This window comes from Haliotis rufescens, unplaced genomic scaffold (genome assembly GCF_023055435.1).
Source record: "Haliotis rufescens isolate VD_foot unplaced genomic scaffold, xgHalRufe1.0.p SCAF_3, whole genome shotgun sequence".
NCBI classification, from domain to species: Eukaryota; Metazoa; Mollusca; class Gastropoda; order Lepetellida; family Haliotidae; genus Haliotis; species Haliotis rufescens.
The window spans coordinates 14,450,307-14,572,202 of record NW_025964001.1 but is presented as its reverse complement, the minus strand read 5'-3'; the positions used below and the strand labels follow the sequence as shown (position 1 = coordinate 14,572,202).

The 121,896-nt window shown below is 40.6% G+C and overlaps 4 protein-coding genes across 12 annotated transcripts; 1 reads left to right on the top strand and 3 right to left on the bottom strand.

Moving 5' to 3' along the window:
• Window positions 1–1,619: 1,619 nt before the first annotated feature.
• LOC124134851 (potassium channel subfamily K member 16-like) lies at window positions 1,620–19,532 on the top strand. The gene is made up of 6 exons (XM_046499916.2): window positions 1,620–1,752; window positions 5,653–5,812; window positions 8,437–8,598; window positions 9,835–10,167; window positions 16,063–16,220; window positions 18,553–19,532. Exons 1-6 carry the CDS (start codon window positions 1,663–1,665, stop codon window positions 18,682–18,684), a joined length of 1,035 nt encoding a protein of 344 aa, XP_046355872.2. The 5' UTR covers window positions 1,620–1,662; the 3' UTR covers window positions 18,685–19,532.
• Window positions 19,533–19,676: 144 nt separating this feature from the next.
• On the bottom strand, window positions 19,677–35,747 carry LOC124134775 (potassium channel subfamily K member 16-like). Of its 2 annotated transcripts, none has more exons than XM_046499811.2 (6): window positions 35,612–35,747; window positions 28,350–28,500; window positions 27,462–27,623; window positions 25,996–26,331; window positions 20,481–20,638; window positions 19,677–19,984 (listed from the first exon to the last, which is right to left on the bottom strand). In XM_046499811.2, exons 2-6 carry the CDS (start codon window positions 28,492–28,494, stop codon window positions 19,739–19,741), a joined length of 1,047 nt encoding a protein of 348 aa, XP_046355767.2. In that variant the 5' UTR covers window positions 28,495–28,500; window positions 35,612–35,747; the 3' UTR covers window positions 19,677–19,738. The 2 variants fall into 2 exon arrangements, with proteins under 2 accessions (XP_046355767.2, XP_048259746.1); XM_048403789.1 differs by lacking the exon at window positions 35,612–35,747 and adding an exon at window positions 29,624–30,056.
• A 7,743-nt stretch (window positions 35,748–43,490) lies between these two features.
• LOC124134849 (aftiphilin-like) lies at window positions 43,491–69,161 on the bottom strand. Of its 8 annotated transcripts, none has more exons than XM_046499909.2 (10): window positions 69,024–69,161; window positions 64,436–66,397; window positions 63,978–64,135; window positions 63,249–63,384; window positions 62,702–62,860; window positions 60,737–60,794; window positions 60,072–60,140; window positions 55,414–55,476; window positions 53,056–53,070; window positions 43,491–50,875 (listed from the first exon to the last, which is right to left on the bottom strand). In XM_046499909.2, exons 2-10 carry the CDS (start codon window positions 66,353–66,355, stop codon window positions 50,658–50,660), a joined length of 2,796 nt encoding a protein of 931 aa, XP_046355865.2. In that variant the 5' UTR covers window positions 66,356–66,397; window positions 69,024–69,161; the 3' UTR covers window positions 43,491–50,657. The 8 variants fall into 8 exon arrangements, 5 of the variants coding, with proteins under 5 accessions (XP_046355865.2, XP_046355866.2, XP_046355867.2 ...); XM_046499910.2 differs by having other exon boundaries at window positions 63,978–64,132; XM_046499911.2 differs by lacking the exon at window positions 53,056–53,070.
• An 8,766-nt stretch (window positions 69,162–77,927) lies between these two features.
• Window positions 77,928–82,885, bottom strand: LOC124134848 (histamine H2 receptor-like). Its single transcript, XM_046499908.2, has one exon. The coding sequence runs from the start codon at window positions 81,806–81,808 to the stop codon at window positions 80,405–80,407; it is 1,404 nt and encodes a 467-aa protein (XP_046355864.2). The 5' UTR covers window positions 81,809–82,885; the 3' UTR covers window positions 77,928–80,404.
• Between the last annotated feature and the right edge of the window lie 39,011 nt (window positions 82,886–121,896).

The window sequence follows — 121,896 nt, the reverse complement described above, 5'->3', positions numbered from 1 at the left end:
ATCTATTATCTGTAAAATTCATTTTTCATGATCAGCCTGGTTCCGTGGGTATGCTGCGCTAGCGCTACACTATCGCCAGTGCAGCATCCCCAGGGGACCAGACCGTGTTCGCGACACACAAACCTATACTTACTCAATCATACCAGATCACCAACTGAACATACAAGCGCCAGGTGGAAAGAGCCTCATATACTTCACAAAGGAAGGTGTATATAAGGCATATGATATTGTCCTCATGAACCCTGAGTTAAAGGGCAAATAAAGTGAAAAACATGATTGCAGTTTTGTTGCGAATATCAGTTTTCCTACTGGTAAGCCAGGATAAGTTGAGTTGTGACCTGACAATTCAACCCGTATGACTATATGAGGTCCACTCACTGGCGCGTACCATTGTGAAGAAAGGGGTAGCGGGTGGTCCGCGACAAGGAGTACAATGGATATGTGCAAAATCCCGATCCCATTTAAGACGAATTGTTGCTTTCGGATTTATATTTATTCTGCAGTTCATCGGTGCAATTTTGCCACAAACCGACTGTAGTGGCGAGTTCAGCAGCGCATTATAGTGTTGGTGTGAGGTTCCCGATGATTTTGAAAACGGTGAAAGAAACTTTGCACAGTAACAATAATTGAGAAGTATCGTGATAATGATGGGAATTTTATTTGCTGTGAAAATAATTTTGTTATCCCAGGGAGCAATAATGAGTAGTGTCATTCATCAAATGATTGTGAAGGTTGAGACCCTAACGTAGGGATAGCTGACGCAGTGACATACTCCATAATTACTTCCATGTGGTTGTTTATGGAGTTTCAGCATGCTGTAAACGTAATACTGCTAGCTCGATTTGTATTGATTTATATTTATGTTGTTTGTAATTAACCTCTATCAAAAGACTTTTAGAATTATGTTATCGACTTGTCATATCGACCTCTTTATAGCCTTATGAGCAACACGTGTGTCCACGGGGGCGTAGTCAATTTCATCGTCATGACATGCACGTGCACTCTATGAGTACACCCTCTCTAGCTGCAAGTCGACTATGCTTGTAAGTTGCGACAAACGGGGATCGGGTGGTCAGGCTCGCTGACATGGTTGATGCACGTCATCGTATCTCAATAATGTCAATCACTGGATCGTCTTGTCCAGACTCAATTATTTACGGACCGCCGTCATATAGCTGGGATATTGCTGAGTGCGACGTTAAACAATAAACACACAAATAAATCAAACAAAATGGCGGCCCCCAGTCAAGACGATCTGATCAATGATCAAGATCTATACTACATGTAATAAAACGAGTCTTATCTCGCGAAGTTAAGTCTTCAGCAACCCATGATTGCCGTAACAGGCGACCATGCGTGTCGTAAGAGGCGACTAACTGGACCGGGTGGTCAGGCTCGCTGACTTGGTTGATGCGTGTCATTGTATCCCAAATGTGTTGACTTTAAACAGCACACAAAACAAAAAATCACAACCAGACAGAACAGTTAGTCTTCGAAGGTTTAAGGTATATAACCACCGATGAATGTATATAATTCATCATCTCACAGTAAACCTGAGTAAACAGAAGCTTATAAATATGGCACATGGGGAGCTGATTCTGTATAGAAGCTAGCACTGCTTGCACGGGGAGAAGCAGATAGGCCTAACTTCCCGGCCTTAATATGAAAGCGATGAGTGGAAGTATTGATGTAAGTGGCACAGGGAAAGGCTCCTGCAAGTGTCGGGAAAAGGAAGGGGGCCATAGTCTAACGGTAAGATAGTAAGGTGTAGAGAAAAATTAAGTAGTAGATACTGTTAAGATGCATCTAAAATTCCGTGATTTCTAATGTTTGTAACTTCGAGTTAAAGTCTGTGCCAAATGGAATTCGATGAATATGAATTGTCCATAGCACACTCAAATTGGGAAAAATCTTCAGACATCGTAAATGCAAAGGTTATTGGTAATGTTTGGTTGGTTGGTTGGTTGGTTGGTTGGTTGGTTCTTAACGCCGCACTCATCAATATTCCAGCTATTTGACGGCGGTCTGTAAATAATCGAGTCTGGACCAGACATTCCAGGGATTGACATCATGAGCATCGATCCACGCAATTGGCATACGATGACATGCATCAACCAAGTTAGCCAGCCTGACCACCCGATCCCGTTAGTCGCCTCATACGACAAGCATAGTCGCCTGTTACGGCAAGCATGGGTTGCTGAAGACCTATTCTACCCCGGATCTTCACGGGTCGGTAATGTCTGGGAACTACAGAGAGTCATACTATGGGAATAACTAACAGGCGACGAGGAATTACGGAGGGGTTTATTTTTCCTTAAGGAATTAATACCATCAATCATGTATGAAATTATTTCCCAAGGGAGAGATAAAATGTAGAATGTATAGTTTCGTAAGATATCCTGTAGCATTGTCTTAATAATACAGTAAACTACGGTTAAAACGAACTCAAAGGGACTACTAATTTTAGTTCGTTATAACCGTAGTTCGTTATAAGCATATAAACAGCATAACTACAGCAAATAGTCGGGACCAAAAAGTAAGTTCGTTATATCCGTCAGTTCGTTATAAGCGTGTTCGTTATAACCGTAGTTTACTATATATCATTAGACAAACAAATAGGAATTGTCCTCGTGAATCATAACAAGGATGTTGTCTGATTCCATGACAACTGAAAACACCTGGGTTTGTAAGAACATTATTTATTCTTCGTGGTTAGTGAAGAATGAGTGCGTGAGTTTGGTTTTCACCTTTTTTAAATATTCCAGCAATATCAAGGCAAGGAACACCAAAAAATGACGTCACACATCGTACACGTGTGTAATCGAATCCTTTAGCCACAAGGTATATATACAAAGGCTATTCCACCAGCCCTGGATAGTCAAGAAGCTACCGTGCTTCAAATCCCATCTAACAACGCTTTTCAACCAATCAGACTGATGCAGATTATATACTCAGCCAGTTCTGATAATGAGACGGCACCCGTGATCTAATAGAATCTGCTTGGAGAGCGGAAGGTCGGTGATTCGACCCCCGGCCGCGCCAAAAGATGGCACTTGTTTTACCCTGCCTGGCGCGCAGAATGAAGACAATAAATCATGGACTGGTTGGCTCGGAGTCAGTATACAGTGTCTAACCAGAAGTCGACATCAGCCAATTAGAAAGCAGCTTACTCGGGCTTCACAGCACTCGTTTCAACCTGGCGAGTTACATTTCAGACTACGCTAGAAATATATGTTGACACAGTTCTCGATTAAAATTTTGAAAACTGAATAAAAAGGACATTCCGGAATGTCTAATATATGGTTGCGATTGTATGGCAGTGCTTCCCACGTACTGTGCAACGCCTCCTCCGTTCAAATGTTTATCCCACGGAAGCGAGAGAGAGACGATAATTTTGACGGAATCAGTCGTACGGGCCGTAACTGTCGTTCGGAATACCCCGTGTTAACGTTTTCGAGGTTGCATGATTAGAAAACGCATTCCGACTGTCACTTTCAGGATCTGGTAAGCGATGCTTTGATTGGTCGGATGAAAGGTCGTTCTTGCGTGACCCGTAATGGGATGTCCTCAGATCTTTGTTTAGCGATAGCGAGAAGTAAGATCTGATTTTAATGAGATTGGATATCTCAATGAGCTAGCACAAACACACGTACACACACACGCGCACACACACACGTGCGCACACACACACGTTTCGTCGATTGTTCTATGATTTGATCTCGACGTTAAACCCTATTTCACCCCACCTCACATCTGAAAATAAATTAAATAAAAATATATAGGACTATTTTGGGAATCAACTACAACTCACCCTAAGGAGAATAATAATTACTGACCAAACGCCGAACAAAATGATATCAGTTTTAATTTATAACCAAACTTGAAAGCAAATACCAATAAGGCAGCCAAAATTCCTAATTACTTAATTAGGCATGTATCTATAGGCTATTTGGTATGTAATGCGTCTAAATATAAATGACGATTGTTGCACTTACATAGTGACATTCATGCAGTGAAGTGTGGCTGCTTGTACTGGTCCGGACTGATGCCTATTTATAGTGCTAGCTCACTGAGATACCATGCCGCAATTTAACATGGGTACCCCACACAGACACAATATACTGACGCCGAGGCGATCGGATCAGTATTATCCCTTTAATGCCGAGCTCCAGGCAGGGTAACAATAAGTACCATACTTTAACGTCTTTTGGCTTGACGTAATACAATACCAGCGAAGTACTTTCAGTGTTTGTAATCAGTTGCATACCCAGAATATAACGTTTCTTTCTTAACCTTTAACACTACTTAAAACATACCCCTATTTCATCCTCATGTAGTTATTTGTGTTGCTGACAAGCAGGTAGATACGCCTTTGAGGTTGGCCTAATGAGTTAATGCTACATGTTTAACATGTACACTCGCAGTCGTGAGCTCCATCTGAACCACATGCTGCTGCTGGCGGAGACTCAGATATGTACCACATGGACTACTTAAAATAGGTTAAAGACCACCCGATGCTTTTATATGAGTATAGTTAATCTGTCATGGCAGGTGTCTTTTGGAAGTTATTTATACTTCTAAAGACCCGTGAAGATCCGGGGTAGAATAGGTCTTCAGCAACCCATGCTTGCCATGAACGGCGACTATGATTCTCGTAAGAGGCGACTAACGGGATCGGGTGGTCAGGCTCGCTGACTTGGTTGATGCATGTCATCGTATCCCAATTGCGTGGATCGATGCTCATGATGACCATCACTGGATTGTCTGTTCGATTATTTACAGACCGCCGTCATATAGCTGGAATACTGCTGAGTGCGGCGTTAAACAACAAACGAACGAATTATACTGCTAAAAAGAGGCTGTAAGAATTTATAGCTGATCTGTCATGCCATGAAAGAATCAGGTGGTTTTAACAATTATTTATTGGGGGTGAAATGGGGTTAAACGTCGCTTTCAAGATTATTGGACCGCCTCAGTGGTCTAGTGGTAGAGCGTCCGCCCGGAGAGCGGAAGGTCCGGGGTTCGATCCCCGAACGCGTCATACCAAAAGACGTTAAAAGATGGTACTTGTTGTTACCCTGTCTGGCGCCCGGCATTAAGGGGCTAAAACAAGGACTGGTCGGCTCGGAGTCAGTATACTGTGTCTGAGTGGGGTATTCATGTTAAACTGCGGCATGGTATCTCAGTGAGCTAGCACTATAAATCGGCATCAGTCCGGACTAGTACAAGCAGCCACACAAACACACACACCTACATGCACGTCGCTATATAAGTGCAATAATCTTGGACGCGACGTTAAACCCCATTTCACCTCACCTCACCTCAAGATTATTGCACATACTGTATATTGGGACGTGTGTGTGCTTGGCTGCTTGTAGTCTGGACTGATGCCGATTTTATAGTACCATGCCCCAGTTTAACATGAATACCCCACTCAGACACAATCATTCTACTGACTCCGAGCCGACCAGTCCTTCTTTTAGCCCCTTAAAGCCGAGCGCCAGGCAAGGTGACAACAAGTACCATCTTTTAACGTCTTTTGGTATGACGCGGCCGGGGATCGAACCCGCTCTCCGGCAGGACCTTCTACTACTAGACCGCCCAAGGTCTTGTTATTGATGGCCTTGATCATCATGACTGAGTTTGTTGCAGGTGATCGTCCACTTCAACATGCTGTGCCGGTACGTGAGCGTGCTGGGGGTCATCCTCATCGTGTACCTGTGTCTGGGGGCACTCATGTTCCACCACATCGAGCACCCCAGGGAGGCCCAGGTCAGAGAAGTCCAGCTCGGCTCCGTCAAAGACTTTATGGGTCAGTATCTGTTGACTGAAGTATCCCCGGTTTGTCTGCCAACCACCATCCATCTTTTCTCATCTGTCTGTCGGTCCATGGTGATAAGAATTTCTGGCAATGTTTGTCCCTGTCTCAATTTCGACCTTCATCGGTCCGGGTGGCACGGGTGGCCCAGTGGTCGCAACAATTCGCCGAGCAGAGTTGCGTCCCTGGGGCAAGCCAGAAACCTATGATTGGGTTCGAATCCCGATTCGCCCCGAATTGATTCAAGGTTTGTCAGCACCATACCCTTGCTTGTGGGTTTCGCCAAAGTGGTAAACGTCTAAGACCTGCATCACCTCGGGCTTTCCTCCCACATTAAGCTGACACGCCGTGATATAACTGGAATACTGTTCAAAGCGGCGTTAAACCCAACTAACTCACTCATCGGTTGTCCTGTGTCTTTATTGGCATAACTCACACCCTTGCTGTTTACTTATTACGAGTGCAGTATAGTATACTACTCAACTTGTGATAAGGATACTGAGCTATGTTAAACTATGACAGAGCTTGAAACAACGGCTTTAGGTAATGTTAGATAAATATCTTGTTTAGTAATGATGCTGAAAATGGGTCTGTTCCGAAGCGACATTGAATGCTGTTTGTATGACAACTTATCCCAGCGATCAGTCACATCCACTCCCTGCCTGGACACTCATAATATCCTTATCAAAAGTTGAATAGTATATTGTGATAAACATGTTGTGAGTTAACATAATACTGACACTCAAAATGTATATCTGTAGACTACAGACTGCGGGTGTGGAGGAGCAGATTTCAATCCCTGTTGCATAAGTGTATTGTGCACAGATATGTCAACGCAAGGGGATAAGCAAGAACATAAAAAAAACTATAAATAAATAAGACAACATGGTATTTCTCCAGCATGCCTTCCTTTGATAAGAGCCAAAAAATACCCCAACTCCTATTATTCAATTCCAAGATGACAAGTGTGCACACATGTCCACGTTGTTGAGGTTGAGGTACACAACTGAGCCATGCTGCCAAACATTGCTGCGTGTGTAATATTTGCACTTTTTTGTCACCATGCCATGATATATATACGAGGGGCGTTCAATAAGTTTTGCAACTTCAATATAAGACCATGTCGCAAAATATAATTTGCATGTTTATTTTTAAATATAATCTCCATTCACCTCAATACACTTATTCTATTTGTCCTTCAAGCTTTTAATACCACTTTTATAGAAATCCGCAGATTGGCCCTCTAACCATGCCTCTGTGGCAGACTTTATGTCCTCGTCATCCTGGAAGCGTCTTCCACGTAGGGCAGATTTCTACACAAATGAAATTTAAAAAAAACCCGATTCTTTCATATGACACATTAAGTATAGTCAAATAAAAGCGACCCGTGAAGATTCGGGTCAGAATAGGTCATCAGCAACCCATGTTTGACATAAAATGCGACTATGCTTGTCGTAAGAGGCGACTAACGGAATCGGGTGGTCAGACTCGGTTGATGCATGTCATCGTATCCCAATTGCGTGGATCGATGCTCATGATATCAAACACTGGATTGTCTGGTCCAGACTCGATTATTTACAGACCGCCGTCATATAGCTGGATTATTGCCGATTGCGGTGTTAAACAACAAACAAAATAAAACAAACAAAAAAACAAATCATACAAAAGAAAAGGGTCTTCGTAAACTTCTGTTGAGTAGTTAACTTCGAAGTATTTAAGCGCACAATGGGTATATCAGCGCATAATGGGTATATCAGCGCACAATGAGTATATCAGCGCACAATGTGTATATCAGCGCACAATGGGTATATCAGCACACAATGAGTATATCAGCACACAATGAGTATATCAGCGCACAATGAGTATATCAGCGCACAATGGGTATATCAGTGCACAATGAGTATATCAGCGCACAATGCGTATATCAGCGCACAATGGGTATATCAGCGCACAATGGGTATATCAGTGCACAATGGGTATATCAGCACACAATGTGTATATCAGCGCACAATGGGTATATCAGCGCACAATGAGTATATCAGCGCACAATGGGTATATCAGCGCACAATGGGTATCTCAGCGCACAATGTGTATATCAGCGCACAATGTGTATATCAGTGCACAATGGGTATATCAGCACACAATGAGTATATCAGCGCACAATGGGTATCTCAGCGCACAATGGGTATATCAGTGTATATCAATGCACAATGGGTATATCAGAGCACAATAAGCAAAACGCGCAGATTCGATTTAAAGAGAAACGTCACAGTTACTGTCTATGGGCCGTGTTGGGCATCCATTAATGCTCATTGAGTTCTTCCATACATCTGGCAATGTATTCGTGTACATACACCAGCTGTTCGTGTGGTCGGTCCCCTCAGGTTTGTTTGTTACTTACCACCGCAGTCAACAATATTTCAGCTCTGACATCGGTCTGTAAATAATCGAATCTGGACCGGCGAGCAACCATGCACCCCGACTCAATACGGAGACGAGTCACCGAGTCTGACCACCCGATCCCGTCTTCATAGACGAGCATAGTTTGCTGGGACCAATTCTATCTCCCTCGGGGTTCCCAATTACACTTCTTACACCTATTTCGTTTGCTGTTCCAGCTAACTACACCTGTCTGTCACCTGCTGACTTCGAGGTGTTCATCATGAAGATGATGGCTGCTTATGATGAAGGCGTCCTCGTCACCACCAACACCACCTCCAAGGACAACTGGGACTTCTTCAGCTGCCTCTTGTTTTCGCTTACTATCGTCACTACCATTGGTTAGTTGAATAACCTCGATACTTATATCCATACAGTGTATGGGAAATTGCTATCGGATTGCCTCGGTGTACATGGTAACTTCATCACCCAGGAAGGCGCCGATTGCGATGCCTCTCGCTGACAATACAAAGGATTTCCAAAATGGCTCCTAAGCCAAAATCTATAGAATAGAGATGGTATCGCTCATATATGAACAGGAATATGATCTTTGGTCAAATTTGTGTTTCATAATGATTTCATCAATAATTGTGCTCGTGTATTTATTCCTTAGATCTCCATCTGGTAGTTTCTGATGTTATGGAAGGAACTTGCATCCTGCTGTGTTAGATGTCGCTTGTTTTGAGTAAGTGAGTTGGGTTTAACGCTGTTGTGAACAATATTCCAGTTATATCACGGCGTGTCATCTTGATGTGGGGGGAAAGCTCTAAGTGATGCAGGTCTCAGACGTTCACCACTTCAGAAAAGCCCACGAGATCGGGTATGGTGCTAGGAAACCTAGAAACATAATCCGGACAAACCGGGATTTGAACCCACGATCGGAGGTTTCTGGCGTGCCCAAGGGATACAACTCTGCGAATTGTTGCGCATTAGACGACTGCGCCACCCATGCGTCCTCGCATGTATTTAATACCGGAAGCTTCAGATTGATTCGAATACATAGGGGCCGACCAATCTCATACTCTGAAAGCAGGAACCAAATATATATAGTTTGACCCACAGCACATTTCATTGATGCTGATGATGTCTATCGCTGGATTTTCCGGTCCAGAATCGATTATTTACAGACCGCCGTCATGTAGCTGGAATATTGCTGAGTGCGGCGTTAAACAAACAAACACACAAACAAACAAACAAACAATTATTCCAGTATTTCCTGGAACACGTTATTTGAATCATACAATAATACTTCCCAATACCCAATCCCCATCCCTCCCTTTTCATTTTTTTGCAGGGGACAATATGTGTGGGAGTTAAGCAGAGGTATGGCGTCTTATCAATTTCATGACCAGGGACCCGTTCCACAAAGCGATCTTAGCGCTACGACTGTCGTAAGTCAGTGTTAAAGAATGGGAGTTACGTACGACTTAGCGCTAAGATTGCTTTGTGAAACGGGGCCCAGGACGTCAAAACCCTTTCCACAATCTGTTATAAGCATATTTCATGTCCTGACTTAAATGTGGTCGTTTTAGGACAAGTTAACGTCTTTTCTGATCTGTGAAATGTTTCCTTTATAGGATACGGCAACATGTCCCCAGTGACCCCAGGGGGGCAGGCCTTCTGTGTGTTCTATGCTCTGGTAGGAATACCCCTGTGTGGAGCCTTCATCGTCAACATTGGCGTCAAGTTGCAGCTTCCAATGCGCAAACTCTTGGACAAAGTGTTCTTTCCAAAACATCCAAATGTTGAGTTATACTTGAAGAACGGCCTATTCGTGCTAGTTGGACTTCTAATATGGCTGTTTATACCAGCAGTGGTTTTTTCGACGGCCGAAAAATGGACTTACGGAGAGTCGCTTTATTATTGTGTCATCACCATGACAACAGTGGGTTTTGGTGACTATGTGCCAGGTAAGTGGTCTATTACCCATACATGTGTTGTACATCATATTGATGTGTATATCGAACGTGTAAATTAAAACACAGTCCTGTTCCATACCTGAAAGTGTAGACTTCCTGTCTCAGGTTGACTTTGGCTTGACGTTCATTTCGACGTCGCCAGACACGACCATGCCTATTAAGGAAGTGCAAAGTGAACGGGACTCATCCGAAAACATGACACATGACCAGCAACGATTACCCCAATTTGACCTTGTGTACATCAATGATGTCTGTTGTAAGGAGCGACACAACAGGTGGCCGAAGAGCATGAAGATGAGTGAGTGAGTTGGGTTTAACGCCGCTTTTAACAGTATTCCAGTTATATCGCGGCGTGTCAGCTTAATGTGGGAGGAAAGCCCGAAGTGATGCAGGTCTCAGACGTTTACCACTTTGGTGAAACCCACGAGCACGGTGCTGACAAACCTAGAAACATAATCGGGGCGAACCGGGATTCGAACCCACAATCATAGGTTTCTGGCGTGCCTAAGGGACGCAACTCTGCACAGCGAATCGCGGCGCCTTAGACGACTGGGCCACCCGTGCCCCCACATGAAGATGAACTGCATGTAGACTCGTACTCCAGTAGCCTGATGAAAGTTTGCAACAATGTGATTCGCCGTTTGAGCTCGATTTCTAAGAGCTTGGATCCTGTACACTTGTCATCGATGGGGTTGATCAACATTTGGGTTTGTTGTGACCAGTTCCATAGTCTGCTAATCACAGACTGGGAAACATTGAACGTATGCGCTACTGCACGCTGACTTCTGCCAGTTTCCAGCATGCCAAAAGCCCGTTCATCATCGCAAGTTCATCAACAAACGTTGCATGAAATCAAGAAAATCACAACAAAATGATGAGCAGATTCAATACTGACAGAAATAATGGTCCACAGAGATTAATCGACCTTCCTTGAAAGTGTCAAAATCAGGAATGACACCCTTCGCACGTGTGAGGCGCGTGCCAACTATTGGATGTGTCTTGGTGATAAGTTTGACAGATATTAACGTTCTTGCATAGGATGTTTGTTAACACTTTACATTGTTATGATACTTGGTATTAACGTAACAATTGTTATATTTGGGATAACACTTTAACAGTACAGATTCTCGTACTTTAGGGGGGGGGGGACCATCCAGGATTCGAATCCACACTGCCAGAGTGAGGCACCTAATCGCCTGCACACAAAGTCAGCAATCTAACCCACTCAGCCTCCAAGGCTTCCACAAAAATGAAAGTCCAACAACTGATAGTCTAGATCACGTACTTTGAGTACCCCTCTGACAAGTGTAAATTGGCTCCCATGGCCGAAAGCTATGAACACACGAATGCCATTTAGAAGGCGGTCAAATGTAACAAATGTTCTATTTGGGATAACACTTTCTTGGTAAAGTACTGATTTTCGTACTTTTTGTGGGTTGAGTATTAACATTTATAAACTGACGTCCAAAAGAAACTTTACCAACTGAAAATATAAATTTCAGACAAAGTATAAACAAATTTTTCGGTGAAGTCTATCTAAAACACATGATAACCTAAATACAACAATAGTGTATGCGGGAAATGTTAATCGTTTGTTACATGTTTGCGAGATAACACGCGAAAAAGTGAAAAACACGTGCACCACGGACAACTGAAATGCACGTGCGGGTAAGGGTATAAAACGATTGCGACGGCAAGTCAGTCATCCACAATGATAAAAAAAACACAAAAGAAATGCCACGACAGTCGAACAACGTGGGTTTGGTACAGATGGGAGCCACTCACGCCCATATTGTATTGATGCAACGTTACAGACAGACAGAGCGGACCGCTGACAGGCCAAGAACAGGCAGACCCAGGGTGACCACGCCCCATGATGACCGGTACTTGCGTACCTTGCACCTCCGAAATCGCTTCCTGACAGTGACGTCATCGGCGACAAATGCCTTAGGTCACAGGGTTAGTCGACAGACAGTGGCCAGGAGACTCAGGGCTCATGGAATCAGGGCTTTCAGACGATACAGAGGACAGCTATTGACAACATCGTCGTCTGCGATTGAGATGGGCCCGGACTGTACGACGTTGGCAACGACGTGACTGGCAGAGGGTTGTCTTCACTGACGAAAGTCGATTCTGTATGTTTAGGACAGATGGAAAACAACGTGTTTACCGCCGAAGGGGTGAACGAACGGCGGCGTGTTGCGTGCAGGAGGTCGTACCATATGGTGGAGAGAGTGTTGTGGTGTGGGGAGGGATCTGTGGGCAGGACGGAAACTTGACAGCTCAGCGTTACATGGATAACATTCTTCGTCCAGTTGTCTTACCATTTCTCCAACAGCAACCACGTGGTGTCATTTATCAGCATGACAACGCTTGAGCCCACACAGCCAGATTTGTCACTAACTTCCTCGCAGCCAACAACGTCAACGCCCTGCCGTGGCCTGCACGCTCACCCGACATGTCCCCCATAGAACACCTCTGGGACTTGATGGATCGTCGTGTTCGACAACGACCACACTCTCCAGAAAACCGGCAAGAACTGATCTTGGCCCTCCAAGAAGAATGGCGTCAAATACCACGTGACCTCATCAGACGACTGACTTTTTCTGTGCGTCGAAGAGTTTTTGCGTGTATTGAGGCATTTGGTGGTCACACACGCTACTAATGACTTGTTATTGAACGTGAGCGATTGTTTATGTACTCTGCCTATTGTCCATGATTCTGAAAGCTCGAGTTATTGAACGTGAGCGATTGTTTATGTACCGAGTCAGTAGCGGTATGATTGTCATTTTCAGTGTTGATTATGTTGATATATTGATCTTCTCAATACACTTTACTTCATGCATGTATGTTTTGTTGTTTTTGAGCAAGAGTGATTTCAAACTCTGGTAAAGTTTCTTTTGGACGTCGATTATTTCAAGATCCCCTATTTTTTAAGAGTATAGAATGGAGAAATATTAACCTTGGATAATCGATGATGGGGCATTACTTTAACACAAAAACTTACAAGACATTTCAAATATTACCAGAAACGTAGCAACGAAGATAGTGCATTATACACCACAGATAGTGTGGTCGCACAAGATCGTTTTCAACTGAAATCTTCCTGTAACACCATCTTGTTTTATTGCAGAGCAACAAGCGAAGAAGTATAGGGAGATATATCGGGTACTGGTGGTGGATCTTCCTGTAACACCATCTTGTTTTATTGCAGGGCAACAAGCGAAGGAGTATAGGGAGATATATCGGGTACTGGTGGTGGATCTTCCTGTAACACCATCTTGTTTTATTGCAGGGCAACAAGCGATGGAGTATAGGGAGATATATCGGGTACTGGTGGTGGATCTTCATGTAACACCATCTTGTTTTATTGCAGGGCAACAAGCGAAGGAGTATAGAGAGATATATCGGGTACTGGTGGTGGATCTGCCTGTAACACCATCTTGTTTTATTGCAGGGCAACAAGCGAAGGCGTATAGGGAGATATATCGGGTACTGGTGGTGGATCTGCCTGTAACACCATCTTATTTTATTGCAGGGCAACAAGCGAAGGGGTATAGGGAGATATATCGGGTACTGGTGGTGGATCTTCCTGTAACACCATCTTGTTTTATTACAGGGCAACAAGCGAAGAGGTATAGGGAGATATATCGGGTACTGGTGGTGGATCTTCCTGTAACACCATCTTGTTTTATTGCAGGGCAACAAGAGAAGGAGTATAGGGAGATATATCGGGTATTGGTGGTGGATCTTCCTGTAACACCATCTTGTTTTATTGCAGGGCAATAAGCGAAGAGGTATGGGGAGATATATCGGGTACTGGTGGTGGATCTTCATGTAACTGCATCTTGTTTTATTGCAGGGCAACAAGCGAAGGGGTATAGGGAGATATATCGGGTACTGGTGGTGGATCTTCCTGTAACACCATCTTGTTTTATTGCAGGGCAACAAGCGAAAGAGTATAGGGAGATATATCGGGTACTGGTGGTGGATCTTCCTGTAACACCATCTTGTTTTATTGCAGGGCAACAAGCGAAGGGGTATAGGGAGATATATCGGGTACTGGTGGTGGATCTTCCTGTAACACCATCTTGTTTTATTACAGGGCAACAAGCAAAGAGGTATAGGGAGATATATCGGGTATTGGTGGTGGATCTTCCTGTAACACCATCTTGTTTTATTGCAGGGCAACAAGCGAAGGAGTATAGGGAGATATATCGGGTACTGGTGGTGGATCTTCCTGTAACACCATCTTGTTTTATTACAGGGCAACAAGCGAAGAGGTATAGGGAGATATATCGGGTACTGGTGGTGGATCGTCCTGTAACACCATCTTGTTTTATTGCAGGGCAACAAGCGAAGGAGTATAGGGAGATATATCGGGTACTGGTGGTGGATCTTCCTGTAACACCATCTTGTTTTATTGCAGGGCAACAAGCGAAGGAGTATAGAGAGATATATCGGGTACTGGTTGTGGATCTGCCTGTAACACCATCTTGTTTTATTGCAGGGCAACAAGCGAAGGCGTATAGGGAGATATATCGGGTACTGGTGGTGGATCTGCCTGTAACACCATCTTGTTTTATTGCAGGGCAACAAGCGAAGGGGTATAGGGAGATATATCGGGTACTGGTGGTGGATCTTCCTGTAACACCATCTTGTTTTATTGCAGGGCAACAAGCGAAGAGGTTTAGGGAGATATATCGGGTACTGGTGGTGGATCTTCCTGTAACACCATCTTGTTTTATTGCAGGGCAACAAGCGAAGGAGTATAGGGAGATATATCGGGTACTGGTGGTGGATCTTCCTGTAACACCATCTTGCATTATTGCAGGGCAACAAGCGAAGAAGTATAAGGAGATATATCGGGTACTGGTGGTGGATCTTCCTGTAACACCATCTTGTTTTATTGCAGGGCAACAAGCGAAGGGGTATAGGGAGATATATCGAGTACTGGTGGTGGATCTTCCTGTAACACCATCTTGTTTTATTGCAGGGCAACAAGCGAAGGGGTATAGGGAGATATATCGGGTACTGGTGGTGGATCGTCCTGTAACACCATCTTGTTTTATTGCAGGGCAACAAGCGAAGGGGTATAGGGAGATATATCGGGTACTGGTGGTGGATCGTCCTGTAACACCATCTTGTTTTATTGCAGGGCATCAAGCGAAGGAGTATAGGGAGATATATCGGGTACTGGTGGTGGATCGTCCTGTAACACCATCTCGTTTTATTTCAGGGCAACAAGCAAAGAAGTATAGGGAGATATATCGGGTACTGGTGAGGATCGTCCTGTAACACCATCTTGTATTATTGCAGGGCAACAAGCGAAGAAGTATAGGGAGATATATCGGGTACTGGTGGTGGATCTTCATGTAACACCATCTTGTTTTATTGCAGGGCAACAAGCGAAGGGGTATAGGGAGATATATCGGGTACTGGTGGTGGATCTTCCTGTAACACCATCTTGTTTTATTGCAGGGCAACAAGCGAAGGAGTATAGGGAGATATATCGGGTACTGGTGGTGGATCTTCCTGTAACACCATCTTGTTTTATTGCAAGGCAACAAGCGAAGGGGTATAGGGAGATATATCGGGTACTGGTAGCGGATCTTCCTGTAACACCATCTTGTTTTACTGCAGGGCAACAAGCGAAGAAGTATAGGGAGATATATCGGGTACTGGTGGTGGATCGTCCTGTAACACCATCTTGTTTTATTGAAGGGCAACAAGCGAATGAGTATAGGGAGATATATCGGGTACTGGTGGTGGATCTTCCTGCAACACCATCTTGTTTTATTGCAGGGCAACAAGCGAAGGAGTATAGGGAGATATATCGGGTACTGGTGGTGGATCTTCCTGTAACACCATCTTGTATTATTGCAGGGCAACAAGCGAAGAGGTATAGGGAGATATATCGGGTACTGGTGGTGGTGTGGATCTTAATGGGCTACGCATGGCTCGCAATGCTTCTCAGCAAGATTACGGACACAGTCGTTCAGGTCAACAATACCATCAAAGAAAAAAGACGAGCATCGTTTAGGGTTAGTATATTGGACTGTTGTACCCATTCGTGACCAACTCGTGTTACTCCGGGACAAGCCGAATATCGACTCGTGCCCCTTTCATGGCCATTTTTGCGACCTGGTTCCGTCTTAGCGCAAACGGGCATACCTAAAACAGTTGTCAACTCGTTGCGTAATGGTTCACATATATTTCCCCATATATTATATATATTTCAGATGCAATTTAAAGCACATCTTGACATGCGGAATTATACAGTATGATTGAACATATCTAACTGTGTCTTGGGTATATTTTTAGATGCAAGACATATGTATAATCAAAAATTATTTCTGAGGGATTCTTTGACGAAGAAATCATACGCGCATTCTGATTGGTTTATCGTATTTTCGCACATAGCGTTCATCGATAGGGGGGCGAGTCTTCTTGCTGGTTACGGAAAGGGGCGAGTGGTGACAAATGTGTTATACCTCTATTAAGAATCTTGCTATTTCATTGGTTCAACCACGTGACGAAATACTACATTTCAAAGTTGACCCCCAAATCACGTGACTGACACTGACCTCGAATATGATCGTCACATGATCAGTATTGGCCTGTCACGTGATGAATATTAACTTGTCTGCTGGAAAACAAGATGGCGTCTGGTTATTACTGTATAATAATGTAAGACCCGGTTTGTTTTCTATAGCATCCAGAATAAATGTTGTACTGGTATATGGAGGAAACCTTCGTGAATTATAACGAGTTGAGAAATTCTTTTAGCTATGCCCGTTTGCACTTAGACGGAACCCAGTCGCACAAATCGCGACGAGAGGGGCACGACTGCAATTCAGCTTGTCCCGGAATAACACGAGTTGGGCACGAATTATTTCACGTTTCGAAGTTAAGTTACTGTAATGAAACAGCGCCCGGTTAAAGGCTTCATAAACTTTAAAGTGAAATTCGACAAATCAAAACGAATACTTATTCTGGAAGAGGTCAATATGCGGCCTCGACCCGGTCAGACCGCAGAAGGGGTCGGGTCGGAGCGTCCTTGTTTTCGTTTGTTTCTTTGTTTGTTGTTTAACGCCGCACTCATCAATATTCCAGCCATATGACGGCGGTCTGTAAATAATCGAGTCTGAACCAGACAATCTAGTTATTGACATCATGCACATCGATCCACGCAATTGGAATACGTTGACATGCATCAACCAAGTCAGCGAGCCTGACCACCCGATCCCTTTAGTCGCCTCTTACGACAAGAATAGTCGCCTGTTAAGGCCCCTTTACACAAGGCTGCGAACTTGGTGCCACCTTTGAGCGATCAAAAACTGACCAGGACGCTCAATGGTCGCCTTAACCCAGAAATTCATGTTTCTATGTAACTGCTTCAGCAGTTGTTCAGCAGTAACTGTTCGGGCTATTCAGCGTCTGCAACCACAATGAAACACTGCAGGTACACGCCCTCTATTTATAGGCAGGCTGAGGAGGCACGACAGGTAGCTCAAAGGAGGCAGAAAAAGGGCAGAAGCATTGCCATGGTGTCTCAAGGGTTGCCGTGGTCGCCGAATGGAGGCACGGCGGTCGCCACAGTCATCGTTCAATGCACGCTGATTGTCGCCCAAAGGAGCCACAAGGGAGGCAGAAGCATCGCCCAGATTGACGGGAAAATATTTCAGCAGAAAGCATCTATTACCTGGGGACCATTGGGCGATCACTGTGCCTCCCTTCTGCCTCCTTTGGGCCACCTTTGAGCAACCAACCTCCTCGGCGACCTTTGTGCGACTGTTTTGAACATGTTCAAAAGTTCACGGCGACCATGGCGTCCGTGACGATGTCTGAACCTCCTGTGTACCAGCTTGGAACGATCTAGGCAACCATTCTGCCTCCTTTGAGCCTCCAACGACAACCTGGCAAATTTTATGGTCGCACACGGGAGGGACAAAGGTCGCCATCCTGTGTAAAGGCCCCATTCCGGCAAGCATGGGTTGCTGCAGACCAATTCTATCCCGGATGTTCACGGGTCCAATGTTTTCGTGTTTTGATCTCATCAAGAGTAATTATTTGTATAATATGCTTTAATTCAAATTCCCAGTGTAAGCGACCCGCCATTTGATATTCCGTGGGGAGGGTTCTGGAGCTAGTTCGTGCAAATAAGTTGTCCAAGAAATAGTTTTTAAAAATCTGTTGCAAAAAATAAATTGTCCGAATTTGTTTCAAGATATGTTTTTCATTTAAAAAATATTTAGGTTCATAGTTAAAAACAAAAAAATTATTTGGTTTTTTTTCTGTTGTAGCTGAATAATTTTCTCCATTCAATATCCCGATAATGCATGTTAGTAATCACAATTGTGCTTTGACTCTCAGGAGTCGTCTATTAGCGAAGATGGCGAAAGTAATACGACCAGTGGGAAGGACACGAAAAAGGTGAAGGACAAGTTTGAGATCAAGGACATGGAAGAGGCGAAGGACACATCTATGGCCACCACCAGTCTGTAGTCACGTGACATCGGAATATCGTTCTGTGAATAATGGCGTCACATGACATTCATATTGGATGATGGCGTCGAGAATCTGAAAAACTTGGAATCCAAAATGGGTTTGTCACAGTGTCTGTACATCAGTTGGTGCTATTCCGTACAAATAGTTAGACTCCGTGTACATAGTGAGTGTGTTCGAGTTTACGCGGCACGTCAGTTTAATGAGAACCAAAATCTCCCAGACTGTTCAACATGGTGACGAAACACATCAGCACGGGTATAGTGCCGACAGACCAATGATCTTTATCATGGCGAAACTGGGATTCGAACCCGCGACCAGCTTACATTTGACATGAAGTGCACTTCATCGGCCAACGTGGTGCAAGGTGAAGTCGACGGGGACCCTTGATGCTGGAATATTGCTAAAAGCAGCGTAAAACCGTACTCACTCACTCACTCTACACGCCCCCATCCATGTGGTAAGGCGATGCCAGTACCATATCAGACGTAAAGGACATTGTTTATATGTGTTGTAAAATATGCTTTTTGAAAGGTTGTAAAATATGTTTTGGGAACGGTTGTAAAATATGTTTTTTGAAAGGTTGTAAAATATGCTTTTTGAGATGTTGAGAGTCGCGATTGTGTCCCTTTCTAATGGTCTACGCTGCTTCATCTTGTTTTCAACCTCTGAAGTTAAGTGTTCTGCCTCGACAAACATATACATGCTGTATTTATCGACTTGTTCTTCCATGTAAATATGTCCACAGCGAAGTCCTCCATGTCATACAAACAAATAAATTGTGTTTATTATTCCATAATAACATAATAAATCCAAACTTTATCAACTGACTCCTCTTTGAACTATGTGTTATTAATAGCCACATTCCAGCGATGTGACAGCAACCTGTAAATAATCGAAGCTGTACAGTACAAACCAGTGATTGATACAATGAGCAATGTCCCACTGAGTCGCCTTGCGGAGGAGTCCGGAATATCCCCCCCCCCCCCCCCCCCCCCCCCTCTCTCTCTCTCTCTCTCTCTCTCTCATTCTCTCTCCAGTGTCCACGGATAGATTATTGTTGATACTTTTCCACTGTTGCGTCCATGACATCGTTATCCTTTTTCTGGACTTCGACATGTGTTGTTTTTGAGCTGAGAGCACATACAAATGCGTCGTTGTCCTGTCCGACATGTTTATAGTGCATCAGTTTGACGTCTAACGGACAACTTGGCGATGCGGCTCCGACCACGTCGGTTGTGATATCACGTGATCGATGCTGATACTTCATCACCTCATGCCGCAGTCGCCTCAGCTCAGCCTGAAACAGTGGGAGAATGGTTTAGTGGATCTTTTATGTACGCTTCGCATTCTTGCCCGTCCACAGGGATTTCTAATCCGAACTACTTCAAAAAAGAACTTCTGTTTAAGTCCAATAACAACAATCGTTACAGTAGCACTCGCCTAGTGCTGTTTTAAGAAAAATTAACACACTTTGATATTAAAAGAATATTCAAATTGTTGGAACAATAATCTAACTTATTTTTTTTATCTGTTCACCTTAAAGTTATGAGTGTATATTTCTAAATATTATTTTAAAGTTAGCAAAGACCCTTTCAGACCCTTAATGCCAATTAACAGACAGGGTAATAACAGTACTACCATTTTTTAAAGTTCTTTTGGTGTGAAGCGGCCGGCGATCGAACCCCGCACCTTCCGCTCTGCGGGAGGACGCACTACCATTAGACCACGGAGGCGGTCTGTATCAAAGACGTATCTATATACGTTTTTGTTTATACTAGCATGCATATACCTACCTCCACTTTGGTCAGCGTATGTCTCTCCACAGATCGGGCCTTCTCCACGATGGTGTTTGAGATACAGCTGATAATCAGAGATACATAGGCGAGCCCGATGAAGATCCAGATGTAAATGGTGAATCTATACAGACGTCTGTTCATGGTCAACAGATTGGCTGAAAGGAGGAGAGTACACCGAAGTCCATCTTGCCGAGGCAAGGGAGTTAACTGACTATAAAAGTCCAGATTTCACCCTTGCCGGCCTAGGCTGGAATTTCTGGGCTCGATCGTATCACCACCAGTGGTTATTACAAGTTATGTACGAGTTATGTCCCTTATAAGTCCCTCCTATTGACCAACCACTTTCATTTGCTTTTAACGAAATGGCGTCTCCCAGTCAAGACGATCTGATCGATAATCAAGACCTATATTGTGATATATCAGGTATTACTTCGCGAAGTGCATCAAATCATGTGAGCACCTTGATTGAGACCAGGATTTTTTTTTAAATATCTGTTGTCGCCGAGTTGGCGGTACACATGTTTTGCAAATCCTGCAATCGACCGAAATCTGTACGGCTGTTTACGAACCGGATGTCGATTTTGATTGGACTATGCATAGACTCGTTAGTCCAGTAAAAATATAACTCCAAAATGCAAGTCCAATTCGGCAAGGGTGCATCTATAGTTTAAAACATCCCTGTCTGAAACTGAGTTACCTTTTCACCATGCCCCTTCCTACTTATCAAACATTACACCTGCAAAAGTATCTTTGATATTTCGTAATCTTAACAGGGTTTCGTTAAACGTTCCAGACGCAGTTGCGGCTAGTGATAGCCACTCGCTTGAATATGCGGACTGCGCCGTCAAACAACACTCACACACTCACACCAACACAATAAATCTGCGAAAGTTTATAGTTTATAATTATTGCTACACCCAGATTGGTCTTTATTCAATAAGAATTCGAATTAAAAGTTAAAAAAAACCCCATTCATTTCACTTTGCGATCGGTAGGTAGTAACTTGAAAGGTTGATGTAATGTCAGCTGACATAAGCATGCACTCACATCGTTCTCACTCTCTGTTAAAACACATTTACAGATGTCTTCCATTAACGTTGACTGTTACTATGGGTGTCCAATGTTGCATTAGTGAAACAACTCGCCCCATTCCGGGACAAGCCAAATGTAGACTTGTGCCCCTCTCGAAGGTTTCCGTATTGGCGTATGAACAAGAAAACTACTTCAAACAAGAACGATAACTCTTATTCTACCCGTATCTTACAGTACAATTAATGTGTTAGTACATCATGTTATCAAAGCATTTAACCTCTCTGATATAAATATTTGCTAAGCTATTCAACTCATTAATTTTCAACAAATTACTGCTTTTAAATAAGAAGAACACTGCCTGACAAGACAGAGGTGCTTTTCGGTTTTAAATACCTTCAACAATAAATTTCTCTTCCATATTCAGCCATCTTCCCGAGGCAAGTGAGTTACCTGAGTATAGAGTCCAGTTTCCACCCTTGCCGAACTAGGCTGGTATTATGGAGTTACATTTTGGCTGGACTGACGAGTCTATGCATAGTCCAATCAAAATCGCGCACCGAAATCGAAATCCGGTTCGTAAAGTGTCATGCAGATTTCGGTCGACTGCAGGATTTGCAAAGCATGTGCATCGCTAACTCGTTGTCAACAGATATTTTCTATAAACTTTTCCTGTTTTTAATCAAGGTGCTCACGTGATTTGATGCACTTCGCGATGTAAGACTCGTTTTATCACAATATAGATCTTGATTATCGATCAGATCGTCTTGACTGGGCGCAACCGTTTTGTTTGAAGCAAATGCAAGTGATACGAGAGGTTGAATCTGATTTGTCAATAGGAGAGGCATAGAAAGGACATAACTCGTAATAGCCACTGGTGGCGCTACGATCGAGCCCATGAATTCCAGCCTAGTTCGGCAAGGGTGGAAACTGGACTTTTAAAGTCAGTTCACTCTCTTGCCTCGGGAAGATGTATTCAGTTAACATTGGCAGTTTTGATTTTGTCTTATCCTTGCTTGAAACGGCTGTTTACTACCTATTTATTTCATGACTCAATTTATCGTTTCATGGACAGCGTTAACAAACAGTATACACATTTTATATGAGTTCATTAAATGTTTAATCATGCAGAATATATTTACGTCACCGATTTAAGTCATTAAGACACAAATACTATTTGTTACATTAAGTTTCCATTAACAATTTATGTGAGAAATTAATCGACTGATTTGGATACAGTAGCTTACTGTTAAATATGTTACAACGAGTTAAGAGTTTATTTCACAAATATTTTATATACCCTTGGGTATATGTTTTGTGGTAAACCATCCACCATATACTTTTATCATCCAAAACTGGCTCCAACAGGAGATATCGCTTGGGTGAGATCAAGCAGTATCTACATTGTAGATATCGCTGCAATGAATTTGCATCACAATGCTTTGCAGACCATTGTGACGTCTCTGTTACATGACGTCACAATCAAATGACATCACTAATGGCTCTGCTACTGAAGTTGTTAGTACTTTTTACATTAGACACTGCTTATTAAAGTCTACGAACTGAAAATATTGGAAGAATGATGTTGGATGATAAATAAAATCTCACCCTCGTGTCTTTTGATATCACATATATGAGATACTGTATATATCAATGTTTATTGAGGCATCGTTTTTTTAGCAACATGTATGTTATTGTTTATTTCTTTTGTTGATATGATAAATGTATGTGACAGGGATCTACCAAACACAGAGGTATGTGTGTAGGGGTAACTTAGAAAACCAGATAATCACCAAACAAATAAAGATGGGAATTAAGTCCGTTTCAAATATATTTTACTTACCACTGTCCTAACTTTGATATTATCACAAATCCCCATTTTACTATGCGAACAAAGCAAGGTTAACCATCGTTGTAAAGTACTTCTTATGGAAGAATGCCATGTCTCATATATCATAGCATGACAGTGCCAGCTGCCGAGACGATGATGTACAATAAGTTTTATACCCCAGAGTAATGTCTGACAGTCATATCTTTAGATGTGTTTTGGAAGGTATCACGGGTACAAGTGTCTAAACTCTTCTGGTTTGTTGGTTGGTTTGTTGTTTAACGCCGCACTCGGCAATATTCCAGCTATATGACGGGGGTCTGTAAATAATCGAGTCTGGACCAGACAATCCAGTGATTAATATCATGAGCATCGATCCACGCAATTGGGATGCATGACATGCAACAACCAAGTCAGCGAGCCTGACCACCCAATCCGGTTAGTCGCCTTTTACGACAAGCATAGTCGCCTTTTACGGCAAGCATAGTCGCCTTTTAAGGCAAGCATAGTCGCCTTTTACGACAAGCATAGTCGCCTTTTACGACAAGCATAGTCGCCTTTTAAGGCAAGCATGGGTTGCTGAAGACCTATTCTACCCCGGATCTTCACGGGCACTAAACTCATCTGAGCTGACATACATCTAATGTACTTTTGACACGATCCACGAATATCGAAAATAGTAATATCGCCTTCTGATTGGCTTGCGCCGTTTCGACGCATGGCGGCCGAGCCTTGTTGTAGATTACGGAAACACGCGAGTGGTGACGAATACCAATGTTGCACTTAGTACCAGAGGTAATTGATATCAACTGATGAATCACAAAATACAAAATACCAAAAATGAATAGTTTGTTGTTGGTGGTGATAAAAACTAATTGTTTGTTTTGTGGAATATACCCAAACGTCAAGCATACAAATCAAATGGATGCTCCCTTAGACAACTGGTCCAACCGTGAAACCTGTCCACACCCTCACAGATAAATATTAACTTTTCATAATCTATCGTCACTCTGCCCAAAAGCGTTGCAAACGAATAACGATAAATTAGGCTGTAGTATGATGGCTTTATATCAATTGACCCTTTAGTCACAACAAACACACCAAAAGCTTATAAACTCACAGAAGCGCGAAGAAGCAAACAAATGGGTTCAGTAACTACTGCGATGGAATAATTGCAAAGAATTAGATATCTGTTTTGCAATGTGAGTATGTCACTTTGTAAGCAAAAACAAATGTGCTAGGTTCTTAACTTAGTACAGAGTACGATTTTTTAGACGACTACTTTGACTTTGAAAAAAATGTTTTACTGTTTCCAGTGTGTCCACACTACGGGTAAATGGGACAACTTCACGTCTCATTACGCAGAATTGATTTCAGGTGCCGGTTGTTCATTGATTTCCATGTCCTATACGCCTGACTGGGTGTATGTCTGATTATCCGTTAATTGCACTTGCAGGTGTGACATTCGCCATTAGCACCTGGCATTTGCCATTTTTGTCCTATTGCCAAATGACAATCTAATAACATGGCTGACCAAACAGAAAGTCGTAAGTGATACAGAATGCACCATTTAGTCCGACAATTTAATACCCGTCGGACTCAAAGTGATAAATATGTTTCAGGTCAACTTTCAGGAACAATATTTGGTTTTAAAAGTATTTCTAGATGAAAACATTTCGAGTTATTAGAAAACATACAGGATGTTAGAAATGTTAACTGTATATTTAACGTATTTTGTTTGTTTGTTTGTTGTTTAACGCCGCACTCAACAATATTCCAACTGTGTGATAATCGAGTCTGGACCAGACAATCCAGTGATTGTCATCATGAGCATCGATCTTCGCAATTGGGATACCATGACATGCATGAACCAACGCAGGGAACCTGACCACCCGATCCCGTTAGTCGCTTCTTACGACAAGCACGGGTTGCTGAAGACCTGTTCTACCCGGATCTCCACGGGTTAAATTATGTTGTAAGTGAGTGAGTATCGTTCTAACTTAAATGTATTTACAAAGTAAATGTGGTTAGCTTAACTAGTGAGTGAGTTTGGTTTAACGCCGCTTTGAACAGTATTCCAGTCATACCACATCGTGTCAGCTTAACGTGTGAGGAAAGCCCGAAGTGAATCAGACATTTACCACTTTGGTAAAACCCACGAGTACAGGTATGGTGATGATAAACCTAACCACATTATTGGGGCGAACAGTTCTGTAAACCACTGGGCCACCGCATGCCTGATATGAGGTGGGGTGGTGAGGTGAGGTGAAATTGGGTTTAACGTCGCGTCCAAGATTATTGCACTTATATAGCGAGGTGCATGCACGTGTGTGAGTGTGTGTGTGTGTGTGTGTGTGTGTGTGGCTACTTGTACTAGTCCGGATTAATGCCGATTTATAGTACCAGCTCACTGAGATGCCATGCCGCAGTTTAGCATGAATACCCCACTCAGACACAGAATACTGACTCCGAGCCGACCAGTCGTTGTTTTAGACCCAACATGCCGAGTGCCAGACAGGGTAACAACAAGTACCATCTTTTAACGTCTTTTGGTATGACGCGGCCGGGGATCGAACCCCGGATCTCCGCTCTCCGGGCGGACGCTCTACCACTACTGATATGAAGTTAAACAACACACACGTATAAAGAACCTACCTCCCGAAGGCAGGAAATCCCCAAAGCCTATCGTGCTGAGCGTGATGAAGCAGTAGTAGACAGCTTCCATCATCGTCCAACCCTCGACGTGAATAAATAACGCTGACGGCAGAAGTATGGCGACGTTGACGCCAACGATGAGAATGATGGATACGTTGATAGTCTTGTTAACCCAAGCCTTCTGACAATACTCCACCCTGTACAGGCGAGCAATCACGTTGTTCAGCTTGTCGCCGATGTCCTTCAACATGATGAGGGTGAGGGGGATGCCGATCAAGGCGTAGATGACGCTGACCACACGACCAGGCGTCGTCACGGGGGCGAGGTGACCATAACCTGGACATGAAGAACACGGAGTCATTATCTTATCTTACACATGAATATCGAATTCTGATTGGTTGAGACCCATTCTGTTATATTTAATGTACATTTCTAATGTTCCCCGCTCGCATTGCCGAACTGTTTGTATTACATTTGCAACATACCAACATGCAATTTTATATATCGAATTAATGATTTAAGACGCCGTTCTCCGGATATTTACTATATTGTCCGAATGAAATAGATCTGGGAGAATAAGTCCAATGAATGTGATGAAATGAAAGAAGTGAATAAATGCCTAACTTCTTTTCTTACCCATTCGGACCAAAGCAATATAAACCTGCAATATAATATCATATGGTCTGATTCACGCTGTGTTGGGGCCTATGTACCCTCGCCTTGCAGCTCGGGGTCAAAGGCTCACACCCAGGGTACAGCACACTTTATACCCCTCAAGATCGGTTGACGACTTGTATTGTATAGTGTCGCTCAGTTATACATCCACTGGCCAGTGTTTTGACAAGATACACTACCACCACTACTACTACTACTACTACTACTACTACTACTACTACCACCATCACCACCACTATCACTACTACTACAACTACTACTACTACTACTACTACTACTACTACTACTGCTACTACTACTACTGCTAATAATAATAATAATAATAATAATAGACCATTATATTGCGCATATTTTCACACCTCACAGGGACATGTTCAAAGCGCTATTATTACCCCGGTAACTGGTTCAGTGTGCACTCAACAATCATTCTCAGCTCCCTGGGTAGTATACAACCCAAGCTGCCTGTTTGGCGCTGGAAGGTTAACAACCACTCATCCTACCGGGTACCCATTCACTGCTGGGTGGCACAGAGGCACATTTGGAACAAAGCCCAAGGAGACACCACATGGGTTACATGTGCTGGAGATATAACATTTCTTAACATCATTCTGGTAAACGACCATTCATGTCGTGATTATAGACCGCCGTCGTTGTTCAATACTACAGCATCTATAGGACGGCGGCCTGTGTACGACGACACGACAGCCTGGTCACGAATTGCAATCACACTCATGTTAGTCGGGAACATTTACCCATAATTTTTACGATGTAGGACCACATATGACACTTACCTATAGTGGTGACGACTGTGACAACGAATGACATCGCACCAGAGTATTCCCATCTGTCTGATGTCGTTCTGTTAGCTACAACTGCCATGGCCATTCTGACGTCGCCCCCTACCACCCCCACCAGGTAGCGCAGCTCCGACATCGACACACACGTGGAGTTGGCTGCGGTAGAGCGGATACACAAGGACGTTAGAGCCAAGAGTGAGTGAGTGAGTGAGTGAGTGAGTGTAACGCCGTCATATAACGGTGTGTCAGCGTTTGATGAGGGAGGGGAGCCCGAAGTGATGCACGTTTACCACTTGTGTTAAACCCCCGAGCACGGGTATGGTGCTGACAAACCTAGAAATATAATGTGGGCGAATTGGGATGGCGTGCCTAAGGGACGGAACTCTACGTTTTTTCTGTTGCCAAATGACAATCTAACAACATAATTGACCAATCCGAAAGTCGGAGGTTTTTAAATTATTTATAGATTTAAACAGCGAATTGCGGCGTCCTTGACGACAGGGCCACCCGTGTCCCCTATTAAGAAGAAATTATGTTACTTACAAGATCATCCACGCCATGTTCTATGTTGAGTGAGTGAGTGAGTGAGTGTGTGAGTCAGTCAGTCAGTCAGTCAGTCAGTCAGTCAGTCAGCAACCCATGTTTGCCGTTAGGGGCGACTGTGCTTGTCGTGAGAGGCGAATAACGGGACTAACACAACTGCCTCTTCACATGTGATGCCGTGACACAATGTATACTTCCGCGATCTCCGACCTCGTTGAAACAGGTTCACTATTCAGGAAGGTGGCAATGTAAGAATGGCCGATATTATTCGCCGACCTACTGCGCTATCCTCCTACGATAATCGTCACCATTACTTAAAGTAATACCTCCACCTCTTACCCATAAACGCCTGGAGCTTCTGGGTCATCTGTACCCGCATTGCTTTCTCGTTTTCCAGTTCGAGGCTGCGGAATATCAACATTCCGATGATGAGGTAGGACGTTGTCACAAAGATGTGGAGTCCCAGACGTCCATTACTCTCCATGATCACCTAGGGTCAGAGGAAAATAATGTTAAATGCATAATAGTGTGTATACTGCGTTGTATGTCCATCCCATGCGCTCACAATTATTACCCAGGTCACTAGACAAGTGTGCACTCAAATTATATTCTCAACTCCCTGGGGAGGATACAACCCAAGCTGCGCTTCACGCGCTAAAATGTTCTATTAACATCTAATCCATTTTTATTATTTCCATCACACTAGATCTCATTAATTACTTGTCACATGAGTTTTCTCTATGTGGGATAAAATATGATCAGATGACAGTGCCAATAGATTCCTTTAAAAGGGTGACATAATTATATTCTGTCGACTAATTCATGATGTTTTCTCCAATTATGTCACCAATTAAATAATACGGTTGACTGCATATATTGACGAATTGATAATTCTGAGCTTTTGAAATGACAAGGATCAATAAAACCTCTGGAGTATTTTTCCAATCCTTTTGTGTGTTTAAAATCAAATACCGTCGCATCCAACAGGATATTAAATATTCACTGTTTGTGAACAGAGGCAGAACGTCATTGATCTTAAATAAATGCTTTCAAAGCCAATGTTTCAGCAACGAAGCAAAATATTTGATTCCACACTAATGTTCACGTATTTGTGCATGTATTTTGTCTACCCAGTTTGATTTCATTTAAACACTTTACGTTAAGGAAGTACCTTCTTTAGCCAACATAAAGAATTTACATGAAAGTTTCCGAAACTTTGTTAATCCAGACGAATTCATTGCATGACATTGGAGGACCATCCGGAATTTTTACTGTATTGCATAGCCCTGATTTAGTATGATCTAGTAAGAGGGGTTGATATATTCGAATGGATAGTTAGACCAATCTCATTAAAATCAGATCTTAGTTCTCGCTACCGCTGAAAGAAATGTGGCGGTAGCAAACACGAAGATCTTTTTTTCATGAGATTGTAGTTGGACGTGTTTACTTTTTGAAGTCCCCCAGACACCCGTCTTAAAATGTGCATGAGAACCAGCTTAATGTTTTTCGGAGAACAATAAAACTCCCTTTTCTGCAAATATAATGTTACACGAAATATTTACCTCTACACGTTTAGAAACCAGCTTTAAATAATTTGTATAAGCCATATTTACCTGTCGTAATTGTACAAACCAACGTTGCGACAACGATTTCCAGCAGTAGGAATATACACAACTGTACTCCAGACCAAGAACCTTTCTTCACATGACAGTCCAGTTAGTAGTTTGCTTATATAATCCAGACAGAAATAGGATCTCAAATTATCATATCACCACTTGATAACAGATTCAGCATAGTTCCCCCTGCTTTGAAACCCCAGTTGAAGGATGTCCAAGATCCCAATCTGAACACTCACATCACACATGTAAAACTCCCACAAACCATTCTCGGAAATGAAGACTTGATCCTGACAGTGCCTATTGACTGTGTATAATCATCAATGACTTAAGCTCCTCACGTCTATGTAATGACATCACAGTCGAGTAAAGGCTCCACTGTTGCCTCATGACAGGCACGGCTGTGTGCAGGATGGCGGGGCGTGCAGACAACACTGTGCGTGTCTGCTGATAGCATCAGTGCGTACCACAAAGGACACATCTCGTCAGATCCATTTCCCAATACATCCCTTATGTCATCATTACAGTTATGTGGGTGTGTCCGCAATAAAAAAAAGGTCAACGTTAAAGCCTAGGAATGGAAACTCTCTCTACTTGTGATATTAACAGTTGTATGTAGACCCGTGAAGATCCGTGTTAGAATAGGTCATCAGCACCCCATGCTTGTGACTAACGGGATCGGGTGGTCAGGCTCGCTGACTTGGTTGATGCATGTCATCGTATCCAAACTGCGTAGATCGATGCTCATGATGTCAATCACTGGATTGTCTGGTCCAGACACGATTATTTATAGACCGCCGTCATTTAGCTGGGACAAACAAACACTCAGAACAAGTTTGACATAACTGATTTTAGTAATATATCAAAAAGGCTTCCCGTGTAAACAAAAGCGTGATAATGATGATAGTTTGAAGGTAATACTGTCCATTGAGGTATATGTTTAACTGTTTAACATGTCACTAATAGCATGTGATAAACTAAACTTAATCAATTTGATGCCAACTGAAATTCACTTGACAAGGTTAAAGTGTCAGGGTACAAAGGTCCCCTATTTATTCCATACAGATGTTAGACTGCTTCCCATGTGAACACAAACGGTGACATCTGGTTTACTTGCAACAGATTGTCTATGACAAATTTTGTGATATAGATAACAAGTGTTTTCAAAACGTAAAGCAGTTATTGTTTGATTGTATGAATCATGAAGATACTGAGTGGGTTAGGTTGACCTCACATTTATTCAGCGTCACGACGAAGAGTCTGCCTAATGGGCAGAAAGTCGGAAGAGAGGCTTACTAGAGAGAGTTCCACTGTCATGAAAGCCACCTGCATGGCGCCGACAGATCGAAAATCCTATTCGATAAAATAAACGCAAGTATTTGGCTTTGGATTGGTTAGCTAAGTAAAGGGGTTTTTTCCATTTTGTTTATGTAACCGAAAAATAATAGTCCACGCCCACTAACGGATTACTGTGTCCTGACTGGTTGGTAATAGAATGAGCGGGGCATTATTGCACTGAACATTTTCACCGATTTTGTGTGGTCGACATTTTCTTTCTGTGTTGTTTCTTGAAAAGGCCTTCTGTGATGTTATTATTGTTGACATATTTATTGATAAGAAATTACTTCAACATGTTTTGCGTTGATGGAGTCAGGCGGATTTGCAGTTGGCACACCGGTTTTCACGTTTACACCTCCATAAACGCCAAAAACATTGAAGTCAATTCTCTAGTGAAGCCCGGATGAGCTGAACCGGGCACAGCTAAGGAACACAATTCTAAACGACGAATTGAATGTTTAAAAAACAATTTAATAAAAATACATTATCTGACCAGCATCTTCTCAAACTAGAGAAGACTTTAGCACAAACTTTTGTTCTTGATAAAATACTGTCTAGTGCACGAAGAACCATTCCCATACGGACAGTCTTTCAACGAGTGAATACCCCTGCTAATTTGGCCATGAGGTTTGAAACCTGTGCGCTGGCTCCAATCTATGCCATAGAAAACGGAATACGTGCAATTTCCTGAAAGATTCATTCTTTGTCGATAAATAAGGACAACAGTCATGACATTTTACAAAGTGGTCGGGTGCCCGGGTGACCAGCTCAGCCCTTCTCATGCCCCCAGGTAGACGTTTGATGTGTTCCTGGGGAAGGCTTTCCCATCTCGGTGCAATGCTTGTGCCATTTCCTGTCACCTGGTTACTGGTGGGTCCAGCTTCTGTATCTGGTACCCCAGGATGTCCAAGATGTGTTCCAGCCGCTTGAGATCTGGACTCGTGGCGAGCTAAGGGATGGTCGTGATAGCGATCTGTTACCTGTCCAGAAAGGCCTCTGTCGTTGTCGTCCACGAAGACCTTTTCTTAATCGAGGAGTAGGCTCAAAAGACTCCCCCTAAATTTGACTCTAGAGTCATATGGGCCTAGGCTCACATGACTCCCCTAGACAGATTCAAAACACTCCCTCTAGGCTCAGCTAACTCCCCAACTGGGCCCTAATGACTCCCCTTGTTTTGAAATAAAATGATTACAGAAATGATCAAACATATCTTGTATTATAAAGGTTTTCAACCCCTCTTCCTCATTTTCTATTCTGAAATGTTAGGTTATGAACGATCCGAAATATTGTGTGTCAGATGTTTTAGTGCCAGTTATTTTATTACAGTTTTATATTAAACTTTATTTGGAAAATCTCAAGGTGCCTCTCCTAAATCACTATACTTATCTTAACCTATAATTTATTTTCAGAATACTCCCTGTATCCTACATCCAATTCGTTCACATCAGGCTCAAACTACTCCCCCTATTCTATATCCAATTCTTGAGTATCAGGCTCAAACTACTCCCCCTATTCTATATCCGATTCTTGAGTATCAGGCTCAAACTACTCCCCTAATTCTATATCCGATTGTTGAGTATCAGGCTCAAACTACTACCCCTATTCTATATCCGATTGTTGAGTATCAGGCTCAAACTACTCCCCTTATTCTATATCCGATTGTTGAGTATCAGGCTCAAACTACTCCCCCTATTCTATATCCGATTGTTGAGTATCAGGCTCAAACTACTACCCCTATTCTATATCCGATTCTTGAGTATCAGGCTCAAACTACTCCCCCTCTTCTATATCCGATTGTTGAGTATCAGGCTCAAACTACTCCCCCTATTCTATATCCGATTGTTGAGTATCAGGCTCAAACTACTCCCCCTCTTCTATATCCGATTGTTGAGTATCAGGCTCAAACTACTCCCCCAATTCTATATCCGATTGTTGAGTATCAGGCTCAAACTACTCCCCTTATTCTATATCCGATTGTTGAGTATCAGGCTCAAACTACTCCCCCTATTCTATATCCGATTGTTGAGTATCAGGCTCAAACTACTCCCCTTATTCTATATCCAATTCTTGAGTATCAGGCTCAAACTACTACCCCTATTCTATATCCAATTCTTGAGTATCAGGCTCAAACTACTTCCCCATATTCCACATCCGATTCTTTAATATCATGCTCAAACTACTCCCCCTATATCCGATTCTTGAGTATCAGGCTCAATCTGGCAATTTTACAATATGTAAAATAAATGGGGTGCAATCATCGAAAATACTGTGCTGTATCATCGAAAATATATTATTTGTGTACGACGTTCACAGCCTAGGCTCAAAATGACTCTAGAGTGGTCTGAGCCTGGTGAGTCATTTGAGCCTCCTACACCGGATCTCCATGGGTGTTCTAATCATGCAACACTACATTCGCCACCTTTCGCCATCAAACAATCTCCTGGGAGCCATGTTGAACAATAATCACAATTGCGACAAGCATTGATTACTGAAGACCTACTAGTATTCTTACCCGGATGTCCACGAGTGTTCTAATCATGCAACCACGAAAGGGTTAACACGGGTTATTCCGAAAGGCAGCTAAGAGGGTCCTGATGGGGGGTCCCATAAGCAGTAAAATTTAGGGTACTTTTTCATTAAGCTGTAATTTTTCTTCTTTTTCAATAAAATCGTCGCGAAAGTCTTTTGGTGTCGCATATTTGTTTCACAAAAATGCCAAATGAATTTTTCAACAAATATTATAATATTATCACCATGTTATTTTACCTACATTTTTCTACAAAATTCATCAATACCTTTGGGCAATATTTGATATTCCTACACAAGTGCATTTCATAAATAACTTTCATTTCAGGATGTTCTAGTTCAGGGTGAAATTACAATAATTAGTTTATTAGATAAGGTATAATTCAACTTGCATTGTCTGTTGTAACTCCGGAGAGCGGAAGGTCCAGGGTTCGATCCCGGGCCGCGTCATACCAAAAGACGTTAAAAGATGGTACTTGTTGTTACCCTGTCAGGCGCTCGGCAATAAGGGGCTAAAACAAGGACTGGTCGGCTCGGAGTCAGTATACTGTGTCTGAGTGGGGTATTCATGTTAAACTGCGGCATGGTATCTCAGTGAGCTAGCACTATAAATCGGCATCAGTCCGGACTAGTACAAGCAGCCACACACACACATACACGTGCATGCACGTCGCGATATAAGTGCAATAATCTTGGACGCGACGTTAAACCCAATTTCACCTCACCTCACCTGTTGTAACTAGAATATAGCTTAGGGCACAAATAACTGTACAGTATAACAGCTCAACACACAGTTGATTATTTTCAAATTCACCTCCATTGCTGTCAATCTGTCATCCTTCAACCGCGGGGAAAGCTGTCAAGTTGAATCTAAATTTGGAATTTCGATGCGAAACGATTCCTAAATCGGCCATGGCGGGAAAGGGACTTTTAATTCTGCTTTCGTTTCATCCTGACAATTCATATTTTTAATACCGGGTAAAATCTCAAATCTCATTCTAGACAGGTCCGCTGCGTCAGTTGCGCAGCCTGCTTTCTGTGGCGAAGCATTTGGGTCTTGAAGACAGACTGTTTTTGACCATTTTAATCATTTTACGATAAGCAGTAAATTATTTATTTACGTTAAGCAGTAATTTATTCTTATTTTCCGTTAAGCATTTACGATAAAAAAAAGATTAATTTTACGTTTACGATAGTGTTTGAAGGGTGTTTTACGTTAAGCATTAAAACCCATCAGGACCCTCAGCAACGGGCTGTACGGCTGATTTCGTCATTATCTTCCTCTGTCTCTCGCTCAGTGGGATAAACATGGAAAAGGTGACGTGGGAATTGCTGACATACAATCTCCAGGATCTTTGTTTGTTCAGTCTTCAAACCGACATTTTTTCAAAGCGTAGTCTGAAATGGAAGTGGCCAGTTTCAAACTAGAGCCGTAAAGCTCGCGAAAGGCGCTTGGCATTGAATGGCTAAATTGGTCGGTTCCCTGTAATGGATCAGATGTTTGTATAGCAATAGCGAGCACTGACATCTAATTCCAATTCATCCATAAATTCTTATCCTTACTTGATTCTAATGAGTTTGGACGTACCTTCACCTCATTACTTGGTCGATGTTTTTTTGCCAATCTTCTTATAACCGAATGGCCGTCACTGAGCTGACGACCAACAACTTTGTAGGACTTTCCTGCATTAACCATGCCTATTATTCGCAACCTTTCTTCTTTGAAACAATATCATGGGAGCCATGTTGAACAATAATCAAGACTACAGTTTAATTTAAAATTGTACTTGGATAAGGGTCGACTGATAGTGCGTTTTCAGGTCACGAGTGGCTTCTTGCTCGTCAGAACCAGCAAATGTTCACATCTCAGCTATGGATAACTGTTTGTTTCATTACCAAAATGATTTTACCAATTACATTCGCGGTCGAGCGACAGTGATTCACTTCGTCAGGGGACGCTTGATCTTTGTTCTATGTGTATAGTACACGACCAGTCACCCGGTTGTTTATGCGAACAGTAGTGAACGTATGTTCTTGTATATATATCTTGATAGCGTTGTATGTTGTTGTTTAACGCCGCCGTTGTAAATAACACTGTGTACGGTGACATGTTCCACTTACCTGTTTACCATCTAAGGACGTCTAAAAGCGCTTCCACCGGTTGTCAGGATAATTCCACAGTGAATATTGATCTTTGGCCTATTGGCCAATTCGACATACTGGATTGTAGCATGTATTCAAGTCCTGGTACGTGTAGAATGACAACATATGGTTGTCTCAGGCAGCAGCTGTTACACACAACAATAATTGGGGGCGCACATTCATTGATTTTACCAAAACAATAACGAAATGCTTTATTTATAGCTTGTTTATTTTCACATATGCCCGATATGTGATACCTTATTAACCGAGCTTGAAGGCCGTTGTCCACTTTCATTTCTATACGGTGTTATCTTACTTGTTCATGCACATATTGTGATCGGGTCGTTATAATGTTTACAGGCTTATTATGTGTCATCGTACCTCGACGACAAAGAACGTTGCTCATGCTATCAACCACGATTTACCTGGCTCCGTCTCGGTTATTTACAAACCGCTGTCAAGTAGCTGGAATACTGCTGACTACGGCGGTAAACAACATTCACTCACGGTTGTATCAGGTTGCAGTTAACAGCCACCACACGAAGCCACAGCATGACGATGATACCCTGGGAAAGACTGAATGTTTATACCAGCTTAATCTAGGAAGCGTGGCTTAATTAGGGGGTAGTTAGCACTGATAGATGTAAGAATGGACAAGGGGAAATTGAAGCCAGCTAGGTAATTTGTCCCGACAACGATCATAGCAATAAGTCCCAAGCACTAGGCAGATAGGTTCCCTGGTCGCGGTTCATGGCTGGCTGGTGTCTCCTGATGTCAATGGCTTCTTGTAGTTTCCTTTGTCTACAATTCCATGTCTCCCCAAAAGAGTACATTCGCCTGACAGTACCGCACCCGTGTAGCCGGAATAATCCACCCTCAATTACGATGGACGACAAAGTTCCGAATGAAACATTCATTCAAGCAGCCAGGATAACACACCACACATTACATCATAGTTGTAATTCAAGAAGCAGGCACCAAAAAGAAGACTAAAAAACATAAATGCAAGTTATAAACCACATCAGACGAGGCTCTAACAGTCTTCAAGTCCCTGTGTGGATATCTGGCGGCGCCTCTATCTGAGGTAGTGAACCCCATGCATGCGAACTTGCGAACTTGAGCCAATCAGATGTCAGCTTTCTAAAACAAATCGCCTTCATTTTTTAACACCTCGATTGGAACTGTATTTTAACAAACGAAACCCACACAGCACACCTATTCGTTCGATGGACCACTTGTTTAGGTGTTACCCGTGAAGATCCGGGTTAGATCCATGGTATTTCTCTAGCATGACTTCCTTTGATAAGAGCTAAAATATAACCCCAACTCCTATTATTCAATTCCAAGATGACAAGTGTGCACGTTGTTGAGGTTGAGGCACGTCACCGAGCTATGCTGCCAAATATTGCTCAATCTCATTAAAATCAGACCTCAGTTCTCGCTACCGCTAAACAAAAAGGACATCCCATCAGGAGTCACGTCAGAACGACCTTTCATCCGACCAATCAGAGCATTGCTTACCAGATTATGAAAGTGACAGTCGGAATGTGATTTCTAATCATGCAACCTCGAAAACTCCCAACGATAGTTACGGGTTTAACGACTGAATCCATACAATCTAGACCATCTATTAGCCATTCCAGAATGTTCTTTTGTTCACGTTTCAAATTTGTAATCGATAATTTGTCAAAATATGTTTCGAAGCGTAGTCGCCAATTTGAAATTAGTGCCGTAAAGCACGTTAAAACTGCCTTCTGATTGGTCATTCCATTGGTCAATCAAAGTTCGCGCAAGGTCGGTCTGACGTGACCCGTAATGGGATGTCCTCAGATCTTTGTTTAGCGCGAGTGTTATAAGGTTAAAATGCATCTCAAAAACATTAGAAAATGATAACAAATAAAACCATTATAGCTGCAATGAGGAGTTGCATTAGATATAGTTTGTGACAGAACTTTTAGTTTGAAAGGAATCAAAAGATAAAGACATTTCACATTTATCACAAGTGTATTCTAGACATTTCATAATTATCATTGGATTAGTTTCTGGCTATCGTCCATTAGTTAATGAAACAAATAGAGAGTTTCAAGGTATATTTCATTTGGAGCTTCCGGATGCGTGTCACAAAATCAACAGAGAGATGAGCAATATGGCACGTCGGCTTCTGTATTTTTCCGATTACGACACACATGAGTTCATGGTCAGATCTAACTTTTAACGAATCAAAATGAGGTATTATGACATGTGACAAGGCCAGGCCAGGCTCGAACACTATAAAATGATACCTTCAACATTAGGAGAAGAGAGCGCGGTTTGCAATCGATCGAGTCGAATCCCGATCGTTCGAAGTTTCCCCAGTTAGTGACGAGTCTGGTCAGTCTGATCCTGTCCTGTACTGATAGATGGGCTGAGAGTAAGTAAAACTATGTGAGTATAAAACTGGTGTTGCGTTTCTTTATTATGCGTGTGTGAATGCTGATAGAGACAACTTGGAGTAAGTGTCGTTAGACCAATCACTCCTTGACGGAGCCGAGCCGCGGCGGACAAGGCGAGTGGCAATGTCAGGGCGTAATTGACCACAAGGACCAGGAACGGCAATACATTTAGTAACTGTATTAGGGTCGCACTGGACGCCCGAAAGCAGTTACGACAGTAGCAAGAACTAAAATCTGATTTTAATGAGATTGAAGATTGCTGCGAGTGTATTATTTGCACTTATTTGTCATCATGTCATGATATTTATATACTACTCAAAAGAAATTTAAGAAAACCCGATTCTTTCATATGACACATTAAGTATAGTCATATAAAAGATACCTGTGAAGATCTGGGATAGAATAGGTCTTCAGCAACCCATTCTTGCCGTAAGAGGCGACTATGCTTGTCGTAAGAGGCGACTAACGGGATCGGGTGATCAGGCTCGCTGACTTGGTTGATGGATGTCATCGATCCCAATTGCTTGGATCGATGCTCATGATGTCAATCACTGGATTGTCTGGTCCAGACTCTTATCAGGGTTGACAGCATTATCAACATTGTCCTCATCAGTGAAGGTTGATTTGAGCGAGGGGAGATCACTCTTTATCCCGTGCCCGTCTACCGCAATGGAAGTGAGAGAAGTGCCCGTAATATATTCCATGTGGCGACCTCGTGTGTTGAATGGAACATTTCGGTTCGAATTTATTCAATAGGACATCACAACGTAATATATTCCATGTGGCGACCTCGTGTGTTGAATGTAACATTTCGGTTCGAATTTATTCAATAGGACATCACAACGTAATATATTCCATGTGGCGACCTCGTGTGTTGAATGGAACATTTCGGTTCGAATTTATTCAATAGGACATCACAATAACCGTAAAATTAGAAACGATCAGTTAGCATAGTGGAATATAAATCTCATTTTGTAAATGAGAAAACGCACAAAAGACCGATCGTCAGAGAATGACGTACTACGTCATAACAGTCGCCACACAACGAAGTGTATAACCCAGAAGTAATCCCACGTGCTCGGTGGTCACCCGCTACTTGCAAGTACAGCTGATAAAACAAGGAGGCAGCAGTACCGCCTTGTATCGGCAAACGTCTGCTTTACAATCTATATATGTTCCATTGGCTCGTGATGAGAGACCTAGGGATTTGGCAAGCTGCGTCTAATGCGGCGCTGCTGTCGCCAAGCCATTATAGCTCTGCATAAGGAACACTGTATTAAAAACAAACAACTTGTGTATACGGTATAGACACGTTTATTAAGATGGTGGAAAATCGAAAGTTATATGCCTAAAGAGTAATAGGTGAGGTGAAATTGGGTTTAACGTCGCGTCCAAGATTATTGCACTTATATAGCGACGTGCATGCACGTGTATGTGTGTGTGTGGCTGCTTGTACTAGTCCGGACTGATGCCGATTTATAGTGCTAGCTCACTGAGATACCATGCCGCAGTTTAACATGAATACCCCACTCAGACACAGTATACTGACTCCGAGCCGACCAGTCCTTGTTTTAGCCCCTTAATGCCGAGCGCCAGACAGGGTAACAACAAGTACAATCTTTTAACGTCTTTTGGTATGACGCGGCCCGGGATCGAACCCTGGACCTTCCGCTCTCCGGGCGGACGCTCTACCACAAGACCACGGAGGCGGTTAAAGAGTAATCAAAAACAAGGTCAAAACAGTATAAGGAGCATCGCCTTCGGGGCTCATAGATTGAAACATGAAACAGTCTGGAGGTTTGACAAAACGTAAACGAAAGATGGACCGAAATGATGTCAGGAAGTATGGATGAGGGTGAAAAAGAGCACGCACGAAAAGTGTCAATCTCCTTCTCTCAGTCTCTCTAATGGAATTTTCCCCATCACTTTCACCCTCTCTATCCCTCTCACGCACATGCCCATCCGTTCTTTAGCGCACTCACTCACATATATTCAGATACAAAAAGGATAAGGAATCTAAGAGAAGATCTTCCTAAAGAAGGCAGCGGCTCTCGTCAGCGCCTTTCTGAAGGCATGAACTCTCTCTGTCATCCACAAAGCTGTGGTCATCCTCGTCCTCAAACACCCTGTAGTCACTGTCATCCTCGTCACTTGGGGCAGGGTAGTAGTCGGCGTGGGTGATGGTGACTGGGGCGGGGAGGGTCTCGCCGTAGACAGGGCGGGCCCAGAACGGACTGAAGACACTCAGGAGGTCAGGGGAACGGATAGGGGACACAGCCTGCGAACGCTTCACATCGAGGGGTAGGGAGAAAGGAGGGCAGGTGAGACAGAAATACAAGAGAGTTGCTAAGACATCATGCACGACTAGGAAATGGACAGTTTGAATGTTATACAAAAATATTACACTAAAAATGTTTGGGAGTGCATGTACACTACATACACAGTCCGACTCATGCGACGGCCACAAACACACAGCAACAGGAGTACCATAATAACGTATCATGTCCTCATGCGCTGGGGGAAAAGGACAATGTACAGGGACGGCTACGTTAAAACAATCCCTTTTCAGAAGTTTCTGTCTGCTGTAAATCAGCGATTTGATCATGACCCCTTTGCACTAAGGGTCCCGAAGTATGCACCAAAATCAAATGTGTGTTATTGTATTAATAGCGAAATCAATTAAGCCCAAATAATAATCATATACATCCGTTATACAGGAGAAATGTCAGGCAGATGTGTATTTTTCAGCTGTTATAGATCTGAAAGATTCTTTATTTATTTGAAAGGCATATCGGCTTTGGCAGAAGCTGACGCTGAACGGTCAAAATAGACCCCGAGTCTACACATGTACACGTTATGTCTTATAGGGGTACATCAGTTTGTTGGTTTGTTGCTTAACGCCGCATTCAGCAATATTCCACCTATATAACGGCGGTCTGTAAATAATCGAATCTGGACCAGACAATCCAGTGATTGACATGAACATCGATCCACGATTGGGATTGATGACATGTATCAAGCAAGTCAGCGAGCCTGACCACCCGATCCCTTTAGTCGCCTTTAAGACAAGCATAGTCGCCTTTTATGGCAAGCATGGGTTGCTGAAGACCTATTCTAACCCGGATCTTCACGGAGTACATCAGGATTAATTCGATGTGTAAACCAGCCCTACACTGATACAGTATGGAGTATTCCTCGGGGTCTGTAAAAAACAACGAACACCCAGTACAACCAGCGTGCAGGACACCACTCTCACGTGGCAGTGGAGTTGGTACCAACCCCAGTCAAATCACATTGCCACAGAAGAAGTCAATGAGGTGGAGTTGACACGACCAGTATTGAGTTAGGAGAGGTATAAGTTGAAGACCGACATGTTTCTTTTAACTTACATTTGTCATATTTCGTCAATTAATTACTTTAGAAAGGTGGAGTTATATAATCTACTGGCCTGCAGGGTCAGCTGGCTTTGAAGAGAACTGACCCTCCAAATTATTCTCTTGGACAACAGAACAGTTTATGAACAAATTAAATACTCTTTCGTCGTTGTTGTTTCATCTGTGGAATGCTAGATATGAATATGACAGCACATTAATCAGCTACAACATTATAATAAGAGTGTGAGTGTGGGTTTGGATTTGTCAACCGCGTCGGGCTTTTATGTAATGGAAGGAGTTCTGTTCAGAAAGTAGAAATGTGTGGAAATCATAAACTGACATCAAGCTCCTTCCCAGCGCGTGACACCTTCGTTACACTCGGTAACATAGTATAGAGAGCTCCGCGAACGGACTATCGCTGTGAGGAGCTTGAACTGATAGGAGCGAGGGGAGTTCACTCTTAATCCCCATTCGTGACCAACTCGTGTTATTCCGGGACAAGTTCTTGCAGGTTACGGAAAGGGGCGAGTGGTGACGAATGTCTTAACCCCAGTGCCCGCCTACCGGAAGTAGTGAAAGAAGTGGCCGTAATATATTCCATGTGGCGACCTCGTGTTTCACAGAGGTAGAGCCATTTTGGATTCTCATAGAACTTCTAATAAGCTGAATATTTGCGTAAAATACGCAAACAAAAATTTCCGTTTGCCAATTAATTTTGAGTTGCATGCGTACAAATAAGATACAGATACAAACGGGATTTTAAAGAGAATCATATTTAAATGTCCACTGTGTTCATTGGTGTAAAAATACCCATTAGACTGGACCCATGGGAAAGAAAATATCTTAAATGCCCAAAGGAAACAATCAATACTTCGTGTGAATAATAACATACGAGTAAATACTCAATAGCACAAACACTTACCTGGAGGTCGGTTTGCATTCAGTTTTCAAAGCAGATCTTGAGTGGTCAGAAATTTATTTTGACTACAATGTTCGAAATCTCTAAACTATGTGTGTGATATCTATTTGGGCGTCTCATTGATGATTTCCAAGAGAGTTAATTCTAACCCTTTCTATTTCTCTTGACAAGGTTTTATTTGTGTTGTGGTAAATCACTGAGAGTATTTAATAAATTTCCTCATGTTGAGCTAACATTGAAACACAGTCAGTTGATCACCATTGACTGATTGAGGGATTATGGTTTAACCTGACTCAAAGTAACTGGCGTAACTAGCACAGATGGGTATGGTGAAGACAGACCAAGGATATCTATCAGGGCAGGAATCTGGCACCAAAAAGATATACTGGGTCATGTGGAGACTTAGAAGACTTGGTCACCCACTTACCACTTTATGAAACACTAGCATGGGTATGGCACTGACAAACCAAACATTAGCATGGTTATGGCACTGACAAACCAAAGGTCATATTCAGGGATTCAAACCTACTGTCTTTGTTTGTTGTTTGTTAAACACCACACTCAGCAATATTCGCTATATGACAGCGGCCTGTAAGTTATCAGTTATCAGGACCAGACAATCCAGTGACTGACATCATGAGCATTGAGATACAATGACATCCATCAAACCAAGTCAGCAAGCCTGACCATCCAATCTCATTAGTCGCCTCTTACGACAAGCATAGTCGTCTCTTATGACAAGCATGGGTTGCTGAAGATCTATTCTACCCCGAATCTTTACGGGTCACCCTAATAAGGGCACACACGCCTTATAAAACCCAGTGAATAGACAGGCTGGCACATATCCACATACGGCTGTCTGTAAGTAATCGAGTCAGGGCCAGACAATCCAGTGATTGACATCCACGCATTTGAGATACAATGACATCCATCAAACCAAATCAGCGAGCCTGACCATCCAATCTCGTTAGTCATCTCTGTGACAAGCATGGGTTGCTGAAGACCAATTTTAGCCTGGATCTTCACGGGACTGTCACAGGACCCTGGAACTCCTAATGGACGCTGCCCAGCAAACACAGGGGTTGTAAAGAAATATGTACATGCCAAGCATACAATGAACACAAAGCCATCTGTATACAATAATGCTTTATTTGACTGAAATCCCTATCTGACAAGTCACCACTGCTGACGGGACGTCAATAAACAAGTTTCTCTACACCATGGCTGAAGGAGCGACAAGTAAACATTGGACATACTGACATCCATACTGTCAAAAATAGTCTTTCACAAACAAATATGTATGTATCAGGATGAAGCATCTGTTGCCTCTTAGTGATGAGAACTTCGAGGATATAACGGACTATATACAACTATATGGTATCTTATTTGAAAATACATGTTTCCTTTTATTGAGGTTACTGATAGAATTGACTTAAAAGTAGATTGCTTTGAATAGAGTGACAGCAATAATTCTGATAAATATGATGCATAATGACTGACTCTTCTACTAGGCATAGAACCGGTCAACAGTACTGCATAGCGAAAAGGTGGGCTTTTTACGGGGGGAAAGATTACAATCATTCATCAAAATATATGGTTTTGCACATTACATCCAAATACAACATTTATACCTAACCTATAATGATGAGGTCACTTTAGAAATAATTTCTCACACTAAGAACATCACTTGCAGTGCAGTAGAAAAATTGTGAGAACCATCAAAATCACAATATCAACACCAAAAGGAACAAATGTCGGGCATATTGCTCTGGAAATTCCAAACTTTACCACTAAAAGTTAATTGTTTTATTTCTCAATATTAGTGGGGCCACACTATTTTAAACTTTTTTGTTTACAGATTGATCAACCAAAGTGATAAGCTTTTAACCCAAAAATATAAAATGGCATGAAACTATAAATGGCAGCACAATAGTTTACAATTCTACACATCAGCTGATAAACTGCACAGTGTACTGGGAGTCTCTCACCACCTCCGAAATAGATAATTCAAGCTTATTAGTGCTTAAATAGTATAATATATTCATTTGAAACCGATTTAGTGTTGATTCTGTTGCATCAATCACAATCTATAGCTTTTTTTTTTACTTATAAAATATTCAGATACTAAACTGAACTGATACTTTACCGACAAAAGCTTAATAGATTTATTAGTTGGGAAACCATCCCTGTAAACCATCCCATTAAAACAGTGTGGCCCGAGTGGGTGAATATCTAGAGTTGATGGTAATAAGAAAGCTTTGCAGCCATGGAGATGTTCCACCCTATGGTGAATCACACCAGGATATTCTGTATGACAAACACACCACCACACCAGTGTCACCCTACCACCTTCAACAGTGCAATAAATACCGACACCTGTCCATCAAGTTAACCATCTCCAGGAGGTTAACTATCTTTAGACAGTTAACCATCTTCAGAAAGTCACCCATCTTTATAAAGTCAACCATCTTTAGACAGTCAACCATCTTTAGACAGTTAACCATCTTCAGAAAGTCAACCATCTTCAGAAAGTCTACCTAAGGAATGTACATATGTGTGGTCAACACACTTTCACCATCCTTCAAGTTGAAGAGTAGTCAACTGCTGTCAATTTCAGCAAACAAATAAATAGCCTATTAACCTGGATAAAACATCAATATCTACCCATCAAAATGAATTTTGCTTGTAGTTTACAACAAAAATGAAATAAAATAATTCCGAAGCATGTACAAGTCACAACCAAGCATATAACAAACTGATGCTAAAACAACCAATAAATAGGACTAACAGAACCTACAGCAGCATCTAGTCAGCTAGTACATATTAAAGCGGAATGAAAGCTGCAACTGTTCCATAACCACCGACTAACACCACATGATCTAGACCATTCTAAGACCATCTGGTACAAGCGTGTTCTTGCTGGGATACACAACATTTCACTAGAACTGACTAATAATCTAGTGGTCTGACCAGTCTAAAATCATGAAGGAATCATGATAATTGTGCATAATCTCTCATCATCAACCCCTGAACATTCTGCAGCAAATATTTCAAATTCAGTGGTAGATTTTGCAGATTTGTATTTCTACTCAATATATAACAAAGCAACTAGGGTTTCAAAATGGACGGTTAACACTGCTAACCTCGAAATAACAACTTCAGTTCCCATCAACATTTTCCAAAACAACTTTTTTTACCCGTTATTTACTGAAAACTATGTAAAACTTTAATATGGTCCAAATAATTTATTCTATGATTACATTCTCCACAAAATTCTTCAACATATAACAAAATTCTTCAAAATGTAACAAATATTTCCTGTATAAACTATCATGGCTACACGTTTTTGATGAAAATTCTTTCAATGACTTAAGAATATTCCAGATCATTATTAATGTGACAGTTCACAATAACAAAAGTCACATACAAACTAACTGTCCTACGATTAAGGTTGATTTTGATTTTTACTGCAGGAAAAGCTGCCTAAAATCTTATTGGTAAAGGAAATGTGCAATCACATTTAAAGATGTACAGAAATATTATACCTAAATTCGGATAATGTTGTATGAAAAAACAATATATGTTGTTGCTATCAGATGAAGCAACAGTCCATATTGAACCCAGTTGACAATAAGAAATCTGTTAAAACTTAAACAGTAAGACACACTCTTTCCGCTCCATACTCGTCACACACATCTACTGCTCACAGCTAGATGAACTCCACAGAGTATATCATGCTCCAATACTTGCTGTTTTGATTAAATACACATACATAACTAATAATAAGCTCTAAGCAGTTACACAGATATATCCTGGCAGGGACGTGAAGGGATTGGAATGAAAATATGTTTGGAACTGAACATAGGAAAATCATAAAGAATTATGATTAATAAAATATCGGCATCCATAGACACCATAGGGTTAGATATTAAAAAGACTTATTCTAGATATAATTTGGCTTTACATATTTAATGGTATTATTTGAAGACGGAGAAGATGCTGATTACAGGGTTTCGGAATACTGTACAATTCTACTACAATATCAAGAGAGGAAATAACATTATATATACATCACATTGCACATATCGTATAGATGTTTATAATCACAGTTTCATTTCCTGATTCATGCCTCTCTCACATCAGTAACAACCTCCAACAACATAGTACATTCCCTGTCATCTCTGTACATACAAGGTCAATATCAGACTGGGATACTGGACATCTCCCATATAACAAGAAAATCTCTGGTTAATTTCATTCATAATTTGTAGCAAATATTTTGAAGATATGTGTCCAATAAGATATGACTGCATACCTATTCTCCTTATAACTTGGCTGTACGTCAGGGTGTATATCATATTCTGTCCCAAAGCTGTCTATGCAGGGATAGACTTAACAACAGGGGCGGTGGGGTAGCCTGGTGGTTAAAGCGTTTGCTCGTCACGCCGAAGACCCGGGTTCGATTCCCGACATGGGTACAATGTGTGAAGCCCATTTCTGGTGTCCCCCGCCGTGATATTGCTGGAATATTGCTAAAAGCGGCGTAAAACCATACTCACTCACTCGCGTACCAACAAATTTGTATGTAGCCAACAGGGCTTGCTCCTTTTTGAAAGTTACTGGCCCTTCTTCAAACTTAGTGGCCTACAATTAAATGGCTCTGAAAATTTTAGAACTCCTCATCCCCAAAACATTTTTTCCTGCACTCTGAGATTAAATCTTGGCTCCCATTTGCCTAATTTCATGGCAATTTTATCAGCAAATAAAGATGTTGTTGTACACTACATTACAAAATGGCACCCGGCTGCCATTCTACCATGATGCTCAAATTACAAAAAATTAAATATACATGGAGAAGGGATGAAATTTTGACTAGCCAGATGGGCCATCTACTTTACGTTTCAGCAAGCCCTTTGTAATTTTAACTGGCCACGGGACAACAGGCCAGCAGTTAAACCGACCCCTGCTATGAAGACAACTCAATGGTCCATGACTTTAGTAGAGAAGGAAGATCTAGTGGAAACTGGTTGGACAGAGTTCAACAAAGCAATCATTGTTTGGACCAAACTTTAAAAATGTAGGCTTGTCCTAAAGCAAAAATTACTTTTTTGTATCAGTGTCATTTCGAAAGAAGCACTCCCACAGCACAAATAAACCTAGTGAAATATTGACTATGTTCCCACTTACATGCTTCAACCATGGCTATTTCTAAAATACTGACACTTTCCACTTCTATATTTGAATGATTAATGCATCTGTTGTAAACATGGCAAAGATTCAATGAATTATTGTGGTGTCATGATACAGATATCATAATGAAAAATTGCATCTAAACAAAGAATTATATGTCACATAAGGAGGTTCGTTGGTATGAGAATTAATGTGTTGGTTTTTTTCAACTAGACAGATTGAGTAGTTATCTGTTTAACAGAATAAAGATTATTTGTTGGATTTGGTCTGTAGCACTTCTCATTGATGATACAAAAGGCTAATATCTCCTCATGGACACACGTACCATGCTTAAGTGTAACATGTTGAACGGCATAAGACAATCATACTATCCTCGTTCTTTCGAATTGTTACAGCCTTAATCATGTGTATCAGTGAGTAAGTAGGGTTTTACACCGCTTTTAGCAATATTCCTGCAATATCACACCAGGGAATACCATCATAAGGGATCAAACCCCATCCTCGATTATCCCGCATATCATATCTCCATTAAATAATGATAAATATTCAAGACCCATCACCACCAAAGCTTGACTTTTAGTCCAGCTGAAATGACACAACCAGAAGAGTAACCATCAAATGAAATTACATGATATTGTTTACATTAATTATGTCTAGGTGAGCAACGATGTCGACTCATGTTACTATGTTCAGTCTCAAATAAAACTGAATGCCAAGTAGTTAAAGGACTTCCTTTCCCCAGTCTTAAAACTCAAGAAAACATCTTTTCCAGCTTGAAGTTCATTCTGATTCGTAGTAAAATCCTTTTGAGAAAGATAATAGGGGTTGGCTTTAACAAGGCCTCTATTTTGAATATACATCTATGCCAAACTTTCATTAGGTTTCATTGTAATTGGTTGTGTTCAAGCTCCTCAGAAACAGCTCTGTACTAAGTCAGCGCTATATGAGATGAAGCAACTAAGCTTTGGCTGTGTATGGGTCCAGGGTATGTAATCATTGGACATCATGATATGCTGGACAACCAGGGACAGTCCAAACTGTATTCTCATCGAGACACGTGAATGCCAACTACTACCCCTAATTTACTCTTCAAGTGTCAACCAACAAACCTGTACTTAACTCCAAGGGTCATCTAACAAGGAGGATAATTTAGGAGCAGGCTCAATTATTTGAATACACAAAATCACCACTTTCCATGATTAACGACAGATTGACCGAGTCAAAAAACCTGTTAATGTATGTGGACACAAATGGATAATATGCAGCATTGCTACCAATGGCTATGGTGACAGTATTATAGTTCATGTTATACACACCCTATAAAATCTGTATCCGGTTTGTTTACGAGTTTCTTCTATACAATTTATTTGTAGTGGTTGCAAGACTATTAAAAAATTTAAGAACAATCAAATTGAACATCATTAAGGTGACTTCATAAGTAACAGATATTAGCTGACACTAATACATGAAATTGTGCGTCAGTGAAACAAAAATATACAGTCAATCTTTAACATACACCAAGTCCCTACTATCATGATCATACGGGTAGCATCACTGATCAACCAAAACCAATCCACAGAGACAATGTAATGTAATAGCCAACAGTATTGTCTTTGCCAGTTCAAACTGAAAGCTGGTTGCCTAAATGCTTTAAGTGCATATTGATATGAATATGACAAAGTTCATGGCCACAAAACTACAGCATTCCATGAGTGACAAACCTGATGTAGCAGAGTGTGCTTTAAATGATCAGTGCAATCTACAATTGTAGGGTTTACAGAACAAATTCCACCAAAACTAAGCAACTGTTATTGCCTCTGATGTACATGACCTCAATTGTACATGACATTACTTAATACACAAGACTGTGAAAGAATAAGATCGATGATTACTTCAATGAATAGACATTACTGGTAAACCAACAGGGCCAGCCCACTTGAATAGGCAGAGACCAATCTCATTAAAATCAGACATTTCATCAGATTCCATAGAACCTCTTTGAGAAGCATCTAGAAGTTGGAGTACAAAGTAAGGATTAGACATACGGATGAACAACTTTATTACAATTAGGAGCGATGTTTCGATGTAGGTTCTAACACCGTTATCAAGCAAGCATTCCATTAAGCACTTGCTTGATAACGGTGTTGGAACCTACATCGAAACATCGCTCCTGAAGTTGTTCATCCATATATCTTATCCTTACTTAGATTCCATTTATCCCATTCTCTCAAGATCTGAACCACATTCCCATGTGGTTATGCCAGATGAACCTGAGCAAACTTTTTTTCAGATATTCTATTCTGAATACTTCACTGGCGGAAACCAAGACGCCTCCACATTCACTGGCTGATAAGGAAGTTCACTGAAAGTAACCAATGGAGGAGGGTTTGTCAGATCTTAACAGAGAGAGGTATCTAATTAGAGAAAATATTGAATTTTAATGAGATTGAGACAGCAACAAACACAAGGGCCCACATAGAGCAAGAATTGGAAACTTGTCTGAAACTGCAACCATGAACTGTCTCATCTTAGTATATGCATACAAAATGTCATCAGGGCCCACTTGCACAAAGTGATCTTAGCGCTACGACTATTGTAAGCCTATGTTATAGCATTGGAGTTACGATCATCTTAGCTCTAAGATCGCTTTGTGCAAGTGGGCCAAGGCCTTGTTCCCCTATTACACAATTGTAACTCCCATACTTTCACATAGGCTTTTGACAGTCATAGCCCTTTGATATTTTTGTGAAACTGGCCCAGGGACCCATTCCACAAAGTGATCTTAGTGCTAAGACTGTTGTAAGCCTATGTTTAAGTATGGCAGTTACGATCATCTTACTGCTAAGATCGCTTTGTGGAACAGGGCCCTGTCCTGATGATTGGTTAGATACCAGGGTGCGGTTGCACAAAACCACCTTAGAGCTATGATCGTCCCAAGTCTATGTTAAGGTATGGGAGTTACAATCACCTTAGCGCTAAGATCACTTTGTACAAGGGCTCCCAGTAACAGATGGGTGGTGAACTTAACATGATGTACAGGAACGCTCTGTGATCTCGGGGGCTGTTGTTGGTGTACCAGTACTAAAGAATCCCTACCTACAAGCTATAAACTAATCATCAGCCTGTCTAAGAGGGAACATGAGAACTTTAGACGTCATGAAGGAGAGGATAGGCAGTGAGTCTATTATCCGTCCCGCCTCTTCTGAGAGATGCTCCTCCCGGCGCCGCCTGGTGGTGGTTGTCACCTTCATGTTCTTCAGGACATCTTCCAGCGGAGGCAGGGACTTCACCGATGACCGGGGTGCATCCAGGATCTCTGATTGAAACACTGAAACACAGAGAGCAGCATTCAAAACTGTCCATATCAATAAAACTGGTAGAACTTGTCCCATTTGCCAGATATGACCATGAACACTTGTAAAACTTGTGATGCAAGATCAATACTAAGAAAACAGAACATCTCCATTTGAAATATTGGGGTGAAGTGACTATTGATTCTTTATTATACATTGAAATTATTTCAATCTGAATTTGTTTCAAAACTGATTGTGGTATTTCATGCTTATGGGTTCCTCACATTAACTATCATTTTGATGGTAATGAATGACTCCAAACATTAAATTCATGCATTAATAATTAGTTTCAAAGAACATAACTTTCACAGCACAGAGGATGGTACTCAACCTTGATCGTCCAGTGTATTCTTTCTCCATTGTTCTTTTCATTGACACACTGAACCCATCTGCTACCACTGTTTCATATTATTTCAAATCACTCCATGCACATGAGTTTGAAATGATTGGACAGCACTCATTCAAATCAAACTCAAAACGAAGCTATGGCAGCAAATGGGTCCAGGCTCTGTTTCACATTATAGAATGAAGATAGAGATTTTACACACTGGATAATCAGGGGTGGATGGGACCCTGAACAACAAAGCACAAACTGACAAACACAAACATGCACCTGTATCAAAATAAGTCCACTGCATACTCACGATACAGAACCAGTTACTGACATGCAAGAGTGAGTGAGTATGGTTTTATGCCGCTTTTAGCAATATTCCAGCAATATCACGGCGGGAGACACCAGAAATGGGCTTCACACATTGTAGGGGGAATCAAACCCAGGTCGTCAGCTAATGAGCGAATGCTTTAACCACAAGGCTACCCCACCGCCCCCTGACATGCAGGAAGAGATGAAGAGACTCTGCCATCATTACTGAGTCACTGAAGTAAAGCAGTCCACAAAGCTGGTATCAGATGGTAACCATATTAACTTCAGAGAATACTGGTTTATATATACCGGCATACATTATGATTCGCATAGGCTAAAGGTAATGGGTCCAAATGTAATGACTAGCTCAGGGTTTATCTAGGATTTCTCACAAAATGCCTGTGGAAGTCAATTTTGAAACACAATATTTGTAACTTTTAAATGTTATTACTTTCTTAAATTCAGAGGTATTTTACCATTGCATTCAGGAGTGAAGTAACAATGTAAAAGAAGAAAAAAGAAGCTTATTTGGTATCAAACATTAAGCCTATTTCCCTTTACCATGTTTACTGGTCATGTGAAATACAAAATCAGTGAAATGCACGACACCTTCGCAAAAAGACACCTTCGCAAAGATAAAACATTAGAAAACCTATAATGGGAAGTTTGGTATTAAAAATGGGGATTTTTTACAGTACTTGATGCAGACTAGGGTTGAAAATCGGCCTCTTAAGAACACCCACAAAAAATCCTTATGCTCATCAACTAGAGGCATTATCAAACAAGAATAAAAAGAATATTTACCATCCATACCAGGAACAGTACAAATATTTGAATATTTCAATAACCTAAAACAGTGACAACCATTAGCATGATTAGTCATATTTCATATTTATAGTATTATAGAATTGTTTTTGTGGACCCGTATTGGGATGTCCACAGATTTGATTTGAATGAGAATGACTATAACCATGATCGTGGTACTGTCATTCATTCCCTATTCATTACTTGGGGAAAAGAATATGTAGAACGTATCAATTTGATATTGCCTTAATCCTAAGTGCTGAAGTTGTGTTTAACACCGCTTTGAACAGTATTCCAGATATATCACGGCGTGGGAGGAAAGCCCAAAGTGATGCAGGTATTGGATATTTACCACAATGGTTAAACCCATATGTATGGTTATGGTGCTGACAAACCTAGAATCATAATCGGGGCGAACCGGGATTCGAACCCCAAATCATGGATTTCTGGCATGCCCAAGGGATGCAACTCTGCGTAGCTCCAGTGACATGACAATGTACATGCAAACATAGGAAGATATAGAAAATGATACAGGTTATTTGGTATGACTAAGCTTTGTGATGCTGTTCCTAAGCAGATGAATAAAAAGAGTGGACACTGAATTAAAAAATGCCAACAGTGATAGCTCACAATCAATAGCAACACACACAACAGTCTTCTATCACAAGTGTAAGGAGGGCTAACTAGAACACAGCTGGATCGTCTTACCCCAGTCCCATTCATCTTGAAGGCAGGGTGGGAGAAAGCAGGTAGATGGTGTTAGCACATGGATAGTCATGGAGGAGTAGCTCATGGTTAGCCACGGAGGAGTTAGTATATGGTTAGTCATGGATAGATGGATCATGGTAAGTACAGGAAGTGTTAGCGACAGTCAATACATGTAGTTTTTGTCATATTCCCAATCATGCTGATGTTAATACTTAAAACATGTTAAAGATTTGAAGTCCTTATATCAAAACTGCAGATGCTATAGCAGAAAACCACAAGGAACCCTTAATTCCTAGCACTACATACAGTCTGTGCCCAAAACGTTTGAGTGCATTTGCCCAAACATGGTTCTTAGGATCATTTTCAGTAGATTTTACTGTTAATTTATGGACAATCATCAGCTGAGCTTACTAGTAAGACCGAACGAAAGTTACTTGGCTCTGACTTTGGACTAGACTGTTGCACATATAATTAAAGGCAGTTATATCACTGAACAATAAATAACAGGACAGGTTTTCTGTCTGTTCTACGGACTACTAGGTATTCCTTGTAATCCAGGTAGATATGTGAATTCTGGCTTTATTCCTACACATGGGACAACTTTCAGCTCAAGTTAATGTGTATCCTAATATTCATATCATGTATGGACCTCATCAAATTTAGTATCAAGATAGTGAGTGAGGGAGTGAGTATGTTTTTATGCCGCTTTGTACCCATGTTGAGAATCGAACCCAGGTCGTCGACGTGACAAGCGAACACTTTAACCACTAGGCTACCTGAACACCACTTATCAAGATAGTATGTACATATAACTATCATGGCCTTGTGTTTCATTATTACATCCCTAAAAGTAACCCCCAGCTTCACCCCTTCACGTGAAGTCAGTGGTGGAATATTTGCAGCTGGGTTTCAAGGAAGCTGGGTGGTCCAGAGAAATGTTGTGATGTCCACATGCTGAAATGTCTGGTTAGGAGTGAGTGAGTGAGTGAGTTGGGTTTAACGCCGCTTTTAACAGTATTCCAGTTATATCACGGCATGTCAGCTTGATGTGGGAGGAAAGCCCGAAGTGATGCAGGTCTCAGACGTTTACCACTTTGGTGAAACCCTCGAGCAAGGGTATGGTGCTGACAAACCTAGAAACATAATCAGTGTGAACCGGGATTCGAACCCACAAACATAGGTTTCTGGCGTGTCCAGGGGACGCAACTCTGCACAGCGAATCGCGGCGCCTTAGACGACTGGGCCACTTGTGCCCCCTGTCTGGTTAGGACTACTGTAAGTGAAACTTCTGACAACAGGATTTATTGTTCAACCACAAGACTGATTACATGACAAGTTTTGGTTGTAGATATTCAGTGGTAGTGACAGAAGGTATCAGCACATTATAACTTAATTTTAAGTGAGATATAATATCTATGGCCAGGTGAATTTGTTTCCTTAAATTTGTCAAAATTTACCAAAATATATAAATGCTGTTTTTGATTGAAAAAAAAAACTTTCTAAAAAAAGCATTCGCCTGTATTTTTGTTTGATAAATGTTTATTTGAAAGAGGTTTTATAATTCTGCCTCTTGGGATGTAGTGATCGATATTAATGTGCTAAACAAGAATATACATTGGTTGGTCTTAGTTTACAAAACATGGCAAGCTCCTCACAGCAATAGTTCATTCGTGGAGCTCCCTACACTATCAATGCCACCAATCACAGCTTTCCCTGTTTTAGGCATCACAACCATGCATGGAGTTGAACTCAAAACTGACTGTTATGCCACAAACAAGAGTTAACTGTCGTAATATCAAACATTCTTCCCAAAGACATACACAAAAATATAAATGTCATTACCAAAGCTCCAGATAACTTTTTGAGCAATTGAGTTTTTACTTGAGGGTTACTATTCTAATTGGGTTATTACATTTTTTATTGGGTAACCAATATTTCTTCACTCATCTATTCATAACTCTATTGTTTTTTTCCCAAAATAAGTTGTAAGATTTTCAAAAAATTATATGATGTTTAAGTTGTATATAACCATGATAACTGTTCTAAATATATAGGCTTGACTTGGAAAGTAAATTAGCTCGTAATAGAGTTTCCGAAATTAACTCCTTTGTACGCATGCTGAAAAAGCTTCACTGGGTATTTACGCGAGCTGTTTTTATACATTGAAGTTTTTCATATAATTTACGCAAATACGCTGCTTATCTGTAGCTCTGCATTACATCTGGGGTTAGCAAGACTTTGTTCAAGATTCTTGTAATGGCTGCTTGCACACAGGTGGCAGCAATGATACCGGGAGGACAACGAAGGTGTCACACGCTGAGGAGTTCACAAACATGAGCTTAAAGGGAGGTAACTCACCTGTGTTCTTGTTCACATTCTCTGTCTCTTGCACTGACAGAAAATCCAAATCTAGCGTCTTTGCTGGAAAGTAGCAATAGAAACGAACATTCACAACTTACATTAAAACCAGTCTTGCCTATTGAAACCAACATTTATGGAAGAAATGTTGATGAAAATATACCACGATCCCTTAACAACTTCAAAGACTATTTAGCATGCAAAGCATATTAACAGAAAATTTAAAGGAATCAAAAAACTTGTTCACATCAACAGAAATAGTTAACATTATTGAGACACACAGCAGATACAGACGGTGCAAGGTTATGTAAGCAGACAGGACTTGTGACAGAACAGAGATATAAGAAAACAGTTCGCATAAAAATACACACACAACACACACATGCATAGAAGGCGTTTTCAGAAGCACAAAGCTGCTTGGTATTCAACAGGTATACAAGTGGGATCATTCAACCTTTGTTGTTTAAAATACCCGATTGACCCAAGACTATTGGATATCTGGAAAGACTACAAGCTTTCTCCTGAATCTAGTTATGTGGCATAAATTTCAAAAGACGTGTGTTCTGATTGGATTTAACTCATGGTATCTGTCCCTGACTACAGGGGAGCATACGTATTACAAGATTAGAAAACAGTATATCAGAAACAAATATATCCCAAGTGCAGTCAGGCAGAATACATTACAAAATACTAGGGTTTTTAACTCATAGTTCTTGTTTCAGCCATTTCTAATAAACAATCTCCACGAAACAGTTTTACATCATACAACATGTTTACGAAAGGTCCACTAAACACCTAACTTCATATTAAAACAGAAACAGTGTATAGGTTGATGGAGGAGACCAGCCACCCAAGACATCTTTATAATCATGCTTCCCAATTCCACAAAATATATAAAACATAAATAAGATGAATAAATATTTGATATGACTAACATCGTCACTGCACCCACTAATATTAACTCATTCAATATATCTTCAGTGTTGGAAATTAACATAAGTCTGCAGGTATGAGTCTAGGAAAGACTACTGACATTTCGTTGTAAGCTAACACTTTCTCTATTAACATGATTAGGTGGGCGACAATTATGTCTGCGAGTGTTATATTATACTGTTCTTAAAGAAACAGTTCTTCAGAGTGTTAAGTCACCATTTACGACTATCATAGGTTGTTGGGACCAACTAAAAGTGAGTGAGTGAGTGAGTGAGTATGGTTTTACGCGGCTTTTTAGCAATATTCCAGCAATATCACGGCGGGGGACACCAGAAATGGGCTTCACACATTGTACCAAAGTCGGGAATCGAACCCGGGTCTTCAGCAGGATGAGCTAACGCTTTAACCACGAGTCTACCCAACCGCCCCACTAAAACACTGAATCCCATGAGCTGAAGGTAGCCTGTATACAATTGAGTCTGGACCAAACAATACAGAAACTGATTTGAGCAACAATCCATGTTGCTAGGATATGATGATTCCCACTCCACCAAGCCCGACAACAAAAAATTGCCTCTGAAGACAAGCATAGATTTCTAGAGACCAATTCTGACCAGGAATACCCATGGACCGGGCTGCATGCCATCATAAAGTGATAAATAGTGTAACCTAGGCCACATTTTGATTAGTTCATGCGCCAGCTACTTAAACCTGTCTACAAAATTGATCATATGGAAACATTCAAAGAGCATTAAGACAAAATCATCATAAAACTATTTGCTTTTTCAAGATGGTCAAACCAAATCAGCATTCAAGCAAACACATCTATGAAAGCTATTGCCTGTCTCTACCACTAGACAAACCCATCTAGGGGATCCTAGCATATAATATAATATATGTGTTGTATAAGGATAAGACTGGATGTCCCTCACAACAGCCAGCATGGCCAGATCAAGGAGAGTGAGTGAGTGAGTGAGCAAGTGAGTGGGTGATCACCAGTGACATTTCACACAGCTTGTGGCAGTACCGTTATTCTGGTTATCACAACAACAATGGGCTTCCCAGTTGCATGTTTGCACCATTTTACCAGATGCACAATATTGCATCCAATACGAAAAATAGTTAAGTACTGACACAGATAATATCCACAGTGAGTTAGTGGGAGTCCCTTAGGATGCACAGAGTATGCATGTTTGATTGGCTGAAACACGTAAATTTTGATTTATCTGATACTTCTGTTCTGATGATTAAATATCAGAAATATGTTTGGAAAGTCCATATCAGATCACTCACTCTCTAAATTTTGATTCACACAAGGAAATCCCATTATTAAATAAGAATAAGGCATCACACAGACTTTGTATTTTATTTGCTGCTGGTACAGTGGTTGCCCTGGGACACCCATTTTATTCTCTGAGACCCCTAACATTTGAGAGTCCCCAGGACTTGTAAATACAAAGACCTAGGTAAATCCCTGCTCGGAACAAAGTGTGGCGGCTTCATTGTGATGAGTGAAAGCTAGTCTCAAACATTCTAATTTTTGAATGATGATCATGATGATAGATTTACCAGTATGACAAATGAGAGAGGTTACATTGTGTATAACTAGTGGAAGGACACTTATCATGTCCATTCGGATTCAAGCAACAGTTGTGACACATATTAAGAAACATGAAAAAACTTCCAATGTTGTAATTATACATCCTTTACCTGGAAAAGCACATCATGTAAGTTGGTATGCCATACATATATTATACTTGACATACAGAGCATGTTAATTATGATGTGAATTAAGAGTTTAAAAGCATTATAAGGATATATTCCCAAGTAGAAATCATGTTAATATTCCCGTAGCCAAACAACAATCTCTTATTTAGCTACTCATGCAAAAGGCTAGGAGAGGATGTCGATAGAATCCAAAACTGCAGACTTTTCAATGTTATTCCTCTAGACAGCTACCTGACTGAAAGTTCTCAAAGCCATATTTGAGACCCTCCCACTTTGAAAGACATAGCGACCATTTGTCATGCATTCAACAAAACTGATGTATGATTACTGAATATGAATGAATGGGGTATTACAGAGAAATCTGCCTTGTCATATCACAGTGGCCTGTTGAGTGATTGAGTGATTGAGTATGGTTTTACGCCACTTTTAGCAATATTCCAGCAATATTACGGCGGGAGACACCAGAAATGGGTTTCACACATTGTACCCATGTTGGGAATCGAACCCAGGTCTTCGGCGTGACAAGCGAAAGCTTTAACCACTAGGCTACCCGACCGCCCCGTTGAGTGATAGAGTCTGAACCAGACAAACAAGTGGTTGATAGTATAAGCACTGATCCATGTGCACAATGACAATCAACATCTTCCCTGTCACCCATACAAGCATTATTCAACCTCAGCAGCTAACGAGTAACCCCCTCTTATTCATGTTTGTCAGCTCTTTCAAAAGCGTAATAAACAAGGGACTTATTCTGCCCTGAAATCCCCACAGGAGATAACTGAATAAATCAAAGGTCACTAGAGTGAGTGAGTGAGTATGGTTTTCCACCGCTTTTAGCAATATTCCAGCAATATCACGGCGGGGGACACCAGAAATGGGCTTCACACATTGTACCCATGTCGGGAATCGAACCCGGGTCTTCGGCTAGACGAGCGAACGCTTTGACCACAGGGCTACCCGACCGCCCAAAAGGTCACTAGAGATAACATCATGTTTTCTATCTCAAATGAATTGCATTCATTGATAACACAAACATCTCCTGACACTAGTAAGCATAAACCTTTTCTTGCCTTCATGTTTCTCATGAACAAGCATCCTTAGAAAGTAATGTGTGAAGTGTCAACAGAGAGTGTTTAATTCCCTGGTTCGCAGTGAGACCACAGACTTATACAATTTAGAACTTACAGAATGATGATATGGCATATATGAGCTGTGTTAGTTGAAAACTGTTTTTCTGAGAAGATCCCACATCCAAATGTAGTCAATGAACAATCACTGCTCCACCCGACTTGATCAATACTTAGATTGACCGGCAGGGGAAATTGAAAACCAATATGGGCCCAGAATTTACACAGAAAATATTTCAAAGTATAGGTAAGACTAGGGACTAGTTTTAAACACTTTACCTATCTCATGTTTTAATTTATAGATCAATCTCACAATGACTGATTACATTAATTACACTAAGACACACTCATGAGTGAGTGAGTGAGTTTGGTTTTACGCCGCTTTTAGCAATATTCCAGCAATATCACGGCGGGGGACACCAGAAAAGGGCTCCACACATTGGACCCATGTCGGGAATCGAACCAGGGTCTTCGGCGTGACGAGCGAACGCTTTAACCACTAGGCTACCCGACCGCCCCAGACACACTCATGACGTCTGGACCTAGAACATGTACAACAGAAGTTGTTACCTGATAAATGACTCATGTCATAAGGTGCCATTGTAAAACCTACATCGCAACACATAAGTACACTCTACTTCACAATACAAAACTTTCCATTCAATGCAAAACACTTAGCGCATTCAATATGAAAATTCTAGAAATAAGTTCTGAGTCTCAAATATGGATTTCAAACCTCCCCAAGAACTGTTCAGAATACAAACATGAAAAGTCATACATTTCAGTTGCAGTTGTTAATGAAAGCATTGCAATATATAAGATGGAAAATGTAAAGACGGTAGTGTCTGGATAGTGTCAAGGCAAACCTACACATGCTACTGTTTATTGGTTGAACTGGGTTCTCGCCATTAACTGCTTTCATCTTGGACCTTTCTTCTGCTGTAAATATCAGGAAAGAAAAAAGTGTTTCTTTAAGTTTAAGAAGGAGGGTTATTGGCCCTTATTTCTGCAGTGTAACCATGGTAACTGGCCTTATTTGGTATGGTGTTGCTGATGCATGTGTACACACCATAACTGAGCAGAAGAATATGTCACAGAATGTATACTCAGAACTTCAAACCACAAAAACAAAAAGGGTTAAATCTACAATCATCAAAATGCACAGGTAAATCCAACTTTACACAATATAGCATACATTTTACAAAGGATCGGTAAAATAAAAGGTCACATTCAATGAGCAGGTGAAGTAGATGCTTCAGCCAGTTCATGCATCAATCAGAATAAATTTCAATTCATATTAGTACAAAGAGCACTATATCAACAAAGTTCATGCTTTGAAAAGACATTGTTCATCTTCACTGCAACTGTTCAGAACATACTTGCTCTTAACATGAGTAACCTGCTGAATTAGCAAATATCGAAAATGCCCCAAACTCAAGTCCAAAATAACGAAAAATAAAGGAATCAAAATTAGCTGTGCATGCCACTTGTAGCCAAGACCGAGTCCTCATGAGAATGAGAAAAGGCGGGCCTACCTGTCAGCGGGTTTGTAAGTCCGCTATTATCCCAGTCAAACTCTACAGGAGGAAGCTCCTGCAAACAGGGGAAGTAACAACTCATGTTAACTCGGAGTATACCACACAAAATATGTTTAGACTAACAAAAATTTTGCATTGCTGTATACTTTAATATCCTCAGACAGAATTTCCCGCTTAAAAACTCAGCATATACTTGACTTAAACACTATTCTACGCCTAGCACTGCTTAGTATCATATTTCCAAAATCAAGACAATACCCCAAAAGTAAACACAAGCTGTCAAATATAGAATTCTCTATTTGAAAAGTTCAAGAAACACCTAACAATATTTAAGTTCATTATATTATGAAAACTACAAATTTGTACTGATAAGCATGATAAGAAAGCCCGAGAGATACAAATCCAGTTTGGAAGATACAAATATATACAATTATTTATTAAGTCACTGTGTTTTTAGAGTCGTAGGAAGAGGTAAAAGATGGAAAGACAAACAAATGATAAAATTCATTAACACCCTTACACCAACGTAAAATCATATTTCATAAATGAAGATCCCAAGTCGTGAGTCACTCCCAACAAGCCCTAATGCTTCACCCTCAAAAGTAATCATCTAATCAGAGCTCCAGATAGGCTGCGTATCTGCGTGAAATACACATCAGAAATGCAGAAATACACAGTAAAATATAATCCAAGCGTATCAAATACGCAACGAACATTACAGATACGCTACAAAAATAAAACTTGTGCATATCATCAAAATATTGTGAAGTAACCCTGCGTATTCGATTAGCAAATCAGCAACTTATTTTGAAATTATAAAGGGGCATTCCGTCAACCTTGCAAAACTCCATGATGACAGTTACATCATGATCATTTGCCATCACACTTTCTTGTGGAAGTATCGTGGTATTTTTGAGTCCTATAAAGCTCTCGAACCCACTAGACACCAGTTTGCAGGGACTAGATAAATAGTGTTTTTAAATATTTAACTTAAATACCAACATGTGTAAAAACTAATGGGTAACAGAAATTTGAATACACAGGTAGAATTACTAATACCCAATGATTTTAAAATGCATGGGTAAAATACCCACAACACCAAAAGCTTATCTGGAGCTCTGTCTAATGAAGTTATAAAACAATGGGAGTTCTCCCACACACACCCAACAACTCCTACACACCCCCAACCCCCACTTCCTTTCACTAGTTTCAGCTTGTCCATCACTCATTTCTAATCCTAACGACTGACAAGCACTAGCACAAGTTTCAGCCTGAGCAGCATGTATTTTGTTAGGCTCCATGCATAGTAAGCTCAAATGATGCAATTATGGTTTTCCATTCAAAGTTTATTAAAATTCATGCTACCAGTACCAATACAATTATAAAATAAATCCCCAAAATATTAAATAAATTTCTATTTAATTAAAGAAACCAAAAAAATAATGTACACTCCACTATCAGAGCTGATGTAAAGTAGCTTAAACCAAACCAATCCAGATCTGAGTGATGTACATATAGGTACGATATCTGAACTATTCTTACTGTTAAAGTGCTGATAACCAAACTTGGAATGATATTGTTTAAATATCAAAAACCTACTTATATCATAAACCTCATTAAAAATCACACCTATTTTACCAAATAAATAACTCATCAAATTAACCTTCTAAACACAGACACTACACAAGCAACAAATGACTATATCTACCCATCACCAAATCCTATAAATTCAAAAAAGTAATAAGTAGTCATTCCTTGTTTGGGTCAAAACACAAAAGGTATGCAGTATTGATGCAAGTTCTTACAGTTTTCAACAATGGGCTTCAGTTTTAATTTGTGAACTGAGACAAAGAACAAGTGTAAACAACTGACAAGAGAGCAGAGATTAATAAGAGAAAGACACCACATGAAGCACCTATACCATGTATACACACAGAGACAAACAGAAGCTCGTTATCTCACCTGGGCTCCCCCAGCGTTGTCGTCAGCCTTGTCAGGATCAACAAGTGTTGGGTTCAGTTTGGGCTGCAGTGGTTTTGCATCTACTGGGCCCCTGATTGGCTCAAGTAAACCAATATTGGATGCAAATATTGGCACAGATTGTTTCTTGTGACCAATGAGCTGAAAACATTTAAGGTTTTATCTGACTTTTTTATTTGCATTCGGAACTATCTGCTGTTTTTCATTTATGTATATTAAATGATTTTATTACGTCATAATAAAAAGAGGAAGATCATCAACATGTGTTAGTATTATTCAAGGGATACAACTTTACAGAGTATATTTTTCTGTTGTAGCTATTTTACTTAATAGAAGTAGCTTTGTTCATCATCATGGCAGGTGCAAGACACAGACATATGGGAACTAGGACTTAATGGCCACGAGTAACTAGGAAAACTTTTTTAACAAGCATAAACATGATTACTATGTCTACAGATGTTTCATAATTATGATTACTTAACATGCTTAATCATACCAAAGAATGTAAATAGGTTAAATAAAGTCTCACAATATTTTGTGTATCAATGCGCAGGGTTTTAAACATGTGCTTGTTAGCAGTTGAGGACGTCCACTGGTAGACAAGGGCACTTGTTTTGTCCAGATCACGGAGGGAATGCCACACCACACCAGGCCCTCTTGCTTTCCTGGAATGAGGCAAGTCGCACAAACATCAAGTGGGAGTTTGTAGGTCAATGTAGGACTGGTAGCACATCATCATCAGTTATTATACACTATCCAGTGTATTATATCTCCATCCTATTACCATATATACCTGAGACCCATTCACCATTTTGGAAGTGACGTCAACCCCGCCATATCTCTTACCTGGCACAGAATGTATGTCACTCTTTGTGTCCTCTCATTGTACAGGTATGTGCTTTAAATGGGGCTCAAGGTGAAGGTGTAGTAAAGAATTGGTTCAGGTGAGTGAGTATGGTTTTACGCCACTTTCAGCAATATTCCATTTAATGCCCTCCCTGCCCCCCGGCTGGCTACAGCACTGGATACACATTAGGATACTAATCATAATCACTGCAATAGAATGGAGATATACTACACTGTATAAGTGAGGATGGCAGTAGACTGGTCTCAACACAAAGCTTTCCTTTCAAACCAAATGTAATTACTGTGGGAAAAATGTGACAATGCAGCATGCATGTACTCAATACAAATTATTTCATATATTCTGAACAGCATTTTGACCGGCTATGTACTTGAAGGATTAGATCTGCCATACCCTGTAGTGGTTTTGGATATGTGCATGGAGACTGTTCCCTTGTCTGGTTGAGCCGAGATGAGAACCTCCAGCTGAGATGGGCAGGTCTCAGTCTCTCCGGAGTCCAAGGACGGGAAACATGAGGACAAGATGTGATCTAGCTTCTCTGAAGACACCTGCTTTGAAAAACATACATAAAAAATACCTTGTGTTGAGTTTATCCATCCAAGTGAACAGGTTCAAAGAACCTGTAAATACCAATTGACAAGTAGCAAAAGACCTTAATATTCTGAAACTAATGACAATCTGATTGCCACATTTTGTACAGTATAATAATAAACTTGTTTCAAGTCATGAAGAAACCAAATGGCTACATTTTAAACAGTTAAAATAAATACCTATATGTGTGCATTTGGACAGTTTTGTTCATCATGATTACCAAAGATGTTAACATTAAACCCACTGACGCATATTTCTACCTTGGAATGTGGAGCTGAAAGTGAGGCAGTTGTATCAGGAACTGGCAGTTTAGATGGAATCTGTGATGTCTGGTTTGCTGTAGACTTGCAATCCTCAAAGTTAGCCCAATCACCATCAGCATCTGCAGTGTCTTTATCACTTACTGAGGTAAAACCACCAAAGTCACCCTCCTCTTCTTTCTTGGAATCCTGTGCTGTGTTAAAGTCACCGAAGTCTTCATCCTCCATTGGTTTGGGTTCCCCTGGAGTGGGATCATGTGAAGTAGATTGGAAATTTGCCCAGTTGTCATCACCATCAGCAGTGTCAGAGAACTCACCAAATGCATTCCACCCATCCTCCGCGGCCACAAAACCATCAGATTCCTCCACCTGAGTATCACATGGTACTGAAATGTCATCAGTACAAACATTTTCTTCAGTGAACTCATTGTGTTCCTTTGAATCGATATCACTTTCCGTCCTTTCATCTATCACATCACAACATTCAACCTGGGATGGTTCAGAGTCTGCCTGAAGCTGAGAACTATCACTTGTTTCATCTTTTTCAATAGAAACACCAGATGTGCTCTTTGGAATTTCTGCATCAATATCTATATTCACCTCCAACTGATCTGGTTCATCCAAATCAGCACTCCCTGTATTAGTGGAATCTTTCAAAGCTTCTTCTATAGCCTCCAAACATTCATCTTCTGATTGTACATCTGCAATTGCACTACTGGTCCCACTGACACAATCCTCATCTACCTGACTCTGTTCCTTCTCCGACGCCTGATCCTGAGTCATACCACTGTCCTCACCCTGCAGACCATCATCTGCAGAGTCAAAGTCACCCCAATCATCCTCATCTTCAATCTGACCAGAACTCTCCACATGGCCCAAGGAAACATCCTGACTAGACTTTTCGTTCTGTTCAGAGAGAGCTTGAGAATTATCTCGACTGTCCAGAGGGGAGACCTGTTGGTCAGTAGATGAGCAGGACACTGTTTGATCATCTTTGTTGTGTATAGTGTCCTCCTCCTCTACCTTGGTATGACTCAGGCATGAGTTTTCTTCCCTACTATCCTCACTAACACAGTCATCCGTGGAGGAACATGTATCCAACCCTAGACTAGTCCTTGTTTCATTTGCTATCACATCTGAATCTACTGGAGCTTTTGGTACACAAGATTCACAAACAGAATCATTATCTGTGGATTCTATTTTGTCTCTAGGCAATTCAGGGAATGTATCATCATTGTCAGATTCACAGCTCTTATCACAGAACTCGGCCGTATCTTCTGACTTGGGCACAGGGGAGATGTCTGTGCTGAACATCCCTGAATCTGTTGTTGAGTCTCTTGAAGCTTTAACTGATGTGGGTACTGTATCTTTATCATCACAGGTGGGAGATCTAGAATCGCAGCTGCCATTGTCAGGAGAGGTTTCACTTTGTACACTGAGAGAGTCTTTTGATTCATGTAAGTCCTTTAGTTCATGATTACTTATTGTTATTGGAGTATTCTCACAAGATGTTTGAATGGGTAAGTTCTCAATATGAGGTTTCTTTGAACTAACATCTATTTCGGGATTATCATCATATTGCTCAAAATCTGCAAAATCAGACTCTTCTTCAATCCCATTTACTAAGGTATTTGTAGAATTAACATCTTGCTGATGGAAACCATTTGCATTTTCATTTGTACTTATATTAGTTTGTTTCTCAGACAGAGGATTGTTATTCTTTATATTTTCCTTGACCACGTCAGTGGAGTCTGTATGGTCAGCTTCAATAGGAGGAGGTAGTTCTGGCGGGTCTGGAGAGGATTCATGACTATCTCCAGCCCCTGTGAAGTTGCCAAAGTCATCATCATCATCATAACCAAAGGAATGGTCATCAAATGGTGGCGGTGATGCCGAGACCATTGGAATGAAATTCGACATTTTACAATATTTCAGTCACCCGTTTTGTGTCATGCCATGATTCTGGAAAAAAGAATGACAACATCAAGTATGATTATTTAGTAGCATTCGTCATTTTCATTCTGGATGTTTATTATACTTGTCTCAGGTCAAAAACATAATTGATGACCCGTGAAGATTCCGGGGTAGAATAGGTCTTCAGCAACCCATGCTTGACGTAAAAGGTGACTATGCTTGTCGTAAAAGGCGACTGATGGGATCGGGTGGTCAGGCTCCCTGACTTGGTTAATGCATGTCATTGATCCCATTTGCCTGGATCGAAGCTAAAGATATTAATCACTGGATTGTCTGGTCCAGACTTGATTATTTACAGACCGCCGTCATATAGCTGGAATGTTGCTGAGTGCGGCGTTTAACAACAAACCAACCAACCAACATGATTGATATGGATCTGATAAAATGTGCTGAGTAGACTTACTTCTATTAATTCTACATAAAATGTGACCCACCAGGAGAATTGTGCTGTGACGTCACAAACATGGTAAAGAAAGATGTTTGATGTTGACTTGATGTTGACTAATCTATAAATCACCATCTGTGTGGACAGTTAAAAAATATATTTTCTCTCGCTTGTTCTTATGTAATAAAAACATTATTTCAAAGCATTTCAGCATACATGTTTTCATTCAATTAATCAGACATTATATATAAAAACTACAATTATTACAGTCATAAGTCTGAACATGGGGCATAAGGGAAAAGGAGTCCAAATGTTTGATGCCATGTCGTTCTGTAATAACTATGATAAATATGAATTGAAGCTTATCAATTGCATTTTGGGGTCCTAAGATACTGCAGTATTTTTAATATATATAAGAAGTCAAAATTTAATTTTTCACCCATGAGGTCTCTTATCTCTTGGTCGGTCACAAATAGTGTTTCAGGGGACTTCTAATTTTCATATGTACATGTGATAACCAAAGTGTATCCCATGTCACAAAACCCCCAACAGTAATACATGTCTAAGATATAATAAGTGATAGGTGGGCCCTTTTGTGCATCACAATTTATAGCAATTTATCAGTTGAGTTCATGCATTTATTCAATCAGTATATAAAGATCTGTGAACAGCTAAAAAAGACATGCACAAAATTTGTTTGTGTTTAACACTCCACCCAGCCATATTCCAACTATATGATGGTGGTCTGTAAATAATCGAGTCTGGGACAGACAATCCGGTGATTGACATCATGAGAATTGATCTGGGCAATTCAGATATGATGACATGCATCAACCAAGTCAGCAAGTCTGACCATCTGATCCTTTTAGTCGCCCATTACGACAAGCTTGGGTTGCTGAAGACGAATTCAAAACCAGATCATCAGGGATCACTTACACAAACTAAACAGGCTACATTAGGTAATTACACAGTGCTGTTATTCTACTGGACTTAAAACCTTCAGAATGTTCAGTAGGTATATCTTATTAGCAAGCATCATGCAATGATTTCAGGAATATGACCAATTGCAATAAGCAATTATAAGTACAATCACACAATTTCATGAAGCCGTTTCAGAATCAATTAGTTGATATTTCTTACTTTTGCAAACAAAACTGAACTTTTCAGAACATGGTAAACAATGGTAAATAAATAACATTTCAAACTTTAGAAATTAAATGGTGACAGTGTGAGTTTGGGTGAGTGAGTTTGGTTTAATGCTAGTTTTAACATTATTCCAGTTATATCACAGCATGACAGCTTAATGTGGGAGGAAAGTGATGCAGGTCTCAGATGTTTCACTGAGACGTTTTGGTGAAACCCAAGAGCAAGGGTTCGGTGCTGACAAACCTTGAAACATAATCAGGGTGAACCAAGATTCGAACTGACAATCATAGGTTTATGGCGTGCCCGCTTCTATTGTTTCAGTAGGAAAACCAATGAAGCATATGATTGGTAAAACTATAGAGCATTACAGAAGCTTTGGGAAAAGGTCACACATCTTGTGTTCCAACAAAATCGGCAGACATATTTTATTGCCAAGGCATCATCTGACATTTACTTGTTTTTGGCCAACAAATATCAACCGCAAAACAACTTGACAAAAACATTCAAGATTTACACTTGGAACATTTAAATATACAGTGCCATTTTCAAGACTGATCAACTGAAAGGCCTGTGCCTGATCTCAAATGTCTCGGAAAATTAAAGAATATTTATCGTCTCAATTATGTTATGCCCTAATAGTGTACATGATGTATGTATTCAACAGAAAACAATTGTGTCTTACCACTGAAGGACGGATTTAGATCAATTACTGAACAAACAACTCAATGTTTTTGATGATCTGGATAGATCGTGATATCACGCTTAGCCTATAACGAAAATATGTTGAAGAAATGTCAACATGGCCTTACGCATTTTTGAGCGACATAGACCTAAATGAATATACATTATTGGTATAATATGTCTTCATAAAATTCACGCTTTTACAAACAATTACGATCCGCTCTGAGAAAACAAATCAATATTGTTCCACACCTACTCAGAAAATCGGATGACAGGCGAAATGGTTTCTCAATCTCATACCAGGTGTAAATACTGGGCTCGTTTCGATTATTCACATACACGTATTTGCTGAAGATTTTGCAGAATCAGAGAAGGATGTCAGAAAAATAAGAAAATGCTTACATCGTTCTAACCCATTGCAGATTATGCCAGTGGTTAATGATAAGACATCACATCAGCTGTCCACTTCCTCCACATAGCCATTTCCCATCATTCCTTCTCAAGAAAGCGACACCTTTCGGCGAAGTCACAGGAAGGGCGATAACTTTGCGAGGACAAGTTAACTCTCGCTGACGTACGGCGTATTTGCTTTCATTTCATTTTTATAGGTACTGTGTTGGTCAAGTGCGTTATATTTAATTACCCGACTGGCAAATTAATTCTGAACTGAACGTCTCGTAGCCTAGGGTATGATACCATTTGTACACACTGCTTTCAGGGGTTCTGTTTTAAAGGAAGAGAAATATAACTTTGTTTCAAGTTGCAATACGAATGCTAAATTTACTTTCTCAGAATGTTTGGATAACATTTTAAACTAATTTTCAAAAAGTGCAGAAATGAAGCAATAAAAGCAATACTTGTGTGTTTATGCCAGGAGACATCACATTGTAAAACTCAAAATATACAATTATCCTTACCAGATTGTCTGTATGATTTTAATAAATTAGACTCCCTGTTTCATATCATACATTTGGAGTGACACGTGACCAGTTATCATTCGACGCAGAAAATCACACCGAAAGGAATAGAACAATCCAATCGGGGAACTAATGGCAAGATTAATTTGTTCGTTTGAACAGGACTGGTTTGTTCGTTTGAACAGGACGGACACGCATTTCTTTTCAGCAATTCTAAAACTAGAAATTATACTTTCTTGGAAGGTACTCAATATTCCTAGAGATAAAAGGCTGTGCACTCTTTTAAATGAAGGTTACGCCGAAAATGAATACCTATTCTTTTTTATGGTTTGTGTCCGGTATAAAACTGCGTGAGAAGTACATTCTTACTAGATTTATACCCTACACGTAACAAATACAATTTGCTTTTAACATCAACAGATACCCACCTGGCTATGTATATTTATTTATGCAAATTGCTTGAAAAAGATCCACGTAGACTGATATTGTATATTGTTGTATATATTATATGCTGACTGACCACCAGTATAAACATGGGGGAGGCCTTCATTCGTCATGAATATAGAATAGAACAGCTTACTGCACTTTCATTTAACAGGTTAAAAAGGTAGATCAAAGATGATGAAACGCGACTAATCTTAATCAAAGCGTCTGAATCAGTCATAATATCTAACAAATAAATTACAACGGGATCTGTATATGAATCCATTTTCTTCCCTTTTTTAGAAAAAAACATTCCACCACGAAATAATACTCCCATGATCACTGATTTCAGTACACGCATCGCTGAGACATTGCCTCGTGTGTGTCTATTTGTACATTTAATCAAATGCATTATACATTTTTAAATACAAGTATGTTTATTGTAGCTGTTTCTACTATCTCATTTTTGGCTTGTGAAAAATAAATATGTTGGGTTTTTTCTCTGTCGATGACTCGTGCGGCTAGAATGCGGTGATATTGACATGCCAAACCAACAACTAGACTGGCACGTCAGTGTTGGGATGTCGTGTGCAGTTGAGTGAGCAACTAACGAGGAAATCGGTTATTGATTCCTAATGCATACAACTATCCCTGTCGTTTGAATCACCTAGCAACCACACCTTATTTATATGGAAATACACACGTGTATATATGACGTATTCGTTTGTACGATCAAAGGTGATCAGATGTACATAACAAAACCTCGCTAGTTCGAACCCCGGTAGTCCGAACATGATGGGTATTCAGGGCGTTTATTGTTGGGATCGTTTTCGTGTACAAAATGTATTTTTGAGAAGGAGGACATGTTTTAAGGCCACAGAAGATAAAAAAATGTATTGTAATCACCGCCTCAATTCGGTTTCAAATCAAGGGCGGATCCAGCATTTATAGGTGAGGTGAGGTGAAATTGGGTTTAACGTCGCGTCCAAGATTATTGCACTTATATAGCGACGTGCATGTACGTGTATGTGTTTGTATGGCTGCTTGTACTAGTCCGGACTGATGCCGATTTATTGTGCTACCTCACTGAGATACCATGCCGCAGTTTAACATGAATACTCCACTCAGACAAAGTATACTGTCTCCGAGCCGACAAGTCCTTGTTTTAGCCCCTTAATGCCGGGCGCCAGACAGGGTAACAACAAGTACTATATTTTAACGTCTTTTGGTATGACGCGGTCGGGAATCGAACCCCGGACCTTCTCCCTCTCCGGGCGGACGCTCTACCACTAGACCACGGAGGCGGTCTCCAGCATTTATAAATGGGAAGGGTCCAAAATATCCAAATCCTCTCTCAGATAGTTTTACTTCCAACAACATACTATTATTTTTTTTTCAAAAGAAGGGGAGGGGCTCACTGGATTTACTTATGACTTAGGAGCAGTAGAGTTTCCAGGGGCAGTCGGGTAGCCTAGTGGTTAAAGCGTTCGCTCGTCACGCCGAAGACCCGGGTTCGATTCCCGACATGGGTACAATGTGTGAAGCCCATTTCTGGTGTCCCCCGCCGTGATATTGCTGGAATATTGCTAAAAGCGGCGTAAAACCATACTCACTCACTCACTCAGTAGAGTTTCTGTAGAGCTCCGATTCCTATCAGTAATTAATCACTAGACAGCAAGCAATCAATTACACTGTCTGAGACCCACTCACAGTATTATGGTGATCTATAACACCCAGAGACACATACCTCAATACAGAGCAATAAACACCTGAGCGTGACTACAATGATGCCCCGCTCTCACCTGCCTGAGGGAACCAGCGGCATTCATCAAAGGTCAAAATTGGCAATTGACAACAGGTAGATGCAAGGTAGGCTATAGAGTTCATCGGTAATTGTATTTAATACCTGATTGATGTTATCCGGAATATTACCTAATATGACGTGCGAAAGGAGCTTCGAATTCTTAATGGGGTTTTTATGTCATTTATTCGAAACAAACTTTTGTGACTTCCAGGGAAGATATAACTGGATTGATAAACGAACCACAGTGAAGAGACTAAGATGATCTGATCCGCGAGTTAGCAGTGTAGCGAACAGATGCATGCTAACAAAATGATTTACTGCTCGGTGCGTTAACGTCGAGCGACCCTGTGAAGATCCGGGTTACAATGAGACTTCAGCAACCTATGCTTGTCCTAAGGGGCGACCAACGGGATCGGGTGGTCAGGCTCGCAGATTTAGTTGATGCATGTCATCGTATCCCAATTGCGTAGATTGATGCTCATGATGTCAATCACCAGACTGTCCGGTCGAGACTCGATTATTTACAGACCGCCGTCATACAGCTAGAATATTGCTGAGTGCGGCGTTAAACAACAAACAAACATGACGTCGAGCGTGTTGAGGTGAAGTGACATGGGGTTTAACGTCTCGTCCAAGATTATTGCACTTCTATAGCGACGTGCATGCACGTGTGTGTGTGGCTGCTTGTACTAGTCCGGGCTGATGCCGATTTATAGTGCTAGCTCACTCAGATACCATGCCGCGGTTTAAAATGAATATCCCACTCAGACACAGTATACTGTCTCCGAGCCGACCAGTCCTTGTTTTAGCCCCTTAATGCCGAGCGCCAGACAGGGTAACAACAAGTACCATTATTTAACGTTTTTTGGTATGACGCGACCGGGGATCGAACCCTGGGCCACCCGCTCTCTGGGCGGAGGCTCTACCACTAGACCACGGAGGCGGTCTCGGGCGTGTTGAAGAGGATATGACGATGATAGAACTACATCTGAATAAAGTGTGTCTCATGTTGATTTGCGACTCAGAAGGCCATCAGGCAGGCGATTTGGCTCAACAAGGAACACGGTGGCACAGGAATACGATATATCCGCGTTGACAAGTGTTCCTTCCGTATGTGGCCGACGATAACATGTAACAGGAACAAACGCGTGTAATCTACCGCACGTGTATAATTGTTATTGACATGTAAACAAGCTTTGTTGTCACTGTTGAGGAACCTGTGGGATATCGGAGAGGTCCACAGTAACCTATATTATTGCATGTTGTTTGTGAGTGAGTTTGGTTTTTCAACAGTATTCCATTACAATAAAGGTGTGTTAGCTTGATGTGGGTGGAAAGCCCGAAGTGATGCATATCTAAGATTTGTTTTCATTCGTTGGTTGATAAACGCCCCGCTCAGTAATATTCCAGCTATTTGGCGACAATCCAGTGATCTATATCATGAGCAACGATCCATGCTGTGGAGGCACGCATCAATTGTGACATGCATCAATTTAACCGAGTCACCACCCGATTCATATAGTCGCCTCTTACGACCAGCATACAGATTGCCGGGGACCAGTTCGAGTGGGTGAGTGAGTGAGTGAGTGAGTTGGGTTTAACGCCGCATTTAACAGTATTCCAGTTATATCACGGCGTGACAGCTTAATGTGGGAGGAAAGCCCGAAGTGATGCAGGTCTCAGACGTTTACCACTTCGGTGAAACCCACGAACACTGGTATGTTGCTGACAAACCTAGAAACATAATCGGGGCGAACCGGGATTCGAACCCACAATCATAGGTTTCTGGCGTGCCCAAGGGACGCAACTCTGCGCAGCTAATCGCGGCGCCTTAAACGACTGGGCCACCAGTGCGCCCCGGGACCAGTTTTAGCCCGTTCTAGCTACAATCACTTATATTTTCACATTAGTTCACCTCATACCAAATACATGTTAGGGGAAAGCCTGAAGTGAAGCAGCAAGGGCGGAACCAGCATTTGCAAAAGGGAGGGGTCCAAAATATGAAAACCCTCTCAGATAATGTTACTGCCTACAACATACTACATTTGGTTTTCTTTCTGGATCCGCCTATGTTCAGGTCTAAGACGTTTACCACTTTGGTAGCACGGGCATTTGCATTCGTGACTAACTCGTGTTATTCCGGGACAAGCCGAATACTGCAGGTTACGGAAAGGGACGAATGGAGACGAATGGGGCATTTGATGCTGATTAACGGAGAAACATAACGAGGGCAAACCAGCATTTTTTGTAAGAAGCGACTGAAATGGATTGGTCGGTTGGTTCAGTGAAGTGGGTTATTGCGTGTCAGCGTTCACCGTCAGCCTGGAACATTGCTCATAATGTCAACCACTGGTTTGTCTTGCCCACAGTTGATTATTTACAGGCCGCCGCGATACAGGAGCGATATTGCTGAGCGTGGCGTTCTCACGTACTGATTGAGAACCCTATAAGGATATCGTTATATTAAGAGAAACCATTTTTATCAACAGACAAGTTAGACATATCAAAGGCAACACATGTGGTCTCTGAGCAAATGTATTTATTTTCCCGACAAGGAGAGGCAACATGTTTCACTAATCACGAGTAAATTCGTATATTTTATGAGCGTTTCGGTGATTTGCGGTGAATTTCGCTTTCTGCCTACAAACAGAATGTACTTTTCAACTCTGATGACTGATGTGCAAATCAAGATGCCATTTCGTTTGCAAGTATGTATGTATGTAATTTTGTATGATGTAAGGCTTTTACGAAATCTTGTTAGAAACAAACCTAAAATAGCAACAAAAAACGTGTTAAAATTTATGAATTGACATCAACAAAGTGTGTAGGAAGGGTAGCAACAGATAGCCTTCTTGTAGTATCAATTCAAGCAGTTACTTCCATTTCCATATCGATCTACATTCATGTATATTTTCATTACTAAAACTTTGGACGGGGATCCCTAATCCAAGAGAAATAATGACTGCATTTTTGAAAGAAATGGAAACAGAACAGCAGCCTCCCAAAAGCAAATATTGGGCCTAAGAATGGTTCTAATTCCCTGCCCTTTGGTTTGTGGGAAGTTAGTAGGGATAATCATATATACTACTCAAAAGAAGTTAAAGAACACAAATTCTTTCATATTTCTATAGTTGTCATGGCAGTACAGATATACTATAGACATATAACACAATCAGGTGGTCTTTAACTTCTTTTGTTAATATGTTTATATGTTCTTTATTTGTGTAATATCATACATTGTTTGTTTTTTTGTATTAAAAATTAAAAAGAAATCACAAATTTCATCATAAACTTCAACATCAAGAACCACAGACAAAAAATGATGTAAATGATAATGAACATTCAGGGGGTAGCCTAGTGGTTAAAGTGCTAGCTCACCTACACCCGGGTTTGATTCTCCAGGTACAATGTGGGAAGTCCATTTCTGTTGCCCCCCAGCCATCTCACACACCCACCCCCCCTCACCCACCCTAACTCTCTCTCTCTGACACTCACTCACTCACTCACATTTTGTTGTAGGCCTGATCAGAGCCTACAACATGTATTCAGGTAAACATTGCTCTAATTAAATTTTACCCCAATGGATGACATCCAACACTACCATGACAATGCAACAGCCTGTCTGACATAGTGCAAAGAAAATATATCACCTGGAGCCAAGTTACTCTGATTCAGTGTAGACCTATAATAAATACAATATTCATGTGGCCATGCCAAATACCATATTTTTCAAATTTGGGATTGAGATTTTGTTTGTGCTTTAAATCAACAAGAGTTGAACACTAAAGATTTCTGGCTACAAATTCCATTGAAAGTGTTTTTACACCAAAAGATTTGTTTATACTCTTCTCTCGTATTACAAGTGTATTAAGACTGTCATTAATATAATAGCTTTATCTCAGTGACATGAACATAATGAAACTTGGGTCTGACAAACCAGTGGTCAATAGTGTGAGCACCAGTAAGCCAGGCCCTTACTCCAGGCACACGCCAAACTCAGCAGTCTGTGTGGTCTGCACCCTTGGGGATTCTGGGTTAGAAAAGGTCCCCAGTAATCTATGCTGGTCCACCCCTTTGGGATTCTGGGTTAGAATAGGTCCCCAGTAATCTATAATGGTCCACCCCTTGGAGATTCTGGGTTAGAATAGGTCCCCAGTAACCTATGCTGGTCCACCCCTTGGGGATTCTGGGTTAGAATAGGTCCCCAGTAACCTATGCTGGTCCACCCCTTGGGGATTCTGGGTTAGAATAGGTCCCCAGTAACCTATGCTGGTCCACCCCTTGGAGATTCCGGGTTAGAATAGGTCCCCAGTAACCTATGGTTTGGACTCAGTTTTTCACAGGCCACCGTCATATAGCTAAATATTTAGGAATGTGGCATTATATAAGAACATGGCTCCATTATGACAGGCTCCGCCATCATGCATGATAGCGGAGCTTCAAATTAAGACAAGAGATATTATTGGATGAAATGGTCACGGATGTGGAGGTACTGGTGGACTACGGCAATGAGCTTAACCCCTGTTAAGCAACCCCAACTGCAGCAACCGCTGCCAAGCAACCCATGTTGCTTACCGATGCAGCATCTGCTGCCCCGCAACTACCGTTGCCAAGCAACCCATGTTGCTTACCAATGCAGCGCCTGCTGCCCTGCAACTACCGTTGCCAAGCAACCCATGTTGCTTACCAATGCAGCGCCCGCTGCCCTGCAACTACCGTTGCCAAGCAACCCATGTTGCTATGCAGCTATCGCTGCCAGGCAAGTACCATTGCCAAACCATGAGCGAGGGCAACTATTGTTGCCAAGCTGACCATCCGCTGTAAAGCGGACACTAAGCCATCTGCTGTAAAGCAGAATGGATAAATTGGTTCCTGCTGTAAAGCGGGTAACCCTATCCTAAATAATTTATAATTTGGGATGTATCCCAAGACGCCAAATGTAACTTGTAATGCAGTCCACCAGCACCCCGCCCATCCGCAACATATTATTCATGACAACATCATTATATACAAACATTATGCTCCAGTAAAATTCCACCAATTGACAACTGCAAAGCTTGAATAACTTGGAATTAAGGATAACAGGGTGGGTGGGTGGGTGCAACGAACTATAGATAAATGCGCGAATATAACTATGTGTTGTACGGCTGAAAGCTGGAGAGCAAGTGCTGCGTGAGCTGATGTCACGCTACAACAGGTCATAGAAAATATAAACAAACGCTCCTTTACCGGACGTGCCAAGAGCGGATCTAGGCCAGAGACGATGGCACCATGCAAAACGGCACGTAGCCGCACGGAATGAAGGTATTTCGCTGTAATAATATTAGCAACTGTGCCAAGCCTAACATAAAGGCATTTAGTTCTAATCACTAAATGCTATTATATAAGGACATGGCTCTATTATGACAGGCTCCGCCATCATGCATGATAGCGGAGCTTCAAATTAAGACAAGAGGTATTATTGGATGAAATGGTCGCGGATGTGGAGGTACTGGTGGACTACGGCAATGAGCTTAACCCCTGTTAAGCAACCCCAACTGCAGCAACCGCTGCCCTGCACAAACCGTTCCTAAGCAACCCATGTTGCTTACCGATGCATCCGCTGCCCCGCAACTACCGTTGCCAAGCAACCCATGTTGCTTACCAATGCAGCGCCTGCTGCCCTGCAACTACCGTTGCCAAGCAACCCATGTTGCTTACCAATGCAGCGCCCGCTGCCCTGCAACTACCGTTGCCAAGCAACCCATGTTGCTATGCAGCTATCGCTGCCAGGCAAGTACCATTGCCAAACCATGAGCGAGGGCAACTATTGTTGCCAAGCTGACCATCCGCTGTAAAGCGGACACTAAGCCATCTGCTGTAAAGCAGAATGGATAAATTGGTTCCTGCTGTAATGCGGGTAACCCTATCCTAAATAATTTATAATTTGGGATGTATCCCAAGACGCCAAATGTAACTTGTAATGCAGTCCACCAGCACCCCGCCACAAGCTCACAGGCCACCGTCATATAGCTAAATATTTAGGAATGTGGCATTAAAACAGAAAAATGCACAAATTTGTTACTAGGAAGCACCAGTATGTCTGGTCACATACAGTGTACTTCATGTCTTCTGCAGGGGAGCATTCATAAAAAAAGAATTTGAAACATTTTTTTATATTAATTCAAATATTTTATTAATTTACATATGTACACACATTTAAACAGATATTTCAACAATCAAGGTTAAGAGGTTACACAAAGATCCTATCACATCCAGTGGGATGTACAGAATGATTTCTCTATCTGTGTACTGGAAAAAAGAGAAATGTGTAAACATAAGAAAAATTCACTACTCCAGTTAATCTTTATTCCATCAATTAACATTAGAAACTAGTCATAACCTAGGTTAACCAACACAATTTGTTATATATCATATCTGTTCCTGAAAGACGCTGTTCTACTGAGGGGCGGTCGGGTAGCCTAGTGGTTAAAGCGTTCGCTCGTCACGCCGAAGACCCGGGTTCGATTCCCGACATGGGTACAATGTGTGAAGCCCATTTCTGGTGTCCCCCGCCGTGATATTGCTGGCATATTGCTAAAAGCGGCGTAAAACCAAACTCACTCACTCACTCACTGTTCTACTGATGCTGAACCGGACCTGTCTTTTCCTCGGCCTGTTGATCTGAATTAGAGATACAACATCCTGGAAACACGGTGGAACATTCCAAACATTCCAGACATGTGTACATATGTCATAGTTCACAATTCATTGCATTCTTGCCTACAAAATACAACACAAAACAAGAGTTTATATAATAAATACAAAGTACAAAACTGATGTTTCCTGGCAACAAGTCAAAACAAGTCAAAATAGTAACTAATATAAAACTGAGTTTACTTCAACCTTACAAAATGATCTGTCCATACATCATCAACATGTGACGGTAAAGAATTTACAAATACAAACAGTCATTATCAAGGGCAACTGCTTACAAATAGCTGTTTACTTTTCTGGGCTGGACAAAGTTTTATTTATTTTTGTCCATATGATTATCTTTGTAATATGCCATACACATGAGTTTAAAAGGATAATTCATATATGACAAGCGTAAAAATGTTTAACAAAGAAAAAAATGAAAGAAGAAAAAATTCTGAAAGTTATTTTTCAGATCCCTGTTACATATTCAGCAAGTTTTGTATGATTTCCTGAAGAAATCTCGAGATAAAAATATAAATAAAAATGAAAAGTTGTTCAAAGCCAGCATATTTTTCAATCTAATATTAATTTCATTACTGGTATTTCTTGTTTTAAAATGAAACAACATCCTTCAAACAAAACGAATATGTCCGTCCTTATCAGTTCTACAAATTTCATGTCTTTCTTTTCTTCACATGATTCCCACTCATACAAGAAACAATTCAAATACTGACATACATATACAACTTTCTACTTGTTGACATGTTGATATTTACAATGTTTACAAATCACTGGATTGTACATTCAATATCACAGGTGGGACGAGTCTCTGTTGACAGTGCTTCTCACTGTACATTGTAACATGCTTGTATGGTCGACATATCAAGTCTCAGGTCAATGTATACACGGAACATGTCATGTCACAGGTCGACATTTGGACATTAGTACAATAACCTGTATCACTATGCTTTTCGTAAGAGGCGACTAACAGAGTCGGGTGGTCAGGCTCGCTGACTTGGTTGATGTATGTCATCGTATCACAAAGCGTGGATCGATGCTCATGGTGTCAATCACTGGATTTTATGGTCCAGACTCGATTATTTACAGACCTGGAATAGCTGGAATATTGCTGAGTGCAGTGTTAAACAACAAACGCACCGCAACGGATCACTGAGGTAGCCATCAAGATCATGCCTCATTGGAGAAGATTATTAAAAAATTAACAATGTCTGGAATTGATGTTTTATACCTCGTAATTAAATAAAGCTGTTGAGTATTTACTACTCATCAATGTCTGGTAGTGATGTTTTAAATGTTATAAATCGAGGATATCAAATATTTGAAAATAAATATCAGTGTTCTGTAACTTAAAAATCAGACATCAAATACACAATATATTCAATTTTCTGTCTTACACCTTGACAACCATCTCATATTTATTTGACAATGTATGATAACAAATGTCCTGCTTGATACCTGTTCCATGTGTGTGATACAAATACCCAACACTGCATGATACCTGATACCTGTCTTAAATTGGACCATGTGTCCGATATAAGAACAAGTGTGTAGATCTTTCTTCATCTGATAGAGCTCATGACGCTGCCATGAATCCTTCTTGTTCAGAATCGGCTATAAAGTTCACAATTTAGTTGACATGTCAATGAGATTCTGGTTTCCTAGTATGAAACAGTTTCACAATCACAAAGAGGCTTAAACCACTCAGTGTTAAAGTGTCACAGCACATCCAACAAATTTGTATATATCTGTTGTCATCTCTTAAGATGAAATTGTCTGTCGCCCGTAACTGTCATTAATAAGTCAAACAAGTTGTTCAAGAATTCACATTTGATAGTCACGTGTTCTCTTCCTTCCTGTTGGACCTGTTGATGTGAAAGATATTTCTTCTTTCTCACTGTCAGTCTTATTTCCATGTCATTGAGCAATCATGGAGACACAGTTCAATACTTCTCTGTGCTGTCATCAATACTGTTATCCTCTCTCGAGTCGTCAACATCAACACCACTGTCAAGTCCCGACTCCGTCACAACCTCCGTAAACACATCTTCCGGACACTCATCAATTTTCGTGTGAGGCCCTGAGATGTGATTTTTGAGCAAGTCTGGGATGAACCCGTTGTTCAGCTTTGACACTGTACCAAACTGACTATCAACTTCAATGTTTGTGACTTCACCGAGTTTGGCGACCGTTTGAAGCACTTCTGATGATGCGATGCGACTGTTAGTCCGACTGAGCCGGACGGTACTGCTCGAAGCAGGGAACACACTGGTGTCCGATATCACGCTCGGTCGACGGGGATCACGTGACCGACACAGGCTGAATTTCCCACAATGTTCCTTGAATATTCTCTTAAACGCTGCTTTAAATTCATTGTTTTTGAAGGCATACACCCAAGGGTTGACACCACTGTTTAAAAATGCTAAGAAAGATAAATAATTTCGGATCCAGTCATTGACAAACACATTTGCAATAACTTCACTGAACAAACAAGTCAAATATGGCAGCCAAAGAAAGAGAAATACTCCCATCACTAATGCCAGAGTTTTGGCATATTTGGTATCCTTCATAATATATCTCATTTGAATATTGTGTCGGACGGATGACTCTACTGCTGCGATTGCCCGAGCATGATGGCGAGCCACGATATATATTCTAAAATAGCAAAAGAATATTGCAAGGCACGCTGGAGCGAATACCGCGCTGAGAAAAAGCACATGAGCATTACTGTGGAGAAGTCGAAATGAGCATGGTTCACTGTCGATATCTATGTCTTCATGCCAATGACTGAACAATGGCAGCCAAGCAATTGCAGCTGAGTAGATCCAGGACAAGGAAACTAGAATTGAAATCTTCTTCACAGTCATAACACTTACATATTCTAGTGGGTTGACCAGTGCTGTGTAGCGGTCATATGCAATGGCTGCCAATGTCAGAATAGACACCCCACATGCCATCATCAATATGCGATTCGGCGATAAACACAAGTAGATGTCCGATATGCTGTCTTTCAGGATGTCCACACAAATTACAAAAGGTATGACAAGTGCTATGAAGATGTCGGCAGCTGCTAAAGACACAAGGAAATAATTTGTTGGAATCTGAAGACGCTTGAATTTACTGACAGCTAGGATCACCAAAAAGTTGCTTCCAAGAATGAATGGCACCAAAATGGCAGTTACCACCACACCCACAATCTCCTCGATCTCCCATATTGTGTTTGGATTTGTTGTCACACATGGTAATGTCGGGATGTTAGCCTCCGTCTGTGTTTCCAGTAAACTAGGAAAGTCATTGTTCAAGTTCTGGTTGGCAATGTTTATTTCTATTTCCTCCACGAGAACCATTGTAGTGCTTGCTGACAACTGTTCTTCAAGAAGAGGCAAGCAGGAGTCGACAGGTCATGGCATCAATAGTCTTGTCTCTCATCTGGAAAAGACAGAAAAAAGTTAAGTCTCTTGTTCATAACACAGTAAACATAGTTTAGAAAAAAAAAACACAAATAAAATCATGAATAATTTCAAATGAAAAATGACTTCAGAAAACTGAAAACAATCCATCTGAAGAAAAAACAATGACAAATAAAACAAAGTATTATTGCGAAAATCAAATCTATTCTAAAGTTAATTTCCTAGCCCATAGCGAGCAAATACATGGAAGTCGTGGACCTACATCAAAAACACTTGTTACAGCAGCATCTATGATGAACCCTGCATCAACAGCAGCAGCTCAAGTGAAGCCTACTTCCTGGTATATATTATATAAGTATAAAACTGTCTACAGCTATTGTCCTGCTATGTGGAGCATGTGATAACTGCTGTTACACCTTTGATCATTTAGGGTGGGGCCAGTTTGTCACCGTGACAACACAGGAAATGAACGTTGGTATACAAAAACATTTCCTTATTCATGCAGTAACAAGACCAAAATTCGAGAGAAAAAAGAAGATGTTGATCATTAATATTTGTGTATTTCCTAATGTTGAGGGTTTGGACAATGACTTTATGCTATACAGTATGAACTAGATCTTATACCACAAAATGCATTAGCAGTTCAATATTTTGTTAAATCTCACCAAAATTTCAGAACAAGCAATTTCATAACCTGGATCACAGTATCCACTGGTTTAAAATGTTGGAAAAGTGTAAATTTGTATCATCTTCTTTGTTCCCTCGTTAGTTTTTATTTTCAAACTTAATTGCCCAGTACGACATGCTTAGATAAAAATGCAGCTGTTACAAACAGTTATAAGTTAACAGAGAAACGGTCAGCCTCATTCACAACAAAATTCAAAATCCTATACATCCTGTCATCTTCAAAATCAAAAGCAGACCAGCTATAAAACACTGTCATCACAGATCATCCATATTAATGCAACATGCTTATGCAATTACAAAATGAAAACTTACACATCAGAAAATATCATAAACACTACCTGATATATAAAGAATTCACATGAATCCAACATGAACCACACTATCAGTCCAAATGCAATGCTTCTTGGAGCAATACAACAGTAAATATGAGCGTTGCATTGTGGGAAAGTATAGTCGAAGCCCAGGTGACAAGCCTGGAACTATGTATAGCCAATTATCTCACCACCATCTATTTCGGGAAGTCTCCTTCCACACAAGAGTTCAAACTGAGTATATTATTGTCTATCTGGTGATTCCACCTTCTTGCCAACCACCTCGGCCTACAGGGTATTAGTACAATCAAATCTGATGAGTGTTGATGTGCAGACAGAGGCTGCTGAAAGCCCAGATGGAAGTAATCGCAGGAAGTGGTACTAAATATTTGTCTGTGTGCTGCTAATGAGAGCTAATTCTGGGATCTGTAGTAAATCCAGTGCTCCTCAGCCCGACCACAAATTGAACAGATTTATACAAATGAAATGGAATGACTTTCGCAGACAATGGCATGGTACTACGCAGTTTCAAGTTTGTTTAAGTGATTTTTATCTAACACCTAGATTAAAGACCAAAAAAAATGTCTCTTGAGAAAAGATTATTTATTCCTGGACAGCTTTTCTTAAGAGTTAAGCATGAATCATTGTTAATTAACAAAGTGTTGGAACGACAGCAAATGAAATTGATAATAATAATCATAATGATGATGATGATGATGATGACTATACTAAAATAAGGAGAATACTGAGGAACCAAAGAAACTTTTATCCTATCAGCTTCAAATAAAAAGTTCCTTAAACTCTTAACCTAAACACCTAGAATTGAAGTTCGTCAAATGAGGTATTTTACAAATTTTTACAATTAGGTTTTGTTATTGCAAGTTTTACCAGCTCATCTAAGTGTATTAAATAATCACAGATGGAAACTTGAGCATATACCGTATTCGACGTAATAAGCGCCCGCTCTAATAAGCGCCCATGGCAATATTTGCTAATATATTGGCTAGTGAATAATCCCAATTAGCACCCTTACCAATTGATCAATGTACACAAGACATTTATTCACGTATAATACACACTCGTGTGTTATATGCACCCTTAATTATGGCCAATTTCATTCTGGAAAAATATATCTGTCGTACAAAAACATTTCAGGCTGTCAGCATAAACCACAAAATTTATCTTTCAACTCTGTTTTTTTTCACCAAAATAATATTCTAATAAGAGCCCCCTATTCCTAATTTTGAGAGCGCCCTGGCCGCTTATTACGTCAAATACGGTAGTTAAAACCCAAACTAGCAACATTATTCATCAAATACAAACCCAGGAACACAAAGGTACTTCTCTGTCTGCCTGCGTGTGTGAGACTGATTACATTTAACAGTGAAACCCAACATGCTGAGCATATTTTCTCCCTCAGGCTGGGAATGACAACTACTATCACACAGTTCACACTACACACACTTATGTGCTGGTCATTTTATCATAGCCACATGCTTCAAGGCAGGATTTAACATTCATTACTTTTCACACTTTGATAACGATCTGAGCGCTGCAGGCAAAAGATTCATGCCATTGTTCACATCTATTATTGCATCATTAGGATTCCTGCTAGTTTCAAAGTGTGCTCCATCATTTCCAAAATTACAACACCGGCTGCCATTATGGCTTGTAATGTCATGCCATTCATCACAAATAGTATTGACCTTTTCACTTTGTGGTCTTCATTACGGCAGTTATACAACACTATGTACTATAGGACTCCTTACAGGTTTCTGTGCAACATTCTGAAGAAAATGTCATAACAATTTGATGAAAATCTATTTTGGAGTTAAAGTCATATCTATTTATATATTTATCACATTCTATTATCTTACAGTTGTCCTTCCTTCCTTTCTTGTTTCCTTCATAACAAAATAAACAAGTCTATTTGAGTAGAAACAGTGTAAACATTAGTAAACAAAATTAACAAAATCCTAACAAAAAATATGCATTAAAAAACATTTTATAATCTTACATTGTAATTGTTACAAGATCTTTCATTGGTAATAGAGTTTTATTTTTTATTGGTTAAATATAATTTTTGCAGATTTTCTTTACAAATAAGGTCAAAAACCATTCAAGCAAAAAATGTTATATTGTTCAAAATTGGAACTATTGTAAAAAAAGGTTCCTATATTTACAAATTCAGGTCTTTTAACACTGTATATTAACATTTCATTAAATAATGTAATACTAAGCATTAAAGCCTCCTTATTGGTCCTGACGTCAGTGAAATACAAAACAATCTGACAAAGGCATCATTATAGCTATAACGATATTGACATGAATTGGGAACGTTTTTATTCAAATTCGGAATTATTTACTGACATTTGCTGCAGGCTCTGCTGAGGGGGTCAAGATAAATCCCTGCTGCTATTTAACATTTATCCGACAAATAATTTTGAGCATGTTATTTACATTTCAACTGACAAAATGTTTTATTGTTGCTATCTGTAATTAATTCACTAATAACCACTAAAATATTTTTTGCGGCTGATTCAAGTACTGAGTAAAAAACTACACACCTGTGGATAGCATACAATGAACATTAATCAGATAATCTTTACAGAGATGGACCCTTAATCCTCTTACGGACACACTTCCACAGGATATGTGACTTGTCGTGCCATACCATGATACTCAGCTGGGTGCTGGGGTTTGCCACAGAGAACCACATGGGGTTCCTGGTAAGCAGATTAAAATACCTCCAGTTTCTCACACACATTACATGTCACACATATTTGGTAGAAATCATTCATATTTAAAACAGCAGGTGACCAGTGTGGGTCTTCTGTCAAAAATGTCCTGCCTTCCTTCATTTGTATTTATAAAGTGTGTTTTTAGCTAATTGTGTATCATTTTTAATACTGCTTTTATCAAAGCATTGGTTAGGATTTCAAAATGTGAGTGAGTGTTTTTGTTTGTTTTGTTGTTTAAAGCCGCACTCAGCAATATTCCAGCTATATGACAGCAGCCTGTAAATAATTGAGCATGGACGTATGATTGACGTCATGTGCATTGATCCACACAATTGGGATACAATGACACGCATCAAGCAAGTCAACGAGCCTGACCACCCGATCCCCTTAGTCGCCTCTTACGACAGGCATAGTGGTCTTTTACGGCAAGCATGGTTTGCTTAAGACCTATTCTACCCCGGATCTTCACGGGTCGAGTGAGTGAGTGGTCATTCAAGGTGTCAGCTTGAAGTAGGAGGAAAGCCCAAAGTGATGCAGGTCTTCCCCTGAACAACTTTGGCGAAACCCACAAGCACAGTTATGATGCTAACAAACGTAGAACGTAAATGAGGGTGAATCTTGTGAACCTGTGCCCCCACTATGCTGTAATCACTCGGTGACCCCACTGCCCTATATTTGCAAGACATCTACTAGTAGCACTGCTGATAATTCTGAGGGTCGTGCCAAGATAGAGCAAATGGGAAAACAGAACATTAGCCAAGATGAGGGCAAAGATAAGACAGTCCATTATCCATTGTCTTTCGATGAACTCAGGTTGGGATGCATACTACCCCAATTTTACATCTTTGTTCTATCAATAAACGTAGTCATCTTACATTCTTAAAACAATGGGGGGCATGGGTGGCCCAGTCGTCTAAGGTGCCGCGGTTCACTGTGCAGAGTTGCGTCCCTTGGGCACGCCAGAAACCTATGATTGTGGGTTTGAATCCAGGTTCGCCCCGATTATGTTTCTAGGTTTGTCAGCACCATACCCGTGCTCGTGGGTTTCACCGAAGTGGTAAACGTCTGAGGCCTGCATCACTTGGGGCTTTCCTCCCACATTAAGCTGACACGCCGCGATATAACTGGAATACTGTTAAAAGCGGCGTTAAACCCAACTCACTCACTCTTAAAACAATGGAAAGGAAAATAATATCATGAACAATACTATGTCCCATCGTTTCTAAATCTTGACCTATTGGTGGACAATCCATAAAATTAAAAACAAATTGTGGCCTTGAAGTGAAAAATATTCAATAAAACATATGCTCATGTAAAGTATACTGATAATATTCTGGGATAAACAGCATTCAAAAATGGTGAAATACACATCTTTAAAATGAAAAGCAAAATATTTGTATTAATAATAAAATTACACCATCATGATAACTGATGTTGAAATATAGGAAATAAACTATTTATAATAACAGCTACTGAAACAATGCAAACATGTTTTTGAAATGAAAAAATTCTCTTTTATAACAACAGGCCAAAATTATATTATGAATTTTCAGTGAACATTTAAAACCTTTTAATAATTAAGTATACATGTTACAGTTGAAATATTCCAAATTATTACAAAAATGTCCTGACACAAGAATATTATTTGTGACTTAATATAAATTCTTAAAACGACAATTAAGGTTATAAACAGCCATTTTAAAATGATAATACATAAAGCAAAAAAAAGTAAATTTGTGAATAAACATTAACTGGAATAACATCTTGACCTACCTGGTACAGATTATACATCAACACCACAGACAATAATCCACATGTGACAGAACACAGACTACATTTCTCCATAACGTCATTTCCTTACAGATAGATGTTGCAAGATGTACTTTAACTATAAGTCATTGTCCTTGTCACTGGTTTCAATGCACACTCTGCTGGATCAGCCAGAACGTAGTTTCCATCAAATCAACATTTGGTACTTTGACGCAGTTGGGCAACTGGAGCTAAGCGGTGTCATCTCGTAACAAGACACGATCGACACATCGTCCACTACCAGACATACACTAGCCCATTGAACATGTCAAGTACTATTTCCTGATCAACTGATCTCAGATGTAACAATAAGAGGGGCTACTACACTTCAGCCATCAATACATCCAAGCTGTGTCACCACAACACTGGCATCTGTGTATGCAGGCAGAAACTAAACTATCTCATGACTGGCATCTTTGTTTGCAGGCAGAAACTAAATATCACCGTAATATTACGTGCATTTTTTCATGACAGAATTGTTGGATGTGTACCATACATATCAAAGGAGACAGGGTTGATTTTTATATTTCAGCTTCTGTTTTCTTTCAATGCAACGTTTCAGTACAGGTGCAAGAATCTATATCTTGACATGCTTGATATTCGTACTAGCATCTGCACCAAAACATTTTTCAAAAAAGTAGAAATCCTTAACTCAACTCTGTCTTTATTGATACAAAGTTTCTAAACTGGTGAATTGTACATAAAATATAAATAGTATAAAGTTCCTTATTCATCAACTGATCCCCCCCTCCTAAACGGATCCCCCTCCTCACCTGTGTGCCCTCTACTTACAAGCCTGCACAGCTACTGAGGCTCCTGCTCTGGAACTTACAGACCTGGTTCTGAAGCAGGTCCTTATTGCAACAGTAATTAATTACTGGAAAAACATGGCTTAATCCCAATGTTGGCCTAACAAAAGACAGGCAGGTAATCCCCCTTGCAGTATTAACACAGCTCAATCTGACCACAATGAAACAACACAAGTAATTGCCCAGAAGCTGGGACTGAGACAGTGATAGATGTAACATAATCTGCTGTTAAACGAGTTGACAGTAAACTTCTGTTTGATGAAATAAATTCTGAAGTGTGTATACAATGACATTAATCTCTTGGTGAAATCTTTATGGTAACATACACCAAAGATAATATTTAACTTTCAAATGGAAACAGCTGATTGCTTGTCATTTGGTTAAGAATTGGACAAAGAAAAAAGGTGTGATGCTCATTTAAAAGTAGTATTTTATAGATGATGTGTCCAGACCGTCTTTATTTCTTTATAAATATTTTCTTTATGAGAGGCAAATGTTGTCTCGGTTTATTTTAGGTTGATTTCTTTAAAGGAAAAAATGCAACCAAATATATGTTGAAATTAAGGATATTTCTAAAAAATAAGCATCTTTCAAATTCTTTAATCATTTCTGTAAAAAATATTTTCGGAAGTCGAATACAGTGACCACATTGGTAAAATCCACAGTTCTAGGTTTGTTGCTGACATAGCAAGGACTAAAATACCGGTGAGGGATAATCTTGTAATCAAATCCATGTTAGTGGTTCCTTGAGCATAAAAGAAGAATGTATTTTAGTGGTGAATTTTATTTCTCAGTAAAATGAATGTCCATCCCTGCAGAGAGATCGTCAGTGATATCACTTCCCTGCAGACACAATGAAGTTACAGTTGCACTGAGCAATAAAAACTGTTCTTAAGGAAAGGGTTGTGTTGTGATGCTATACTATACACAGGACAGCTTCTGTAAGACAATCGTAGTGCAAGGGCGGATCCAGCACTTTCAAAAGGGACGGTCCAAAACGTCAAAATCCTCTCTCAGTCAATTTTTCTGTCTACAACATACAACATTTGGTTTTCAAAATGGGGGGTCCACAACCCCCTGGAGCCTCCCCGTCTGTATCCACCTATGTAGTGTTTAATTTTACTGAATTCCTACCGACCCATGAAGATCCGGGGTAGAATAGGTCTTCAACAACCCATGCTTGCCGTAAAAGGCCACTATGCTTGTCGTAAGAGGCGACTAACGGGATCGGGTGGTCAGACTCGCAGACTTGGTTGAAGCATGTCATCATATCCCAATTGCGTAGATCGATGCTCATGATGTCAATCACTGGATTGTCTGGTCCAGACTCGATTATTTACAGACCGCTGTCATATAGCTGGAATATTGCTGAGTGCGGCGTTAAACAACAAACAACAGCAACAAATTCCTACCATGATGAATCACGTGACAGGAAATTTATACACTTATGTCAAATATGTCCCTCAAATGAATCATCAGATGATGACACATGATACCAGTGTAACATCTACTGGTAGTGTCCTGAGCGCTGAGATGTATACAAGAATCTCTGCCTACATCACTGACGGCTCCTGAAACCACTACAAGTATCTGATCTCTGGCTAGTGGAGATTCTGGGTTAGAATTGGTCCCCAACAGCTTATGCTTGTTTTAAGACCTGACTAAATCGCGTGGTCAGGCTTGTTAACTTGCTTTATTCTCTGGCACAGACTGGTTTGTTTACAGGCTGCCATCGTATAGCTGGAATATTGCTGAGAGTGGCGATAATCAACAAACATCTAGAAAAAAGTTATTGAGTACAATAACAATCAATAAACTAATAATTTGTACATTGTACTCTACAGCTGTACGCAGCTCATACATAGTGTATATCATCTTTATTTTGCTTATACTGTATGGTGTGTTTATATCGGATAATAATAGTGAGTGAGTGAGTGAGTATGGTTTTACACCGCTTTTAGCAATATTCCAGCAATATCACAGCGGGGACACCAGATATGGGCTTCACACATTGTACCCAATTTGGGAATCGAACCCGGGTCTTCGGTGATGAGCGAACGCTTAAACCACTAGGCTACCGACCGCTCAGTGAATGTACCACTGGATGTTTCGCTAGCTCCACCAAGTGTCGGTGTTTTACAATTTAAGAATGTTATACACATGTGTCAGTAACATAGCAAAATGTCCTATTCTGTTTTTTACTAAAAGCATATCATAATTTTGAAGAAAATCAGTATGTTGTACAGCCATCTTGAAGATGGATGTCAGAAGCCAGATCACTGTGAACACCTGGGTAATATATCTGTGCATAAAGGCTATCAGCATTGTATGGCTCTGCTTCACGGATATACTTAATTTATTCATCATATACGATGCAAAATAATTTAGGGATCAGTATCTTATACACTTTGTGTTAGGACCAAACAATCCAGTGATTGACATCATAGACATCGACCTACACAGCTGGGATACAATACCATTGATCAACGAAGTCAGCAAGTCTGACAACCTGTCCTGTGAGTCAGCTCTTTCTACAAGCGTGGGTTGCTGAAGACCAATTCTAACCAAAATCTTCACGGTGACAAATCCAGCACAAAGGATAGATACATACGTGTTTGATGGTACGGGTAGTGATGACAAACCAAGGATCATAATCTAGTCAAATCAGGGATTCATGATCATCATATCCTGGCATAGCTAAGGGAAGCAACTCTGCACAGCAAATTGATTGATTGTTTGTGTGTAGCACAACACTCATAAATGTTCCAGCTATATGAAAGCGGTCAGTAAATAATCGAGCTAGGGCCAGACAATCCAGTGATTGACATAATGAACATCGACCTATGCACATGGGATACAATGACATGCAATCAACCAAGTCAGCGAGCCTGACCACCCAAACCAATAAGTTGCCTCTTACAACCAGCATAGCTTGCTGGGAACCAAGTCAAACCCAGAAACCCAAAAGTGGTTCAAGTGCTTTAAGAAACCTGCACTTTGCTAACTCAGGTCTTATGGTGTAGACCTATCTAGTGGTTAAGTTTTACCCTATTTTGATACAATGTTACAATTTCACATATGGTAGATATTACAAATTCTTAGCTGAAAGTGGTAACCCATCCTACTCAAGCTCCCATTGAACATGAGGTTAAGAAAACCCTGCAGGAATCCATACAGGTGTCCTACAACATTAGAAGATACAGTCACTGTTAAGAAAAGACGGTTCGTCACATGAATGGCCAAGAGTCAGGGCTGGCTTGTGTAAATAAGCTGTAAGCACCAAGCCTTATTTATAAGGGAGAGATATACTCCTTATTTCACTCACTCAATCTTTTGCCCGTCACACTGAGGACCCGGGTTTGATTCCTGACATGGGTACAATATGTGAAGCCCCAATTCTGGTGTCCTCCACCGTGATATTGTTTGAATATTGCTAAAAGCGGCGTAAAAACATACTCACTCACTCACTCACTCTAAACTGTTTTCAGTTCTTTCTGGACATATATAATGTACTAAAGAACTCACATAGGGTTAGCTTTTACGTATGTTTATAAAATAACAGCCAAGTTCATTGTGATTGTAAATAATTTCTGAGTGTACATAATCCTGGGCACGGAGTTCACAGAAACACATGTGTTCTGGTCACTTCCTGTCCAGACAGGAAGTCAGGTGGTGTGTGTATACTACAGGTTGTAGAATTGAGGAACACACTCTTGAACACACCCTTTCCCTGCCTCATCTGTTGTAGTACATATTTACACAGAAACACCCTTGCTCTTGGCGATCTTTCCAAACAGTCAGTACTCTTAATGATCAACTTTGTCCTTTTTCTGTAGCCTGTTTTTATCCTATTCTGATGCAGAAGTGTCATATATACCCATCTACAAAGTAGACACAATTTATGGATAACAACTTCTTTAATTACTGTAAATTAAAGTAATTAAAGAAGTTGTTATCCATACACTGTGTCTACTTTGTCATCCGTCAACTTCTAAGTAATGCCTATCAAACAATTCTATACATCTGACTGATATATTTTTTTACTGTGCAACCCCAAATAATGTAACTACCACAAATCGTAACAACCATTTTGTGTGCACACAGATCTACCCAGGCTCCATACAGAAGTACCGTATTGCCCACTGAGAACACCACAAATGTCATGCATTGTGAGAAGTCCTCCAAACATAGACTGGTTCCTAGCTGTCTTTGCACTGCAACAGTTTTATGGCATGTAGGGTTAGATGCTCTTCACAATCTATTCAGATGAGGTTTCAGATGACAGCCATTTTTGGACATACTTGGACAAAGCTACAATCCCTATAGATTGCTGTGGACAAGTTCTAGCCCATTCTAGCTACAATCACTTATATTTTCGCATAAGTTCACCTCATATTAATTACATCTCATAGTGATTGTGTGAGTGAGTTTAGTTTGATGCAATTTGAACATTATTACGGCACGTCAGCTTGATGTGAGAGGAAAGCGTGAAGTGATGCAGGTCTAGACATTTACCACTTTGATGAAGCCCACAAGCACAGATGGTGGTGCTGGCAAACCTAGAAACATGATCAGATGGTGTTATTCAAACCAAGGCTGAGGTGGATCTAGCAGTTTGAAAAAGTGGGGTGCACACAACCCAAGTTATGTGACCAAAAAACATGACAGAGGATACAAACTCACTAGGGCTGGGGACCCGTGAAGATCCGGGGTAGAATAGATCTTCAGCAACCCATGCTTGCCGTAAAAGGCGACTATGCTTGTCGTAAAAGGCGACTAACGGGATCGGATGGTCAGGCTCGCTAACTTGGTTGATGCATGTCATCGATCCCAATTGTGTGGATCGATGCTCATGATATTAGTCACTGGATTGTCTGGTCCAGACTCGATTATTTACAGACCGCCGTCATATAGCTGGAATACTGCTGTGTGCGGCGTTAAACAACAAACCAACCAACCAACCACTAGGGCTGGGATGGGTAACTTGGGTACTCAGCTGGGTACTGAGTAGGACCTGGGTACTCACAGGACTACCCGGACAAACATTCACTATAACTCCCTGGTTACACTACTAATGTTTGCCTTTCTGAAAATGCACACATACCTTACATACATTTGAATAAAGATAAAGCTTCAGGCAACTTCAGTATATACATGACCAGATCGTTTACGTCTCTCGAATTACTTTCTGCCAGGGCTCTGTTAAAACATTTTGTACCCAACTCTTGAAACCTACAGCAGGTACCCAGGTAGGGTTGGGTAATAAGGGGTCAGATACCCAGGTAGTAAACTTGGACTCGTCCCAGCCCTAGTTTCTGGAATGCCAAAGTGACACAACTCTAAACAGTGAATTACGGAGATACTTCCAACAAATATGATACATATGTGTCATACATCTGACAGTCGTAATTGAAAATTTATGATGTAGAACTATCAATGTTGTAGTTAGATACGCAAGCTGTCTACAGAGAGTATATATATATATATGTTCTGCTGTTGGTTGAGAACTGAACATGGTTTGGTCTCTATTCAACTTTAATTACACAATTTCTGTATCCCCTCAATGTTAAGCACACTTCAGTTCTGTTAAGGAATCAACAATTGTTTATTTTATGTTTTTTACCTTAAAACAGATCTCAATTGCTCTAGGAACATGGAGGCTGTAAATGGGAGCATGAGGTACACACAAGCACTGGGAGAGGAGCACCACCAGATTCACATGAGACACATGTACACTCCCTGACCAGTCCAAGGAGTAACAGTTTTCTGTTTGCGTACTGACATGAAACAACTCTGTTTGATGTGTTAAACATGTACTGTTACCACTAGATGTGTGATTATATTTCAGTGTGTCTGCCGAATGAAGTGATAGAGGTCAGACGTCTACCACTTCAGTTAAAACCAGAGCACAGGTAAGGTGCTGACTAGCCAAGCATTATAGGTATTTAGGATTAGAACTGATGACCACAGATCCTAGAAGCAAAGGGAGGCAACTCTGCAGAGTGAGAGGTGTGTTCACACTAAATCACTTGGTCACAAATACACGTCTGCTCAACAGTCTGAGACAGTCTGTTTTGTTGACAGATGGTCGGTTCTGAAAAGTTGCACAACAGATAGTCAGGAGCTATAGTTACGAAGATGACATAGACATAGACATAGACATAGACATAGTTTATTCAATAACTAACCACTCACAGTGGTACATGGACATAAATGCAAGAAAGTCATTTTGTAACAGAGGCTATTCCCATGATTATAAATATGAGAATATAAACTAAATGTTTTTAAGTATACAGGAGACAAATCTGCTGAGGTTTCTTAGCACCGAGACTTTAGGAGTAGTAAATAGTTGTTGAAGTTTATGATAATTGGGCTTGACATAATAGTACTTTTTAAGATAGCGCTGGCGATCAGTTTCTAAATGTGTACAATACACAAGTTTATGGCTATTTTCTGAGAACTGACATTAAACAGTACTTTTCTTATGTTTACCCTTTCGTTAGTCTACAAAATTCTGGACTGGCAACATTTTATCTGTTCTGGTACCTCGAAATGTTGCCAGTCTGCTTGACTGACTGAAATTTTGAGGAATTTCATATACTGCTTGTGACCCTTCCCATTCCTTCTAGATGAAGCTTGTTGCTATATGGCTGAAATAATGCTGATGCGACGTTAAATTTTAACTCACTCACTAGATGAAGCTCAAACCACATTGTGTGAGTGAGTGAGTGAGTTGAGTTTACCACAAATTTGACATTTTTTCAGTTATATCAGCTTGATGTGGGCGGAAAGCTACAAGTGATGCAGGTCTGAGACATTTACCAGATTAGTGAAACCCACCAGGACGTGATGATGCTGACAAATTAGAAACATAATCAGGGTGAATCTGTGATCCAAACCCACGATCATCCGTTTCTCGCCCAACTCAGCCCAGTGAATTGCGGCGCCCCAGACGATGGTATGAAGATGGCAATGGCTGTTGGTTTTATATGAATTAACCCATTGTCATGCATGACAACCAGGTGTCTGTGACTCCAAACAGACATACACATGCAGAATAATCCATCCAAGCTGAAACTACAACATCCATCCACAAGAAGGGTATGAGCACACACTAATACAGCCAGCCCAAGTGGTCATGTATGGAAGTGATGTAACTGTTAGTTCAACACCTGCAAATTTCATGAAGTAAGGAGGTTAGTTTTTGTAACGTGTAAAAATGTATGCACTTTAACATGAAAAACCTGCTACATTTCCTTGTAATTCAAGATGACAAAGTCTGATTGTCTGGGAGCTCCTGAAGGCTTGTTAACAAGGAAAGTGCGCCTCACAAACAATGTCTGGTGCACATAGACTCCACTACTTCCCTGTTAAACAACCAGTAACAAAGATAAACTAATTCTGGGCCATTTCCAGTGGGCATGTGTGGAATAAAGTCCTACATGACATTTTAGATAATGTGACCTAGGTCAACAGGTGTGTAGGTCACGCAGCAGATAGGATGTCAAGATCATTCATAAAGTCTGCCTTTGACTCCTTTCTAACACCTGGTTCAGACACACTCCCACCTAAAATTGTGGAATAAAGCCACAATAAACAAATTCATAGATTTTCATCCAATTTGAAAAATATATAAGGCAAGGCATATATTATTAAACCAACTGTTGACTTAAACTGTTGGATTTGTTTGTTGTTGTTTAACGCACACTCAGCAATATTCCAGCTATATGATGGCGGTCTGAAAATAATCAAGTCTGCACCAGACACTCCAGAGCTTGACATTATGAGCATCGATCTACGCGATTGGGAAACGATGACATGCATCAACCAAGTCCGCGAGTCTGACCACCCAATCCCATTAGTCACCTCTTACGGCAAGCACAGTGGTCTTTTACGGCAAGCATGGTTTGCTTAAGACCTATTCTACCCCGGATCTTCACGGGTCGAGTGAGTGAGTGAGTGGTCATTCAAGGTGTCAGCTTACTCTAACCAACTCTAACCCTGCATCTTCATGGGTCTTGTGGATGGAAGTGATTCACATAATCACAGATATACACCCTACCATTGGATATACAGAACTGGTGAAGGATCCTTTCCTAGGATAAAGGGCATGTATATGGCAGCCAGTCTTGATCAAAACTGACAAAATATCCCCTGAAGTTTCAGTAGTTTGGAAATGAAACATCAGGAAGTGTTTCTTTGTTTGTTTGTTGTTTAACGCGCACTCAGCAATATTCCAGCTATATGACAGCGGTCAGTAAAAATATTGAGTCTGGACCAGACAATCCAGTGATTGATATCATAAGCATCGATCTACACAATTGTGAAACGATAACATGCATCAACCAAGTCAGCGACCACCCAATCCCATTTGTCACCTCTAATGGCAAGCACAGTACACTGAAGACCTATTCCAGCCCGGATCTTCACGGGACCTGTGGAAGGAAGTGATTCACCTCCAACATGAATGTTATGTAACAAGGACTATGTATATGGTGCATTTCATCAAGAAAAGAAAGACGGGAATGCACATAGCGATTTTTTTTGTAGAATCTTGGGAACAGAAAATTGATGTGAGGCAAGTTTGGTAGTGTGGCAGGCAGGGATAAAAGTCTAACAATCGATTTTGTAATCACAAAAAGTTTCTAGTAAATAACAACACCAAAAATGTCCATGGAACAGTAGTTTTGTCATTTAATTCACTGGTTTTATTCACCTGACGTGAAATAGTTTTAAGTAATTGAATTAAAAACGAGGTTTCAAGTGCACTCATGAAGTTCATGAATCATGCCAAATTTGGCAAGGGTAGATTTAAATCTTGCCTTTGATGTCTGATTTCTTATTGATGATTAAGACTAGACTCATTCACTGACTTATTCAGGCAGTTTGTCTGCAGCTTAAGGGTCATTGCCATTCTTAGCAGTGTTCAGTTGTACCACGGCTTGTCACCTTCAAGCTGGAGGAAAGCCAACAGTGATGCAGGTCATTATATAAGACACCTAACAATTCAGTTAAACTAACATGCCGAAAGTATTGCCCATAGATGGATGGAGCTGACAGTACTGATCATAGATGGATGGAGCTGACAGTATTAATCATAGATGGATGAGCTGACAGTATTGATCATAGATGGATGGCGCTGACAGTGTTGATCATAGGTGGATGGAGCTGACAGTTTTGATCATAGATGGAGCTGACAGTATTGATCATAGATGGATGGAGCTGACAGTATTGATCATAGATTGATGGAGCTGACAATATTGATCATAGATGGATGGAGCTGACAGTATTAATCATAGATGGAGCTGACAGTATTGATCATAGATGGATGGAGCTGACAGTATTGATCATAGATGGATGGAGCTGACAGTTTTGATCATAGATGGAGCTGACAGTATTGATCATAGGTGGATGGAGCTGACAGTTTTGATCATAGATGGAGCTGACAGTATTGATCATAGATGGAGCTGACAGTATTGATCATAGATGGATGGAGCTGACAGTATTGATCATAGATTGATGGAGCTGACAATATTGATCATAGATGGATGGAGCTGACAGTATTAATCATAGATGGAGCTGACAGTATTGATCATAGATGGATGGAGCTGACAGTATTGATCATAGATGGATGGAGCTGACAGTATTGATCATAGATGGATGGAGCTGACAATATTGATCATATATGGATGGAGCTGACAGTATTGATCATAGATGGATGGAGCTGACAGTTTTGATCATAGATGGAGCTGACAGTATTGATCATAGATGGAGCTGACAGTATTGATCATAGATGGATGGAGCTGACAGTATTGATCATAGATTGATGGAGCTGACAATATTGATCATAGATGGATGGAGCTGACAGTATTAATCATAGATGGAGCTGACAGTATTGATCATAGATGGATGGAGCTGACAGTATTGATCATAGATGGATGGAGCTGACAGTATTGATCATAGATGGATGGAGCTGACAATATTGATCATAGATGGATGGAGCTGACAGTATTGATCATAGATGGAGGGAGCTGACAGTATTGATCATAGATGGATGGAGCTGACAGTATTGGTCATAGATTGATGGAGCTGACAATATTGATCATATATGGATGGAGCCGACAGTATTGATCATAGATGGATGGAGCTGACAGTATTGATCATAGATGGATGGAGCTGACAGTATTAATCATAGATGGATGGAGCTGACAGTATTGATCATAGATGGATGGAGCTGACAATATTGATCATAGATGGATGAAGCTGACAGTATTGATCATAGATTGATGGAGCTGACAATATTGATCATAGATGGATGGAGCTGACAGTATTGATCATAGATGGAGCTGACAGTATTGATCATAGATGGATGGAGCTGACAGTTTTGATCATAGATTGATGGAGCTGACAGTGTTGATCATAGATGGATGGAGCTGACAGTATTGATCATAGATTGATGGAGCTGACAGTATTGATCATAGATTGATGGAGCTGACAGTGTTGATCATAGATTGATGGAGCTGACAGTGTTGATCATAGATGGATGGCGCTGACAGTGTTGATCATAGATGGATGGAGCTGACAGTATTGATCATAGATGGAGCTGACAGTATTGATCATAGATGGATGGAGCTGGCAGTATTGATCATGGATGGAGCTGACAATATTGATCACAGATGGATGGAGCTGACAGTATTGATGATAGATGGATGGAGCTGACAGTATTGATCATAGATGGAGCTGACAGTATTGATCATAGATGGAGCTGACAGTGTTGATCATAGATGGATGGAGCTGACAGTATTGATCATAGATTGATGGAGCTGACAGTGTTGATCATAGATGGATGGCGCTGACAGTGTTGATCATAGGTGGATGGAGCTGACAGTATTGATCACAGATGGATGGAGCTGACAGTATTGATCATAGATGGAGCTGACAGTATTGATCATAGATTGAGCTGACAGTATTGATCATAGATGGAGCTGACAATATTGATCATAGATGGGGGGAGCTGCCAGTATTGATCATGGATGGATGGAGCTGACAGTATTGATGATAAATAGGAGCTGACAGTATTGATCATAGATGGATGGAGCTGGCAGTATTGATGATAGATAGATGGAGCTTACAGTATTGATCATAGATGGATAGAGCTGACAGTATTGATCATAGATGGATGGAGCTGACAGTATTGATCATAGATGGAGGGAGCTGACAGTATTGATCATAGATGGATGGAGCTGACAGTATTGATCATAGATGGAGCTGACAGTATTGATCATAGATGGATGGAGCTGACAGTATTGATCATAGATGGATGGAGCTTACAGTATTGATGATAGATAGATGGAGCTTACAGTATTCATCATAGATGGATGGAGCTTACAGTATTTATCATAAATGGATGGAGCTTACAGTATTGATCATAGATGGATGGAGCTGACAGTATTGATCATAGATGGAGATGGATGAAGCTGACAGTATTGATCATAGATGGATGAGCTGACAGTATTAATCATAGATGGATGGCGCTGACAGTGTTGATCAAAGATGGATGAGTTGACAGTATTGATCATAGATGGAGGGAGCTGACAGTATTGATCATAGATGAATGGAGCTGACAGTATTGATCATAGGTGGATGGAGCTGACAGTATTGATCATAGATGGATGGAGCTTACAGTATTCATCATAGATGGAGCTGACAGTATTGATCATAGATGGATGGAGCTGGCAGTATTGATGATAGATTGAGACGACAGTATTGATCATAGATGGATGGAGCTGACAGTATTGATCATAGTTGGATGGAGCTGACAGTATTGATCATAGATGGAGCTGACAGTATTGATCATAGATGGAGGGAGCTGACAGTATTGATCATAGATGGATGGAGCTGACAGTATTGATCATAGATGGAGCTGACAGTATTGATCATAGATGGATGGAGCTTATAGTATTGATCATAGATGGATGGAGCTGACAGTATTGATCATAGATGGAGCTGACAGTATTGATCATAGATGGATGGAGCTGACAATGTTGATCATAGATGGATGGAGCTTACAGTATTGATCATAGATGGATGGAGCTTACAGTACTAATCATAGATGTACATCTATGTACATACATCAAGCAATACCCTGGAGACAAATCTCTCCAACCTCTGAAAGGTCATATTATCAAACTTGATGAAACTTTGATTGTACATACAAGCATTGTACAGGCAGACAAACAACCAGATCCTGTGAATACACAATGCCTTTTAGAAAATGGTCAAGTGTAACATATGTCATATTTTGGATCACACTTTCTTAGGAAAGTACAACTTCTAGTGCTGAAATCATTAGGTGCCTCACTCTGAGAGTGTGGCTTCAGATCCCAGACACCACCCACAAAAATATTGGAATTTGTAATTTACTTAGAAAATGTAATCCCAAATATTACACAAGTAAGAAAACCCACCTCCCCAATAATATCAAAGCACAAAGATTTATTTCAATATCAAAACAAATTCTCCAGAAAAATGGAACCAACAGCAAAGATTTTCACAAGTGTCATCTGCAAAGCATTAGCCAATGTATCACAGCAGCCTAAAAGTATGCACAATATAGTTTTGTACTGGTTTGTTAAGTACATGAAACAAGCCCTGATGAAACACCTGATGAAGTATCCAGCCTCCAGGCCTGACACAAGGCACTGAGAGGGCCACCAACACTTGCTGCAGCAACACTCAGGTAACACTGATTGATGAGCAACTGTAGTGAACAGCATGAAGGCACTCAATCAAAGTGATCAGCCAACTAAACAATGATTTTTGTTATCTTTTGATCTCTTGACAAATAAAATGCATCACATGTGATGTGTAATTGCACAGCAGTTTCTATCAACACAGATCCATGATTAATTGTGGAGTGGACAGGTGAATACAGTACCTCGACATCATTGATTTATCTAGACTGCTCAGACACTGGTATCGGCCCAATGTCTGCATCAAATGTCGGTAAAATTTCCAAAATGAAGATAACAATTTCCAATTCATGTTGGTTATAACAAATATATATAGGTGACTTTATTTCACTTATCACAGAAACAATAAAGACGAATTATTGTATTGTAAGCAATTGTATACTATCTCTATAGCTAAGAAAAATATAACATGAAAAATATACCCAAAATGTATTGAAAGCAATCGTACACTATCTCTATAGCTAAGAAAAAAATAACATGAAAAATATATCCCAATTTTGCACAAAATGACTGTTATTTACCAATTTGCCTGCCAAAGGCACTGAGTTTAGAATCCTTGATAAATCCCTGTGAAACCTTTCTTATCTTTCAACTTTAACACCAGACTCAGCAATATTCCAGCTATATGACAGCGGTCTGTAAATAATCAAATCTGGACCAGACAATCCAGTGATTGACATGAGCATCGATCTATGCAATTGGGACACAATGACATGGTCAAACCAAGTCAGCGAGCCTGACCACTCGATCCCATTAGTCGCCTCTTACAACAAGCATAGTCGCCGCTTAAGGCACTGGATATCCTCAGTGAGATACTGTTGAATCCCAATCATTCCCCACAATTCTGACTATACTGACTGGACACCCAAGCTGTCTTGGCATTCAGGTGAAGTGAAATCCTATAAATCACATTGACAGTCAGACCTTTGCAATTATGACTCATCTGCTTCTTAAAAAAAAAAGTTTTCAAAAGATAAGAGGAGGTTTTATACAAATAAGTGGTACTTTTGTTTATTATGATTTATTAAGTTTTAATAATTGCAAAGAAAATAACACAAATTGATGATGGGTTAACATTAGATGCACTCACATAAACCCTGGACTATAAAGTCAGAGATTTTCATCTGTTGCAAAACCAATACAGTGTCTTTTTTATCTGTATATATATATAGAGAAAGATTTCAAAATAGGCAATATGGTATTATATGCGTTGTCCTGAGGTGTGGTAGATTGCATAGTTCTCAGAGGCGAATCCAGGATTTTAAAAAAGAGAGGGTGATGTGACTTTGCTGAGGGCACAGTTAACATGTAAGGTGTCTAAAGAAAATGGGGGTAGCCCCACTTGCATTTTCCTTCTGGATCGACCAATGGTTGTCAACACCCCACTCTAACAATAACACAAACATAAAGGACCCGTGAAGATTCCGGGGTAGAATAGATCTTCAGCAACCCATGCTTGCTGTAAAAGGTGACTATGCTTGTCGTAAAAGGCGACTAACGGGATCAGGTGGTCAGGCTCGCTGACTTGGTTGATGCATGCCATCGATCCCAATTGTGTGGATCGATGCTCATGACTCGACTCGATTATTTTACAGACCGCTGTCATATAGCTGGAATATTGCTGAGTGCGGCGTTAAACAACAAATCAACCAACCAACAAACATAAAGATTGAGACCAAGAACAAAATCTCTCTCAAATCATGTAAGGATGAAGGGGCAAAAAGATGCCTGGCAACATTGAGTAAAACATGTCAAGAAGTTGATATCCTACATCTTGTCTCTGTATCTAAGGATAACAACATTTTCAAGTGTAGGAAATCTCTGAGATAACATGGCAGCTGAATACCCACGGGCCATCATACATAGAACATAGTTCATGAGACCAGCATGAGTTTGCAATTCCCATGATCCTGTGCTCAGTCAGATATTCTACAGTACATCTAGAAGGACCCTGGAGTTTGGAGCATTCAGCTGGACAGTAATAAACACAAGTCTTTGATAGGCATTTAGAAGTTGGAAGAACATGAATAAATGAGACTTTTTATGTGAGCATTCACTTGATGAAGGAGCAAGAAGGAGCTCTGAAATGTCGTGACAAAGAATATAAGAAGTTGCTATCCATAAAAAGACATTTAATCTGACCAACTTTCCCATCCTCCAATTTCCTTAATTGACAACAGTGTCGGAGTCCACCAGTATCAATCATTTAGTACACAAAAGGGAGTTGAGATCATGAGTGAATGTGATTTTATGCCATACTCAGCAATACTGCCTACACATCCTCAGATTTATTAGCCAGCTGGGAACAGACAAGGGAGGTGTTACTTAAGTAGTAAATGCCCAGTAGGTATTATTGCTTTCCTCACATTTGATTAGCGGTTGTGGGAATGATTCTTCTTCTTGGCTGAGTGGTCTTATGTTACATCCGAGCCAGCACCAGCATATTCCTTCAATGTTGATAACAGATACTTACTTCACTTGTTCCTTATGACTGAGGTAAGGGGTTTCATATACAGACTCACATACATTTCAGTTTGAGTAATAATGACCACACAGGTCAACAGATTATTTCTCCCTTGTGAATCAGTGTAGTAAGTGCATCCCCATCTAGGTCTGGCTTCTTGCCATCAGCTCATGAGGGAGAGATGCTCAGTATTTCCTTGTGTATTATTGTCTAGACCATGCACTGCCTGTATGTTTTCTGGAGCAGACAGCCAAGCCTGTCAGTTAAGCACCATTCGTTTGTAAAAGCATATAACAGGATACACTACAAAAAATAATTTTTTATATGGAAATGGATAGGTTTTCAGTTAACATTTACTGATGTCTCATTTAGGGTACATGACTTCATTTTTTCTCAAGTTATAAGTTCTCAAACTTAAACAAAACCAAGAGTGTTTGTTTTAAGAAACAGCAAATTGTCTGTGCCATCCCTAGACTAGACAATACTCAGAGAACTAATCATGGCATCTCAATCACATCTACACAAGGCAGTGTACAAAAGGCAGTGTTGATCTTGGCCAGTTCTCCTTCACAGTTTGAAGTGACTCCCAGCCTCCCTTCCACTTTCAGCAGACAAAGTGACACTACTAGTCTTTGTTCTTTTCTAGGACAATGGTGCATGGATACCAGGTCTTGCAGGTAGACAAAGGTCAAGGAATACTTGGTCTTGCAGGTAGACAAAGGTTACTGGATACCAGGTCCTCCGGGTAGACAAAGGTCAATGAATACCAGGTCTTTCAGTTAGACAAAGGTCAATGGACTCCAGGTCTTGCAAGAAGACAAAGGTCAATGGATACCAGGTCTTGCAGGAAGACAAACGTCAATGGATACCAGGTCTTGCAGGAAGACTGTGGTCAATGGATACCAGGTCCTCCAGGTGGACCTTCCTAAAACTATGGTTATTGGCAGAAAGTTATTTGTCCTTTTCTAAGACTATGGTTAATAATTTTGAAATGTGAAGTTTACACAATATACAGCTTTTCCATTGGACGAGAGACCGCTCACATGACCATGAAACTGATGTTCATAAGCATATGAGCGACACATTTTGATGTTCGGCCAATTGATCAATGATGACAAACACTTGTTATCACCACAGGTTCATCAACAACTTCGGAAATCCCTCCTATCATGTCGGCCATTTTGACATCTTGAACTTGATGTAAAATGTATTATGACGCACTGTAATTGTGACTGACTTACTGAGGTAGTTTAAACAGAACTTTCTCATATAATGATGATATTATTTGACTATATTTGTTGTCAACAAACTACAAAAGATGTCAATGTAGAACAATGTGATCATGCATACGCTCATGTCACCTCACCTTTTGAGGAACTACTTCATTCCACGATACAGCTGGTTGTTGTATGGCTGTCAGTGTAAACATGAAGTCACACATACTAAATAAAATTCTGTACAGATCTACATCCTTTGAGGTAAAAAATAGTGACATACAAATTATAAGAATTGACTTTCACTTTGTGTGAGTTCCTTGAAGTATGAAGTGAGGGCCAAACATTGTGTGAATGTGATCATAAGCTCCGACGTTCATACAGTTTGGCCCTCATTCTATGAAGGTTCATAGACCAATGAACTCACACAAAGTGAACGTCAATTCTTATTGGCTCCATATATTTGTGCTTTTCTCAGACAATGGTTATTGGCTCCAGTTGTTTGTCATTTCTAAGGCAATGGTTATTGGCTGCAACTATCTGCCAATCTGGCGAATGACTCAGGGTGTTTATTCAAATATGAGCAGACAATGGCTCTGGGTATTTGTTCTGTTCTAAGAAAGGTGAGTGGATCAAGGATCCTCAAGCAATGGAAAGTTACTTCTTTCCTCCAGAGGGTGTGGGTCACCCAGGTTTGAAAGGTCTACCAATTCCCTGTGCAGGATTGTTTTTTTGTTTTTTGTTTGTTGTTTAACTCCGCTCTCAGCAATGTTCAAGCTATATGATGGCTGTTTGTAAATAATCGAGTCTGGACCAGACAATACAGTGATTGACATCATGAGCACCAATCCATGCAATTAGGATACTATAACATGCATCAACCAAGTCAGTGAGCCTGACCACCTGATCCCGTTAGTCACCTCTTACAACCTTTTAGAGCATGCTTGGGTTGCTGAAGACCTATTCTACCCCGGATCTTCACGGATCTGTGCAGGGTTGTGTCAGAGTCTGATGATCACAGATTCAATCCAAGATTCTCTCAGATTATGGTTCATTGTTGTCAGCATCTTATTTGGGCACCTGGGTAGTCATTTAGCACCTGCTTCAATTTGGGTTTGAATCCCAAATTAAGATGACGTGCTGTGCTGTAATTGAAGTACTGTTCAAAGCAGCATTAAAACCCATTCACTTACTCAAGACTTCCAAGGAAGACAATGATGAATAGCTCCTGGTCTTGCTGGCTGACAATGTTAAATGGCTCCAAGGCTATCTGTCAGACAGTGGTGAATGGCTACTGGTCACCCAGAAAGTGGTGAATGGTTCCAGGGCCCACTTGCACAAAGCGATCTTAGCGCTACGACTATTGTAAGCCCATGTTAAAGCATAGGAGTTACGATCATCTGATCGCTTTGATCGCTTTGCGCAAGTGGGTCCAGGTGTCCTTGGCAGACAGAGGGTTACATTTTGAGAGCATTAATTTAGTTTTCCTTCTTCAGTCCATTGAAAGCATGATGTTCAGAGCAAACTTTAGCAGTACAATACCCACAAGATAATCCAGTCTGTTAATGGTTTTACAATGAAGGCTGTACTCCAGCTTGCTAATACAGCCTGTTACCGATTTCATGTTGACAGCAGTACTTACATCTTGTGAGTTCAGTCTGCGAACGAAGGCTTGATGTTGAGAGCAGAACTGTAGCTGCTTGCATACTCTGCCTGATTAAAGTTTAGCATTGAAAGCATAATCCAGTCAGGTTAGTTCAGCCTGTTTTAAGTATCATGTACAGAGCAGTACTTTAACTTTGCAAGCACAATTTGTTGAAGGCTTCATGTTGGAAGAGGACTCCAGCCAGTCCAGAATGTTGAAGGTTTCATGTTGAGAACAGCCAGTTTGTTGAAGGCTTCATGTTTAGAGACTAGCTTGTCCGGTCTGTAGAAACCTTTGTGTTGGCAGCAGGACCCTAGCCAATCTGTCGAAGGTTTCAATTTGAGAGTAGGACTCTAGCCTATCCAGTTTGTTGAAGGTTTCATGTAAAAAAAGCCCCAGTATCCTGAGCATTGTTGAATCCTGACACCAGAATGAAGTACATATACAAAGATAAAGCACCATATATGCTGTATGCAGTCAGGTGGTGATGTGTATCTCAAGCCATATCATGAATCATCCACAACCATATCAAACATGAATAAATCATTCACCATGGCAAAGTGGTCTGACATACAAGCACCATTGTATGTACACTGAGTGAGTGAGTGAGTATGGTTTTACGCCGCTTTTAGCAATATTCCAGCAATATCACGGCGGGGGACACCAGAAATGGGCTTCACACATTGTACCCATGTCGGGAATCGAACCCGGGTCTTCGGCGTGACGAGCGAACGCTTTAACCACTCGGCTACCCGACCGCCCCTTTATGTACATTGAGAGCAGTACACTGCTCCAATGACGTTGTGTCCAGGAAGCAGTTATGCAGCTGCCATCTTGACCAGTATCCTCGCTGATAGAATGGCTTTATTTTGAAAGTAGTACCTTGCAATAACTGCCATGTCAAATATGACATATCTTTGGATAAAAAGTTGTCAGATATATGCCCTACCATTGGATATACAGTATTGTTGAAGCATCCTTGCCTTGGATGAGGGTCATGCATATGGCAGCCAGTCTTGATCAAAACTGACAAAATATCCTCTGAAGATTCTGTTGTGTGGAAATATAACATCAGGAAGTGTTTCTTTGTTTGTTTGTTGTTTAACGCGCACTCGGTAATATTCCAGCTATATGACACCGGTCTCTAAAACAATTGAGTCTAGACCAGACAATCCAGTGAATGATATCATAAGCATCGATCTACGCAATTGGGAAATGATGACATGCATCAACCAAGTCAGCAAGCCTGACCACCGGATCCCGTTAGCCACCTCTTATGACAAGCATAGTTGCCTGTTATGGCAAGTATTGGTTGCTAAAGACCAGTTCTAACCCGGATCCTCATGGGTGAAGTGTTCTGACACCTCTTTCTTGTAATAATCACTGAATGATCTCTATACTGGTTAATGATATTATTCACTAAAAACAAACTTCATGTATCAACAAGTTTCACTGATTGTTGTAACTCAGCATCGATTTGAACAGGCAAACATATGTAGAAAAGGCACATCTTTAAACACACATTGCTGTGAGAGAGAGCAACTTTGGCGTAATGCTGAGAAACATCACAGCCAGTGTTTTCAGGGTACAACCATCCACCACCAGTAACAGAAGCAATATCAACACCTGGAACTGCTGAGTGCTCACAACTCGACTTTGCATGACCTACAATTTCACTGTCATGACCTACAATTTCACTGTCTTGCAGTGACTATCTATGACATCAGACTTCTATTCCATAAAGTATCTATGAGATACAGAGCAATGAAGAACAAAACATGGTTTATTTTCTGATAAAACACTGTTTCACCATGACGTCATTTCTGACGATTCAAATATGTGCTCATAACTTGTTGATGACATATAATGGACAGCATTATTTTTTAGAAGGAAGGGTATAGTGAGTTGTTCCCCATAGATGTAGCTGAGGTACACTGATAAATGCGGTGGGCAAACGATCGAATGAAAAAGTGGGAGAGATAAGACAATATGTATTGGGAGAAAATTGATGTGAAACTTGTGAGAACATGCCGGAAGCATCCCTGTTCATAAAATGGACTTCTCTGACATTGCTGTGTTCGGATTCTATTTAGGGATTCATCATTATTTTAATACGGGTAAATATTTTTAAAGCGTGTACCTTTTACTAACACCCTTAAAGAGGCTGTACATTATGTTGATGTCTCATATAAGAAATAAACGACTTGTGTCTGTTGTTTATTGTACAATAAAACACTGCAGGGAGAATAAACCATCAGGGCGCAGGGAGAATAAACCACAAGGGGCACAGGCCCTTAAGGTTCATTCTCCCTGCAGTGTTTTTTGTACGATAAACAACTCCCACTCAATGTTTATTTCTTAAAAAAGCACAAAGGTAAGCACCATTAGCATAAGTCCCCTACACTGTGTGTCTTGTACTGAAACAAGAGTGAGTGAGTGAGTGAGTTGGGTTCAATCACTGCATGTTAGTTTAACGTTGGAAAAGGCTTCAAATGATGCAGGTCAAAGATGTTTACAACTTTGTTCAATTCATCAGGGTATGATGTTGATAAACCAAGGATCATAGTCCTGAAAATGAACCAAACATCAGCTGATCCTGGCACAACTAAGGGATGTAACACAACACAGCACCTTTGACTCTTTAACTTTGACCCTGTGGCACCTTAGAAGACTTGACCACCAGTCATGCTCCTACTGATATTGGGTTATAGCTTTTGATAAAAAAAAATTAAAAATAAGAAAATGAATATGCAAATGCATATATAGTCTTATATTCTTTTGCTCTTCATCTGGGTTTATTTTTATTTTTCCACCTGAAGCAACATATCTGAGAAACATCTGAACTGTCCTCTACACCAGAGAGACACTGTGTGACACCTTCGGCTGACTCTCTTCTGTCAGACCACCAACTACCATACTAAAGTCACCACAGTAACCTAAAGTAAGCCATTGATGAACAAGTACAAGTGTGATCAGACATTAGGATTTCAATTCCCAAACAACCCTATAAAAGTTGGTAGCCCTTACAATTCTATTGGCTTTTTCATCAAGTACATACCTAATATGACTTTTATAATGTATTTCTGTATGATAGGCTCATAAACAAAATGACAAAGAAACAGTTTTTTCTATACAATGTAAACGCCAGAGAATAACCAGTCTCGATAATCCTCTGAAATAGATTCCATTGGAACTAAAAGACAAAACAGTGATGAAAATTATAGGAGTGGATCACTAAAAATCAGTGATGACACCAGGTGTTCACGAAAAGGGTAAGCATGTCCTGCTATTCCTAAGTCACAGTTGATTGGTTTGTTGTTTTACGCCGCACTCAGCAATATTCCAGCTATATGACGGCGGTCTGTAAATATGGGTTGAAAGAAATACAAGATACAAGCACAAGTGAACATATTTTATGTCAATCTGCACTCATTGGACTATGTGTTTCAGTAAGATGCTTTTGAAATATGGATTCAACAAATTTTCTTTCCACAACCATGACGAATGCATAAATTACAATTTTCAGAAAATATGAAACCTTATTTCTGCTCAGGGATTGTCTTTAACTAAAATAAGCCCATGACTATTGAGAAAGGTTTTATTCTACTTTTAGCAACAGATTATGACCTGGAGCCTAGACAGGGGGTCCACATGCACTTATAGCGTTTCATGCTGCACACGTCAATACTCCAGCTATATCATGACAGCTGTAAATAATTAAGCTGAGGCAAGACAAACCAATCGTTGATTCAATGAACAAGGTCCAGTGTTGTTGGGGTACAATGCAACACAATCAACCAACTCAATCTCATTAAAATCAGATCTTCTCCTCCAAAACAATACTTCTCTGCATTAAGATCGAAAAACACTCCACAAAAGGTCGCATCAGGTGAACCCATCTTAAATGGAGGATGTGCGTGTTCTTGAGCCAATCAGATGTTAACTTTCTAAAACGATTCAGCTTAATTTCTTTACAACCTCGATTTGGAAATTTCACAAATACACCCTCTAACTGATGTCTGTGGATGCATGGAGCTTCATCTTGCCGAGGCAAGAGCGTCCACTTGCCTTTTTATCAAAGTCTTGTTTCCACCCTTGCCACATCAAGCCCTCTTTCCTGTGCTAAATATGATTGGACTATTGCACATATCGATAGTCCTATCAGAGAACCTTTCACAAAATCAACATCCACGACTGGTAAATCACCTTCGTATAAAGTGATTTACCGCTGACTGTCTTTGTTGACACGAATATGTCTTTTTCATCTTTTAACCCCCCAAAGATTGCAGATGTTTTTGTGTTAGGGATGAAATCATGAATGTTTTCGTTATCTCATCGACTTGGTCGTCGCCTATGGTAGTCACTATCTATGTGAAGCTTTTTGAGATAAGAACAGTGATCTGATTGGATATCGCGTCTTAATTACAAGGGGCACAAGTCATGATCTACGCGAGGTGGCGCCAGGGTTGAGTCAAGAAAAGTGGTCTTGATGTGGCAATGGTAGAAACTAGGCTTTGATATAGGCTTGTGGACACACTTGCCTCAGGAAGATTTGAAGCTCAGGATGTGTAAAATCTCCACAACAAATTGCTTTTGGAATTTGATTATTAACCTGATGCAACCCTTATGGTGATGTCCTCAGATGTGTTTTTAAAGCGATTGCCAAATCACTGAGCCTTGCCACCTGACAAGCATACATTTGTTGGTTACCATTTCTTACCCGGAAGATTTGAATGAACCAGTAAGCATTTGGCATGAAGCGTCCCACCGGTCATGTGTTTCAGTACTGTACAGGATCATTTGGATTAAGCTCTTAGTTTCACCTTGAGGTATATATAAAGCAGGCTAATGCAAACCAAACCATGGTACAAGATTTGAACTCAGGACATCAGTATTGAATACTGTGTATGCAAGAGCCCCACACACCAAAGACCCCAAACAGAGTCAATACTTGCTGTTTGATGTGTTTTGCTTCATGCATGTCCCGTCGGAATTGCGACACAGATGGTACTCTCTGCGTCTCTACATCAACCACATCTACATACCAGACTTGGTCCTCTTCCGTCACATCTTGAGGGCAGGCATATTCATCTGCAACAAAGAGAACAGTGTCAGAGGGAACATGGAATTAGCTTTATCTGAATATTTGTTTGTTCGTTTGTTGTTTAATGCCACACTCAGCAATATTCCAGCTATATGACGGTGGTCTGTGAATAATCGAGTCTGGACCAGACAATCCAGTGATTGACTTTATGAGCATTGATTCACGCAATTGGGATACGATGACATGCATCAACCTAGTAAACGAGCCTGTCCACCCGATTCCGTTAGTTGCCTCTTATGACAAGCATAGTCGCCTTTTACGGCAAGCATGGGTTGCTGAAGACCTATTCTACCCCAGATCTTCACATCAGGGCAGCCACACAATCAGCAACTCAACACAGTGGCATGAAAAGGAATTGTAACTGGACCAGCAATAATCCACATCATCAGGGCAGCCATACGATCAGCAACACAACACAGTGGCATGAAGAGGAATTGTAACTGGACCAGCAATGATCCACATCATCAGGGCAGCCACACGATCAGCAACACAACACAGTGGCATGAAGAGGAATTGTAACTGGACCAGCAATGATCCACATCATCAGGGCAGCCACACGATCAGCAACACAACACAGTGCCATGAAAAGGAATTGTAACTGGACCAGCAATGATCCACATCATCAGCGATCAGCAACACAACACCTATATACATTATCAGGGTGAATCTAGGATCCAAACTGACCATTGTGAGTTCCTGGCACTCCTAAGGGATGCAACTCAGTACAGTGAAATGAGGCACCTTAGATGACTGGGCCACGAGTGGTCCCCATTTGAATACCGACAGACAAGACGGGCCTTTGGAGCCAAGAGGAACTGAATATCTTAAGAAATAGGAATGACTAAAATAACTAAACATTTAAATAAAGTTTCGCGACGTGAAAATATGGTGCCTTTCTTTACAACGCTTGCATGTGTTGGACTTTTAACAACACTAAATGTAGTTGCAAGGTTAAAATGTGTGAAAACTGCTGATTTTAGATGCTTCAGGGAAGCGGCTTTCTATTATTTGAACATGAGTGTGTCTTTGACCTAAGCACACTATCCTAGGAAATGTAGGTGAAGACAGTACAAACATATGGTAAAAAATTTGTCTTGGTTCACGGACTTGTCCACCATCAGATTTTCACTTTAAGTTAGTAACATCAGCCTTTTCACTAATTTTAGATGGTACTTCTCCAAAGGTCCAAAACGTGACAGCATACAGAAGAAAATATACTGACGTAATTATTTTTGGTAATTTTCATATTAGTATTTCAAAGTTTCTGTAACACAAAGATGTGACATTTATCAATGGGGCTAGAAATTGCTCTTATCATACCTCCATCTTTGTGGATTCATATTCCTGATCATGTGTTTTTAATCTGAAGGCGACTGAGTAAGTGGGGCATTGGGCTGCAATATGATGGGAAGGACACACACATAGTTTGGCTTACCGGGAATTAAGTATAATTATATCAGTAATTCCAGGGATGAGCACTCTCCATCTTTGAAGGTAAATATAGACTTTTTACTGCTGACTGTCTTATTGAGAGTTCTGTATTTTCAAATGCATTGCATTTATATTCTTATGAATGTGTTGGTTGAGACAGAAACCAATCCAAATTTAAATGTAGACTGATGTGGAGTGAGTGAGTGAGTGAGTGAGTGAGTGAGTGAGTGAGTGAGTGATAGGTTAACCTTGTCTTCATGCAAGTGCTTACATTCTTCATCAACAGACACTATATGCAAACACTGTACCACCATAACAGCAGCAATATTAGGATAACAGACATACACACTGCAATCGCTGCCCTATGTGTAATGTCACGTTTAGAGGAAATATGAAATAATCTTGATGTAATGCCACCCCTCAAAGTATTTTATTACTTAAATAACAGGCCAAGCTGCTGATGAACCATACAAAGAAAGTAACACAAACAGGTTGGTCTATTCATGAAATGCATACATTTTCTTCAATGTCACTTCAGTCATCAATACATAATGTCTACAAACAGTAAATATTATGAAGAATTTTTTTGAATAAATTAGCATGGCCTCTTTATTATTTGGTTTACAGATCTTTTTCAAAACCTCTGCATGATGAACCCTCCATGCCATCTTCTGTAGTCATAACTAAACTGTTTCAATTCTATTTTAATGAGTTTTGGAAAGTGTTTGTGGTAAGGTGAGGTGAAATTGGGTTTAACGTCGCATCCAAGATTATTGCACTTATATAGCGACGTGCATGCACGTGTGTGTGTGTGGCTGCTTGTACTCGTCCCGACTGATGACGATTTATAGTGCTAGCCCACTGGGATACCATGCCGCAGTTTAACATGAATACCCCAATCAGACACAGTATACTGACTCTGAGCCGACCAGTCCTTGTTTCAGCCCCTTAAAGCCGTGTGCCGGACAGGGTAACAACAAGTAACATCTTTTAACGTCTTTTGGTATGCCGCGGCTGGGGATCGAACCCCGAACTTTCCGCTCTCCGGGCGGACACTCTACCACTAGACCATGGAGGCGGTCAAAAGTGTTTATGAGTGGCCTGTCAGCAGTATAAAGTATCATAAGAAATCATACAGCTGAAGAAGCACAGAGAGTTGGTATCTTCAGTATGTTACCTTGTGTCATGTTATTCCACCTCATAGGATACGTATAACATTATGTACCAGAGCCCCAATTAACTCAAAATGATCTTTCATCAAATAAGACAGTTGTCAGATTTATTTCTGGGTTAAGACTGTCAAAAGAGTGAAGTAAGTGAATGACTGTTGTCAGCAACTGTAATGTGACCTTGACCTTGACCTAGACCTTGACCTTGATGTATGCTGGGATATACTGCCTTTTATAGCACTCATTACAACTGTTCAGCAAATGTTACATTAATTTTATCCTGTTAACAAGAGCTTACAACATAGTACATAGTGATGACTTTTGATCAATGAAAGTTATACCCATTTTGAAAATATCATCTGTATTTGGATAATTCGATTTATCATATCATGGGAAGATTTCTTGACAAGAAAAGGAAGGCCCAGGCTTAATGATATGACAGAAATATGACAGTTGTAGAATTTATTACTGGGTTAAGAACCACAGTCAGTAGCTGTAATATGACCTTGACCTTGGCTTATGCTGGACGTTACTGGTGCCTTCACTGCAACTTTACTTGTTCTTATACTTTTTGCTTCTGTTTTGTTTAGATTCTGCCTTCTTTATTCACTTATAATTGTGACAGTGATATTAATAAACAACCTTGCTAATTTGAAGGTCATTCATCAGCGTGAGTGAGTGATTTGGGTTTTACGCCGCTTTGACAGTATTCCAGTCATATCACGGCATGTCAGCTTAATGTGGGAGGAAAACCCTAAAGTGATGCAGGTCTGAGATGTTTACCACTTCGGTAAAACCCACAAGCACGGGTATCGTGCTGACAAACCTAGAAACATAAACGGGGTGAACCAGAAATTCGAACCCATATCATAGGTTTCTGGCGTGCCCAAGGGATACAACTCGTGGCGCCTTAGTGGGCCACTCGTGCCCCACTCATTCATTAGAACACTTCTATCATTGTTGAAAGTAAGATCAAGAACCACCTGTAACGTGTTCATAATTGAGTGACAAAGATTGCAATGATCCAGATATACAATATCATAATCGTAAAAATCGAGTTTGGACTACACAAACCAGTGATTGACATAATGAGCAATGTCCCATGTCATAAGGACGCCAAGGTACCAAGGCTGACCACCCAATCCATTGTTTGTCTCCTACAACAAGCATAGGTGGGTGGGGATGTATTTAAATCGGGAAACCCCATGGGTGTCAACTTTAAAGTTCTCACTTTCAGAAATGAGGTAGTCTCCAGGTCCTCCTAGCACTAGAAGTACAAGTCAAGACCCTTTTCAGACAACTAGAAGTACAAGTCAAGACTCTTTTCAGACAACTAGAAGTACAAGACAAGACCCTTTTCAGACAACTAGAAGTACAAGACAAGACCCTTTTCAAACAACTAGAAGTACAAGACAAGACCCTTTTCAGACAACTAGAAGTACAAGACAAGACCCTTTTCAGACAACTAGAAGTACAAGACAAGACCCTTTTCAGACAACTAGAAGTACAAGACAAGACCCTTTTCAGACAACTAGAAGTACAAGACAAGACCCTTTTCGGACAACTAGAAGTACAAGACAAGACCCTTTTCGGACAACTAGAAATACAAGACAAGACCCTTTTCAGACAACTAGAAGTACAAGACAAGACCCTTTTCAGACAACTAGAAGTACAAGACAAGACCCTTTTCAAACAACTAGAAGTACAAGACAAGACCCTTTTCAGACAACTAGAAGTACAAGACAAGACCCTTTTCAGACAACTAGAAGTACAAGACAAGACCCTTTTCAGACAACTAGAAGTGCTAGACAAGACCCTTTTCAAACAACTAGAAGTACAAGACAAGACCCTTTTCAAACAACTAGAAGTACAAGACAAGACCCTTTTCAAACAACTAGAAGTACAAGACGAGACCTTTTTCAGACAACTAGAAGTACAAGACAAGACCCTTTTCGGACAACTAGAAGTACAAGACAAGACCCTTTTCAGACAACTAGAAGTACAAGACAAGACCCTTTTCAAACAACTAGAAGTACAAGACGAGACCTTTTTCAGACAACTAGAAGTACAAGACAAGACCCTTTTCGGACAACTAGAAGTACAAGACAAGACCCTTTTCAGACAACTAGAAGTACAAGACAAGACCCTTTTCGGACAACTAGAAATTGAAAATACTAAAAGTTACAGAAAACCTTTTAATAATGTTATAAAGAACATGTTTATAGAGTGACAAGGTTTTTTTCTGTCAAGCCAATTTTGGAGAATGACATAGTCAAGCACAGGGGGTAATGCTAAAATAAAGAGAAACAATGTTGATGTTTAAGATAAACCTAATTTTGATCAAATATGAATGTTTTATCTGATGTTTGTACTGTCCTTACCAACTTCTCCTAAAATGATCTGTTAGGATCAAGGACATGCTCATTTTCAAATATTTATAAAACGCTTATGAAATCCTCCAAAATTAGCCGTTTTGACACATTTAAGCCTTTCTTCTGCCAACATGCAAATGGTGAAAAGATTTATGTGAATAGTTCTTATCACTGTCATGAAGATTTTAATTACTTTTGCTAAATTATTAACTTTTGCTAGTGGACTGAAAAGGTCCTGTATCACTGGTCCATTAAATTTGAGTGAGTGAGTGAGTACGATTTTACGCCGCTTTTAGCAATATTCCAGCAATATCACGGCGGGGGACACCAGAAATGGGCTTCACACATTGTACCCATGTCGGGAATCGAACCTGGGTCTTCGCTGTGACGAGCGAACGCTTTAACTACTAGGCTACCCGACCGCCCCTCCTTTAAACTTGAAACATTCAAAACATAATCCCTTCATTTGCCTGCATCCTCATGAAATAACTAAGGCAATTACTGGTTCCAGTGATGTATCTATGTAGGGTTGACATTTCATACATTTGTTTCTTCAGAAAATGACATTAAGTATGAATTCATGGAACCATGCTAGAACTGGGACATCTGAAATAGGTTCAGTTTTGAAGATGTGAAACTTTTTTATAGATAAAAATGGTTTTACTTTGTTTGTCAAGAGGTATCAGAGCTACATCTTGCTCTTTCATCAGGTGGATGGAAAACAAACACGTTACTACCCACACAAAAATGAAGTCATCATGCTCATGTTCTACTTCTACTTCAATGACTTCTATGTAAGAGAGGCTGAGGGACGGTCAGGTAGCCTAGTGGTTAAAGCGTTCGCTCATCACACTGAAGACCCGGGTTCGAATCCTGACATGGGTACAATGTGTGAAGCCCATTTCTGGTGTCCCCCGCCATGATATTGCTGGAATATTGCTAAAAGCGGCGTAAAGCCAAACTCACCCACTCACTCACTCAGAGAGGCTGAGTAAATATAGGAAAGACAAACTGAAGAAAGTTGCTAATGTCTCATTGTGTAATCAACTGATTTATATGTGAAACTGCCCTACGCATTACTGGGCAGTGGGGTAGCTGAGTGGTTAAAGAGTTTGCTTATCACGCCAAAGGCCCAGGTTCGAATCTTAAATGGGTACTATATGTGAAGCCCATTTTCTGGTGTCCCCCAACATGATATTGCTGGAATATTGCTAAAGCTGCATAAAACCTAACTCAATCAATCACTCACTTACTCATTTCCAATGGTATAAAATGCATATGATGTCATCCAAAATGTTCCAAGTACATCACCTTGCTAAGACTTCAGAACTCAGATGTGACTGACTGAATGCTTCACTGTGAAAAGCCAATAACAATGTCCAATATACACAAACAAAGCTGACGGACACACGTCTTATTGCCAGGAGGATCAGGAGGTTCTGGTGAAGCAATGTGGCTGTTCCCTAATGAACCCAAATGATACAAGCACATGCTTGTCCATGCTAAATCAAACATTTTCAGAAGATCCATGTTTGGTGAGAGCTTAAGATGAAGAGGATTGGTAACATTTCGAGATCATTTAAGTAAACGTCAGTGAGTGAATCAGCAACATCAAACTGACATTTTACATAAAGGAGAATTTTCCATTCAAGTACTATGGAAGCAGTTTTGGACACTTTATCCCTACCTAGTCCCACAATGAGACAATCCTCTGGATTGGTAAGCAGTTATGGACATATCATGAGAATCTGTTGATTCTATTTCCTGAATCAGTAGATTCGAGTGATTTCTCTAACTTAAACCATGTTATGGTTGATGCATAATTTCTCCATAATTTTGCATATTGGCCAGTAGTTGAGTCAGTTTTACTTGCACAAACTGCACATTTAGAATGGCCAGTGAATTCCTGGCTCCGAATCAACAGCAACACCAGTAGAGTGACATCGTCATAATGGTTTAATGTTCAACGATCCAAGTTATCCAACCTATTGGTAAGAACAGTTATAGTGTGTCTGGAGTGGTGGACATACCAGTTTAAAGGTTTAAAGAATTGGTTTACAGGAGGTTTAAGTTTAGATTGAGGATTGAGGATTGGCCAAGCCAGCAGGTATGCAATTAGTATATAACCCATAACCTTGGTAATTGTTTTGTAATGAAACTCTTGACTGCTCCATACCAATTCACCTTGACCTTATGATTGTTTTGTCCAGTCATGGTAGGTACAAAAGCTCCTCAGACTTTGACCTTGACCTTGACATTTGTTTTGTTCCTTTATTATATATACAACTGCTCCATAACAATTCACCTTGACCTTTTTCCAGTCATGGTAGATATAACTGCGCCTCAGACTTTGACCTTGACCTTTGTTTTGTTCCTTTATTATATATACAACTGCTCTATAACAATTCACCTTGACCTTGGTATTTGTTCTGTTCAGTCAGTATCTCTGTTCCCATTCCACAAACTTTGACCTTGACAATGTTTGATAGATTTGACAGTTGCAGAACAATTTATAGTTTTGGGTAATGTAGCCCAGATAAATATTCCTGCTGCATAAACTCCAGACCAGATCTTGATTATAGTCTTGTCCAGTCCTGACATAGATATTCTTGGAAATGTTTAGGCCAGTGTCTTTATTACCAAACTGTTACTCTGATTCGATACCTCCCTCCGTAACAATGTGATAAAGTCTCTGGACGAGTTTAAGTCAGGCTCACATTCTGCCAACTCCTAGAAGATGACTGTTCCTTTAGTCACCCATCCAGGTATACTTTGAAGGGGGGGGGGGGGGGGGGGGGGAGGGGGGTATACTTTCAGACTTTACACCGGTACTACTCATACTCAACAACCACAACACCTTCATTAAAGCCACATCTGACAGTCACAATTCACTTGCCCCAAATATCTAGATGTGAGTGTTGGCCTTCCTAATATGACATATATATTTTTGGAGAATTCAGACATAGAAGGGGCAGGATTGACTTATTTGGTCTGAGGCACCATAACTCGCTATACACATTTGAACCCCTTAAGTGCAACATATATGCTAACCTTGGCTAGAACTTTGGTTTGTCAGCCCATGGCAACTTTATAGCGACTACTGAAGTGGTAGACATCCATTACCTGCATCAGTCTGTAACTTCTGACATTAAGGGTGCTGGTTTAGCCTAGTGGCTATAAAAGATTTGGTTGTCACGCTGAAGGCCCGAGTTTGATTCCCCACAGGGGCATAACGTGTGAAGTATCCTGGACTTGATATTGCTGGAATAATGCTAAACGAAACATAAAACCAAACTTAACAACTCCTTCTGACATTAAGGTACAGACATCAGTTTGATATATATAGAATACTAAACTCACTCCCGTGTAATACCAGTTTTATGAAATGAGTGAATAGTTCTTGTGTCTGACAAGAGAAACTGAGTCAGACACCAGAACTATTCATGAGTTTCCTAAAATTTGGTATTACACTGGAGCGAGTTTAGTATTTTATTTATTACTTGCCATTTAAAAAAAATTAAATTCACTGTCGTGTATAAACAGGCAGACATCTGATCCAATTTCAATTTAACAGAATGATACTTCAAACATGTCAAATGTTTACACATAGGCCCACCTTTAGAATTCAGGCGTCAGTTCCACGAAGGCTTTCGTAACTCCCATTCAATTACATAGACTTATGACTATCATTGCTCTCCAGCCGCCTTGCATGGCCCTGCACCGAAAAGTTTACAATACCGTAACAACACCCTATGACGTAATTTGTGGAACTTTGCTGCTAGATCAACCGGCGAAACAATGCCGTGTGATGTCAGCCTAGCAACAGGGTTGCTGGAGTCATCGGGTGTGCATAAGCTCCTCTCAGTGATCTATCACCTCTACATGCATTGTAGTTGAATTAGCCCAGGGATGTTGGGAGTTTTCAATATTTGTTAGTGAAACTTGTTCCAGCAGTTCATAAGCACACGCTTTGGTATTACACAATGTGTGATACAGCTGTATGTTTATTAAATGGTTTGTCTCTTCACTGGCGAGTAATAAAATTGAGTTTCTGCTGAAAGAAGCATCCAATTCACCTCACTCACTCATACATAAAAACATGCCCCACAATGCGTCTCGGACGAAGACCAGACATCAGTGTGGTGGGAGGCAGGAATTACGGTTTACTTACATCCCTGAGTCTATTTGTGATACTGCTTTAATACTGTTATCCTAATCACTCCTCATCTATCACAGATCTGATTAAACTGCGTTGGCTACAGTCGCAAGTGTTTCCTGTTGCGAGGGGTATGGCGTCTCCATCAAAGATTTGAAATTTACAGACTTACTGACCTTAGCCAAAAGCTCAGACAAGAAAATAAATAGAAATGATTTATGTCTATTTTCATTAGACGAGACTGCTTTTAAGTATTTTTAGACCAAAAGAACAATTATTTAAGTCTCAGCTGCACAGAATGAAACAGACATGTTCCATGGCCACCATAGATATGTAAGAACGTTTTCTCCAGTATTTTCTATTTTGTAAATCATCTGATCAACACAATGACCAACAAATATTCAGATACATTAATATGGTTGCATTGTTATTTTCACTCATCTAATAAAACATGCTGGTAAGAAATCTGTGGACCATAGAATAGTAGTGAGTGAGTGAGTTGGGTTTAACGCCGCTTTTAACAATATTCCAGTTATATCACGGCGTGTCAGCTTAATGTGGGAGGAAAGCCCGAAGTGATGGTCTTGGACGTTTACCACTTCGGTGAAACCCACGAACACGGGTATGGTGCTGACAAACCTAGAAACATAATCGGGGTGAACCGGGATTCGAACCCACGATCATAGGTTTCTGGCGTGTCCAAGGGACGCAACTCTGCACGGCAAATTGCGGCGCCTTAGACGGCTGGGCCACCCGTGCCCCCCATAGAATGGTAAAAGGACGGCAGTGATTAGATCATAGTGGGATTTGGGTAGCTAACTGGTCATGGTAGCTTTACATTTACAAGGTAAAATTTGATGACTTGTTATGACCGCAACAACAAAAACTGCATTGCTACTTTCGATAAATGGAAGTTTTACTGGAAGTAGGATTGGTAAGGTGAAATGGAGTTTAATGCCACGTCCAAGATTATTGCACTTATATATCAACTTGCATGCACATGTGTGTGTGTGTCTGCTTGTACTGGTCCGGAGTGATTTATAGTGCTAGACCACTGAGATACCATGCCGCAATTTAACATGAATACCCCACTCAGACACAGTATAATGACTCCACCAGTCAACAAGTCATTGTTTTACCCCTTAATGCCAAGCGCCAGACAGGGTAACAAGTACCATCTTTTAAGATCTTTTGGTAGGACGTGGCTGGGGATTGAAGTGAGTGAGTGAGTGAGTGAGTGAGTGAGTGAGTGAGTGAGTGAGTGAGTGAGTGAGTGAGTGAGTAGCAATATTCAAGAGCCATTGGACTGACAATAGTGGAACACAACAGCCATTGGACTGACAATGGTGGAACACAAGAGC

Coding starts and splice junctions, on each gene's coding strand:
- LOC124134851 (XM_046499916.2), top strand. CDS start 1,663: ATGAAAGCGATGAGTGGAAGTATTGATGTAAGTGGCACAGGGAAAGGC. Junction 1,753..5,652: donor AAGGGGGCCATAGTCTAACG/GTAAGATAGTAA, acceptor AGTTTGTTGCAG/GTGATCGTCCACTTCAACAT. Junction 8,599..9,834: donor TACTATCGTCACTACCATTG/GTTAGTTGAATA, acceptor TTTCCTTTATAG/GATACGGCAACATGTCCCCA.
- LOC124134775 (XM_046499811.2), bottom strand. CDS start 28,494: ATGGAGAGTAATGGACGTCTGGGACTCCACATCTTTGTGACAACGTCC. Junction 27,624..28,349: donor GAAGCTCCAGGCGTTTATGG/GTAAGAGGTGGA, acceptor GCTCTACCGCAG/CCAACTCCACGTGTGTGTCG. Junction 19,985..20,480: donor ATACGCTGACCAAAGTGGAG/GTAGGTATATGC, acceptor CCACTGTTTCAG/GCTGAGCTGAGGCGACTGCG.
- LOC124134848 (XM_046499908.2), bottom strand. CDS start 81,808: ATGGTTCTCGTGGAGGAAATAGAAATAAACATTGCCAACCAGAACTTG.
- LOC124134849 (XM_046499909.2), bottom strand. CDS start 66,355: ATGTCGAATTTCATTCCAATGGTCTCGGCATCACCGCCACCATTTGAT. Junction 62,861..63,248: donor GCATTGATACACAAAATATT/GTGAGACTTTAT, acceptor AAATGTTTTCAG/CTCATTGGTCACAAGAAACA. Junction 55,477..60,071: donor ACCAATAAACAGTAGCATGT/GTAGGTTTGCCT, acceptor GCTACTTTCCAG/CAAAGACGCTAGATTTGGAT.